Consider the following 115062-nt stretch of genomic DNA (forward strand, 5'->3'; position numbering starts at 1 on the left):
TGGGAATTGCTCTCATCTTATTTGGCCTAAAAATCGACTTTGAAGTGTCCGACTCGGTTTCCGCCTTCAACTAATTGCCAAGAAGTCTGCCGTTTGCACCCCCCCCCCCCAATTTATTTGTTCCAGGTACAAGCGCTCATCATAACGCAGCTCTCTGTCGTCATCTCCAAAGGCGATGCCCCTCTCTTTTTCAATTTACTCTGCCCCCCCTTTTTTTTTTTTTTGGAAATGTATTTTTCTTTTGCAAACTTGAACATGCCCCCCTCCATCACAGACACGCTCAGCATGTCATTTCAGCACATCAGACTCTCTTTCTCTCCCTCACGCTCCGATTCCCTAAACCGTGGCAGGCGCAGGCATCTGGGACGGTGCTATAATTACCAGGCGCAGGAACACATGGCGACAAAGCGGTCTCGGGGGGGTACGCCACTGAGGTAATGATCTCCGGAACAAAGGAGACAGACCTGAGAGAGAAGGTTCAAGAGTCAGCCGGAGGGCCTCGCGACGCCGCGGGAGGACTCGTCGCCGGCGCGGGACTCTCGCTTTGACCGGCGAGCCGGAGCCCATCGCGGCGGACTTTGGGTGAAAGACAGAAAAGCCGCGGGACTTGCGTTGCCCAGTTCCGTCTTATTTGGGGGCCGAGACGACAGCCGAAGAAGACGACGACGACTGCTTCGCGTTTCGCACGGGTCCGTCTGCTCCGATTGAGTTCCGGCTTGAAAATCGAGGAAAGGTTTCCGATCGCGCCCCGAGCCGGATACGCTCGCTCGCTTTCTGATGTTTCCGTTCCGAGAGAGCTCTCAGAAAGCACCGCGGCGCAGAAATAACTCGGGAAGGGCACGTGGGAATAGACGCGGTGTCTGGTCGGTTTAAGAATGATGTCATCATCCTTTGCTTGTTCTCTTCAAGCGCTTGCGATACCAGCAAAAAAGAGAGGAAAAAAAAAAAGGGCTCGGGTGTCAAGCGACGGCGCATCATCAATTCAAAAAGCGACGAGGAGATGTTGACCGAGTCTTCTTTTCTCCGGCAACATCAAAAGGCCATTTGGCGGCGTCGGCGCGGCCCATAAGCTCCCCTTTGTACGTCCGGACCGGCCGCCGTTCCGCAAACAAACCGTTTGATGAATGCGATTCAGAGATGAAACGTCATGACGTAGCGCGGCGGGGCATTGCCGCCTCGTGACTCTGCGTACGGCGACTTTGCGCTTGGCTCCATCCGGTGGCAAACTCTCACATTGGGGATGACGGTTGGAGAGAGACTTCAAACGGATCCTCGCACCGGATGTTCGATGCTTCCCCGTTGTTTGACCCGCGGCTTCCACGCATTCAAAGACTTTCCGGGCCGCGACACGGAGGAAGAAGACGCGCCGAAGAAGTCCATCCGACACATCCACTTGTTGCGCCCATCAATAAATGGAGGCGCTTTTTCGTCGGGAGGGTGGCGGGTGTGACGGAGCCTCTTCGGGCAGTGGGGGGGGACACCTCCGATGCAGGGCACGCACGGACCAACGAGCGATCGCCATCACAATTTCCGGCGTTCCATGAACATGCCGCACATGTTTTTGGGGTGTGGGAGGAAGCCGGAATACCCGGGGAAAACCCACACGGGCACGGGGAGAACACGCAACTCAACACGGGAAGGGCGAGGCCGGAATCAAACCCCCGCACCTCGACGCTGTGACTCGGACGTGCTAACCGCTTGACCGGCGGTCCTGCTTCGTCAAGTCATTCAGAAAATCCCCCTGCGGTCTTTTATTGCACAACTTTTCCTGCTCCGCCTCACCCCCCCCCCCCCCCCCCTCTAATACTCTATTCTGTGGTGACAATCCAGTCATTATACCATCTTCAACCGCCCCCACCCCACACACACACACTTCTTTGGCAATGCCCTACGTCCTCCCCAGAAGCCCCCGCCCCTGCCCCCCCACCCCCACCCCTCGCGACTATGAGCTATATTACTTTGACCCCAGCCCATCAATCTGCTTCAATTGGATAATGATCTGTAATCACGTTCTTTGAGGGGAGTCTATAAAACGAGCCGGGGCCTCAGCACCCCCCCCTGCGACGGCTCCTTCTGTTTCCGACCCCCCCCCCCCCCCCCCCCCACCACCACCACCTCCCCAAACATTTGATCCGGGCAGTTTTCGTTTCAGCTTTCGGGCCCCCACTAAATACCCTCGCACATGGCCCGCCACCGCAGCCGGCGGCGGGCCTCGTAAAGGGGGCTGCGGGCGACGGCCGCGATGTTGATTTTTCACGGCCCCCGCTTTCCAATGGAAAAGGGGGCTAAGAGGGACAAGGCGGAGCCCAGCAGGAGGGAGCAGAGAAAAGGAGAAGGGCTGGCTGTTTAAAGCCGAGCCCTTGTTCCTCCACCTCGGATGACGCCCCTTTCTCGCCCTCGCCGTCGCATTCAAGCTGACCCTCGGCGAGGTCGTTTTGTACCGCGGGCTCGTCATCGATAGAGGAGAGGAGCAGGAAGGGCTGAAGTGGCCGTCAACGCGGGGGGATAAATAGACATGAGGACAAGCTTGATGGACGGGAAGAAGGAAGCGAGGGAGATGGAATCAAGCGTGAGGCTTTTTCGCCATTTCCAAGAGAGAAAGCTAAATAAAAGCCGGTTCAAAAGCCAACTCGGAGATAAGGAAACCTTCTCGCGAGGACGAGCCGCTCGCCAATTTCCTTTTTGATTTTTGGCCCCCGACCGTTTGTTTGGAGAGGGAAATGACTTAATGCGTGTTACTGTCTGAGCTCTTAAGTGGTGTTATGGCACGCGGAGATAAGATCGCAAGGCGCGGCAACAGCGTCTTGCGCATTTCCAAGTCAAAAGTCAGCGTTTTGACTTGGGGAGGCGAGTGGAGCGGCTTGAGCGCAATTTGGCTTCGGCGGGGGCTTTTGTCTCAGCCCTTCTGCGCTCTTGAATATCCATCAAAAGACCGCCTCCTTTTTCAAGGCCGCGCAATAAACGGATGAATAGAGCGCCCCCCCCCCCCTCTGCTCTCTCTCTTTTGCAAGTGAGGGGCCCGTCTTGTACGTGATTATTCCTCGCGAGCATTCTTTGGGCAGTTGAGAGTGCTCTGACATGTGGAGCATATGCCTTTTGAAAGGATGGCACCATGCGAGGCAGGCGCAGATGGACTCGCCCTCCCAGTCGATGGTTCGCACAATGGCGAATGGAAATGCAAGCTAAAGGGCTGCATCCAGCTCCATTTAGTGGACACAAAAGGCTGCTTGTAGGAGGCAGGGCGCTGCAGGAGAGGGGAGGGCAGGGCAGGGCAGGGGAGGGAGCACCGGGCTGCGGGAACACGTCGCCGAGACCTCCACACTCCGTCCTCAGCCGGCCTCTCCATCACCGACCGGGACATGCTGACAAGTGACAAGGCACGCGACGCCCCGCTCCTGTTCCTGACATCTGTCTCGGGACACACCTCTGAAACACCAATGAATCAATTAAGGGGGGGCACGGGATGGACCCCCCCCCCCCCACCCCCGAATTCTTCAAGGAATTCTTCAAGTTTTCAAATGCGTGGCAACAGTTCGCAGAAGACGTACGGTTCATCAAGAAGAACTTAGGAGCCCCGACCTCAACCCCCACGGAACACCACCACGTCGGGTGCTTCGAAGCTTTTGGAGCCAACTCATCCTGTTCGTCGACAGTGGGGGTGTTAGCGTCCGGGGACGTGATGGCCAACGAGATGGGAGGCCGTCGTGAACTTTGGTCTGACCTGGGAACTCGTACCCCGACCACACTGCCAGCCAAGCTTCTGCCGGAGCGGGAGCGCGCTCGCGCTGCCAAAACCTCACGCGTAACGTGTCGGAGCTGTGCGAGGCAGACCTCAGCGATAATCGTCTCAATTGATCCAAGTTGCAGCGCGTCCAGCCTGCCTCCCCCGCCACGGCTTATCCGATCAATGCGCTCCTCTCCGAAATGACACGTCCCCTAACAAATTACTGCTAATGAAAGAATCATGCGCACGGGGGGCCTCTACGGCGTTATTACCCAGCATGGCTGTATTTTGATGGAGGAGGGGCTGGGGCGGCGGGTTACGAGAGTGTTGATAAACTGTTGTGGCGAAAGCGGTCAGCTCACAAAGTGGCACCTCATTTGCGCCAAAATTCAAACTCCAATTAAAAGCAAAAAAGAGAAAGGAAATGTCATGAGCCCAAAGCCTTGATGTTGCACTCATGCGACGTTCACGTCAATTAGACCCTATTCCCGAACGCAAACTTCCTCCGTCTCCCGTCGCAGGGCCATCAACGGCGGCGGGCGCTCGCGCTCTCTGCACGAGTCCAAGCATTTTTGCAGCCAAATTTGGTGCTTCCCCCTCCCGCTCCCAATCTCTTCTTCCACCGGCTCGCTACCATTCCGGGCTTGACGGCAGATGGTGTTTTAATAAAGTCCAGTAGGAATAGTACTGTGAGTAAACAATGCGGCACATGCCAACTCCGTAATTGCCGGGCGCTATTACAAGTCCTGTGTCTGGCGAGGCAGGGCCGGATGGATTTGGGAGAAAAAAAAAAAGAGAGAGAGATGAAGAGGCCGGCACAGAGTGAGAGGACAAATCAGAAACGAGAAAACAAGTGAAAGGGGGCAAACAAGGGAAAAGCAGAATTTGGAAAAAAGAGAAGACAGAGAGGAGGTACGGAGGGGGGGCGTACATGGCCCAAACATACATCTATACACCTAGCAGCTGGAGCCAGAAAAGCGCAGCTGGCGAAGGTGCAGGGAGGCCACAGGGAGGAGGGGGGGGGGGGGGGCCGAGCTGCGCTGAGCTGAGCTGGGCCGGGCGGGGCTGGGATGGGCCAGCGGGTGCAGTGCCGGGCTTCCAGCCTCCAGGCGATGGGCTCTCAGCCCAGACCCTCAGTCCCCCAGACCCCCAGTCCCTCAGTCCCAGGCCCTTCTCAATGGGCTCCGGCGCTGACACCACGCCAACGCCGTCCTCCGCCAATGCCCCAGTCAACGGTCAGACGCAGTTTGGGAGAGGCAAGCTTTCTTTCCGATAGGAAGCAAAGAGCATTGCGTGTTGTACTCCTCGACCCCCCCCCCCCCCCCCACCTTTAGTTGTGAGGGGGAATTTAATTTGGGGCCATCTCATATCAATCAATCTATTGAAGGATCCCTGCCAGACTTTGACACGAATTTCTGGTGGCTAAAAGAAATTTTATTTTTGGGAATCGATGAATTTGACACCCCGACGTCTTGAACTGAGAGGCAACCTCAGGCGGGCGAGTCAGATGAAGCTAATCCATGGGAAAGCCAACACAAGCGCGGCGCCCGGGGCCATCGGCCGAACGCAACATTAAACGCTCTCCCGACAGGTCTCCTGATAAGCACAAACCAGGTTTCATGTCCAAACACAACATCTCCCCGATGACGCCTCCGAACTCCGTCCGACCGACTCGTCTCACATACTTTTCAGGCCTGGAGATTTTGCCTCGACTCGAGATTTTCACGTGCTTATCGTAGCTCTCAATGGAATCTGAATCCCATTCCAAATTGGTCTCTCTCTGACAGAGGTCATTCAAAAACAAAAAGCTACATTTGCGATATCGGTCTATGGACGGAACCGTTGAGCCCAACGCAGGCGATTGGACTTTTCCTTTTTGGGAGTTCGAACTCCGAACGTGAAAGTGCTTCAGTTGCACGGGGTGTGTTCTGAAACGCCGCTACGCATTTAGTGAAGGTTAACCACATGGTGAAAGGCCCAAAGCACTCCATCCTTGTCCAACGAGGCTGGGAAAATACGGAAGCCTACGTAACCGTATTAAACACTCGCCTTTTCCCACCTCATCGATCACGAGTGCAATTTCACGGGGCGCGTTTTTAAAAATTAATTTCCTTCTTTGACCCGCTACGAGCGGAAGCGCGAGCGTGGCTAGCTTGGCTATGAGTGAAATTGCACTTGTGACTTCATGGATCACTATTTCAATTACCTCGGAATACTGCATTTCACATGCGTGCGTGCGTGCGGGTATGTGAGTCGGAGGAAAAAAAAAAAGGGCATCCGCTTTATTTACTGGGACAAGTGGCATGGAAAAAAGAAATGGAATAAGCTAAGTTGCGGGGGGAGAAACTGCCGTGCGGAACTCAAACAGTGAGACGATCCGCGAGGCGTCTTCTATGTCGCTCATTCGGGCTTTTCAAAACAATGACAAAGAAAAATAAAACACGCATCACAAAGTTAGCTATCTGGCTAGCTAGCTAGCCTCCCAGCCGTCCAACCCGCCCGTCCGCCCTCCCTCTCTGTAAACACGTAAGAATACATCAATTGAAGCAGCAAAATTCTACTTTAGTGGATGACAGGATCAGTCGCATCCGGAGTTTTCCTAAGCAAATGTTCATCATCTTTAGTGAGTCCGCATGAATGACAAATTTATTTCAAGGCTTTGCAAATATTAAAAGAAAATATCTTAATTGATTGTGGATTAGTGTCAACCGCAGACATCTTGTTCTCATTCTATGTACTCTATACAGACGTGTTCTCAAGGATTAAGGGCTCTCAAAAGGCTTGGCCCCACTCGATTGTCATGGAGTGGAGACACACACACACGCACACACACACCCACACCCACACACACACACACACACATACACACAAATCTATGAGCATTACTCCACATAGCAAATGTCTAAGCCTCAAGGCACTTATTTGGAAAAGATATCCAGGGTAATATTTGGTTTGATTCAATAGTAAGCAACAAATAGTGAAACTGTGAAGACGTATGCACACTTTCTAAACGTTGAGGTAATTTTGCAAATGGTACAACATTTCTCTATAGATGTAGACCGAGAGATAGGGGTGCAAAATAGCGTTGCGTTTCTGAAAGGATCCTCGTTTCGGGACTGCACCTCAAGTCAGCCGGGTTGGACGACTACCGGTACTCGTCCACGACCCTGATGAGGACAAGTGCGATGGAAAGTGGCCGTTTTAAGGATTCATTTGTTTTAATGGTTAAAAAAAAAAAAAAGCGTTCCCGGCGCTGTCGTGCTTTATGTACCCGACTTCCGTGCAAGTTCCTTCCAACTCGGTGAGGGTGAACGTGAATGGTTGTCTGTCTCCATGTGAACGCCGGTCAACCAGCCCAGGACGTAGTTTGCCTTTGGCCCTGAATCAGTCGATCGATCAATGTACGGGTTTGCACGACTTTGCCGCCGCGTCGATACATTTCAAACGGAAGCTATTACGAAGGCTCACCGGAATCAGCCCACGTCGACATCGAGGCCTTTCACGCGCGGCGCAGCCGACGACAAGCTGCTCCTCAATGGGGCTCTTTCCTCCATCAGGACATCGACGGCCTTCAGGTTGGACTTTCAATCTTCAAAAGGGAACACGGCGTCCTGGAAACATGCCGTCAGTTGTTTCCAACCTTGTTTTGTTCGAGCATGGTGAGGCTGTTGCCATGTGGATGTCATTTTTGCCAGGACGATTTCCATTTCCACCACAAATCAAACAACAACAACAAAACGCGCGCACGCAGCTCTGCGGGCAGAACTGATCCGCATGACGCTGAAAGAAAAGAAAAACGTAATGGCTACGGAGCGGTACGCATTTGCTTTGATTACAAGGTATCGGTGTCATCCGTCGGCAGGAAATGCCGGCCCGCTCACCACATTGGAATAAACAAATGCGGATGCCTGATAATTCAGTCATCATCACGTTTGAAGGGATCGTCGGCGAGCTGCCGTTTACGGCTTTCTACCCGCGCGCGAGCGAATGAGCCCGACGGGAGACTTACGGCGGAGACGAGCGGCGGGAAGCGCCCGGCGGGATGGATGGACGGCGGCGTTGCCAACTCGCCTCTGCCGGGTGTGTGGGAAAAAAGTTGTCCGTTCGTTCACACGAGCGCCTCGACGCGTGGCCCGCCGAGAGGCTCCGAGATGCCGTTATTCGGTCCAATACGCCCATTCGGCCATCCGTTTTCCAAAGTTTTTCGTTTGAAGGCCGCATCCAGAAAACGGGAAGGGTGAAATGCGTCGACTTTTCGAAACGCGCTCGAGTCGGTCAAGAAGGCAATTCGACACCGTCGGCGTTGCCCGGCTCTTCGGATCAGCTTTCTGCGAAGGCAAATAGTCCAAGGCGTGAGATCCAGAACCCGAGCAAGCCAGTGACATGCCGCCGACACGGCTTGCCCGAATGAAGCCTCGTCTACCCACCGCGACCCGCGAGGCAATCGCGCGGCTTCTTCGAGTGAGAAAAAGCGATGCTATTAATTGTGATGACCAACAAACTTGTGACTTTGCACAAGAGGAACAAAAAGATACTTTTTCACACAACGGCCGGCCTATAAATTTGCATTTGAATGAGAAAGAAAAAGACGGAGCTATTTACGCGGGGGGACATTTCCATCAAACTCAAACGTAGAAACTTGAGGTGAGTAAACTTTTCCGCATGCGCACAATCTGAAGGTGAGAGAAATCGCTTTGACATTAAAACCAAATGAGATAAGGTGCGGCGACGCGATCGGTAATTTTGACGTGTCTGCCGCAAAAGCGCCACGGGACACTTCAGTCATTCTGACACTTTTTTAACGGAATCTTTGTTTCGGTAATCCGCGTACGGGCTGATATCTGTCACCGTGCAATGCCGTAACCATCCAAGCCCCTCAATCTTGCAGCCAAATCTCCCCGTCTACACCGCACTGGCCCCATGATAAGAAGGTGACACCGTCACTCCAGCCCACACGAAGAAATGCAGAGCGCGCGCGCGCGCGCACACACACACACACACACACACACACACACACACACACACACACACACACACACACACACACACACACACACACACACACACACACACACACACACCACCTTTTATCCGCACAAACAGCCTGGAAGGCTTGCACGGCGCTCGGCATCATGCTAATTTTCATTGTTGTGATCAAAAATAAACAGGTCTGGGGAGCCGAATCCCAAGGCCCGAGGGTCACGGCGCGCTCGACTGACAAGGGCGGGGGTTTGCAGGGGGTGCGGGGCGGGGGCGGGGGGGGGGGGGGCGAAGTGGAAGCTCAGAGCGAATTACCTTGATGCGGCGCGACAGCCTCGCATCACTGTCACCGGCCTGTTTGGAAGGGCTAGATGGGGCTGCGGTGCGAACTTGGAGTAGGCCGCCTGCGATGGATGTGTGTTGACAGGACGTCGTGTTCAAGGGCACATTGAAATGAGCGCCGAGTAAGCGGCCGGGGCGGGGCGGGGGAGCTTGCTCGGCCATGTGCGCCCTAATTGTTATCTGGTGACTGGCGGTGACGGCCTGGTGAACGTAGAATACGCCGTGCCGTTGGACGTGGCTCGCGGTGCCCCAATTGTCCGGAGGTGTTGGACTCCGGCAAGTCGTGTCGCGTCACCAATGCTAATGTTGCGTGACCTTAACATAATTCGAACCATGTGCCACCTAAGAGAGGTAAAAAAAAAGAAAAGAAAAGGACACCGCTTGATCAAAGCGCCGATTTTAATGCTCTGCAAATCACAAATAGGTTTCTCCAAATTCACAGGTGAGGTGCCACAACAGAGCACTAGGTGGTGCTTGAAGCCAACGCGCACCAACGCCGCAGGTGCGTGCGACACCGTCCGATTAAAAGCGATCCGCTTCCGCCGATCCTATCAATGGCACGCGGGCAAAAAGGGGCCACCTCACAGACCTCCTCGTTGTCCGTCGGCTTCCCTCTCAGCCCTTTCCTTCGCATCACCTCCTCATCCGAGCTCGGCTCCACCCGGCTCGGGCTTCTCTCCAGGCCTCAAAGAGGGAGGACGGCAGCGGCGCGGCCGGGGCAGTTTCAAGGCAAGCCACATCCCCCGTGGAGCTCATCCTCCTCGCCTCGCCTCACCTACAGGAGTCGTTAGAGATTGGCAAAAGTCAGTGCGAATTGAAAATTCATTTGTCTTCTAAGTTTGACGCAGCACAGAGAAAAGCGTTGTTAGCAATCGCGCTAAAATGCTAAAAATGATGTCAAAAATCCGCATGGATACCAAAGGCCTGAAAATAGTGACAAATCAAGTCGTCGTCTCCGCTCCAAAATGCCCGCGGCATGTGGCCGCTGATTGCGTTAAGCCACATTCGTTGGTCTCGTCTCTTTTTGACGCTGACACATCCCGACATGTTTGAGCCATGAAAATATCGCCGCATCGAGCCTCGGGCGGTCGGAACATGTACCGCCGGGCCGTCGTACCGTGATGCAAAGCTCTCGCCACCTGTTGGCTCATGAGCGAACGGGCTCGCCCGCCACGCCACCTCCTCGCTTGGGACATTTAAATAACGCTGATTTGGGGCGAACACGAATCCCGATTGAATGACATTTCCAATCTGCAAATTGGAGATTGTACAAAAAGTCGCATCTCAAAGCACGTCTTCTCCTCAGTCAGGGGCTACGCAGGGACAGCGAGAGGGTATTTGGTCTGCACCGCGAGTAGCCGCGTGAGCGTCCCAGTTGAGCTTCAGCGGCTAAATAGTACCAGCTTGCCGGGCTCTGAGCCTTCCCCTTCCAGAGAGGAGAGCTAATGAAGTCCTGAAAGGCTTCCTGACTCCCTCATCTGGCTTTGTTTAGGCCTCATTCGCCATTAGCCCATCGAGAGGACAGTCACACGGACAGCAGAAGACCAAAGAGAACACAACAACAACAGCAAAAAGCTCTCGACTTATTTGAGGATCTTCGAAAATGTGCCGTCAACTTCTTCCGCTGGATTTTAAAACGCTGTCTGTCGCGTGACATTTCATGCCATGGAGGAGTGACAAGCGAAATCAAGAAAAAAAAAACAACAACATTGAAATGTTACCGCAGCGTTTCGGCTGAAATATGTTTTCCCCCATTTCTTGCTAAATAAGGAACTTCTCACGACACGAAGCTATGTTTGCGACATTTCCATGTTTAAAAAAAAACAAAACTTTTTTTTTCTTCTTGCCAAGTCAAGATGTCACTCATAAGATTGAAACTTGATTCTCACATTCTCATTCCGTTTTGGGTTTTCAGCAATTGCCCGAGCACAAGCGGGAGACAGAAAGGAAGCGGATCATTGTCGACGGGGGAAATTCCCAGTCGCCCAGCAGCTCTCGCTCTCTCTTTTCTTTTTTTTTTTCACGCCAGTAATAGCACTTGATTTTAATTTGATAGTTTGTGTCTACTCAATGGAGGCAAACGGCTCCTACTTGGTCGTGCCAGTCTATCGAGAGCAGGGCGGGCGAAATAAGGGGGAGCACACATGGCGAATGGAAAAAAAAAAAAAGCCGCAGCACGCTCAAATTGAATTTGTATTCAGCAGGAAGCGGGTTAACCCAGTTAAAAGTCAGAGAATCCAATCGCGCCGGCTGATACGCGGCACGGAGACGTTCTCCTTTGGGGAGTCGAGGCGCATCCGCCGCCTACCTGGGCTCCTAGCATGTTTTCGGGTCATGATAAGAATACATCGCCGTGCTTAGCGGCGACATGAGGTAAGAGCTTGGCGAGAACGGGCATCCTTCATCTTGTTCTTTGACATCACCCAGCGCTTATGCTTGGTCACCCCTTCTCACTTTGACCAGGAGGACGAATTCTATTTGCTTTGTGATCGTTCCATGCCTCTTCTGGTCTTGTTTGATGGAATGGAGGGACCTCCCCTGATTTTTTTAAATGTTATTATTTTTTTCCTCAAGAGTAAGCATGCCCGCATGTTGGAGAAGACAGGCATGTTTTCATTAAAAAAAAAAAAAAAAAAGAGTCTGAAAATGATCCATCTCTTTGTCATCGGAATGAATGCATCACTCGCTTGTGGTTCATTGACTTTTTATTACAGGAGCCAGCCCGACTGTCAGAAAAATGTTGCTGTCATTTGCGTCGGAATATTGGAAGCTGATCATTTCTGTATTCCGCGGACGCGCTCGTGTGCAAGCTTGCGTCAGCAACAGCAAGCGTCTCTTTGCCGTGCGTGCGCATTTACATGCGGGAGGTGCATCTGTGAGCGCCGCAATGAAAAAGAGGACAGAGGCTTCTCGATAGATAGCAAGGGAACCGGCAGCCGGCCAGACAGGGTGGGGTCGGCTGGGGCAAATTGGGTCGCGAGGGGAACGCGCCCCCCCCCACAAATCTGCCCTGGCGGCACCAGCGAGGGCTCAACTCCAAATCTGGAGACGAGTGCTCTCGCTTTCATGGCGTAGCGGTTACACAAAAGGGACGGAAGAGCATCCAACGTCAACCGTGGTACACTTGGGTGGCTTTCTGTCACAAACATGAGATGAGCACTTCCGGGCACGGGCGAGACCCCTTTTCGTTCCGACATCAAAGCAATGTCTGCGAATGGATGGCTCGACGGAACCCAGACCTCCACCCCGTCAAGCAACACCACGTGTGTCATATAGCCATGGCCCAGCCGGGACAGTCCACAACGGCGAGGCCCCATCCCGAGACGGGCGGCGCATTCCGATTGTGTTTTGCTGTCGGCCGAGAATGTCAAACGATTGATTTCGCCAAGTGTACCGAGGCTGCAAGTCCCAAGCGGCAAACTGCGTCATTGACCTTTAAACTCGGGTTACACACTGCCACCTCATCCCCGACAGTTCTCGATTGGTTTCTCCTTACGAGGCCGGCGATTCTGAGCCTCCTCCCCTCCCCATTTGAAAGCCCTTTTTCTTTCCCCGCCGCGGCTGGAGAGGGGCCGAGGCCGCAGCGTCTTCCCGCCCGTTAGCCAGGAGCCAGAGATCCCAGCCAGAGACGCCATCTGATACGAGTCGATCATAATGAAGGTCCAGCATGGGGCTAAATGAGTTTCCACCTCAGCCTTGCGAGGGGCTAATGACAAAACAGCCACCCAGCGCTCCTTGGCCCGCCGCTCGCTTTCATCGGGGCATATGGCATTTGCCGAATCTGCCTGGGCTCACTAAGGAAGGGGAGAGGAAACACATTCCACCGCCACAGTTTTTTTGTGTGTGTTGGGGGGGGGGGGGGGGGGGGTTCCAAAAAGTTCCAAAAAGAATATATACTGAGTATATACTGAGTATATATATATATATATATATATATATATATATGAATAAATAATTTCTACATTAAAAAACAAAATTCATATCCCTGAGTATTTTGAGGAAAAATAATTGTTTGCACCATTCGAGCATTCCGATTATTAGATGATTGCTTCGGACATGCAACATCGTTATAATCTTTACTTACTGGCATTGTTTTTTCGCTGACTTACATCTTTTTTTTTTTTTTTGTAGCACAAACTCTCACATCTGGTCAGAGTAGGGATAATTGTGGGATAAATGGTATCTAAAGAAAGATGGGGTGGGGGGGGGGGTGTTGACCTCAAATAAAACCAGTTGCTTTGGTCTATTATGTTTCGCAACCTTTGTGCCGGACGAGCGATGACTGCTGATGAAGTCAAAGCGAGAGCGAGTGGGAGCGGTGTATTCGCCAACCTATCGGCAAATACGTTTTCATAGCCCGCATGGAACCTGGTGTAAAGCGCGCTCTGTGCTGAAACTGAGCCACGTGATCCCATTACGTTGCGCTCATTGCTGGTTAACACGTGGCGGGAGGATCTTTGGCAGAAAGCAAAAGTAGGGAGGGAGCACGACGGTACCAGGATGCACTCAGCATGGAGAAAATGAACCTCCGAAACCCACGCTGACACTTTGCGGGCCCAACCGCGATACGAGCAAAAGCCGAAGCGTTCTTGGCAACCGAGGAGGCCCCGGTAGCAATTAGCTCGCGGTCGGCGGGGTGCGCAGATTGCGTTTCCGTGACGGCGGCAAGAGAGGGGGAGGAGGCGATCCCGGCAAAAAAAGGCCCCCGCAGCCTCCCGGTCGGTGGCCTTGATGCGTTCGGGACCGTGCCCGCCGTTCACCGGCTCCCTTTTGGTTCGCGGGGAGCGTTTCCATCTGGCCGCCACGTGATTTCATTTGTGGGCATCTGCTTTGCAAAACATCTTGGAAGGATTGCAAAGGATCACAAAGCTGTGGCACACACACACACACGCTCGGTACTTGCTGCTGGATCACACTGCAGTAAATCGAGTTATGGAGCTCTTCGGGGTGGGAGAGAAGCGATATGGTTCCCACGAGCGGAAAAGTTTGACCCAAGTTGTGTCAATGGGCACAGATGCCCTTGTTGTCCGATGAGATGTTTGGAAATGACAGATCGACAAAGGCCTTGTGCGTGACAGCATCGCCCATTTCTGGGATTCCAACTTTCCACGGAAAAGAGCGAAAGCAGGCTCGGGAAGAACAAGCACGAGCCTTCGGTCAAATCTTCCAACGACTTGAATTGCAGACGTCTTGAGATCAGCTGGCCTCTGCGCTTTGAGAAGAATCCCCTCGTGCGGCAGAGGTCGGGCTTTATTCATGGACTAAAAGGCCATCATTGGATGTGCGTGTGTGTTTTTTCTTTTTTTTTTTTTAAAGGCAACTTTTGGAAACGTAACATACCGTCATGGAATCCATGAACATTTGTTTGGATGTTTCACCGCCTTGATCATCTCCCCTTTGAACAAGCAAACAAAGACAACATATTTTTCCGCAGACTAACAATAGAATGCAATTATATGAATTTCAAAGCGGCCGACGCCGTTTCCCATGCACACGTCAACAAAGTTTGCTTCTTAAACCTCGGCTCGCCAAGGGTGACATCACCGCGATGAGCAGACACACGCAGATCAATCTCTACCCTCGGGGCGTGCGCAGGAGGGAAGGGAGGAAGGTGGAATGGAGGGCGGGCAGATACAAGGTGGAGAGGTCGTCTGGTGGAGAGGAAGAAGGACTGGGGGGCGGGCGGGCGGGGGGGGGGGGCTTTACAGGTCTCCTCCTCTGCCAGGTGTGCTTTTCAAACACACACACACAGACAAACTCTCGCCTTCAACAGCCTCATCGGTTGAAGGTGAAAAATGACAGGCAGAGACACTGGAGACGGCATGACAGGGATGTGCGCAGATTCCCACACATCTCAACCTGCTTTTGGGGTCAAGATTCCCGACCGCTTCCATGTTCGTCATCCAATTGCATTCCGTTCAAACTCATGTTTGAAACGTTCATCGTGCGAATCACCCTCAAACCAATGACGGACAGCCTACTTCATGGCACACACACACACAGTTAATGTTGTGTTTATCTCAGGTGGCCCGGAAGGGATCCTATTCAAAAGCAACAGACACTTGTTGTTTTGCCGGTGCGAGCATTTTGAGGAAGTGACTTGTAATATGTCCAGCAAGCTTTAAGGCCGGATATGAACACTGGAAAAGTTTGTTTCATGTTGCTTGTGTTTTGAGTTCGGTCAAGATTAAAGTCAATTAAGATCCCGAATGAGGAGGAAATGAAACAAGCCAAAGCGAGCGCAGAGCCACATTAAGCCCCGGTGGCAGTTGCTTTATATCTTGTTGAACTCTAGCAGCCCATAATTAGATGCAAAAGACTTTATCGGCTCTTTTTTTTTGTGCCCCTTAACCGTTGGCGTTGCGACGGACAAATATCCTTGGTTGACCATGTCAGCTTCTCTGCCATTAATTGCATGTCAGATGGTGTGTAGAAACTACTAAAGATTCTCTCAGGATACGGCAGATTATCTCCGGATACGAGCTCTTTGGGGAAACATAAATATTGTTTCCTTTTTTTCCTTCTTCTTCTTCTTCTTCTTCTTCTTACCCCATACAGACCTTTGCGTTTTCTGTGAGGCCACATGGTGTCCATTATCATTAAGTAAGAAAATGATGACTGTCTAAGACCACCAGGGCAGCCTTTTTTTTTTTTTTTTTTTTTTTACTGCCGGGAGAGCTTAAGATGCCTTCTTGTCATTGCGTTGGGAGGAATAAGGCAAGTCCACGCTTCAAATAGGAATACGGTGATTATTTCAACCAGTCCGGTCAATTCAAAACGCAATCTGTCGCAAATGTGCGGGTCCAAATTTGAATTCAAGAGCACCAACTTTATTTTTTTTAATTGTAATATTTGACTGTCGTAAACTTTGTCTGACTTTGTTCTGTGTGTGAGATTAACTGGTACATACGTTTGTATCTGCGGTCAAAGATGGTGTGCCATGAGCTCATCAACCAAACATCTCCTCTTAACAATCGGTCGGCCGAGCGAGCGAGCGAGCGGCTTTTTGCTCATCAAGGAACAAAAGGCAGCTTTAGTTACACCTTCTTGGTTACAGAAACGGGACACACTGTTTTTCCTCCCGACACTTTCCACCGATTCCAGATTGTGTTCCCCGAGGGGCGCTAGTGAAATGTAGTCATTTGTCCGCCGGTGCCTTTTAGCGTTTTGTTTTTTTTCCTTTTTTACAACTTTTTGAAGGAATGCGGTGATACAAGAAGCCGGCGTGGAGTCACTCTACAGGGCAAAAACACTCTGGGGTTTGATTCATAACCAGAGCGTGCAGTTCCAGTGTCGCAGGGCAGGGTTGGGTTACGGGCAATAATGACAAGGACAAGGAATTCCCCTGATCTCGCCATTTGGCGCAAGTGACATTAGCCCGGCGTCAGCAGCCTGAGATCGGAACAACTTATTGTCAAGCCAACCGTGGATTTCATCTGGTCAAATCGACCTCCTAAAATAGGGACTGCAATATTGCAGCGTACAGTGAACCCTCGTTGAAAACGAGCCGGCGCGCGATGGGCGGAATCCGTGAAGTCGTCAGGTTTGCTTCCTACCTTAGAAAGACCCTGCGAGTCGACCGACATTCACCAGCCTTCATTGTCCATGCGTCCATCGCTGACGAACACCAATTTGCAAAATATCCAATGACACAATGCGCAACACGCCCGCATGCATCTGAAAGACATCAAACACACATTAGTCGTGGCCACAATAAGCGATCTAAAATTGCTTTGGTGACAGCGTTTAGCGCATTTGAAAAAGTTGACGAAAGTCAAAGTGGCCCCGTCACGCTTTCATTTTCAAAGGATTCGCCTTATCGCTTGTGGCATCCTTGAAAAACGCAATATCATTTCAGTCGCTCCTCTTTTCGGGAAATCAAAAGATGGCCACCCAATCGAAACCCAGTCTGACGGGGGCTGTTGACAACGTCCAAGCGACTGTATTCGAACTCTCTGAGACATGCGCTGACCTTAACCTGCTTTGCCATGTGACTGTACTTAGAGTCCTCTCGAAAAGGGCACGGGCCCCCCCTCATGGTGAGGTGGGGGTGGGGCGGGCTCTTCGTGGCTGAAGCAAAGGGTCATTGATCAAGCAGGACATTCGTACAAATGGCAGAGGAGGGATGAACACGATGGGACAATGAGGGGAGTGACCGAGAGTAGCCCGAGCAAGAAAGCGGGTTGAAGGCGGCTCCATGTTCGCTTGTCAATGTGTCATCAAGGCGGCGGGGTTAAAGGGAGGAGGGGGGGTGGGGGGTTCCGGGCCACGCCTGCCCTGTGACGGAGCATATGTCACCCGTCTACGGCAAATAAGGTTCCTCCCTTGGCCGGAGAACATGTCATGGACGCCATCTGCGACGTGAGACGCTCTTGTTGGTGACCAGCAGCGCACGCTTGTTATGTGTCGAAAAGAGAAATAAAGAGGTCAAAACATAAGCGCATATGTTTTCTGATTACACGTAGCTCACGGCCGTTTGACTTGACGCTCTGGGTGGTTTCAAACGAGCGAGGTGAATTGTTGCTTCTTTTCTTTTTTTTACAGTAGGTGAGCGGTTGCGAGGGGAAATCGGCACGCGAGAACATTTCTCATGTGGACGTAACAGCGAGACGGGGACAGCGGTATGGCAATGATTAGGAGCCACGGGGAGGGCTAAAGACAGGCCCCGAGCCCGCCACTTGTAGTTGTGTTGAGTCCAGATAGAGGAAATGCTGGAATAATAAGAACAGGAAGGCTAAATGGCCTATCCAACACACCCCTCTCTGACCTCCCCTGAGCCTGGCCGACCAGGATGAAAGATCCAGCCACTTTCTTCTTCTTAATGGTTTCCTTGGTAATCAGCGCAGCGGAAGTCCTCCAGTCCGGGGTGATTAGCCCGGGCTAGGATTCCTTAATCGCCTCAGCTCCGTTCTCATGCTTTCGGGGAAAGAAAAGAGAGGAGAGGAAGGAGTGAGAAGAAGGGCGTGGAGGGGGGGGGGAGCGAGGGTGATAACAGGGCTGGCCTGTTTGAAGAGAAAGCAAAAGGGGGGGGGGCAGGAGGGGGAGAGAAATGTTTGGATATGAGATGATTCGACAGGGCCACAAATGTTCCAAGTGGGGTTCGGTCCATCTTCAGCTGGACCCTGATCCGTATGCCACCGACTGCAAAAAGGAACCGAACAACGGGTTGTGTCTGGTCATCCCATACAGCGCGGTTTCTTTTTCTACGGCATGCACAAACAAACTCATATTCATTGCATGGATGTCTCATTCCAACACGATGCATTAAATTGTGTCAAGTTGCATCTCGCTCTGTGTGCACATGTATGCGCGTCGCTCTGCCCGTGTATGCGTTTGAAGTCGGGATCCTCCACCTGTACTGCTTGAGAGATAATCCGGTTAGGTGCCCGTCTCGTTTTAGCGGCCCGGCGATGCGGTTGAAGCTCAACAGTACCCCCTCGGGGGTCCGGGGCGCCTCTCTCGCCAATCGCTCCGGCTTAAGCACGGCGCGGTAAGGAGATGAGGCCTGACTCGGCCCTCGTTACAGAAATTAAATGGATCAGGGAGTAAACATAACCAGCTTTTTTTTTTTTATATGATCTCCGGCTCCAAGCAGACAGAGTGTGGGGAAGATGGAGACGGAGGGTGGGAGGGATCGGAGGAAGAGAAGGCGAGATTCCTCCTCTAATTACTTCATGGGTCACTGCTCCTGCAGGCAGATGTCAAAATCCAACACTCTCTGATGTGAGGAGAGAGCTGGAGTATGGGGGGAGGTAGAGCGGAGAGTGTGAGGACAAGAAGAAGAATGAGAAAAAGAGGAGGAGGCGGATGCACTTTCACGTGTCTTTTCAAAATAAGACAAAGCGGACATGCGGGGTGGGGGGGGGGCGATCAAGACAGAAGGTGGGATCGGGTCGGGGCGGGCCATTTAATACGTCGGCAGGGAAGCGGGCAATGTGGCGGTGCTGACACAAATTGCTTCTGGAGAGGCAATGACCTGAGATTGGCCCTTGTGGGGCAAAGAGCTAGCAGACAAGCTCCAAAGAAGTCCCTTCCTTCCCTTTCGCCCCGTGCCTAAAATCCACGTGGACAAGCAAGTGAATGCAAAGAGGCCCAACGCGCAAAAACCCCCAAAACAAAACAAAACAAAAAAAAAAAAGATTTATCCTTTGACGACTGCGAGTCACCTGCCCCAAACCGGATACCTCGTTGATTAGGACTGACCCGTACGGTACCTCGGGACATCCAGCGATACCAATGAGGAGGAGTCGGAGGCATTTCAAAAGCGAGCTTTCCTGATATCTTATCCGGACACGACGTTGATCTTGCAAACTCTATCGTCTGTGTATTCTCGTCATTTGTAAGACACGTTAACGCCACCAGACGCGCATCTATTTGTGTCCGAAAATAGCACGAGCTTCAGGCCGGGTATGTGGCCAACTTAGCATTTCACGTCATAATCAAACGCCGGCGGATTTTGGGATTCAAAACGGACCGACTTCTTTTGCAGGAAACGTGAAGAGTTCCAACAAGAATATGACAATTATCGCGGTAAAGCAAGGATGATTTTGAAGCAGTCTACGTGCGCATGGTGGTCCGTGCCCACCTGCGCTGCAAGAGGGCGCTCTTTCAACATGTCCAACCTGCAGTTGGTGGATGGCCGTCCTACCAAAAGGGAGGTCGCCGTTGCCCGCTGCCGTGTTGCGAGGCGTTGCAATCGCGGCGCGTGCCTTCCTCTGCGTTTCTCGAGCCAGGTGAATTCATTTCGCCGCTGCGTGGCTCGTGTCTTTTTGGGACGACCTGGAAAGAGGAAAAAAAAAAAAAAAAGAACGCTTCAACCACGTACACGTTGGCTTTGCGCTATGCCGCTGATTGGAGGCGAGGTCGATTTTTACACAAGTGGCTGATCCATACACTGACAAAGAAATCAAAGGTACAAACAGATGGAGATCCCTTTGGGCGAGGCCGATACCCCGGTGTGCCGGGTGAGGGGCCTGGGGTTTAAATATTCATGGCCTTCTCCCGACTGGAAACCCCGGCCGCTCGGCCGGCCCAGGCTGCAAAACTGCGAAACGAGAGCGCCAGTGAGTAGCGCAGTGAGTGCGTGGATGAAACGCTGCCACCGACTCACCCTGGCCCTCTCATCCTCACACGAGCAATGGCAGCAGCGACCAACAATGCGCCTTTTTTGTTTGGATCAAAACCTCTCCTCTTAAAGGAAATACAAGCGCTGTTGTCTGTCCACTCGACTTCCCCTCACAGGGCTCTCAGCTCCTGACGGCCCGTGCAACGGTCTGAAGACATCCCCGGATTAACATATATTAAGGGGTTAAAGGAAAGGGCCATTATTGTCGTTCGAGAGTGCGAGTGAGCCGTGGGACACGGCGCCTCCGCTCTGGAAGCCCTGAATGGCAAATGCTGAACCGCACTTCATGATGGCAGCACGCTCCATTGACAACGTCCATCAGAAGTGGGAAAATCTCCCGTTGAAAGGAGTTCAACGTAGCGTATCCAAGATCACTCGCTTGATGCTCTGAAGGTTGTTGAAGAAGAAGAAGAAAAAAAAAAACAAAGCAAACAAAAATCACCATCCCCACCTGGGTCGTAAAACTCAATGATTTGAGTGGCGGGATTTCCCACCGCGGGATTCATTTGTATCAGATTGTATAGACTGTGTCTTGCATTTCCATGACCTCGCATTGCTTTTATATGATACTTGATCATAACAATGTACATTGATTGTATTGGTTTGCATTCGTGCGTGCGCCATTGTTTGGGGAAATGTAAGGGGGTGACAGTCCGGGTATCCATGACATGTGGCAGCCCCGGGACGGGAATTTCCAGACTACGCTTCTATTGACGTGGATCTGAGGCTCGGGTACAAATTTTTTTTTAAAAAGGCTCCAGCGTGATACTGTGTTGTGTCATCCCTAAATGCAGGATTTTGTTCCTGCCAACATCCTCGGGGGAGGGGCAGGGGAGTATATCAACCCTAATTTACGGGACAGTATATGAATGACCTCAAGTGGAGATGCTCACCGATCGATCCGTTGTGCGATACGGGCTGAAAGATTCTTTTTGAAGGTGTTCAATTTGGTCCCGGTAAAGAATGAAATTGGTAACACGGTACAGGTAATAATCACGATCCATCCGAAAATGGAGTAAATAATCTCAATCTGTATGATAAACCTTCCCTAAAAATAGCACAACCTTTTGAGTCATCTCTCCAAGAGACAAACATTGGTGGAGGTAATTATCTTGTCCAACCTCGTTGTGGTAGGTCGAGCTTTATCCTCCTGGAAGACTTGACAGGAAAAAAAAATTGCCCTCCTTGTGGTGTGAGGGGCCCCGATTATGTGACTGAGCAGATGAGGACGTGTTGACAGAAGATTCTTTAAAAAAAAAAAAAAAAGGACTAAAACGCACACATGGAAGGTGATATCTTGTGAAATTCCTTCCGAAGAGGAAGGACGGATTATGAAAATCGAATGAGGAGATGAAGCCGGGGGGGGGGGGGGGGGGCACGAAATAAGAAGTGCAGAGCAGAATATGTCCTATTTTTTGAAGCTCTTTTCATGCATGCAGGATCTGTCTGTCTCCTTCCTCGCAGCGATGAGGCAGCAGTGATTGTCCCTCGTCGGTCCCACGGTCCCTACAGTGGAGGCCCACCCTACAGCCATGCCCCCAGACACACCGTCTGATGAGGCGGACAAGGCTTATTCTGAGAACCCGGGGGAACACACACGCACACGCACACACACACACACGCACACACACACACACACACACACACACACACACACACACACACACACACACACACACACACACACACACACACACACACACACACACACACACACACAGTGCACTGGAGTGAGGCAAAAGGAGCTCACGCTATCAATTATCTTGTGCGGAACAACCCAAATGTCTACAAGGTAAAGGTGGCACATCTAAAATAAAAAGACGAGCGCACACGCCGCAGAGTCAGGCGGAAGAGTACAAGTCTGTGCACAAAGGTAAGAAGGAAGACGTGCAATCAGACACGCACGGCGCACATGCAAACACAAACATGGATCAACAGGGCAGGTGGATGCACTCAGCCATTGGCGCGCACATACGCACTCAAGACTGGCACCGTGTCAAAAGCAACGCGTCAGCACTACAATTTTTTTCGAAATGCACTAAGGCAGGGGGTGTCCAAAGTCGGTCCTCAAGGGCCCTACCTGGCCCTTGAGGGTCCTGCCTGTTTTGCAGCTCTCCCAGGAGCAACACACCTGATTCAAATGATCAGGATCGTTCGAATGCTGCTTCAGAGCCGGCGGATGAGCTGCTCATCTGAATCAGGTGCGTTGCAGGCGGGAGAGATGGAAAACAGGCAGGACGGCGGCCCTCCGGGCCCGGAGTTGGACATGTCTGCACTGAGGAGTGGCACCCAAATTTCGTTGTATGCTATACAATGACAATGAAGGTCATTCTGATTCTGAAAAAGAGAAACTGAGATGGACCTTCCTGGTGTGTTTGGGTTTTTTTTTTTTTGCTCCATGGGACCCTCTCAATTTCATGTGAGCCTCTATCCGTTTAGTATGAAGGACAATGTCAAATTAAAATGATCTTTGTTTGCATTCTGGCTTGCGCGTGGCTCTGTAAAAGGGCATTTAATTACTTAACCAGATGACAGATTAATTTAAGGCTAAAACAGAATTAAACGGAGTAATCTTGCATTTATTTTATGACTCGGTACCCATGAAGTCGATATATAATTTGGCTTGACTTTTTCCCCCGATATGTGATTTGGTGATAGATTTGATATGGAGCAAGTTTCCACGGTATTCCCCTGATCAACTTTCTAGAGGTACAGCTTGCGTCAAACTCTTTCCCCTTTCATTTGCATTATAATGAGTAGAAATTGTTTTGATGAAGAAAAAAAGCAAACCGCCACAACGTTATGTCCACTTGTGCATTTGAATAGGATTCAATGCAATCGCCGTTTGAAATTGTGATTCAATTATATTCGATGTTTGTGCAGCTGTTGCACCGCCGCTCGTTCGATTGCCAGGGTGTCGTGATGTTGTGGATGTATTGCAACATCTCAGTGTGGTTCTTTTTCATGCGCACGCTATTATTCCAATGCATGGTTGGAGCCCCCCCGCCTGTTGTTTACACAATTTCTCATTCGTTCCCTACCTTACCTTGAATTGTTGCCCAAGGCCTTTGAATAACCTCAAACGTGTGTACCTCTGTGGGACCAATTTTAATCCCCACCCCACCCAACAACACCAGTTCAGAAGATTCTACTATTGACATCAGGACCTCAATCCTTCCCGGCACTAACTAGCTCTTCTAACATGAAACCTCTCACCTCCGGTGCTGGCTAACTAGTCCGCCGCTGCCTGTTGGCTACACACCTGCCCCAGAAACACCTCAAGGCAGAGGTGGACCCTGGGAAAACTCTCTTGCGCACGCACACGCACACACACACACATACACACACTTTGCCAGGCAAGCGCTCAAATGAATGCGATTTTTATTCACAAAGCGGTACAGGCAATCAACTCACGATGCTTTTATTCGAGGCTTTATTTTTTTTTTAAATGACACGGCAAACGCAATTATCAGCCAGCACGGCAGTAAATTAGTAACATATAGCAATATGATCATTTGCAGTCAATTTCCATTCGCTAATGGGTTTGGTTACAATGCCGTCAGTCAAGAAACAAAAAGCAAAGCATTTGCCATTCTTATTTCCGTCATCGGCAGGCCGTCGGTTGATTAATAACGGAACGAGCACAATATGCAAGGCGTTGTTTAATCACATTTTGAATATCGTCAGGGTTTTGAGCTATCAAGGTAATTCCAAATACCATTGGATTAATATTCACATGAAAATGAGGTGCCTAATATGAAATTATATTTTTCCCGCGCGGCCGTGACAAGGGAATTGGATAATAAGCCACCGCAGAAACAATTTTAATTGGAACGATGACGTTCCCACACGATAACAAATAGTAATATTACAGTTGCGATATTGCTGTTGATTTTGTGCCTGTGCGCTCGGTTCCAGGTCTGCCACGTGCTCGAGGTGGAGCAGCTGTTGTTATGCTTTTCACCACCTCCACCTCCAAAGTCTTTCTATCCGCCTCAGCGTTGACCCCACCCTCAGTGACCACCTTTTCACACTGTTGTGTGCGCGCGTGTGTGGATGATGAGGCGGTGACCAGAAGAGGGCAGACATACTGTATCCACTCTCATGCAACGGCTCCGTCCTCCTCTGCCGTCTATTATTTTGATTGTCAAGAGCTATTCTGACCCCCCGTTCCTGACTATCCCAGTAAATGATGTCTACATATGGGCTCAGCTGGACACTGCAACTACCCCCACTTTTAATGCTGGCTCAGATATTTAGGACAGAATCGTTTGTCGGCAAATGCACGTTCAGAGGTGCTTCCTTGATCCCGTTGGAGCTGTTGTACTGTCAAACCAATGTGTACAGTGATCAAGGAAAAAGGACAGGATTTGTGCATGCATGCGCAATGAATAGAGAGCTGAGGGCAACACCTTTGCAAAGAAATGCTGCGAATCCACACATGCGTGCATCCCAGCAAACAAACACAGACACTCTCCCCCCCCTTCTCCCCACCACTCACAAGTCATGAAGTACGGTCAAAATTCAAGTGACGAAATATCCCGCTGTATACGAGGTAAATGAGGAAAAATCGAAGGAAATGTGCCAATACGTTGCAGTGGCATTTTTCCAGGACATTGACGTAGACATCAAAATACAAGCAAATTCCAAAACGGCATGTGGATCCTTTGTATGGGTTGCGCATCTGATTGCACATCCGGGCACTGGAGAGTGTCCCGTCAAAATCCTTCCCCCTTTACGCGGCTTCTTCCAATCAGAGTAGACCCAGACGCAGCGACAAATCTTTGCGTGTTGGTGTCTGCAGCGTCGCCACTGTCCTCTTTTTGCACAAAGCTCCCTCTGGTGTATTTTCGAGGCTGGGGGCCTCAGGCTTTCGCACACCTCAGCTCAGTCTAACAGCTGGCCTTCCAATGAAATGTGAATGGGCGGCCACGAGCAGAATCCTAACGACTTGAGGGGGATTCGGTGGTGAGCGGCAGTCACCGCCCCTTCTCTGACTCCGTATCGCCACCGGTCCATCCCTGACGGACGGCGCCTGGTCTCTGGGTGGGCACGTGAATGGCAGGGCCGGCGGCGGGATCCTGTCCTGCGGGTAGCCCGGCGGAGCCTTTGGAGGGGCCCGTCATGAGTGACCCTAAGAACAAGCAGAGTGACGGCAGCTTGAGGTCTCACTGGCCCTTCTAAACCGGTCCATTAATTACAGCGAACCCTCAGAGAAAATTAGCTGGCAAATTTAATAACACAAGGAGGAGGGGTTTCTTGCGTCTGCTCGTGTGCATGTTAGCGAATAGCCATCCAATTCGCTATTCACTCTTTCTTTTAGGACAGACTGGATGTCCTGTCAAAGAAGCACTTTTTATTTATCTTTTTTTTTTATATGCGATACGACACAAAAAAGATTTTCTCTGACACAAAAAAAAAAACCCCCTCACTTTCTCATCACCCATCATTCCATTCCCAAAATTCTTGCGACACTGTAATCCGATTGACCAGGCTCAGCATTTCACTAGAATGTCATTTTTGGGGACTTGCCAAGTTGCCACTCGCAGGTCCGTTTTCGGACTAAACCAGACTTCTGGTTAGGGGCGGAGACTAGCAATGGTCAGGATATGTATTGTGATGTGGGCGGTGTGCTGTGTTGTTAGAATGGAGTACATGTCATAACCAAAAGTCCTTAAATCCCGCATGATGACTTTTTTTTTTTTCCAAATTCCCATGCTATTTTTGGTGTCTCACATTTTAAGAATTGGTCTCTCTCCCACTGAATCGCATTATGGTACCAATAAGGCACAATCCTGGGATTTTGTAAAATCTTGCACGGCTGTGCTCACAAGCCAGAAATAAAACCCCGGATGAGCGATGAAATCTCTTGACAAAATGAGCAAGAGGAAATGACATTTGTCCCATTGCGTATGATCGCTCCATTCAACCGTTTGGATCAGTGTGCACTATCTATCTATCGCACACTTACTGGCTTCCACGCACAGTATTTTATTTCAAGACGAACACGCTACCGTGGGAACTCTTGATGCAGAGACGGCGACAAAGCCATCAAACCTTTGCACATATCGCACAAAAATGTAAGAGTAGTGTAGATATGAGCAAAAGGCAAAGAAGCAGCAGAGTTTGGCGTGGCCCACTTCTTCTGTCTTTTCCTTCTTTCTCTGCGGTGCTGTCAGTCTCCCTAGGGTCGGATCAGCGCCGCCGCAATAGGTAGGCCGAGGCTATCAAAGTACACGCTTTAACTTTTTAAGACTTTGCAGGTTGTCTTTGTTCTCCTTTTCTCTCTGTTGTGCAGGCTCTCTTGGGCCCTGGGTTGGGGAGTCTCTCTGGGTGCAGGCGAGTGGCTCTGGGCTATTAAAAAAAAATAAAAACATGCAGGTTTATCTACTGGGAGAAGTGGGGGAGCCTTTTGAATTGAAGCGAGAGCTTGCGACCAAAGATGAGGTTTTGGAGGAGACCGGTAAGGAATGTGTGTATGTACTGTACATACAGAGAGTTGAAGCTGTGAGGCTCCATGCATGCATGCATGCATGCATACATGCATGCATGCGCAATGAATAGAGAGCTGAGGGCAACACCTTTGCAAAGAAATGCTGCGAATCCACACATGCGTGCATCCCAGCAAACAAACACAGACACTCCCCCCCCCCTTCTCCCCACCACTCACAAACACACTGGCTGGATCTAACACCACCGCGTCCGCCACATCCACCAACCAAAACCCACAGGCTTAAAGCCTTTGGGATGATTTGATTAGCAATGATATCTGAAAACGGCCTCGTCGTGCTAACAAGATTAAGCTGAGGCCCTGTCTGTTTTCAGCGCTGGATATTCGCGAGGTGATTAAAACTGGCTCCCCGCGCCGGAACAGGAGCCTTATAGCCGGCTAGCGGGACGGTTGCCAGGTAACAAGACATGACTGCTGTTATGATGCGGCTGCATACGCACAATACGCTGCTGGGAGATAAAGTAGCAAAACCTCTGTCCTTGGCCAAGCAAATCAGAGAGTGACAGGCCTCATAACACGTTCATCGCGTCGAAAAGCGATGTTGACTCACACCGGCGGAGAAGACACAAGTAATCCCGCATCACTCCAACGTGACATGTTTGTGCAAATTATCACGATGAGGAGGACGTTGGCTTCGGCAAAGAAATAAGAAGCAACGGATTAATTCCTGTACGTCGCTCTCTTACGCAAATAATTTCGACGCGACCAAGCAAGTAGAACCAAGGGCCTATTAAGCGGTCGGGCATAAATCGTAATGCCGTTGTCTCGTACAGTCTCCAATGTTGCAAAAGGAATTCACACGGCGGGTCGCTAGCTCAGCAATCAAGAGCCGTGTCACTTCCAAAACAAAGAAAATCGCAAGGGCCATTTCAAGATTGGAAAACAAATCGGGAGGATCTTCAAAAGAACTCTAAAAGGTAGAGGGATGCCGAGGCACATTATGAGTGGGATATTCAGGCATCCCTGCCGTGCCATTTTCCATTTTCCACGAGCGCCATCCCCGCTCTGGTCGGAGGAATAGCGGCCGGGCCACGAGGCAATCTTAAATCCGATGTACAAATACACAGCGATCCTCAACATTTTGCACGGCTGCATGTGTAGCCGGCATAATTGCAGCCCTCCCAAATTGTGTTTTTATTTTGCTCCCCCAGTCTTGAAATATAATCACTTTGCCCAATTTTATTGCATTTCCTAATGATGCTCGCCCAGAGCGATTGTTCTGTGTGTTTCTTAGCAAACAGCGCGTGTCAGCTCACTGAGATTAATCTTGATTACTTTAGCCCTTGATGAAGTAGGCTACAATAATGCTTTAATTGGGGAATATTACCACATAGGGGAGGAAAAATGGTGATAGATAGAGCAGGAGATGGATGTTTGTCTCCACTCCGCACTAATTGTAATGCTGTTTGGAGTGATTAACTTGGACGGCTCAACGGCTGGTGCGGCAGGCGGAACGCAAGCACCATAACGCGTGACGCCTTCATGGCTAGCATGTGCTGAGTGCTGACTGTATGATTATGCTCCACTGACAAATACTATTGGGCGTGAAGAAGACGGATACCGTCATTGGTGTCATCTCCATTAGCTCCAACCTGCACATTATCAAGCGATGTGTCGTATCATCACACATTCTGCCTTGGTTTCGAGAACACGGTGGAGAGAGAGAGTTTTAGGGATTTTTTATTTTTATTTTGTCACGTTGCAGTCAGTTTTTTTTTTCCGAGCATGTCAGGGTTTTTTTTTCTCCACAGCTTAGCAGAGAAGCAAAATTCCACTGATGAGCTGTGGTAAACTTTGCCAGCTTATTACGATTGGACGCATTTGCAGTCACAATGGTCACAGCGCGTTGAGAGGTGTGCGTAGCTCCCAAGAAGTCAGTCCTGTTAATATCCGACGATAGAAAGCCAGCATAGAAGCAATTAAGATGACGAGAGCGATTAACGTATTGCGTCACTGTTTATTTTCCAAAATGGCCGTCAGGAAAATAACGCTGAAGATGGTCATCTATAATCGTGTACAATTTGGCGATTAGCCATGTTAGTCATGTTTTGCTGCACTTAAAAACACCTCAGTTGAAATAATAAACAGCACAATATAATTGAAAACATGAAAAAGTTTGCTGTACTTGCAGTAACACACCTTGTTTTTTTTAAAGCACAATATTTTTGTGTGCATTTTTCAACTTTTTGAGTTTTTATTTTACAATGCTGCATTTATATCCTCCTCTCATTTGCCACATTTCCCATTAAAGCGTTCTAAGAGACAGTTCTTTGAGAAAAGAACCGTCTCACACTTTGTTACCTGCACCCGCGTTGAGCCGAGGACGGCCGACCCCACCTCCTCCCAAAATGCGTCTGAGGTCTGTCACGTTGCTACTTACGGTGCCGAGTGGACACACCCTGCGGCACCACCCAAATCTGCCCATGCAGCTCTCCTTCTATTCTGCCTCTTCTTCACTTGCCTGGCATTGCACTTGACATGGGCAGGCACACACACACGCACACACACACACACGTGCGCCAGGCCTGAACTGCAAGAGAGCCAATCTGCTTGCTTGGGACAGTTGTCTTGCAAGGTGTCGTACACTAACTGGACATATGCTGACCACCTCTGAATTTTTTTGTTGTTGTTTGTTTTGTGTGTGTGTGTGTGCGTGAGTGAAACTGAATTCTTTGTATGTGTCTCTTTGTGTCAGGATGTTGTGCTGAGTGTTAAGTGAGCGTGGGGGGTGGGTGAGCAAGAGGGGTGCAAAGAAAGTGTTGCAATTTGTTGTTGTGGAGTTTGGAGGATACTATTTGTCTTTTTTTTTATGGTAACCTCAATTAGAAAACTGCATTGCCATTATGTCAACGTATACAAAGTCATTTCAGAAGACCTTAATTGACAGTGACAGTAACATCTTCACAGTTCTTAAAAATAAGGTTACCACTCTTGGTTAAAAATGAACGCGTGATTGTTTTCACCTTCTTAACTATCACATAAAATGATGTTCACTACTGTTAATCTGTAACATACAACAAGACACGGCACTCAATGTCCGTACGAGGCGCGCGCACACACACATACACACGGGCATGCGCACACGCACTCACACACACACAATTAATTTGCTTGAGTAACGCAAAATTTCCACCGAGTATGACAATAAGAAGATCATAAAACGAGGGGGCGGGGGATGCACTTTTGCTCTACTATTACCACTGAATAAAAATAATTCATTGCTGGCCACAATTGTCTTGGCAAGCTCGAAGTCACCCCCGAATATCACAGATGAAGACAAACAGCAGCGCCCCAGCACCCGTGACAATCATTTGCATGCGCGGGGTGGGTAATATGAAGCCACAGCTAATTTTGGTCACCCACCGTTCACGGTGATCTGTCAAAGCTCGTCAAGCAGAGCTTTTATTTGATTTGATTTGATCGTATTTTACGTCATTTCATCTCGGGCAAGCTTGACAAGAGGCAGCTCGGTCACGCCGCTCTGAAACGATAACGTCATAGGAATCATTTACGACATTTTGAAGGGAGGAGTGTGAGGGCATGGAGAAAGTGTGACGCGCACGCTCAAAATCGGAGTTGTTTTATGATATTAATGCATGAGGACATCGCCATCGCTTTTGGCCGGCATGTATGTCATACTATTCAAATGGGAGCAATGGTGATAAGGTTGGGCCAAGACTTCAATAAAAGAGGGGAATAGAAGACATTGGGCCTTGCTTCAGGCTTTCTCTGGTGTCATAATCTGTTGTTTTATTTCCTCTCTGGCGGATGTAATCAGAGGAACAAATGCGGTTGACGGGGAGGCGCGTTATCTCCATCTCTCCTATAGCTCGGCGCGTGTATGCAACACGGGAGATTACAAAGCAATGTGTCAGATGGGCTCTATACTCGGGACCGCATGGAATCTATCATATTCTGCGGCCAGACAAATCTCTTATTCGGAACCATTTCCACGGCTCCATTTTGTTGCGCACCTGCGTCGAGGATGTGCGACGTACTCGAATGCGCATTGGCTTGTGCGCTCGCGGCGTTTAGGCGGATGTCGACGTAATCCTTCATTTGTCCTTCGTGTGCAGCCCGGTCGGCTTTGCAGATATGCTTGACGTTTGAGAGGCACCCGGTTGCCTCATGAGAGCTCCGCCAAGAAGCGATTGTATGCCAGGGGTGGCCAAACGACGGCTCGGGGGGCGGCCCTTTTTGTTCTGTGCGCGGCCCTCAAAGGAAATGGTTTGGGCAGCCCTGTTTTTGAGACTCATCCAAACGCGAGGCGTACAAGCGGAAGGCAAGCCGGGCGTCGGCAAAACAAACCCCACTGCTCGTAATAATGATGAGCTCTGACTTCATTATGTTTTTCTGAGTTGATTTCCGTGATTTAGAGGAGTCACAGTGGCACGCGCATGAGATGGCCTCCAAGGTTGCTGTCAGGGGGAATTTCCTGTCCTCGGCTTTAGCGTCTTTCCGGGAGCGCGTCACATCGGCTCAACGCCGAGTGGCGGACACCAGCGCGCAGCCCTGGCAAAGGGAATATGAATAGAAGATCGATTCCACCAAAACACATCCAAGCATCGGAGACTATCTTCTGGGCGCCCCGCGTTCTTCTCTTTTTTTTTTTTTTGTTTCTTTCTCCAAGCATGGCTTGTTTTTTCTCATCCTCATTTAGGCCAGCGGTTGTCTAATATTTCTTGACTCTCACTGTACCGTTTTACAGTGCAGTAAATGAATGACAAAAAACAACTTCTGCAAAAACGGTGAAAGCGTCATCGTCTTTCAATGTTCCGCCGTCTCGTGCACATAAGCCGGAACCACATGATGCATCATAACGCATTTCATTATAAGGGGCATTGATTTTGGGTGTACACGTAATTATCAAAGAGAGTCAGACCAGAGTGGCCTGACGAAATAGCGTTCATTATCAGCCCGAGCACTTGGGAATGTGTTCCTCTAATTAATTTTCTATAATGAAGCCAATGTTTTTGTTCGGCTGCGAAATGCCTCAATGACACGTTTGTTTACTGTGAGACCTCATTTGGGCTCCGACGGGAATCCTGCAAAGCACCGTTGTCGTGTATTTAAGTGGTCTGCTGTAACCGCCGCTTGCGTTTCATCAGCATGGTAGCATTTGTTGTTTCAAGGTCATGTAACTGGCGAGAAACAAACAAACAAACAAACAAAACAGAACGGAGGGGGTTGGAGTCCTCTTTTACAACAGCGTAAACAGCCATACTTTGCTCAATGCTCAGCTTCTCGGTCAAGGGTCTCCATACTTAACGGATGTCCCCTTGTCTGCATGCACACAACACACGTTGGCATCAGAAACTATTTTCAATAATTGATTCCACACCCTAATTGAACAGCACGACTGAACGACATAGCTCATTACTTTGCTCATTAGTTAATTATCGGAGAAGTAGGACAAGTCAATAAAAGTGAAGGCAGTAAATTCCGATACTAATTAGCCGGGCTTCCTTGGAGACATATTTAAAGGCAGATTAGTTACCTGAATGTCCCGCATCGGGATAAAGAGGGGAGGTTGGGGGCTGCAAAGGGAGAGTGGGATCCCTGACAGGAGATCGACGAAGGTTAGCTGCTTGATATCATTAAAGAGAGGAAATCGTAGTTACAGCGAAGTGTCGGAGATCCCCACAAGGGATGTTGCTCAACTGCATTGGGATTTCATGTATGTGCAAACTGAGTCGAGCCATACGCGCATAGATGTAGAGGTGGGATAAAAGGTACCTTGACGGATTTCAGAGTTTGTGAGGACGCAGTTATGATCCTAGCTTGAAATGTCGATATTGTCGCTATCCCAATTATTTGCATTTTGTAGAGCAGGGATGCCCAACCGGTCGATCACGATGGACCGGTGGCCCGCGGACTGGCCCCGACCGACTCCATTGCGAGTCAGGAAGGAAAAAAAAAAAAGATTTATGTGTCTGTGTGCAAGTCATTAATATGATATAGTTTTGTGTTAGGGGGGGAAAAAAAAAAGGTCACCTTGAACCGACGGTGGCGCATAATCTGCACTATTCGAAGTTGTCAGCGATCAGCAGTCTGCAATTGTGGCTTGCAATGGGCCTTGTTCACGAAAGGTTTGCACGTGGAAAAAGGAACGCAAGCTTGAAGATGCGGAAGCTGATCTACCAACTGGGCGCCCTCAGGATTTCACCTGCCAAGCTTGTTAAATAGCCAGTTGTTTTTTGGGCGTTGTGGGAGGTGCATATGCAAATAGATTCAAACAGTTGAGCCGCTATGAAACAGGTCTCCGTGTGCTAAGCGCCGTCCGGTGAATATTGAAGGGGCTCGTCGGTATCGTCGTGTGCTGTCTGTGGCGTGTGACATGTTAGCCCAAAATGATTCATTGGGGGGAACGGATTAAATCAGTGTATTCCCTTTCCTTATTAGCTTCCCCGCCGTTTGTATTCCTGCCTAACGCCGCCACTAATAACCGTTTGACACCCTGGGCCCAGTGTGAACAGCCGTGACCGGGTTCATGCACTCAACTGATGGGACGGGGAGCTTTGTAACAATGTTGCGCAGATGCCCGGTCAAGCAATCACAAAGCAGCAAAGAGGGAGTCTTTTTTGGGGGGAGTGGTGGGTTTTCAAATGCAAATGAAACAACGTGATAATCAACACCTGACATGAGGCGTGACTGAATTAGCCTGCCTGTTTAATCGAAGGCCCCGCTTCCACTTCTTCTCAGCTTCTTCCACTATTCCCTAACACTTGCTTGCCATCGCCATATTTATTTTCAAGTGTTTCTTTTTCACCACTTCGGACCGCTTACTTCACAGCCACTTGCTGGTCGACTCATCTCCCCGCCTTCTCTCACTCAGCTGTTTTCACGCCCATATATTATCACTTTTTCCGTCAATCGGCTTTAAGTTTGGAGGAGGGAAAGGGGAGGCGGCCGAGGGGTCCTTGGGGACGAGAAAATGACAGAAGGCGGCCTTTATTTACCTCGGCGGCCCCTACCGTGTCGTCTGCTTAATCATGTGGCTAATCGACAACACTGTCTCCCCGCTCGCCCGCGCCCAGACAATAGGGAAGCTCATTCATATTTAATACAATGGAGTGTTGAAGTCATTGCACGCGTCTGAGGAGGAGGATATTGTGCTTGGCTGTGAAGGGCTCCGTGGGGACCTCCTCCCTGCCCACCCAGGCCACGCTATAGGGCCCTCCTCCTTCCAGCTAGCATATGCTTGGCACTTCTGCCGTGAAGCAGTCAAGCCCCGGCCTGCGCAGCTGGCCGCACGCGAGGGCCCACGCCTGGTATCAAAGCATTAGTTCCCATGATTAATTCAAGTGGTTAATTCTGCTTCATCATGGCTTAGGAAAAATTACCAAGACAAATATGTACTGCGCTGAAGAATGAATAAAATAGAGGTGTGTTTAATAATGCAACAGGGCGTATAATAGGGCCTCTTTTCTTTTGCGCTAATCTCCTCACCAGCTCAACTTGGTGTCAGATGCCGGCTGCCGTGTGCTTGCCTGTTTTTTAATGGCACTAAAAGGGGATTATCTAACACACACACAGACACACACGTGCGCACACACTATCATTGACTCGATGAGCTTGCGTTACCACTTAACATTCAGCTGAAGTGCACCATAGCTGTCCAGCATAAAATAACTACGAGTGTCCAGTGCCTCTTGCGGAAACTTCGCTCGACCCTCATGCATCTCTAACTGGCTGGTTGCCCCCTCCCAGTTTCTTTAAAAGATTAACCAGGGTCATTAAGGACACTGGGAAGGTTCATTTCGTCACTAACATCAGCTAATTAATCATGAAGGTGGGTGGCGATGGGGGGTGTCATTTAATGACAGACTTCCCTCGACCTACTACTTGTATTCTTGCTAATTGCGATGGTTAACTAAAGCACACCCGAGAAGGTGCTTTTGGAATTTTGGTTTTGCAAATCCACAAACCTCCTACAAAACAATATTCTGCGTATTTGCCCGCTCATTTGCCACTTCTTCATAATGGGAGCACAGAAATAAACACATAAATCAATAAATTGGGTCATTTAAACTCACCATCATTGGGGCTGCCTTCATTTGATAACCATTATTACTCAGAGGTGAGAGAAAAGGGGGCTCATCAGGGGGATACAGGTTAGACGGTGTTGCCCCAGCCTGCTGAATAATGGGGGGGGGGGGGAATTCTGAGGCAGGTAGGGGTCAAAGTGGACACTTCCTAGCATGCAGCGAAGAGCCATTCATCTGAATGGAAATGTCAGCAGAGTGCACGAGGTCAAACAGCCGCAGGCTAAATTGGACCTGGGTGTGACTGCTGACACTCAACAGTAGACCGGGGCCAGATAATGGCTTTAGGAGCCTGATGCTTATCTCCTCAACTTTGACTTGTTTTCATTCTTCTCCCACCCACCCCTTCCTCTGTCCGTGCATCGACCGCCCGCCACTAACCCAACCACCCTCCAACTAATGACAACCGAGGGGGGTTAAACGCTCCGATTCCTTTCTGGGAGTGTAGATATGTGACGGATTCATCGAGATAAATCCAACCTTAGAGCAATGTTAGAAGCCAACCGCATGAATGGCAGCCTTTGTCATCCGGGTTCCGGAGCTATTTATGGAGTGGGTGGCTACACGAAGCCCCTCCTCCTACTACCGTCATTGGAAGCTTTTTTTTCTGATAAGATCACGTGTCATTTCTTCTTGACTCATATTATTCCAAGCCTCTGTCAAACATACATTACCGCCTGGAGACTGCTACGCGCATATAAGGGAGGATTACACCTTCGAAGCAGATTTGGTTGTGTGCAAGGGTTAACACAGATTGCCCTGTGATGCTGAACAAATAGGACATCATTTGAAGACACGGGAACTAACTGGGCGCTCATTAAGAGACATTTTTTTTTTTTGCTAGTGTTTGTGTGTGTTCTGTCCTGTTATCCTGCGGAGAAGAGGCACGGTGCGGCCTCCTGCCACGCCGCCTGTTTCTGCGAGTGAGATGCGGCATGTGGCCTAATGACTAAAAGTTCCTCTATAAAAAGTACACAGCTCCCTGCAAATTGAGTTTCCTCTTTGTGCCGATTGAGGGTGGTTTATGTAGGCTGCAGGGAGTTCCTTTGAACTGCCCGCCACCCCAAAAAAAACCCCTCTAGATTCCTGGGTCAACGCCTTTCAACGTCGACTCCCTCTTTCCTTCTTCATCTTCTTCTCACCATTGCTATTCGTCTCCCCTAGCGGCTAGAGAAGAGGAGGCTGACGGCTCAGACACCAGAACGGAGGGTCTGCGTGAGCAGGATCCGGAAAGAATGAGGAGTGGAAATTTGAAAAAAAGACAAAACAAGAAAACTAAAGGACAAGACGCCATGATGGAGTTTCCAGGCCAAAACTATTGAACAACGGTGTAACAAATCATCCCCCTTCCCAAAATGTAAATGGAATGAACCCCAAATGCCTGCATATATCGAACTCATGGTTTACAGTATTGTGCGAATCGGGGATTGCCAGAGATTTAGAAAGAGAAATAAAACACCTGGCCCCACCGCTGCAAATGGCGCAAATTTAGAATACGGGTTCTTCAGGACCCTGTCAGTCACAGATCTTTCGAAATATCCTCACTTTTCTCGTCCTATCAGGGCTCCTAAATGTGACAACCACTGCTGTCATTTGAAGAGGAAAGGTCAGGACCACAGCACAGCACTCAATTTGTGTTTCTGTCTTTATTCACAGTTTGGGGGAGTGGATAACTACCGTCAAATAAGATATTATTTTGCTGAAACTTCCAATTTTTAAACTTGTCTTTTTTGCCATGTGTGCAAATGCTCATGAAGTGAGGGCATAAATACATGCAGTATTTAAAAAAAACTAAAAAAACAGGCATAAGATAAGATAATGCTTGCAAATTCAAATCCGCCAAGAGGTACTTGCCTTTGCCTTCTTTTTTTGGGGGGGGTTTTTTTTTCCCTTGGCTATCTCTATTGCCAAGAAAGAATGTTGGCGGCATCCCACGGCCTTGATGCCCAGGACTCAGCCAAGTGGCACCAATTGTTTTCCATGTTGGGGGCATGAAAGCTGGGCTGGTTCACCGCTAATCAAAATCCTCCAAAAAGGTCTCCGTATAAATCCTTCGACTTCTTCCTTGGCCTCCATTCCCCCACCCTGCCATCCTCACAATTATGCACAGGCATTGCCATAAATCTAATGCGCTTTCATGAGCTGTGCGAGTACATAAAACGTGTTTGCGGGATTTGCATACAAACATACTTATTCCAAATCCCCCCTCAGAAGTTGTAAATGATTGTCTTTTCCTGAAATACATCTCAGCAAATTGTATTTGGGCATGTTTATGAATCCTATTACGGCACGGGTTTTATCATATTTTGCGGACAGTGATGGCTTCTCAGCCGAGCTGTTAAGAAGAGGGAGCGAGGGGCCTTGGGCAACGCACATTGTCATTTGTTTCAGATGGGCGGCGGATTCCCCTTCATTGCTCCATGACAGGTTCGCAGTACCGAGATGGATCTCTCAAGTCCGCGCATTAGGCCTAATTCGGTAACGACTGTCTAGCGAGTCGAAGCGGCTGCGGCCACGCTTGCTCGGCACGTATGATTTGATTGGCGCAATTGGAGAGACTCGAAATCGGAGGTCTTTAAAAATGTTTGGCTAACATGCCGAAAGAGGAGACTGAAGCGGAAAACAACAGAGATCCCTATAGTTTAGCTTATTATTATTTTTAAAGTATTTATGTTTACTTTCCCTAGTTGAAATTCAGACTTTATCAGCAGCTTCCATTTCCATGTCGCTATTCCACACCGAGGTGCCGAGATGACAATGGTAACGTTGTTTGAACATGCCGCTCACGCTACCTGTCTGAGAAGCAGCCGTAAATCAAGCACATTTCAAGGCTATCACAAAGCCTCTGCTGGTTTTCCTCAGGGGCCGCACGGACTCATCAAGCATTAATTGGTGCGACAAGCTGCTGAGTGGGGAGGTCATAAACATTTCAAGAGTTATAAAACTTTCATTAAGTTCTCACGATATCGCGCAAGCGAGTCACCCCCATGCTCTCTGCCTCGCCTTTTTTGTCTGGGGACTGTTGAAGAGGGGAGCGGTTGGGAACAAGTGGCCTCTTTGTGGCGCGGGGAGCCTTTTTCAAACTGTCTCGGCCTCTTGACTCGTCCTAAGCCAGAGATCAGAGCTTGGAAAGTGGCAAAACAAAAGGGCCGATTTAATGAGATTGTAAAAGAGGCCGAATGGAAAGGAGGGGGGGTTACCAAAGAGCTAGACTGCCAGCTCAAAAGGTCCATTTCAAAAGGTCTTTTCAAGATCTCCTCTAAAGCTGTCTCAATATGAGCGGGACGCAATCAAAGGGATCCAAGTGCTCTGACAGCTTTTGACATGACGAAGACATGAATATTTGTCTCAATGCTGGCACATTCCGGACATGGAGTGCCTCTTTTGCACGAACATCTGTATTTTACTGGATGGATACAGTAGAACCTCGAAGGTGGAAAACAATCTGTTCTAGGACAAGTTTCAATTAATAGGGTCAAACCTTTGCTATATGTGTATACACACACACACACATATATATATATATATATATATATATATATATATATATATCAAAAATATATATATATATATATATAAAAGATACATCAATCAATCCGACCTTTTCCGGCCACTAGTGTGTTTTCTGGATGTCAGCCACTTTGTCAATTTTTTTGGTGCCATGCAGGGGCTTGTCTTGCCATGGCAGTCCATCTGGCTCCTTCTCCTTACTGGGCTTCTGTTGGTTGGCGCATTCACAATGCAGGTCAGCGCTGGAGACCATCATCTCGATATATTCTTGAAGGCCTGTTGTTGCCTCCTGGATAGTGTCCATGCTTTGCGTACATTCCCAGGATGTTGGACTCCATGCATTGTAAGGAGCTTTCTTATGAACATATCTTATTACAAATATACATGTTAAATATGGTGATCTTTTTTTTAATGCCTCCTTGCCTTTATCGTTTGTTCCCAACTTTTGTAACCTCTGACATAACTGCATAAAGGCAGAATTTGTTGCCCCATTTTATTGTCCCCCGACCCCCTGCCAGACATGACAGATTAATGACAGATAACAAAGCTGGGTGTTCCTGGACAGGCTGTCCAGTAATGAGACACATTCCCAATGGATAGGCGAGGTGTCACCACTAACAAATTCACAGACTGGGAGTGCAATTAGTCTGAAAAAGGCTGGAAAATTGGACGACATCAGCATGGGCCAAGACGATTGAAGGCAGCTGAAAGAAGAATGCCCCCCTTTGGTACCAGGCATCCAACATAGGAGGGGCGTAAGGGTCTCTCTTTCTCCTCCACATCTTTCTCCATGAAGAGATGTGGACAGGTTACCTTTATGGAAACATTATTCCTCGACTGCTCCATGGCAGGAGTTCATTACAACGCAGCCTTACGTTGAAATATTCTCAGGAAAATGTCAGCATATGTAAATGAGGAGTCAGCCTTCATGCGGATCTCATGTTTTGTTCAAAGCTGTTGCAACCTTTCTTTTCTCATTCATGTCTGGCTTCATCAGCAGCGATAATTCCAAAACGATGCACAGTATATCCTCTTGGAAAAATAAACAGGAAATGACAAGAAAGTCGACATTATTGCCTCGGTTTGGTTTCTAAGACGCCATTCATTGCTCTCGTGTTTTTCATTGTAACCGTCCCTACAGCATGACATCAGCTATGAGAAGTTGAGCTACGGCCATGCGACGACTGCTCCCGGGAGAAGCATTATTCCAAAAATGGTGTCGTAACAGGAGTTCCGAACATTGGGAGCCAGATTCTCCAATCGTTTCGAAATCATTCATAGTTAATTTCCCAATCGCAAAATCGATGAAGGAAATATGGCCAAAAGAAAAAGGGACAAAATATATAGGTTTTAGCAATATTGATTTTATGTTTTGTAGCTGTAGTTATATCTGTACTAGTAAGCCATATTAAATCATGTTGAACTGCATCGATCCCTCAGGGCAGTTTAAATATTAGTGAGCATTAAATCAATATCAATGCGGTCTGTTGTTACACACTAAAAAGGACGCGGGCATGATTCAACATTTATGCAAAACAACTGCTAAAGTCTGGCGTGGCGTCTTGGCTGGTGCCATGCTCGTGCACTGCGCGGGCCCCGTGGCTACTCCCGGCGATGAGAATGGATAGAGCTTCTATTCACAGCCACCCGTGTGTGCCGAGTGCCTCCATTCATCGCCTCGCCCAGTCGTTCCCTCGACGTGACGGCTACCATGGGAGGCTAAGGCTAACGCCCAAGCATCGAGCATCCGTGCTCGCTTTGATGCTGGGCTAAATAATTTCCCACTTTTGCATGTATAAATGCAACAACATCTTAGGGTTGTTTTTTTCTCTCTCTCTCTCTCTCTCTCTCTCTCAAAAATTCATTTTGTGCCTCGGTACAAATGATGCCAGCGAGTTCACCTCGAGCTGTGAGGAAATGTGTGTCTTTGAAAAGAATAATGCAGTAGCTCCCAAAATGAGCCTCTACTGTACCTCGGCGCCCGGTTTGAAGCTGCGGGAGCGCCATCAGCCTAATGAAAATTCCATTAACATCCTCGGTATTCCTACTTCTACAGTCTACATTATGCAACACATGGGCATTGGGGCCACGATGTCTAAGTTTGCTAGCATTTCTTAAGCAGGATCAAACTCTGGAGTCAATGTGAATTTGATGAGTTCAACAGTATAAATATTCACTTTGCACATAATGTAGTGCATCCTCCAAACCTGAACGCAAGCTGTTACCAGACTCACAAGTTGTTCTAATTTCATCCATCCAGGCGTTTCCTCTGCTACTTGTCCTCATTAGGGTGAAAAAAGGCAGGCGCAGCTGAGCCAAAAGGCGAAGCGCTCGATGTATCGGTGGGATCTAGGTTCCTACACTCGCTCACACGAGCCGTGGGTCGTGACCGAAAGGAGGGGATCCCGGATGCAGGCGACCAAAATGGGTTTCCTCCGCAGGGTGTGCGGGCTGGGCTCTCCCTGAGAGAGAAGGTGAGGAGCTCGCTCGTCCGGGAGGGGCTCCAGAGTCTCCGAAGTGGCCGCGGGGAGGCTAACGCTGTTGCCCCTGCTTCTCGACCCTGAATAAGCGCTGGAGAATGGATGGATGGCACAATGAAGGTTGGAACTCCCGAATTTTGTTTGACTCCAATTGTAGGAGAACTGTTGTATAAGGCCTCTTTGGGGCACATAATTAGTGACTTGAGCTAGGCCGTTGTATCGCGAGGGACTTACTCTTTGGATTCAGTTAAGACCATGGGGTGAAACGATGTTACATGGGTGAGGAAAAGTCTCCGAAAAACCACGTGAACTTTTCCAGAATATTTTCCAAGAAAACTAAAAGCCACTTCAGAAGTTCCACTGTCTATCTGCAGGCACTGGCAAATGCCGGGTAGATTTTGGGGGCCTTGTTTGGGAGGACTCTTCTTCTGTCATATCACTACATATTGGGTGGAATTGATATAAAAATGAACTTTTTGCACTCATTGACTGCAAGCCTACGATGTGCAAGAATTCTGTCATTTGTTATGAAGCAAATGTATGCGACAATATCGGAAATCCAGTTAGGAAGAAAAGTGATGAGTTTCAGGAAGGCACTGGAATCTCCATGCAAATGCATAATAATCACACGGTCTGCAATATTACAAAAAATATCTTGAATTCAATTATCACGCGGGCTGAAATAATCCTAATGTTATTGGAAACTCAATTACAGAAGCAAGCCATGTCTGGAAATTAGCTGAACTTAGCAACGGCAAGTCAGCCCCTTGTATTCATCAAGTATGGATTATCACAATATTACATGTTCACTTTGATTGTGCTGTCCAAAGACAAACAGTCACAGTCACTGCCGCAACCCCCCTCCCCCACCCCACCCAACCCCCTTTGTTTTATTCATGAACTGCTCTCTGATCTATTATACATACAAAACTGATTCTATGCCGATCGCCTCGGGCTCAAAGGCTCAGACATAGAATTAATGATATTATATACACATGCATGATAATTGTGTATGATTCGGTCAAACACCGAGGTATTCCTTTATGTGTGATTACCATTGTTGCTCCGCTGGCAATTATTTTCGTTAATGTCGCTAATATTGTTCACGTTATTGTTTTATTGCGGCCTTTCTCTTGGACTTATTCACAAAAGAGCGGCATGTACAGGAGGTAGCTGCTCTTTTGTGAATCATGGCGTTGCTTGACAAGGCTCATGACATTAGTACATCAATGTTGAAAGAATATTACTTTGAAAATAAATACCAAACTAACACAGGTCAACAGAGAGAGATGAGTGCTAGCTCATTAAAAATATTAATGAAATGCTGCAGCTCCTCTGCAGTGTTGGTAGAGGGTACTTGATTTTGTCGTATTGTCATGCTAAATATATTTCCTCTGGCGCACTTGAAGGTTAGATCTTGGCTATTAGCATTTGTATATTTATGGCGACTTGGTTTCTGATTTGCATACCTGGGCATGATTGAAAATACAATTTACATTTGGGAAATTCCAACGCATGCTGCAAGCGAGAATTTTGCATATTCCACGCGATTTTCCAAATCGCCCCCGCCCCCCTTTGGCTTTTCTTGCGACACGTGCACAGTCATGACAAAAAGATATTAAATGTAATGACCGAATGGAAAAAGAATTTAATGCAACGTAAGGCAGCTTGAGTTCAGACGTGGCTTTAAAAAAAACTGTCACACAGCCAAGTCATCGCTGTAAACGTACCCTTGTTGGAATAAAATCAGCAAATCGAGTCCTGATATCCCCTGCAGTTCAGCATCTGCAGTCCAACTGGTTGACTATGTTTCAGCCATGCCCATGTCCATGCCCATGTCTATGCAAATCAACTTGAAAGGTTCTCCTCAGGTCACGCTGCTCGACCCCCCCCCCCCCCCCCCCCCCAACTCGCACCGTCTTTCCAGCCATGGCTGAGCTGGGGAATATGCCGCCTTGCTCCGAGACGACTTCAATCCGCTATTATCAGGAGTGCGCACATTGCCGCTCACAAGGGTTTAATTTATTTGTGCCTGTTTGTGCCCAAGATTAAAGTTTAATTGGCGCTGACTGGCAGCTCCCAAGTTTTGACTAATTCTCCTTATCGGGAATGCTTACTGAGTAGCTGTGGGCAATGTGAGGCACGACTGCCTTTTTACACGCACACACACACACACACACACACACACACACACACACACACACACACACACACACACACACACACACACACACACACACACACACACACACACACACACACACACTTCAAGCGACAACCATCAAAATAATCATTTTCTTTAATTGGTTCATATTGACTACCTGTGATGACATGGGTGTTCTTTAGGTGTGTTTGAATGGAATTGTACTTGTGTCAGGTGAAATTAGCACAGATTAGGTTAATACTCGAAAGTTTTCTGCATTGTACTGTATGTAAAAAAATATCCAACCCAATTTGACCTACTTTGTGTGTGTGTGTGTGTGTGTGTTGGGGGGGTGTATTGTAGGTGCGTTTTTATTTTTAAATCGTTTAAGATTAGAAATTATATGTATCAGTGGCCTGCGATTGGCTGGCAACCGATTCAGGGTGTCCCCCGCCTGCTGCCCGAAGACAGCTGGGATAGGCTCCAGCACCCCCCGCGACCCTAATGAGGATCAAGCGGTTCGGAAAATGGATGGATGGATGTATCAGTGGCGGGCCGTGCATTTCAACCTTAGGCCTTCAGTGACGTCACATACATGAATACAATATAGGCTCGTCAGGCAGCACTTAATTTCAGGAGCATTTAAAACCATCAAGTATGCATTCACAATTAAGAGCAGGAAACTAAATTTACAGATATTGTCAAAAATAAAAAGATTTAAAAAATACGAAATAAAATGCCACCCAAATTACGCTGTGTGATCATAAACAAGTCTGACCAATAAATTGCGCAATGTCGCAGTTTCATATAAGACACCAACCACACAATAACAAAACAAACTATTCTTTGAAAATAAAATTAACAGATCATTTGCATTTTGAGAATAGGCTATACAACAGCAAATAACTGAAAATGTTGAGCAGCTGAGATTGAACGAATTTTAGTGCACAAAGCTACAATGCGCCATTATAAATTGCAGGTTTGTATCTTTGTCATTTTATTTCGTGACCATTAAGACTAACTAAATAAAATAACAAGAAGAAATGTAAAATAAAATTCATTTACTAACCAATGTAGTGCCTGTTCACTGAGCTGCAGATCTACGCGAGTGTCCCCAAACGTTTTGAAACGCACCGTAGCTTGTAAGTGCCCAGACGTGCTCTGATGTTTCCTTGCTGCCTTGGTAAAACAACTTAAATTGGTAAATCCAGTGGAAGGTCCGTCTTGAAAATTGTGTGGAAAGTAGTCCTGCAACCAGATCAATGTCTTCTCCTTCGGCCATTTTGGGTCAAAATGCAGACACAGCTCTCTCTATCAGGCGCTAATCCGATCAACGAACGCGCACGTCCAGTGTCGACGTAAGCCCTTCTAGCTGGCCCTGGTACGCAGACTCGTGATCTGTTTGGCTATTGCAAGCTGACTGTGCCCGTTCATTTACAGCGCACAGGGGCCTGTTTAATCTGAAGGCCCCGAGCAAGTTTAGTTTACCTGGCAACACAAACTATCTGAAATATGATTGGTTAAAAACTCTACCATAATAAATAAGTTATTTATCGAGTGGCTTTCAATGTTATTTAAAATAACATTGAAAGCCACTCGACTAAGTGGAAATAATATGACGTAAAGAATACAGAGAAAAATTTTGTTGACATATTTATGAAAATAAAAGAACAAATTAAATTTATGTTATTCTCAGAAAAGTAAATTTATTAAAGTTACTTTTAGGTAAATGTTTAGGCCAGCAGAGAAGGCCTTGCTGGCCCTGACGGAACGCCACTGATATATATATATGACATTCCCTTTCAATGTGACCCTAATACTGCTTTCTTTACATGTTTTGCAAGATGTCATCCAGATTCCTTAAAAGGCAGTTTTAAAAACAAAACAAAACACATTCACGGTCATATGTTAGAACTGTCTGTATGACCTGACAGAAGAATATGATTATGATGATCTTTGGAGAAAAAAAATAATAGTAATCCTTCTCTGAATCCATCATGAGTATAATTTTAAAACGAATAGGAAAAAAGAATAAGCCACGAGAGACGGTGGAGACAGAGTGGAGTTGCCGTGCCCACACGGGCACAGACACTGCTTAAACTTTTTCAGACCCTCTAGCGACTTTTTTTCCAAAAAGCAACGAGTGACAAACCAAGCGACATCTCCCAGTGTTATTGGCGACTCTGATGTGCGTCTCGTTCTTACCGTTGTCAGCGTGTAGCGGGTGCTCACAGGTGGCCTGGACCTCTTGCAGCACTAAAAGGAGGTTCTGAAAAACAATTGAAAATAAAATGATGAAACGGAATGAGGGCCGAGTATGAGTGAACATCATTTTCTCAACTGTCATTGTGATGTGTTCGATTAAGTCTGAGTCTACTTTGTTGTTGTTTTAAGTTTGGTTCGGTCACAATGAAACATTTTAACCTTATTTTTTGTTAAACAATCGACATGAACAATCTAACCCAAAAGAGACAATAGAACACATCACAATGGCAGCAAGAACAACAACAACAACAAAGTAACTCCGACTTGAGTGTTTCTGTTGGGTGACTTTTGCCGTTCCAGAGCTCGGAATGAAGAAAGAGGGTTGGGATCGTGACAAAAAAAAGAAGCAAGAATCGACAATTCCTTTGTTATTCCAAATATATTTAGGTTGGGATTTTTTTTTCGTACTCACCTTTTGTCCTGCCCGCGACGTGATGCCTCTCATACAGCGTCCATTACAACACGGTCAACGATGCGATCTGGCGTTATTTCGGGACTTGAATCGACTGTCAGGACAGCCACTAGCCAATAGCCACTTTCCCTTACTTGCAACACTGACCACACGCGAAGCCTCAACTTGTTGTCTAGACACACAGCAGCCTTAGTTTCCTTGGCTGGATTTTTTTTTACCTCACTATCGTAACAAAATTTAAAAAGAAGTGAACAGCTCTCGAGATAAAACAGGGAACAAAACAACACCGAATCAATCATGCTAGCAGAGTAACATCCGTGGCTACATTGGCCTGCGTACTCACGCAGTGCGTGCGCCGCGCATGCTCACGTGAGTCAGGGGGCGGGTCTTTGGTCTGAGACTCGAAGGAGGCGGGTGTTTCCTTGGTCATTCTCCCTGCGTTATTTCTTCCGGGTTCGTCACCGTTGTTTCGTACGTTCCTATTTATTTGTATCGTTTATTCGTCCATTCTTTTGGTACTTTGTAAATTATAATCGGAGGCCAACCAGTTGCAAACCACAACGACAGCACCGTGGGTGATGCTGCCGCATTTCCCATGAATGGTTCTAGCATCAATCATTATGTAGTGCATTACCGTCAAGCGATCCCATTTACATAAACGCACATTTATGACGGAATAATACACACGCGTAAATAACGCTGATAATCTCGGCCTGTGTTTGATCATCTAAACGTCGGAGGAGCGATCGCTTGTGACCCGCAATATTAGCGGCAGCTATTAAAATGTGCGTACAATTTGCAAAGCTTCATTTAGTCAGTCGGGGAGACGTGCGTGAAATAGAGTTCCTTTGGTCGTAACTAATGTCTCCCGATTTCTAATGAGCGTCGCAGCCACAAAGCTCCTCAAGTGATAAACATTGGATTAACAGACTCTCGGGAGAGGAAATGGAGCCATCATTCCAAACTCATCCGCTTTGAACAGGCCAGCAGATGTATACAGCAACACGGCAGTGTTTAGCAACTGAAAGTGATGCACCTCATAGTTTAAAATCACATTGCCCTGTCATTAGGTCACCTTGTTTTTTTTTTTTCTTTTTGCAAGCTGGCGTTTCTATTCAACCTAACTGGGCCGCTGCTACATTTCTGTATTGCTTGGGCAGTTTGCCATTTTAAATGCACTATTCTTCTGATTCTCAGAAATGAAGTGTTGGGGTTAGTGTCCTAATAAAATTCATATTCAATGCAGGTTGTCCATACTTTGTCATCCGAGGGCCATGTTCATACAAATGCGAGGAGGCAAGGGCCACTTTAACATTCTTGCACTTTAATTCATTCATCCTACTAAAATCAGTCAAGCAAGCAATGATATATATTGTGAACATTTTCTCGTTAGTTGGGAAAACACTTACATGACAGCTTTCTGTTCAAGGTGAAAAGGCAAATTGTTGAGTTTTTTTTCAAGATTCTCGGGTGGCTAGCAGCCCTCTATCTCAGTATCGCAGTAGACTGCTCGGAGGAGTAGCCGAATCCATCCATCCATCCATTTTCCGAACCGCTTGATCCTCACTAGGGTCGCGGGGGGTGCTGGAGCCTATCCCAGCCGTCTGCGGGCAGTAGGCGGGGGACATCCTGAATCAGTTGCCAGCCAATCACAGGGCACACAGAGACGAACAACCATCCACGCCCACACTCACACCTAGGGACAATTTAGAGCGTCCAATCAGCCTGCCATGCATGTTTTTGGAATGTGGGAGGAAACCGGAGCACCCGGAGAAAACCCACGCAGGCCCGGGGAGAACATGCAAACTCCACACAGGGAGGCCGGAGCTGGAATCGAACCCGGTACCTCTGCACTGTGAAGCCGACGTGCTAACCACTGGACTACCGGGCCGCGGAGTAGCCGAATCCCATCTGGACATTCAGAACCAAAACAAGAGCAAGCTGTACTCAGCCGGCCATTTTTCAGACAGTCACGCGAGAATGATCAATGTGACACGTTCATGATTCGGACTTTGACATAGAAGAGTGTGGAAGAAACAGTTGACGCTTATCTTTACTCATCAGTGTTTTGAAGAGAAATTTTGTTGTAAATGCAGGTGTTCATTTGTATCTTCGCAGATATAGAAATGCTGTTCAGAATGGGAATCTATTTATTCACAGCAGTGGCACCTATTTTTTTTCCCCACCCTACTTTCTCCCTCTGTCCACCTCCACCATTTTCTTTTCTTGGACTGCTCCTTAATCTCCATCTGGAAGACGCTGCTCCTCGGGCAGCGCAAAGTGCCCAAGAGAAGATGTCACTTTGAAGAAGCTCCGCGAAGCGGAGAAGTCTTTCATTGCCACACATGATTGCTAACTCTCCCTCCTCTCGGTGTGACTGAGGTGACAACCGAGTGGGAAGAGCGTTTAGCACCTGAAGCACGGTGGAGTTGAATCTCCTCCCGGCCAGGATCAGGTGCTCTCTGTGTGGAACTGGAAACCGCGATAACTATCTTGACCCTGCAATAAGCACTCTGTCCCGCATGTGAGGAAGTGCGCATGCGTCTGATTGAGACTGATGCGAGCCGATTGGTTTGGCCAGGCCATGTTCGGCGGCGGCTCGCCCGTGTCAGATGAAATTAGCAGCCGTTGATGAAGACCTCCGGGCCCGTAATGCATAAGCGGTACATAAGAATTGAACCGGTGAATGTCCAAACTACGGCCTGGGGGGCCATTGGCGGCCCGCCAACCATTTTTCAGTGGCCCGTGGCACATACTAACAATGACATTTGACACGGCCCACAAGGCTAGTAAAACAAAAAAAAAAAATGAAAAAAAGGTGCTGGTGGGCAGAGTGAGAAAGTAGGGTGTTAAGAAAAAAGAGGTACCACTACTACTCAAAAATTGATTCACAATCCGAACAGCTTTTCTAGATGTGCCAAGATACAAATGAACAACTGTATTTACAACTAAAATATATCATTGCTTGCTTGACTGATCTTAGCGTGTGGAAAAATTTGAAAGCGGTCCTTGCATCCTCGCATGTGCATGAATTGAAGGAAAAAGTTTGGACACCCCCGTGCTCACCAGTCATCCACGGTGCCGCTTATAATGACTGAAGAAAATATATAAACCGTCAGTCAGAGTTTGAATTAAAAGTCAGACACACTCTGTAAAGTATAATCTTCTACCCTCCACCTACTTCATCTTGCGGTCCCTGTAGGAATTGATATATATTTCCCCTACTTTAGTCACTGGCCATGAAAAACACGTTGGGAGTCAGTCGTTGTTTACAAGATGAAACAAAAGAAACAACACTGAAAAATGGCCGTAGCGCTTGACTTTTTGGGAAACAATGAATGGTGCTAGCGGTGGGCAAATGTGCTCACGGCAAAACACACGTCTCTCTTGCCCCCCCCCCCCCCCGTGTGTGTGTGTGTGTGTGTGCGCGCGCTCGCTCCCCACGTTGTTGGTTTCTCACTGTGTTGGGAAAGAACATATTCAAATGCGCGTGGCTATTAAATGTTAATTTGCACAACAGATGAACGCCAAGTACAGTGCTTCATCAACTAAATCTCCCTCTGTTGCACAAGTTAAACGACCTCTTGATTTTTGGCATGAATGCAACTTTCCAAATGTACCCAGACTTATTTATTTGGGTTTTCAGATTTCCAAGTAGAAGCGCATTCAATTCTTCTGTCGTTTTGGTCCATCGGAAACAAAACAAAACAAGAAACAGGAAAAAAAAAATGTCCAAGTGGAATTTTGATCAGCACGGTGGCGTAAATGCTTCCTGACAACATCAACAGAATCCCAGCAGAGAGTCTTATTGAAGGCAGCAAGCAAGCTTAGCGTGTTGATAGATGAGGATTACCGCCGCGGTCACAGAGCTTTCAACACCGACGGATCCCAACAAGGCGCAGAACTCACAAAAATGTGTACTTAATGGTTTCAATGGCAGCTTTTGAAGGTGGATCAGACAATACTGTCGTTGCTAAGTGGCGTCCGGATCTAATAAGAGTTTTTTGGTGTTGGCTTTTTTTTTTTTTCTTGGTGCGCAAAGAGAAAGAGCTTTCGTTTCGATAGACATTGTGGAAAGACTGCAAAACGGATTTCAATGCACCTTGTGTCACATCCAGTATGCAAAGGAAGACTGACAGTACTTGATGTTCATTTTTGTGCAAATCAACATGGACGCGTCAGCTCATTTACCATTTTCTATAGTCATCACATCAGAACCCAATCAATTGAAAAGAGTGATCAAGGAGGCGCCGTGGCCGGACAGGAGGCCGTTAAGGAGGCTGGATCTTGCATTTGATTGGACCAAGCGGCTAGCGTAGCAGCTACGTTGCATTTTCAAGACGTTGCGAGAAAACAAGCCATCTTGTTTTTTCTCCCAACCGAGTACGAGCGGACGGAGGCAGAATCACGAAAGACGACGACAGCTCGACCTTCCCAGCCGTGATGCACGGAGGTGAGTCAAGCGCCGCCATGGACACCCGGGCCAAAACGTTGCTGTCAGCAGTGCTCCGATGCTCTCCGTCGGCGTGTAAACGCCTGACACCTTCTCCTGAGCACATCTGCAACGGAGCCGCAACACGCAGTCACACCACAGATGCTGAAAGAAAGACCCCGGCGCCCGAGCGCCCCGGCGCTCCCTCCCCGGCGCCCCGGCTTTTGAGCTGATGTCGCCTGACGCGGTCACAACATTGTTCCTGCATGGCTACGTCGGGCATGAGGCCGAGCGCCGCGTCGGGACGTACCTGCTTCCTGTTTGAAGGCTCCGTGGAAAACCGTTGTGACGAGCACCTGGTCGGTGTCAGCGCAAGTCAGCGTGAGGGCTCCACCGGAGAGACCTGCGGACCTGGAGCAAACGAAGGCAGAGCCTTACTACCAAGTCCTGACTTGGCTTCTTCATCTTGCCCTCACCTCCACCAAGGGAGGCACGCGTGCGCGTTTTGCTACACAGACCAATTTACACGGTGACGAAAAGGAATAGAATTGATGGATTCTGTACTTTAGCATCGTAAATTGCGTTTTAATGTTAAGTGTCCTGCTCACTTGTCCTGAGGGTGACTCAAATCTCACCCCTTTTATTGACCCCGCTGTTGTCCGCTCGAGTGCAAAGTATAGACTGGGAAATTCTCCCCCTTTGTCTGTTGTGTTCAAGTCGTTGAGGATTTCTGTCATTCTCGGTTTGTTTCTGCAGCTCATCGCTTTCAAACAGGTCAGCTCTGAAAGCAGCGGTGTCCAAACTATGGCGCGGGGGGTGGGGGGCATTTGTCGCCAGCCATCCATTTTTCAGCGGCCCGCAACATGACCCCAAACCCAAGAAATGACCATAAATGAGATTTGATGTGGGCCGCAAAGTTAGCTCAAAAAGGTGAGAAGAGACTGTCAGAAAAATCGGTGCCATCACTCCCAATATATTTGCTTAACATCTATACTGTGGAACTTTTCTCAATATTCAAAGATGCAAATAAATGATTAGAACACGATTTATCTTCAAAACACTGTCGTGAACTAAAGATAAGCCCATTTAGGAGGCAAAACTAGTTTCTTCCTCTTTGTGCTCTCAGGTTGACTGATGACGACGCCACATGAATGATCCTCAAGCAACCGTTTGAAAAATGGCCACCCGACGACCATTTTTTTTCTCCATTTTTTTGGTTCTGACGGCTGCTGTTTAGTCCTCAACTATTTGCCGTAACATTTTCAACAGAAGGCTGATGAAATGAGCCAGACAATAGAAACAATTGCGAATTGCTCTCTTGACTGACTTTAGCGTGTTTCAAAAAGTGGATGAATTTGAAAATGGCCCTTCATCCTTCCATTTTTTTCTGGAGGCGGCCCTCAAAGGAAAAAGTTTGGACACCCCTGCGTTAAACAGTCAAAATCCTTCAATGGCGATAGAAGGATTAAAAAAAAAAAAAAAAGAAATCATAATGTTACCTACCACCATAAAAGTAGAACAACTGCTTTGTGAAAAGAAGTAGGCCACTGCAAACAAACGCAACGCAAGGAGGACAAGAATGCTGCTTCTGAATGTTTTCAGCCGTGCCCCCAAATCGAGGACACACTTTTAAGGTCAGCAGAGTGTCGCGGAAGTGCAGCGGGTAGCAGAATGTTGCCGGCACTCGGCCGGGTGCGTCGCTGAACCTCGTCGACGTCTGTGGCAAGGTCACGGCGGGAGGCATAAATGGGACTTGATGGCTCTGTTGTTCCACGTCATCCGCCGTGCTCTTCTCCAGACCGTTCGGGGACGGCGCCGCTGAGTGCGGCTGACATGCTGTATGCACAAAAGAGGGCAAGCCATGTTAGGGGAGGAAAAAAATAATAAGTGGCAAAAATAGAACCCATTCTCACTGTGGTGAGACGTAAGCTTCAGTTAGCCCACACAATGAATTGCTGATGCATTTGCCGCATTCATCCCGACGCTTTTTCTTCTGCCCTTCACGCACTCATCCCCGAGTTTTGTTCGTATTAGTTAAACGACATAGGCAAAGATAATGGAAGTGGACCCTAATGTTACTCCAGACTTTTTTCCCTCTGCTTTGGCAAATGCCTTTTTTTTTTTTTAACTGCAAATTATAACCATAAAAAGAGCCTCTGATCCAACCCATTCTGTTAAATTAATAGAAGCACGCAAAAAAATGTAATGATAGCAATTAAGTCTGGAAAATGCTAATTTTATAGTCAAGGACGATTACCTCATTTATAGCATGTGCTGGAATGATGCCAGACGAAGGTAATTTAGATCCGGGTTGCTCACGGTTACATCATGATGAATAGGAGATGAGCGGGGCTTCATCACGCCCACCTCCAGTCGCACGACTCTCAATCACATGAGGAGCGTCAACGCTGTCAGGGGACAACCGGCGGTCCACAGGGCAGAAATGGGACTGCGGCGGAGTGAGGGTAAAATCCATTTGGAAAAAAGATGCGAGTGAGCGCTCGGGCGTGCAAAAAGGGCGCTTGAGCTCTGACCGTGAGCTCGAAAAGCGGTTGAATGAATGAAAGTGGAAGAATAGTGGCCCTCGCCTCCTCGCGTTTGGATGAACGTCGTCCTCAGACGAAAAAGTTTGGACACCCCTGCTCAGAAGGTTTTATTGCGCATCATTTAAAATTTCCCATCAAAACTCCACACCCGAGTGACATTTAAATGCAAGCATTTTGAAAACCTAACTGCATGGGGAAGTGTAAAATACTCACCTAAGTTAATTATTTGAGAGAGGCAGCTGGAAGGGCATTCCTTTTTTTATAGGAGGTCTGCCTGGTGCAATGACGTCTAACAGCTTCCCATTTCGCTTGAGCACTCCCTCCATGCCGGTACAGTACGACATGATGATAGGCCTCGTTGCGACCAACAGCTGCCTTTTCCTGTGTCATAAAAACTGCTGTTTCTTCCTCTTTTTCTTTTTATCACCTTAGCAGGGGTGCATGTTTTTATTCTTTGGGGGGGAGAAAAAAAGTCGTATTAGAATTAGAAAGTCCAGTTAGAAACTTTGGCGGCCATTTCTTCCCCGGATTGTCACTTAGCGATTGTGCAGCGCAGTTTTTTTTCCTTCTGAATGACGAGAAGAGTGATTGTTGTCGCACAATTTCTAAAGGCTTTATCTAGTACTCACAGAGTTTGCAGAACCAAAAGCATACGTTTGTGCTGTCCGGCAAACGGTTCGGCCATTCCAGGACAAAATTGCCCATTGCCTGGTCATCCTCCCATCTGCAGCCCCTTCTCAAGGATTTTTCCCCCCCAGATTATTTTTCCCCAGATGGGGTTTTGGGAGTTTTTCCTTGCTCTCCTGGCGGTCAAGGTCACTTTTGCGAGGTGGTAGAGTCAAGGACCCCAAAAAGCAGGGAGGCAGGGAGGAGCAGGGTGGACTGAGCAAGATGAATTTTACCCAAAAAATACAACTCACTGAAGTACTTGAACAAACTCCTGAAAACCCAAGTCACAAAAACCTAGAAGCAGAAAACAAAACATGGCAGGAGCACACAGACGCTCACAATGATCCAACCAAGAGTGAGCGAAGCCTGGGAAGTCAATCCAAGCAAAGTGACGAGACACACCTGGACAAAACACAAAGGCTTGAGGGAGCTGATTGGTTCAACACAAGGGACACTGAGGACGAGAACAGGTGCGCTCAAAAAAGCCAAATGTCTCTTTGAGACGCTTTTTGCGGTTAAGGGCAATGGACATAAATGTGTGACTTGACCTGACTTGTTATGATCACAAATGGTTTGAAGGCGGATCTCATTATTTCGATTTTCATGATTTCCCAATTGGAGAAAATGTTTGGAAAACTGACCTACATCACAGTCCCACGATGACCGACCTCCAGTACGCTTGAGACAAACCCAAAAGACGGTCATGCGTCTTGTATTTGCAATTCCGATCTACATCTGAGAACAGGAAACAAAAGGGTGTGAATAAACCAGCACAAACTCCAATGTGCATTTGACTTCACGCTAGCAAAGAGGGAGAATGACATTCGACTCAAACAGAGAAAATGACCGACGGTGGGAGGATTTTATCTATCGCAAGACTCATAACAGCATATGCGTTTGTCAATAGTGATCAAATAAATGCCAACTACTCCTCGACGTACTTTGATTTCAATTTCGGGAGAGGATTTCATTGTGAAAAATGTGTTGTGATAGAACGCGAGATATTGCACACGTATTTATTACACACATAAATATACATATATATTTATTTGGTGGATACCGCCGCCATATGAGTAACAATTGCAGGCGGGTCACACATTGCACCTGGGCTGGACTCTCTGCGGCCCCCATCCATCTCCCGCACAGATTGTGCTCCGGTAGGGCGGAGGCCTGCCACGTTAATGGAAAGGGGGCGACGCTGGGAGCATAGAGCCCGGAGAAGCCGGAAATGATCCCTCAGGCCATTGCTGCCACAGGATGAAATAGCGAGACTATTACCGTGGAGTTGTAAAGCTCCACACGCGCCACGCGCTATCATAATAGAATATTGATTCTATCAGATGCCAGGCCGCGGCCTGTCCCCGCGATGAAGAAGCGAGCACTAAAGGTCATTGTGTGAGAGAAGAGATTGGGGGGGTGGGCGAGAAAGGAGAGCATCAGCCATAGAAAAGAATATTTTGTGCATCACAAACAAGAGGTGCAACTGCGTGCATTGAGTTCACCCTACACAACGGGGGGTTTGAAAAACGACAGCCCGGTGGCTGTTTGTGGCCCCGTCATCCATTTTCCAGCGGCCCGTGACTTATATTACAAGGTACAAAAAAAATGATCAAAAGAACATTTTTTCTTTATCAAAACATTGTAGAGAATTAAGATGATTCAATTTTAGAGGCAAAAATTGTTGAAGACATCACATGAATGATCCTCAAGTCAGTGTTTGAAAAATGCTCACGTGACGACATTTTTTTTTGTTTCGTTTCGGTTCTGAATGTGGAGATTCGGCCGCCGTTTAGGGCAGAGCTGTTGGCCACCCCACACAACTAGGTAGGAAAAATCATGAACTATTTTTCTTTTTCCTGTTTCAAAAAGTTGATGAATTTGAAAGTGGCCCTGAAACAAACAAACAAAAAATCCCTGCTCAACAAGCAATCCACGGTGTTCAGTGAAATTGTGTTTTCCTGCTCAGCAGCTGTCTCCCACGCAGCCCTAAGTAACGGCAAGCAATTGGAACTATTAATTGTTGATCAAGGCAGTTGGGAAAAGTGCCAAAAGGAAAAAAAAAAATGACAAAATGGGCACCCAACATGTCAACAGCAGCACAAGCAGGAGCCGTTTATGCTTGATTGGAGTAATTTAATGTTTTCTTACCCCCCCCCCAAAAATACTCACAAATCCTGGGAGGACAGTTAAGAAAATGACTTTTTAATCATCCAAGAAGCTGCGGTGCCTTGTTTCTCCTGATGGCCCCATATTGAAGACTTAGAGCAATGTAAGCGGGGGCTAGGAGTGGGGGCTTCACTGGAGGAAGCATTTCATGGCAACAGTTGGGCTGATAGAACTTTAAATTTGGAATTTAAAAAAAAAAAAAAAAAAGACAACAGATCATATTGTTTCCGAAAAGGTGCTTCTTTTACAGTCCTCATTAAATAACCACAACGATAATGAGGCCACTTTTATCCTGTCTGGAGGAAATCAAGAATAAGCCTAAAAAAATGTGATCTAAATGAAAATAAATAAAAAAATAACAATCAGTGTGGATACAATATACAATTCCCTTGATTTAATTATAATCCATTACGTATGATTTAATGAGCATTGCTTTATGAACGTATACGTCTTTATATTTCTCATTAAGAGGTAAAAGGAACAATATCATGCTCGCAAGCCAAGTTGGACTTGTTTTGTACAGTATTCGAAGAGTATTTTTTCCAAAAGAACAAATGAAACATTGGAGTCGGCACAGCACGTCGGGGAGGCATAATGGGAAACGTTGCCACCCGATCCATTAGGAAATTGACAAATCTTTGCTGTGACATTCTGGCCTTCACAAACTTCATGATGAATTTTGTTTGCGCGGGGCTCTTTGCAAAATATATTCATGAAATTTCAATGTCAGATGGAAGAAGCCATCTTTTAAGCAGAGCTTGACTGTGACACGCTATCCCTCATTTCTATTCCGGCCACGGCTTTATTTAGTCAAATAAACACCCATTTGTTTTGCGGTCTTTCTATTTTTCTTTTGTCACTCCCTTCCATTTGTTTTCTCTTCCCCCCCTCCTCCGTTCTCTCGCTCACACACAGCACTGGTGATTGAACGGCGGTGATTGTCGAGGGCCGCGGTAAATGAAACTGCCACCGTAGCATCAAATATAATCAGTTTGATGAGTCTTGTTTATGCTCTCACACTCAAAAGTAATGTGATATTGATTTGGCGCTGGGATGTAGTACTCCTCCTCCTCCCTTATGCCGCGCTGACTATTGAACTCATTTCGGCCGCTTGAATCTCCCGCTTTCGGTCTGAAGTCTCCAACGACTCGTAGCACGCGGACGTCCAGATCATAGACATGTATGACCGAGTCTGGCAATCGTGGCGTGCATGACGTCACTGAAGGTAGCAAACAAAACAACTCACAGTGCGACTGATGGAGGGTCACACGGGTGCAGCAGCGGCAAAGGTTCACTTGTCCCGTTCCGCTTGGTCCTCTCTCTTGCTCTCAGCTTCACTTTAGCGCCGGCTCTCCATTGCACGGCATCCGCACTGCATCTGCAGTCAGTAAAAACGGTCGTGGCAGCTGACACTATAGTTATTGTGTCAGCTGTTCATCGTCCCATCTTGATTGGGATGCACCTCTGCTCGTCAGCCATGTTTGTTTTACGGCTTTTTTTTTTCAACTTTGGCCTCCACTTCTCTAATCGGTGTTTTAGTGCTTGAATGCGAACAAAAGGTGAGCAGCCATACTTAAAACATTTATCTGCCATTGAAGAGTCAAATGACATAATATTTGACCCTTATTTTTCACATCAGGATTTGCCACAATCCTAAAAACGTCAAAGTATCACTTTTGCCCCGCGATTGAGTTGCAAGTAGTCGAGAGTGTGCCCCGCCTCCTGCTTGAAGTCAATCGGGATAGGCCGCCCCCAGATGAAGACGAATGTGGAAAAAATGCATCGTATTATTCCCAAGGCTGGATGAGCCAACTGAGTGCTCCGCTGTTACCTTGCCACACTATCATCAGCGGTGCCACTTTCTGAGTGATGACTCTCCTACAGGAACCAACAGCTGTATGCGCAAATCATGCATATAAATCAATTACGGGGGGCCCTATGTACTTTAAACGCGCCCATTAATTAAGCAATGTCAGAGCCAATGAAGCGTGAAGTTCATTACATTTTTAGTATTGAAACTCGGGAGTATTTGAAGAGTCTGTCCAGAGATCGGGCTGATAGCTCAATGTCAGGCAAATGACAGAGGTAATGTCAGTCACGTGCTACGTTGCAATGTTGTTCGGGGAGGCATTGAGCGCTCTCATGAATTTACCACACACTGCAGGGTGGATCAAAAAGAAAAGTCGTACATTGACTGCTTTCCATTCATTTTCCAATGCGCCGTCAGCTTGACACAGCTCCGGACACCACCGACATTTTATTATTATTTTTTGCCCGTTGGTGAAACTGGCATTATGACGCTGCAAAGTTGCTTCTTGAACCGGTTGTACATCGATATATATATATATATATATATTTTGGACTCTTCTAGATGACACTGGTGGTCAAAACAAAGCGGTTTAAGGAATGGCAAGTCAGTGTACTTTCAGCTCGATGTTGAACAGAGAGTGCCATCGAGAGGAGTCCAAAAAATAGAACAACCGATTCATGAAACGACTTTGAAGCTAACATTGGTAAACACCAATGGAAATAATTAACATGAATACATTTGAATACCATTGCTTTTGTATCGATTATTTACAAAACCCGAACTCGTCAAACGACAAATGAATTCGGTTGCGAAACATTGAACGTCGGTGTGCAATGATCGAGGCCTTCGGGTGCAGCCGCAGTTTGTGTTCAGTCTGCAAAGCGGAGGTGGCGCACCGTGCTTCAAGTTTCTGGGAGATGACAGGGGAGGGTGGGAGGTGGCGGCGGCGGCGGCGGCTCAAGGTTTCAGAGAAAAAGGAAGCTGGGCCCAGCTGCCCGGCATTCAGCAATGACCTCTGCACAATGAAAGATGGCGTCTCCGTTTCCCACTCATTACAAGGTTCCACGCCGTGACTACATTTGCATATTCAGATCTTTTTTTTTCTCCCTCCACTGCACCTCCCCTCCCTTTTTTCACCCAGCGCAAAGGATTTCTCCTGCGAGCGGGACATCTGCCCGCCCGACTCCACTCAAAGAAATAAACACGTGCGCAGGCAGGCACGTGATCTATCCAGATGCCGCTGAAACATCGACATGCTGATGCGGAGCCCCGTTTCCTTCCTCGCTTCCTTTTGACCCCTGTGCTTCCCAAAGCTTGAGCACCAGGATGTCATGTTCAGGGTTCAGCGAAGAAGAGTACAGATTGGACCAAAACACCCGACAGAGGTCGAGAACGTACATCTGATTTGCATATTTGCGCTTTTGAACACAAGAATGGCGGAAGACTCGTTTGGTCAGGTTGAACACACTTTGGCTGCTGCCAATAAAAGCTTCTGGGTGGTTTAGCTGGAGTACACGATGAGCAAATGTCTGTGTGGATGGGGTCGGCGACTGTCGACACCATCGGTGCAACGGCTGGGATAGGCTTGTTCTGGACAATTCCCCCTATATGTCGTTTCAAGGTATAAAGCGCAGCAATGAGTGCCATGTTTTTTTTGGGGGGGGGGGGGCAAAATCAATTACAAAAGTGCTGAAATGACAAAAGAGAAAAAGAAAAACAAACAAAGCCAGGCAAAACAAACCAAAGTGTGACGTTGACTCCCTTTTATTTATTTGGGTGCGTTGAATTGAATTGAATTGAATTGAATCGGGCTTTGCCCAAAGTGTCGCCAATCTCAACGAGAAGCATAATGAGCTCGACAGCACTTGTGAATGCGAGCGCCGTTAGCTGAAAAGCTCGAGCTGAGGGCTGCACAACAAGAATTTTTTTTTCCCATTCCTCCACCTCCTCCCCATGTCACTCGGGCTGCATCCCCAGGTTGGCCCGGCAGAGCACGCACACACACACACACACACACACACACAAACACAACTTCTTCAACTTCAAAAAGTCACAGTTCCCTTCATGAAGAGGGGTTTTTTTTTTTTTTGCTTTTAACATAAATCAGCAGATGTGCAGCGCTCAGACCTAGCGGCATGTCTTTCTACCCCCCAGTCGTGTTTTTTTCTCCCAGGGACCAATTTGAAATTTAGATTGTGTGAAAATAATGTTTGTCCTCAGCAATCAAATATTTGAAACAGTGCAATTCCTTCCGCCACTCTGCTGTTGCACCCTTCAGCATCACTTGGGAGAGGCTTTGTTTCTTGGATGAAAAGGGGAAGGATACACTAATAGAGAAGCCTTTTATCAATAGTGTACAAAGAAACAAATATCCAAACAGATCAGAAGAAAAGTTTCTATACTTTATTGAAAATGAACATGAACCCCCCCCCCCCCCATTAAAGTGATGCGCTCATGAAACTTGTTCAACCTTGCCCATGAAAGCCATGAGCAACGGTGCACTGCCTCTTTGACGGAAATCCGAATATGTTGCATTGGAAAGGGAATTCCACCACTTCATGCAAATTCAAATGCACATGCAGTGAAAAAACATGATTGAAGAGCAAAATGCATCGAATAAATACATCAATGTAATAATAACGAGAGCGAGACAGAGAGCTGCTTTGAAACCCTCTCCCTACTTTAAAGCCTATTTTCAAACCCTACTTTGAAACCGTAAGCCTACGTAGAAACGCAATGACTACGTTTGAAACCCCAACTCCATTTCGAAGTCCACTTTGAAATCCTACCTGCACTCGGAAACTCTACTTTGAAACCCGGACCCAACTTTGACATCCTGCTCGGAACCCCTACTTTGAAACCATAACCTTACTTGGAAAACCGACCTTGAAAGTTTTGAAACCCGACATGCACGTCTTCAATTGAATGCATGGAATGAGAGAAACAAAATCCGACATATCCAAAATGGCCCCGATGTGTAACGGCTCCTCAAAAGGGAGAACCGACGGCGCCGTCGGGTTATTTTGCCCCCATTTTCGTTTCGCTGTCGAAGAACTCTTTCAAGGGCGCCCTTCAATGACATCTGCCCCCGGATGCCCGTCATCCTGTGGCGCCGCGGCTGTGACACATGCTAATAAGCTCACAACCTCTAATTAAGCAATATGCGTAAGTAGGCGGCCGTTATTGCTTGATTTGTGAAGCGCTTCATTACGCTGAGCACCGACGAGCAGACACATATTTAATCCACGTCAAGCTGGCTGGAATATTATCCCTTCTAATGGGAGGCCAATATGAATATTTTATTACTGAATTTGAGATGAGTAACTTTTACATCGGCTCTCCCTCAGCTGAATTCGTTTTGTGCCAACGTCAAAGTCTCTACTTGCAATCGGGTTTCATTTCCGGCTTCAACGTGGCTGGAATATGTGTGTACGTGCCGATCAACCATTTCCATCCACTTGAATGCATGACAAATGTGTAAACATAGTCTCCGAACCATCTTTCGGTTTGATGGAATCAATAGGAGCCCTCGGCGGAGCTCCCTTTACTATTTACCGTGACTATATTGAAATAAGTGACATATTGCCATGTAAAACACCTCATTGGTGTCAACAAGACTGTCCTCCAACGTTACAAAAACATAAATGGCCCATTGAAGACGCTAAATAGTTGCGTGAAGAGTTTGCTTCGCTTTTTTTTTTTTGGGTGGACGCCCGTTGACAGCAATGACAGGCTTCAGTTCACTCACTTTCCAGATTGGAAAACCAATCAGAGGCTCTCCAGCAAAAGAACTCTGAAATGAGCCGGTGAAGGGGTGATGCGAGTACCAGCCAAGAGGTGAGTAGCAGCATTCTGGACCGACTGGAGACGCTGCATGGAGGATTGGCTGACTCCAACGTTCAGTGCGTGACGATCATCGGGCCGAGCTGCGACAAAGGCACGACTTCAAGGCTAATGTGTTCGTCTGTGGGAGGGCCGGCAAGATTGGCAAAAGACTGATGAAGCTCAACGTCGACCTCAAACCCCCGAGTCAAAATGACAGTTGTGAAAGTGACAAGACAACAGTTTGGTGTCCAAACCCCTCGCTTCACTCTCATTGGTTGAGGTCTTGCTCTTAAGCGGAGTCGCACCTGCTTCCTCCCACTGGCTCAACACGAGGACACCCTGAGGGAAGAGAGCCGCCATGAAAACGGTGCAAATTCAGTTGAACAAACAGCGGGAAGAAAATGTTTGCGCAGGTAGCCGGCTTGCGTGTTTGACATGAGTCAGTGTCATTATGTGCCGTCATCGAGCAAATTCTGTGACAGCACTCACGTCCAAAAAGCTTCTTTCTTTTCCGTGGCTGGCGGGCGACGCCCGAGCCCTCCCGGTCCACCGTCCAAGGCTCTGATCGCTGGCCTGCACGAGGCGCCGTTCCGCTTGCGTGGTCCAAGCCCTCCAGGTCACCGATCACCTTCGGGAAAGCCGCACGCGCGCAGTCAGTGGGCCTTTCTCGGGCAACGCGCGGACAAGCATATGAGCGCAGCCTCTCGCTTCAGTACCCACACCGTACGCTTAGCATGTTCCACGTGGAAAAATGGCACCAGGCACTTTTTTTTTTTTACAGCTGCAAATCGCAGAGATAGGGAAGCCGAGTTGAAAAATGTTTGGCGAAAAATGCCTTTATCTAAAACCTGTACTAACTTGCCATTTAATTACATGCGGTGTACTTTGGAGAAGTTCTCCTGCTAAGCAGATATGGCTGCCAGGGAAGCATTGATCTATTCCTGCAACATAGCGTATATAGCCAAGGACATTCTCCTCTGTCTTCTAGCCGTATACACACACACACGGTTTTATGAATCAGAATCCTACTTTATTTCTGAGGGCTGACGACGACCTCATGGCAAACGAAGCGTGGGTCCGCCAGCACCAAAGCAGCAATCAAACGGGGGGGGGGGGGGGGGAGTAATTACAAAAAAAAAGAACGGCGGGCGCAGAATTGATGTGCTTTGTCAATTATTGTGGCTGCAAGGGTGTTTTTCAAAAGGTTAACCTCTTGGTATTCCCCGCATGATAAATTGGGTCAATATTGGTCGGGCGAAGACCCAAGTGGATCGCCGCTCGTGCGGTGGTGACAAAGGGAGGATCGTTCGTGGCACATTTCACGGGTTGTCACTTATTCATTCGTCCTTCTTGCGCTTCTTACTCATCATCCTCTCTGCGTGATGTTTGTGTCATCGCATCATTTGGACAAGTCGACGCGAGAACAGTTCGGCTCAATCCCTTTCCGCTTCCCTGTTGAACACCCCGAACCAATTTCCTAACTCATCCTCCAGCTTATACAGAAAAATCGTTTTTTCCCCCGTTTGGGCTTCCCTACCTGACCCCACCAAATGCCGAATTGATTGGGCAAGCGTCCCGATAGTTTTGTCAATAGTCTTTCATGGGAGAAGGAGCGAACCAAATTCAGAGCGAAGCACGTCGCATAATGCAACAAAGCAATGGCAGTCGAAAACGACAGCGTGCAGAAACTGCAGCCCCTCTCCGAAAGTGTTTCGGCACATCACGCGGAAAGAAGGAGAGAAAAAGCGCTGCGGAAATTGCCATCTTTATTTATCCTTGTCAGCGGAGATACTCCTCATCAGCATTTTTTTTTTTTTTTTGCGGCGCCATAAATAATTTGCGGGGAGAGGTAATAGTCAAGCTGGCGGAGCCTTAGTTGCGCATCTTTAATTGAAGTTTCACAGAAGCCCAGCCAGTTTTTGCATATGCTGCCGCCTTCCATATGGAGCGAGGAGACAACGACGCGAGCACAGTTGTCCGTCGACACTTAAGCGCTAGCCCGCGAGGAAAAGAGCGACGCGGGGGGACATAAACACACTGTGGTTTTAGGAGGGAAGATAATGACTTTGCCGGCGTTAATTTCTTCATCAGCCATCTTGTTTCTGCAGACAGAGCGCTTACGAGGCCTTCACCGAAGGCCTCGCGTTACGCCGGGTGCGGTTGCCTGCGTCATTTCGGCCCTAACTGTTGTTGTCAGCGGCGTTTTTTGCGAGATGGCATCTGTGGAACATCTGTTTTATAGGTCGTGAGTGTTTGCAAAGCTACACCTCACTTTACCTTTTTTTTTTTTTTTTTTTTTGCGTGCGAGCACACGGATGGCGACGTTTGGTACGGTCGTGATTCCGCCGCGCAGTTCCAGCAGCGTGGCCGATATCACAGACGCGCGCCCGGGGGCCGTATGCAGAGGGATCATTAATATGAACTTTCTTTGAGCACGATGCATATCATAAAGACCTCATTATTTGGGCGTTTGACCACCTATTTGCGCCGCTTTGCCAGGAATCTATCAACGGGGAGCATGAGAAAAAGGCTTCAATCAACATACAGTAACCGGTGGAATAATGGCTGTATCAACAATCGGAAGATTTCATTTTGCACGGCCGCTTTTCGTTTTCTCGCATTTCGGCAAACAGGACACACCTGACTGTTGGGTGCCTTCCAAACAGTGTCTCACAATGTCCACAGCTCAGGGCCATTCTTCCGGGACTTTAATTGTTAAGGTGTTCGTTTAGACAAATTCAGCCTGTAAATGTGTGAGTAATATGCAAAGCCGCTGGCCCCCGGAGCTGCGGTCATGTTATTCTAAGGGAGGAGCGACTCCTCCGGGGCACCGGCGTCCAGGACACTGCCTATGAAAACAGAGCACTTTAAAGGAAATGAGCCATCCGTCAATATTGCCTCAGTAAATGGAAGCAGCCTTCTTCGGGAGCACAATTACCCTCGCTAACGAGAGTGGAGTCACAGCATTACATATTTAAATGGGGTTAAATATTTGTATCACTGTCGATCTCGGAGGGCAGGTTTGGCCAAAGATTTTGACAACGGAAAAAAAAAAAAGGGCCCCGTTTGGAAAGAAAAAAAAAAACCACCTCGCATTTTCTCTGCTGCGGAGGACGCAACAGAGGAAAAGATCACTTGCAGACATGGACTCTCTTTGCATTTGGGAAGCAGCAACTGATTATCATTGGGCCATTGTCAATTTTTAGTTGGGAACCGATTGATTAGAAAGACGTGATTTTGTAGAAAGATGGTAGATATATATATATATATATATATATATATACACAGGTATATATATATACAGATTATATACTGTATATATATATTTAAAAAAAATTTTTTTTGCAATGCATGTGGGGTTTTAGTTTGGGTCTTGGGACAGAACCAAATCTCAATTCTCCTTTTGGATGTATGCCCACAATCTCAATGTTTTCTATTTTCTCATCTGTTTTGCTTTTATTGCTCTTTATCTGGGAAGAGCCATCGCTGTACATCTGGAGGCCAATACGCACACAGCGCCCTGTCGCGTGCGTATCTGAATGCCAGAGCATAAAATGCCAATAAAAATCAGCGCACGTGTGCCCGCAATGCCCTTTGGTGATTCCAGGTTGCTCGCACATACATAAAACCAGATGAGAGGTCGGAGCCGCAAGGCGCGGTGGGGATGGAGACGGACTCCCCCGGCCGTCACCGTCCTTTTAACGCCCTCGGCGTTCTCTTGCGGCGAGGTCGCAAACAACAGACGGAAGCGCCCGAGGAGACGCGCGCATCCTTCACTTCACGTGGCCTCGACGCAGCTCTTCCCAATTGTCTTCAGCGATGCGTTTGCGGCCGAGCGCTTTGCGCGAGTTCTTTGCCGGGACGTCTGATCTGGGTCTACGGGCTCGGGCTCGGGCCCGGCGCGCCCCGGAGAGAGCGAGAGAGCCAACGTTGAATGTTTACACTCCCCATCAGTCAAATCATGACGGAGGACTATTAGGACGTAACGGAGCCTCCGAGCTAATTGTTAGCGCGGATGTATAGTTGCCACCTCCCGCCGTTCCTCTGACAGTCAAACTTCCAAATATTAATCTAGTGGAGATGATGCAGGTTGCTCTCAGGGGGGACTGACAGGAATGATTGAAGAAAGGAATAAATGCAGCACTTGTCAGGTAGCACTAATGAAGCAATGTTTCACACACTGCGGCGTCTTGTCAAAAGTCAGGATGAAAGAGGTTGGCGATGTAATTAAATTCCCCGAGCGCCCCCCCCCCCGCCCCCCCTCCGTCGAGTCAGTCGGGCCGGCGTTGTTGTCAAGCCTTCGACTCAACGCGGTGCGAGCAGGCGATTGCTATTTGCCAAGCGGTGACTACAACTGATCTTTCCAACCAAGTCGGGATTTGTTTCTGGGGGCAAATCTTTTCTCTTCTATTTGAGAAGGAAACGGCATTTTACATTTGTTTTTGCCCAAGGAAATCCTTTGGGATTCTCGTTCTGCAGGTTCGCGGCGTTGCCACTCGCTCTCTTGGCGCCGCACGGCCGCACTCGTGTCCGCTCCCGATTTTGAGGCTGCGAGTCACCGACCTCCCTCCGCATCCCCACCGTGTGTGAGGGTCAGGTCTGCATCCCACCCACCTTTCCTCATCTTGCCTTAAGCCCCCCCAAAATGACGAGCAGGCACCCGTGGCGGGGCAGAATGTTGGGTGCAAATGAAGACAATAGCGTCCATCCTGTCACCTTATGCAAAATTCCGAAATGCCGTACCTCAACGATGGCCCCGTCCGGCTGGCGGAGGAAATGCCGGTATCTTTGCTTGAGCCCGCTGACGTAGAGCGTGTGGATGGCTACGTGGGTGCCGGTCTCTCCCCGTGGCAAGGGAGAGGGCTCCTGACGCCGCTCGTCCGTGGGGGTTGCGCCGGCGGCCGACGGCTTCTCTGCTGTCCACGTATGCTCATAGACTGCCACCTAGTCTCTCGCACACACACACACACACACACACACACACACACACACACACACACACACACACACACACACACACACACACACACACACACACACACACACACACACACACACACACACACACACACACACACACAATCAGGTTTAGGATCGCATTTGGTCTACTTTCCCCCGACAGACCGGAATAGAACACAAATGTGTGATCTGTTGTGTTAAAAATGGGATGATCATTGGAAGTCAACCAAACAAATGCAAACGAGCAAGGTAACAACAAAATCGCAATCCGTGCGAGATCAACCGATCGTTAGCAGGCGTGTCCCGACTTTTTCCGCCGAGGGCCACTTGAAATGTTCTTCAATTTGAATTCGTTCAACGGGCTCATATCAGTCGAGCCAGCAATGACATCTTCTTGTTACTTTGCAACACGCTTACTGGTCAGAAAACACCCAAACGGCGGGAGGAAAAACAACTGCACGTTCAACGTCGGGGTTTCATTGAGCGGCGTATCCGTGCCAGCCGGCACCTCTAAACACTTAGCCAAATACAACTCAAGGCACTTTGCAGAGAAAACAGTGAGGCCCGTTCCCTCACTTGTAATTGGAGCCGCCGCAGAAGCTGCAAAGCGGGCCGTCTCGCCGTTAGAAAGGATGTCATTGTCAAAATGCCGCTCGCGTGCGGGGTCCACCGCCGCAGTCTAACGCCAGGATGAGCTCAGTGGACTCTGCGTGCGTGCGGGTGTGCGTGCGTGCGTGCGGGTGCACACGCCCAAACAATGTGTGCCTTGCCAGCCGGCCATCCGTCTATTTGCTTAGTAGTCATCCTAATTGCAGTTATGACCCTCACCAACAGTTGCCTGCAAGGTGCCTTTCCGTTGAACTTGTCTTTAGTTGGACGCTACTTTTGGGGCAAAACGGTTGGGAAGGTCCCGAGTACAAGGACGGTGTGCAAAACCGTCAAAATGAAACACACCAAGTGGACATTTTAGATGGGCAATTGCTGAACGAGTGACACACAATCTATTTTGAAACCCAAACGACTGAATCACAATCGTAACCAATTGAAGATTAAAAACGAAAACGGTCCCGTCGCTCGTTGTTGTTGTTGTTCAAATTTTGTCGCTCGTCAACACCGGGTTGAAAGAGAAGCTTGTCTGCTGAGGGCCGGCCGGGAGTCACTTTAGTTTAAATGCACCCGTTTGGGTGTCTCCTTGCGCTGTTCCGGAAGCCTTTTTTTTTACGGCCCTCTGCGAATGAGCACGCAAAATCCAGTGGACGAGGCCAAACAAAAGCTTGAGAAGATTTTGCACGCGGGGCTCGGGCGGCGAGCCTCAGAGGCTCTGCACGCCGACCCGACTCGTCTGGTTTTGTTCCGCCGGTGCCTGCCTGGCTTCTTGCTTTCTAACAAGAGTCGGAGTGCTCTTTGCTCTTTGCGCCGTTGGTTCCATTTGCTAGCACTAAGTGACTGATTTAGGTTCGGTGCCTGCGTTGGAGCAGGCGGGCCGGCCAGCTGCGGTTGAAGCAGATAGCGTTCAAGTGAGCTAACCCAATTGCCAGCCAATCAAGCCGGGATTTATTGTCGGGGTCTGTATTTAGAATCTGATAGAGTCCGCATCAGTCCCTTGACTGGCATCACGAGAGACAGACCTGATGCGTTTTGGCGGAGGACTATCGATGGCAACGCGTCTTTTCCAGCAGGGACATCAATTTCAGCATTTGGAGACATTACGGCAAAGGGCGAGCGGGCAAGGGGGGGGGGGGACAGACCTGCCTCGCAAGCCTTTCTCAGGGGGAAATGGGATTTCCTGCCCGCCCAGCCGAATACGGACACAAAAAAGGACATTTTCGACTTCAAGCTGGATGGTGTTGCTCGGCAAAACTGGTGGAGGGGAGCGCGTCTCATTTTTATTGACTAATAGCTTGGCTGTTGAGCTTTCGGTGCCTCCAAATTCATCGCGCTCGCCAATATTGGTGAGTTTGCGGGCATGTCGGACCAATCAAAAGAGGACTTTCTTCTCGCGCTCGGGCCCCCGGTCGTAACGAAAGCTCAAATCGTGGCGCCGCCCGAATGACATTTTGCCGCTTTTCCCCCCCACCGTGACTTCTGCTCATCGGAAGCAAGGAGGTGCTCCTCACCCTGGGCCACCACAGCCTTTGCTTTGTACCTCCGCTCCCGCGCGGCTCGAATTTAAAGTGAGAGAAATAATTCCAATCTCACTTTGGCGACGAGTGGAGGAGAAATGTAAACAATGCCTCCCTGCGGGCCGGTGCTTCATCACTTTGACGGGCGCATTTGAATTTGCCTGGGCGGTGGACAGTTTCGCTTATTTACGTGTCATTTGCGCAGGGAAGGCGAGGCTGAGGATGGAACCCGAGTATGCCGACGTGGAGCTGCGAGCTCCACGTCGGCACGGAACTGGGGAGACTTCCAGCCGGGCACCAATTTGGCACTTTTGCTTGCGCTTCGACGGCGGACGAAGGCTTTGCGAAAAAAACGGGGAGAAGGGCGAGGAAGGGGTGCGCGCCACACTAGAGGCTATCCGAGCTCCAAAGGGTCACGCCCCCCCGCCCCGGACCCGACCCGTGCATGGATGAGCCAAGCGATGTCAGCCATTAGAATGGAAACAGATCCGCTCTAATCTATGTGTTGTGTTGTGTTATTTTTGTTATTTTGACTTCAAAATGGCGCCGCGTGAGTGGCTGCCTTTCCATTAGCTCCTATATTTTGTTGTTCTACTTCTTCCTTTCATAACTTTGCTGCTGTGAATTGGGAATTTCTCCATTGCGAGACTAATAAAGATTTTTCTTATCTTATCGGAAAGCTGGCCAATATGCGCGCGGTCGGCAGATATCATTGGAGCATCTTAAAAATGGCGCGGAGGCACTCGCTGCGCCATTTGGCCCGAGCGCAAGACGACGTCTCGTTAAACGCGCCACCGGACGAGACGGGCCGCCCGCTCGCATTTGTCACGTTGCGAGGTGGTGGTGGACCCCAAAAAGCAGGCAGGAGGGAGGAGCAGGGTGTATTTGAAGAATTGTATTTAAAACAAAGAAAACTAAATCCCAAACACACAAAGTCCAAAGTATCAAACAAAAACCATGACTAAAGCTAAAACACAATGAACTAAACATGACAGAAACTAAGAGCAAACAGCAACAATGACCCGACACCGAGTGTTCGGGCAGGAGTCCTTTTATACGACTAATTACCAAATGACCAACAGGTGTGGAGCTGCCGGGGGAGCCCTACAGTGCCACCTGTTGGTCCCTAAACCGAATCATGACAGCATTTGCACGCGGCAAATACGCACGCGCCCGCGCGGGCAGTGAGCAGACGGCAAAACGCACAACGACGCTTTCCGGCGCTCATTACCGTGCTCATCCGGCAAAACGGCCGCCGATTAACATCTGAAGTGGAATCATCACAGCCAAAAAGTCGTGCGACAAAACGGCATCCAAAACCAGCACGGGACAAATTTGGACTTCAAGGGTTGGGGGTTTGCGAAAGATATCCAACAAACAAAAGTGTTCATCGTCTACAGTAAATTCGAGCATTTGAAATAACGAGACTTTAAGGCACGGTCCGATTCGCTCACCATCCCCAAAGCGGCCGAGGTCAACGTCTTTCAAGGTAACCCAAGAAACCGAGTGACATCACCTCACATCTGTCTGTCCATCTTTGATGCTGTATTTTGGTCTTTCCCCAATTTGGCGTCACCCCCGACCCCCCGCAAAATCTCGGTCGGCCCGGGCTTTGCTAGATAATGACATCCTCTTAATTGCGAGGGGCACATTAAGCCGCGGCGCCGACACTCCCTGTAATTAAACGCTTCGCGTCGACAAGTTCCTACTCGAAAAAAAATGTCTCCTTCACTTGTCTGCCTCGTGAGCCAAGTGTCAGCCTGTCTCGAAACGGGAGACACGATTGTACCGCGGTGGGGCTTTGAGGAAAAATAGAACGCTGCTAAAAGGAAGGAAGAAAAAAAAATCCGTTGTTTTGCACATGACACATGTAAGTCATCCGCAACAATCGTCATGTTGTGGATATTGACTGCAGCAGACTTTGTCATCACTTCTTGATTTGAGGTTGACTCCGATGAATATTTGCTTGGGAGTTTTCTTCAGCTCTCTCCTTGGTGACATTGGGCTCATGTTGGTGTTAACCGCTGAAAAATTCCAGCCTTTGCGTCGGCGGTCCCGTTTCGTCTGCGGTCAGAACTTGGCCGCGCTGCGCTTTGTACAAAAAAACATGACACGTGCGACTTGTCCAAGACTGTTGTTTCATCTTTATCTTGGCCCTTTAGTTTGAGTCGACCGCTGTTTTTACACGTTAGCGCTCAGCCAAGCCTGTGACCTTTTCAGGAAGGCGGCCGCGTAGCATTTGCAGTCATTTCTCATACGGTGGGCTCTTTCTCGGGCCCGGACTGCGCGGATGCTGCGCTTTCCTGCCCTCGCCTGCCTGTTGTTGCCTCGGGCCATCGGGGCCCAAAGCGCTGTCCGCTCCCAGAAAAAAAAAAAGAAGCCACTTTAATGTGACATGCACATGCAGGCGTGCAAAAAGCGTCTGACTCCCAGTGTACGACTGCCCCCTTCGACAAAGAGCGCAGGATTCGGATGAACCCTGCGTCGCATTTCTGCACACGCAGTCGAGCGCGTGAACAATCACATGGAGCGAAGAGAGCCGCCGGACCCGCGTGGGCCGAACCTTGACCCCGCGCCAGCCACCTTGGCGCTCGGCGTGTTCCGGGTGGCGTGTTTTTTTTCGTCCCAGCGACCGCGTCAACGTTGCGAAGCACCTTGGGCGCCCCCCCCCCCCCCCCCCCCAATTGCCTGCCAGTCATCTATTACCTCGACACACCAAGACAAACGACACGAAGGAGCGTGAGCGTTGATGCAATCAGGTTGGGAAAACATCTCCGGGGCCGGCCGACAGACGTCTTCTTAGCCTTTTCTGCTTTCTATTTAATCTGTCCTCTCCTCTCCTTCAATTATCCCAATGTCAGCACCAGTGGGAAACTTTGCACTTGGATGAATTAGCAGCAAACGAGCTTCGCAGGGGCTAAGCCTCTGCCGCGCTCTGTCACTGCCATCGCAATGGCTCCGACAAAGCAGTTTTCGATACCTGGGAAAGTATTTCAGAGTTGGACACCTCTCTTCTATCTACAGGGAGGCCCAGATTTGATTACTCTAAGAATATCATTTTTCGGCTACATTGTTGCATGGCTTGGTATATTTAAAAACAAAACAAAACAAAAAAAGAGTACAGTAGACACAGGGTTCCATGTTTTTCCCTTTCCCTCATCCCTCCTTTCTCCCAGCCAGCTAATGAAGGCCTCGTGGCCTACTCTTATTAAAATTTCGCCCTTGCCTCCGATATTAATTGGCTCGGTAATAAGAAATGCAGCGGATTCATTATTTAATTGCAGGGGCACATTTGGAATACAGTTTCGGAAATGTATTTTTAATGAAAAACACTACATCCTGACCTAATCATATCAACCTTATTCCATCTCATTAGGGATGCAAAAAAAAAATCATTAGAGTTGCAAAATATTAGTTTCAACTCTTGTCGGGCTGCTCCTTCGCTTGCCTTCATGAATTGTCACGTTGATATATCTATATATTTTTCCCCTTGATGTGATAAATAGTTAATGAGGGGAAATGACACAAGGAATTGCGCGTGGGCAAATTAGGCTCCAGTTAGCAAAGTGACCCTGGATGGAGACTCGCTCTCACTAATTATAAAATAATCACACATCAGCCCGTCTTATTTGGATGAAAAATAACACCGAGGCGCAAAGCGTAATGAGCGCCAATTAAGTGACGTGCGCGCGAGTAGTTGAAGCTTTGATTGATTGATTGATTTTGTTTTGAGCATTTCATGTCCAATTGTCAGTAAATCGGTATTGATAGTGTCAAGGTTCAAGGATAATACTGGGGAAAAAAAAAAAAAAACACGGAGCTATCAAGTCATTACATTTTGAATCCCCCGTGTGTCAAAAAAGGTCGGTCATACCCGGGTAGCAAATTCGCAGGCGTCATCACCGCATGTTGATTTAGCCGTCGCATTTTGGGAAAATGTCTTTGCGGGAGGTGCTTTCCGCAGACCAATCAGGCCGCTTCCTAGCTGGCTTTCTGTTTTGGTAATTATCCCGCGCTAATTAGAATGAAGCTAAATACCTCCGAGATAAGTTCACCGTTTCCTGAAATGTAACTAAAGAACATTGGAATGATATTGAAGAAGTCAATTCTCGACGTTGTTTTGGGCTCGAGTTTAATTTGGTTGCCGGCCGCATCCGCGTACCTTGCGCCTCTCGCCGTGAAAGCCCCTCCATTGCTCTGCCTTCTTGACGATGTAGCTCAGCTCCTGATTGGACAGCTCCAAGTCCCGAGGTAGGAAGTAAGTTCCCTCCTTGGCGGTGAGCCTCTGGAAGATGTCCAGCATGCGGCCATTGTTGTGAAATCTAGAGGGCGGGGAGTCGGAAAAGGAGTAAAAAAAAAAAATACCAGAGCAAAGCTGCGAATGTACTCCACATGCGCGGCCGCATTGCCTGTCACAATGGCTCCGTTTGAAAATCAATGGGAGAAAAAAAAAAATATCAAGACAAATATAGATCAGAACGGCTGAAAAAAAATTGGAAGTGCAAATGGAATCAAATATGTTGCCCTTGGACTAGGAAGCACTTTGTTCTCACACCGACTCCGGCGTTGTCAGTGTGTGTGTGTGTGTGTGTGTGTGTGCGATGATGGTCTGTGCGCACGATGCGTCTGGTCGTGTGTGGGAGTCCAATCCTGCCAGATTGCCGGTTGCAGATGAGTTTGGAGAGCCCGGCCTGAGTCACAAGGAAAGACTCGAGACCAAAGCGGACAGCGTATTGATCCAGAGATGCTTATCACAAAAAAGCGCAACGATTTCTTTGAGCCGCATATGGATGCAGCCGGCCGGCCTTGAAAAGGAATCGCCATGTCTGTAAGACTTAAAAAAATAAATAAATAGCGCATTGGCTGACCATCAAAACAAGCCGACCTTGCGCCCTTCCGCAGAGATTGTAGTCTGTCGGAGGGTAATCAGCTCTCAAATAAAACCGACATCAAGGAAGCGAGGATTTATGCATGAAAGTGGCGCAACGCTTTGAAGCCAGCATCATCCCCAGCCCCCCTTGGGATGCGCATGTTTGGACTACCCCGACCTTGCACACAACAACGCCATCCGTCTCGTTTCATTCCGCACTCGAACGCGGCTTCTCATTCATTCACGCCATCTCTCGCCAACCAATAGTCCGTATCTCTTCATCATCCCTTTTCAAACCACATTTGACTTCTTTGCTGCCGGAAAAGGCTGTGAGCGCGCGCGCGCGTGTGTCATTAGTCGGCGGCCTCGTCACAGACGGCGGATAGTCCGCGTACCGGCAAGAGGAGGTACCCCTTGCCCGCTCGCCCTTTGCCGTAATGTCTCCAAATGCCACATGGTGGAAGAAAGAGTTCTTTCTGAATGGATGCCGAAACCCGAGTCTGCTGGTGAGAACCAGGCCAGAGTGTTGCAAAGGAAAGTATTCGTCTTCATTGTCAGATTGCCATGAAGCTCCCGCGTGAGCAGGCGTCTATTCATCCGCAGCCGTGAGCCTCACCTGAGCAGATAAACGCCAAGGATGGTGAGCGACAGGAGAAAGATGACCGCGTAAAGGAAGACGGTGACGGCCACCCCGGCCGCACCCGATCGCTCGGCTCTTCGGAAGTGCCAGAATAGCTTGGCGGCGTCCCCCACCGGTCTGTCCGGCTCGTAGGATAGACGCTGCCGCGACAAACGTGAGGTTACGGCCATGGATAGATAGATAGATAGTCATATTGGATCTCATTTGATTGGGAGCTGTCAAACATCAACATGGCAAGATTTGTCGCCCGGACAAAAAAAACATTTCTTCTATGCTTTCAATTTAACATACAATTCATTTGCAATTATTATGGTTTGAACATTATCCCTGCGCATGATAAACACACACACACGTTTTATTTTCCACATCCTCAACTCTCTATCCCCCCCCCCCCCCCCCCATGTAATCTAAAGTCACTTTGCTAAGATAAAGTGAACTCCTATTTAAAGCGCACAAGTGTCCAAGTTATTTTTAAGTGACTTACCCCGAGGACGGCGTCCACTGCAAGGACTGCCAGGGGGTGCAGGACTGTCCACACTCCCTGAGCCATGATCAACTTTGACGTGAAGGAAGGCAGTGAGCCAAATATCCGTTGACAGCCACATCTGATCAGAACCAGCAGGAACGTGACTGCGTTCAAGGTCAGGGGACCCACCACCACCATGACCAGCTCCTCGCGGTTGTGAAGCAAAGAACTCTGGTACACCAGGTCCACCGTGTAAGCGTGGAATCGGAATCTGGTGAGAGGCAGAGGGTGTGGGGGAGAGGGGGGGGGGCGATTTAATGTGCACGCGTCAATATGCATGTGGCAGATTTAGCATGTTGCGCCACTGTCACTATTCACACAATCTCAGATTATTTGCAATCATTTTGAATTGTATTTGATGGTAGTCGTCATTAAGATCATCTGCTGGATTGCTTTGCAGCGCCTTCATAATATTGCGCCTGAATAAAGCGAATATGAAGAAAGAGGAGGTGGGAAAAAAGCATCACATGCTGCAAAACTTGCTTTGTTTTCTTTTCTTTTTCCACTTCCAAGAGAGTACACGCCAGATCGACTCTCCATTTACAAGCAAGCCTCATGAGCTCCTTAATCTTCCCATCAGTCAGGAGACGGCAAAGCAGCGGCAACAAGGGACAGGTCGGCTTTCTGCTCATTAAGTCCCACCTGATTCTGCCTATTCGCGATTCTGTTCATTAATCTCAATGAAGAGGTCCATTGGAGTTTCATGCGCAGCAAAACTACCGATGCAAATTCGAACTTTCTTCTGGTCTGGCTGTTCTAGTCCAGCCCTTGAAAATTGTGGTCTTTGCTTTGGGCAGCATTTTCAGATGCATCCACTGTGGGCCCGGGTTTCCAAAGTGGTGCTTCAACAGGATACACAAGAATGTGGCACAAAAGCAACTGTGCATTTTCTGTTGTCTGCATGCGTGCATGCATATCAATAGTCGCCCCTCCCATCCTGATAGCTATGTGTGTGTGTGTGTGTGTATGTGTATCAAAGGAACTGAACTCACTTGTTGACAGGAACTGCAATGGCCTGGAGGTAGAGCCACTGGCTGCAGTAATGCAGGTAGAGCCTCACAAACCACATCAAAGCCAGCAGCAGCATAATGAGGCTGAGCTGCAAAGCGCAGACCCGCCGGCAACCACATGGTTGTTGTTGGTGGCGGCGGCGGCGGTGGTGGTGGAGCTGTTGCCGCAGCAACGCAAGGCCCAGCTCGGATGGCAGCATGCGAAGGACCAAGTGGGCTGGCTTGAACAGCTGAGCAGAACGGACCGAGTTGTGGACAGGCCTGGTTTTAGACAACACACGATTACGTTTATGCATTTCACAACAGTGATATACTATGTATATTGTCATGTCCTTGTTTATGACGATATGAGTGCAGCGTGTTCTACTGGAGACAAATTCCTTGTGTTCTACATACTCGGCCATTAAAGATGATTCTGATGGTTAAGTGATAGACTAACTGTCGCCTAAGGAACAGAACTCGTTAAACGGAAGACCCCGTGTATACGGGAAACGACTGGAGATTGTCGAAGGTAATACAACGGCAGTGGCTACGGCTGTGGTCGATTTGGAGAAACGGTATCGACAATCCAAGTGATGTGTTTCGCCGAGTGGTCATGCCAAACAAATGCACTCGCGCGCTCAGGTTAGCGCCAGAGTGAGACTTTAGGCTTTGGCCTGTGGATATCCCAGCGTCTCATCACGGTGTCCCAGAGCACGGCTGGAATTCACTTTGGAGTGTCTATCGAGGGACAATGGGAGAGTGCCGAAGGACAAAAAAAACAACCCCCCCCGAATCAATTGTTGCCAACCTCAGCACCCAAGAAATGAGTCCGGAGTTGCATCTCACATGACATGAATGCAGTGATGGCCAACCAGAGTGCCATGGCGACACGACTACGACGTGAGAGATTAGCAGGGCCGCCGCGGGAAATGATCCAGTCGCACGTAATTTGTCCGAGAATGATCGTTGATTGATTACAAACACCGCACGTCTTTGTTCATGTACTGAATCTACGCCGGCGACAGTTTACCAAGTGCGAAACGACGACATGCTCTTTCATTAGCAGGCAGAAGATGGAGCACACCTGTCGTGGTCCGTGCAACGGAATCGGCTTTGTGCTCAATTAAACGGGCCCAATTTCACACTCTGTGACGACATCATCATTTTTTCAATACGCATACTTTTTATGGTGTTACTGTATGCCCTTCGATTTTTTTTTTCTTCACGTAAACGTGCCTCGGCTCAATCAAGATTTATTACTCCATGAAACGCCTTGGAATTTTCTTCCCAGGTTGAACCATTGCAAAAAAAAAAAAAAAAAAGAAAAAGTTGCTCACGTACAACAAAACACATTTTTTTGTGTGGCTGGCATTTTCTCTGAGGTGTTGAATTGTTTCAAGTTTGTCGAGCTCCTCGCTGGATGCACACGTGGGCAGAGGGATTCTTTGAGAAAACACTTAGCCAGCAATTTTGGACTAATAAATATTAATAGCTTTCCTGAAACCATAACAAGCAAACATCTGTCATAAACGTTGGCCACTGGTGAGAGGAGATGAAGTGCAGCATGCAAAAAAAAAAAAAAGTGACTGTGGCTGTAAATGGCATGAGAGTAGATTGATGCAAATATGATCTATACGCCGCATCCATCGAGCGAAGCCAATCCGTCATGCATCCATTTTTCCCGCCACCCATCTTTCAAACTTTATATACAGCGGTGGTTGTTTTCAAGTGCTCGAGAAATACACTTGAGTTGAGTTGAGAATTCAACTGCCAATAAATGTCTTTCAGCCAATGTCTTTCTTTTAATGGGAGCAAAAACAAAAAACAAAAACAAAACTGCTGGATCCGCAGTGAAATGACGTGTGTGGCATTGGCCCGTATTTGCCAATTTCCTCCAGTTTCTTGGGAATTCGCAGTGTTGTGTTGATGTATGTCTGTTCACTACCAAAGAGACAAGGCAATGAAAATATACATAATTTCCATCGCGAAAAACCAATTACATGATGTATAAATATATATGTAAATGCGATGTCTGTGCCTCACCAGAATGATTCCGGCTTTTATTCTCTTCAAAGCTTTTTGAATGAATGGGCCAAATGTGGGGTTTTCTCTTTGTATTTGAAGTGGAATTGGAAAGTGGACCCCCGCCACCCCCCCCCCCAAAAAAATAGAAAAAAAATCAGTGCGCTGTAAACACAGGCAAGATGCTCCCCTGTCAAGTGGCATGAAATGAAAGCGGCAAACTCGACCTGACGCCCATCCTCTCATATGATGAAGATATTGATGATGCATGAAAGATGCATATTTTTAGACACTTGAGTGGTGTCCTTGCGCCTCTTCCAAAGCAAACATGATGTGCAATCTGTTTTCACCGCTGTATTAAAGTCAGGGTTTTCATCTTCCCAAATTACAGCGTGCCGCTTGAAAGAGTCGAAGCGGATGGTTTCAACAGCAATGCATTGGCACACATTGCTCCATTTGAATTGCCCTTCCAAGCAGGGGCGTCCAAAGTCCGCACACGTGCGAGGAGGCCAGGGCCGCTATTCTTCCGCTTCAATTCATTCGACCCGCTAAAATCAGTCAAGCGAGCCATGGGAATATTTTCTCCTTACTTTGGAAAATGCTGACACAGCAGCTTTCTGTCCAAGGTGAGAAGGCAAATTGTTTTTCAAGATTTTGTGGTGGCCAGCGGCCCTCTATCTCACGAGATTGGCCCGCAGCAGTAGCAGAATGCAAAGGAAATAATTGATGTCTTTGTCTTTATTGTTTTAAAGAATTTTTCTTTCTCCCTCTGCCCACCTCCACCATCTTTTTTTAATTAGCCTTCTGGACCGTGTCAATTACCATTTTTAGTATATGCCGCGGGGCACTGAAAAATGGTTGGCCGGCCGCAAATGGCGCCCGGGCCTTAGTTTGGACAGGCCTGCTTTAAAAGGTTGAGTGAAATCGGGGGAGGTCAGAAGCTGTTTCCTAAATATCGTGCTTTGGAGACCTATGTGTTCCCATTTTGCAAAAACCGACTCATCCTTTTTTTTTCTTTTTTTTTCGAAAAGACTGTGCGAGGTATGCAAATTACGGGACGATCGTTTGCGCAAGAGCTATCTGTCGGTCGGCTTTGCTTTGAAAAAAAAAAAATCAATAGAAACGGAAAAGCCAGTACAAGCGAGCGGTACTTTTTCAAGACGCTTGGCTAATGAGAACGGGCGTCGCGATGTGGGTTAGGAGAGGGATTACAGCGGGGATGCTCCATTTTGAATCGCAGATTTAACGGTCGCAGGTCTGCAGGGCTGAACCACCGAAGGTAACCCTCAGAATCCTTCCGTAGAGCACCGCGGGTCGAAAGCCTCCAGTCGAGGGCCACTTAAAAGTATCGGACTTATCCTTTCATTTTGAGGATTAACTTATTTCCTGTCACTTTCCTATTTGGGCCACTGGCATTGTTTATGAATGCGCTCAAACCTCCCATCTTTTCACACGTCGCTGAGGAATGGCTTGCTGTCGGGGGAAATTGAGAAGGCAAACATTGAGAGTGTGAAAATAGACTTAGAAGATTGACAGATAATGTGATTGTTCTCTTCGTGGCCTACATGCATGACTGCCATACTGATTATGGAAGTGTGATTATCTGAGGTGTCAAAGCGAGAGAGAGAGAGAGAGGACGGGCGATACCTTATCTTTGTTTACATCTCATCCCCTTGATTATGAATTTCTCTGGGAATTTGATGGCATTTGTCTTCTTGCTGACACCGCCAGCCTTTTAGGCGATAATTAAGGACGCACCTTCACTTCATACATATATATATATATCTATCTCAGCTCCTGAAAATATAGATTCCGCTTAAGGTAAGCCATTTTAAATGAAAAAGAAAAAGCTTAACATTGAGTCGTTATGAAGCAAACATCTCGTTATCCTGGTATGCGTTCCCACTCACGTCAATTTCTGTCTGCAGCCTATAATCAGCAGCCGTTGACTTTCCCGGTACCGCTTGACACACTGGCCGTTTTTGGGGCGCATGCTGAATAACCCAATGGCACATTTGAACAATTCAAGCATGGCTCTTTGCATTTGAAATTGAGATGAAGAACAGCAAAAGGACCTCTTGCAACAATGCAAAAAACGAAATATCCATCGTTGGTTCCCGGCCGGCATATGAGCTGGGCCTTCGACAGTATGCCACAGGGGGGGGCCGTGGAGCGAACTCGTGCGTGGGGCCATCAATCCAAATTGTTGCCGTTGTCATTTACGCTCATGTGCGCTGAAACAAGTTGGATTGAAGAACAGTTATCTTGATATTGTAAAGAGACGTGTCAGACGTTGGATCTATTCCCCCCTTTTATCTGCGCCTCGAACAGTTACCGCGGTGGCGCTTTACAGCCCTTTGTTTCTTAGCACGGCCCACGGAAGGCAAGCGCAGACACAAATGAATTTCCTTGACCAGGTCGTAGCTCAGTGGCAGGGATAGAGGAGGCTGCTAAAGGAGAATTACGCAATGGCGACTCCGGCCGCTCTATATCAGTGGGTAATTAAAAATAATAGAAGGACGCATTGGCGAACAATCACAATTGTAGCTAAACAAGAAAGGTGGAGCGCATCGTCAGAAGCGACGAAAAAAAAAAAAAAGCTTTCAATTCATTGGGAATCCTTGTTTGACTGATCGTTGGCCGCTGACTTTTATAACATGAGCAGAAAGGGACAGCGGTCTCTATTTGAAGTCTTGCGAAAGCAGTTGTCAGTGGACTTGAATTATTCGGATGTTTGTCAAGGAGTGAGATCAGATGGCGTCGATAAAAGGGGAAAAGCACCCGAGAGTGTCCGTTTTGGCCCAAACACGCATCCAAAGAAAGCAAACCTCATGCGTGTATGCTTCTTGTCATGCGCCCCCCCCCCTTGGATGAAGCCCCCGCTCACCCTCCCCAGCCCTCCCCTCCCCTTCGAACCATTCCTACGCGACCCAGAGCACCAATGGGATCACACTCAGCCCTGACTGACAGCCACGTCACAGTAGATGAACCAATCGTTTGGCAAATTTGCCTGTCGAGAAGCTGACAGCCCCCATTTCCGTAAACACGGAAGAAGGACGATTGCGGGAATAGATTAGATGGATGTGGGCCGGCAACGGAGCACGTCTGGACACCGAAATCCCTGACATGTGTGCCCGGCCGGTGGTAGCCACGGGGGGGGCCTCCTCTGCTGTCCTCCTCTCATGCATGCAAACATTTCTCCCCCTCGGGCGCAGGAAAGCGACCCGGAGGTGACGAGCACTAACCATCCGCCCACCTCTGTGAGCGGGATTATATCAGAATTGATTGACCCCGGCGCCGCCTTGCGATGTAAAGTTGCAGCCTGCACAGGGCTGACAGGCTGCGGACTAGCCGTTGTTTCATTTTAGGCGTGACCCCCCCCCCCCCCCATCATGTTTCTTGGAGACGCATTTTTTACACAGAGTCGCACCAGATGGATTCCTGAAGTGACGACATGACCCTTTTTCTACTAAACTTACACGTGAGCACAAAACCAGATGGCGAGGAACCGAGATGGAGCCTTCGAACTGGCTCGGTGGGGGGGAAACGTGTGAAGAGCAACGTTGGTCCCCAACGAGGCGAACTAACTTGGGGAAATTAGGTCAACGTGTTCCTTTTGACTCCATGGGGGGGGGGGGGGGGGCATGACGCGTGTGTTGTGTGTTTGTGTGTGTTGCAATCATCACAGTGTGTTGCAATACCGCCAAAGTCAAAGTTTACATGTTTGTGTGACTAAATGGGTCTGAGTGCAACCAAGAAAACATCTCTCTCTCTCTCCATCATCAGGGTAAGACATCCATACAGTGTAATTGCTATGAGAATTAGGGGCTATATTTCAATGTAATTAGAAACTTGATAATTGGACTAATTAGATCTAAACGCTATGTGAGAATTACTTTGATTAAAACAGGTTCTCACCTGCAACCAGTCTTAGAAGAAATTCAAGAAATGTTTCATGAAGGCGCGAATGATTATTTCTAATGGTTATGAACATGAAAAAAAAAACATCTTACTGATTTAAGCCAATTTTATTTTTATGTTGTTTCCTGGAAATATATGTAGAGAATTTTTAATGTGCAACAGCTAACCGATGTTATCGGTACATTAGCTCCTTAATTGCTCCACAGGGATAACGTTTTCCGAATCGGAATTATGAAGTGTGTGTGGGGGGGGGGGGGGGGGTCAAATGAAAATGACTCAAATCTGCTTGATCAAATTATGATACGGAGGCGTCATCAACCTTTCTCAAACAATCGACATTAAACTGCAACATCTGCGCATCGGAGGATTAACGTGAAGAGCCGCAAGGTCACCGAATGAGTTTGCGCACATGTTCAGACGTGTAGCCGGAATGTCGGATGTCCGCGCGCAAAGAAAGGCAAATCATCACGGATGCTCTTTGTTCCATTCATTTCTCCGATAATGACCTGGAATTATCCAGAGACGTTGCCAATTGTGCATTATTGAGCCTCGTGGGGCGCAAGTTAGCTTTTTTTTTGTTTGTTTTCAGTGAGTTCATCTCGTTCCAAACACACGAGGAAGAGGAGGAGTTCATTTCACGTCAACGCAACTGCCGTCTCTGCCTGATTAATTCCTACAACCTGTCACTTGTCATACGCTTGACAGACAGCCGACGCAGTTGTTACGGACGTTGAAGTTGCACCTGCGGCTAAAAAATATCACAAGTATGCGTTCCGTGTTTGTTTTAGTTACAGCGCGTCCTCTGCCGTCGAGCCTTTTTTAGACAAAGCCATACGTCTCGTCGGGTTTTTGCTTTTATTCATTTTTTTTCCCCTTAAATTGCGTGACACATCCGAATATCTCGAATCAAATCCCAAATTTTGGAAATGTTTGCTGAATCACGCATGAATATTAGGACACCCTCTCCAAATCTTCATGAGCTCACTCTCGTGCGGCTCAATAGATGGCAGTCATATCCCTCAGTCGCTTGCAAGCGCAGGTGCACGCCGGATGCTCACGCAAGCAGATCAGAGAAACGATCGATAAATGACATCACATCATTATCATGCAAGAAAGATGACAAATAAAAAGCCCAGAAATAAACAGCCCCCGCCTCTCGCTTCTCTTCTAGTCCTCAGGTAATGTGCAGGAGCCTTGGCAAAGTCAAACATCACAATGGGAGGGATGCGTGCGGCAATGACTTTGAGCTTGCACGGTCTTTTGTTGTTTTTTTTTTTTTTTGGTAATATCCCTGCGAAAGCCAACAGCAGCGCTGTGTCTTTCTAATGTTCTGATGAGGTGAGGTCATAAAAGAGCCTTTCGCTCAAAGACGTTCTCCTGCCAAGATGAAATCAATAGCAACACTTGAAGGCGGGCCGTCATCGCGCTGCAATCCTCATCAAGAACGGCGTGAAAGAAATGGCTTTTGCACAACTCCGCAACTGCTCACAGGACTTGAAATATACAGGCGGACGGATAGATAAATAAATACGCGACAGCTATATGAAGAAGCGAGAAAGCCATTTGATCGTATTTGCGTGTCGTCTCTGATCTTGTGGAAATACGAGCAATGACTAACACGCGCAGGTTTACGATTTTCAATTCCCCAGAGAGCGTCATTGAGTCGCTCCCACTCGCCCTACGGTACGAGAGCGCCTCCCCTTAATTGAGTGGACGTTCAAAGAAAAACAACAACATGGCTTCTTTTGATGCCGCATGGAAGTTGGAACGCTACGGTTGTTTGTTTCGGGTCTTCTCAAATCACTTTTCTTCATCGGCACATCATTGTAATTAACATGCGTATGCTAGATGACCCGTTCCTGTTTTTACATCTCTAAAAGTTCATCCTGGCCATTCTTAGAGCAAAGCGATTGGTGATGTCAAAGTACTTTGTAAAGCGGTTCGACTGGATCAGGACACCTGCTCATTACAGCAACAGCAGGTAGAAATGGAAGCAAACGCATGCAGCGGAAAAACTTGAATTGAGCGTCTGGCGCCGAGTCATCAGAGAGAGAGTGCGAGAGACAGCCCCCCCCCCCCCCGCCCGCCCCGGCCCGATTAATTGTGTTCCAATGATTGTGTCCATCAGGTGGATTTGCTACGTCAGAATGAGACTTACAGCAGGGAGAAGGTGTGCTCCTCCAGCTCCTCCATGTCGAGGTTGTGCACCGAAGGCTGCGTCTCGCGCTTGCCCGCGCCGCCGCCGCTCACGCTGGGCAGGCGGCTATTTGTCTTCGTGATTGGCTTCTTCTGTGAGGAGCGGCAATCGGGGCGAGCACACGCAGACGTCATTTGTAAGCAAAGCAGGAAGCAGGCCTCCAAATTTATCTCCGGGTGTGTGGGGGGGGGGGGAGTGGGTGCAGGCGGCTTGACAGTGACGGCGCGCGTGACGCTTTGGGAGCGTCGGAAACGCCGCACGATTGACACGAGAAGAGAGCGATGGAGAAATGGCATATACGGCACGCCATCATTCAAGCGGAGTTTGTTGTTTTGGGGGAAGGCGCGCGCGGTGACGCCGGCGTTAAATATATGATATCCGAGAAGCGACACTTCCCCTCTGCCAACGCCCTCCCCCGCATACAAGTCCTTTACTGTCATCGTCATAAACACAGTCAAATGGAGTTAGGAAGCGGGGCTTGAAATATTTCACCGAGGTACTTGGGAGCAGATATTATTGGTTAAGCCGCCAACATGTTAACGGCTTGCTTCCCCGGCGCTGTCAGCCCCGCGTTGCCCTTGGGTGGGCTTAGCGCCTTTCTGCTTGAAGTTGTGAAATACTCATCCTGCCGCTTTTTCAACCTGCTCCTCTCCTCCGTCTCCCGAGAGGAGCCCAAAAACCCGGCGAGTGCGAAATGAGCCGGGGCCCAATAACGGCGACGTTGGTTTTCGCAGGGCAATCTTGGCCAAAGAAAGCTTCGGATTCCAGAGTGATGATCACAATAAAAAAAAAAAAAAAAAGAGAAGAAAAAAGGGTGGAAAGAAGGCGGAGAGTAAGCGAGGGGGGGGCGGAGGCAGCGGGTCTATGAACCACAATGTTCTCCCGGCGTCTCCCCGCAATAAATTTAATGCAATACCTTAAACGCGGATCTGGTATTATAGGCGGATTCCTGGCCCGCGGGCAAAGTGGTCGCCTGGAGAAAATTCATTTTAATTAGGCCTGCACTGCAGGTTGAATGGTTGAAATTTGATCCCCGGCGCTTCCAGGCTGGGCCGGTTGGAGATCACTCCACTTAATCATTACACAACTGGGTTCCACACCACAACATTTGACAGACTTAGCGAGGTTTGAAAGACCAGAAACGGGGGGGGGGGGGGGGGGGGGGGGCGCAGAGGCTGCGGGAAAGTAAAACCTCACCGCAACAAATTCATTTATTGAACAGGGGGCCGCAGATGACTTGAGCGCGGGCGCGTTCGCCGACTCGCCGGAATGGCACGCGGAGCGAGGGTTCAAACTACTTCAACGCGGAGGTCGTCCAACGGCCGCAGCAAAATTTGCGCAACTCAAAGCGCCGGGCTTTGCCGAAGTCCTCTGTGGCGCAAAGCAAGAGCCCCCCCCCCCCCCCGAGAGATTTCCAAGAGAAAAAAAAACAAAGGAGGTCTACCCATCACTGAATTTGGCTCATCGCGCTGATCAAAACTGTCTTGAAAGACTGCAAAATAGCTGTTGGCGTCATATTGCTCGTTGACAAATGTCAGATAATAGGCTGGGGAGCGGCGCGCGTTTTTCAGTCTGTGTGTGAAGCGAGAGGTGGCAAGGGCGGAGCGCAGCAAAGCGGAGAAGGGCGCTCATTTCAAAATCACGCTTACCTTCCAGTGGATGCCAGCCTCTTCCTTCTCCCTCCCAGGTTGACTCTTTGCTCCCACGTTGCCAGAAATGTCTCCTGGACAAGGAGCCTTCCCTGAATTCCATGAACAAAAAAAACAAAAAATACAGTGTCTGTTTTCAGAGAATAACGTGATACCTTCCACATCATCACAGATGATCCATAGTTTCGTATATTTCTCACATTAATTGAACATCGGTGACGATGCTACGGGAGGAAACACGGGTTCGGTAAACATCCTGGACGGTCCAAATTTCAAACTGCAGAGAATTCTCAAGGCAATAATACATCTTTTCTACTTGTCTTTTCTTTGTAAAATTACTTTTGGAAGTGGCCCCCCTTCCCCCCCCCCCCCCACCCCGCCCTTTTTTTTCTCTGTAATTTGGATGGTAAGCCGCCAGATGTGTGTCTCATGCATGAAGAGTCAGAGATCTGCATTATTTAGCATATTAACATTCAGAGAATTTTCAAATGGGGTTCTCGCATTGCCTGAAGCTTGTAATTAAGTAAACCTTAGCTTTATACATGCAAAATCTCGCCATGCAAAAGTTATCACCCACATGAAAGTGTCCACATCTATATCATACAAATGAAATACGCATTTTCTTTCTGCAGAATTAAATAGATCAGTGAGATTGTATATATATATATCAGTATATATATAAGGTAAGGTGCAATCGCAGACTGTTGAACGCTAACAAATTGCCGTGATGCAGATCACCAGATGTGAAAGGTGACCTGCTTTTTCATTTCTTTTTTTTGGGAGGGGGGGGGGGGGTGAACCTGATGCTTAGGGTGTGTTAAAATCATTTTTTATTGTTTATTTTTCATTTCCCCCCCTAGACCCCTCACGATCGTCTTGGGACCAGTCCGCGGGCTTGCACCTATTGGGCGCCCTTGATTCAAACTGTAGCAAGTAGGCAATGAGCTAAAGATGCGCCTAATGAGAGAACGCTTTGCCGCTTGCACGCGTTCAAGGACAACAGCTCAACAAAAACAAACAGCTACCGTTTGGCCCGCTGTGAATTATGATGCGTTTTGCTTCACCGCACGCGGCGATTGTGTGAGGCCTCCCCGGCTCACCGCTCAAGCGGAGGCTGCGCGGACAGCTGAGGGCTACGTCCGTGACCTCGGAGCACTCGAGCAGCCGCGACTCCGGCCTCTCCGGGCACTCGGGGCCAGCAACGATCCCCTATGCCGCCAGCATGTTGCGAAGACTTCAGACATCGACACACCCACGTATGGACGATCACGAATCGTATTCCACATCGACGTACAACGCTTTGCGGGGTGGAATTACCAACGCTGGCTCCCAAACGAGCCGACGAGACAGAAAAGCCTCAAGGTCCGTGACACCGTCGAGACCCCGTCAGGATGTCGGCGCTGAGCGCTGCAATGGTCGCTCGCTGCTCACCTGGGCGCTTCATTGCCTGATGACTGCTACAAAGTTCCTGCAAAGGGGAACGCGGGCTCGGGTACGCGCGCTTGAGCCGGGCTTGGTTTGTTCAAGGGACTGACGTATAGCATATGCGGATACACTTGCCGATTTCTTTTTTCATACATGGCTGCAAGTCACAAGAGTGAAAAACTACACTGGAATGGCAGCGACCAGTGTTGCCAAGTGGTCAAGGAAGGAATGTGGCTCAAAGTCGCTCGATGACGCCGCCACCCAAAAACCAAGAAGCTGCAAATTGCGGCGGAATCATCGGCGCGCGCTCAAAGTGATCCACTAATAGGCGATCGCGAAACAAGACGCTAATCTAATGAGTCATTTCGGGTCAAACAAAGCCGATGTAACTGGATCAGTCATTGAATGGGAAAGGTCACTTAACCCGAAGCGCCTGCAGCTCATCTTCAAGTTCTAAAAGCCAAATAGTCTCCATCGTGCTTGGATGAGTCAACCGAGACGTTGGGCCCAAAAAGGAGATGGTGACACAATAACATGTCATCATCTCCAGTTTTTGAAGGGGCTTGAAACACGTCAGCTCTTCTTTTCGATTGGGATGTCAGGTTTTGTTCCGAAAGCGACACCTCATACTTTTTTTGGGGGGGGGGTGAATTCAATTTCAGCCCCAGGAAGCCAAACTTTCAGTGGCACCGTCATACTCGGCTTTTTGACACTGCGTGACAAGAGGTCTCCATATACTTCTGTCGATTCCGAGACAAACGGGTAATGAGAAAGATCCGTGCCCCCCCCCCCCCCCCGCGCAACCTCCCTCGTCACACAGAACGTATTAGAAAGAAATGGGAAGGAAACGTCTCAAACCCTCAGACTTGACACAAAAAAAAGCAGAATAATTTGCTCCTCTTTCCCTCGTTGCGGTGGATTAGCATTTTCAAGATGGTCTGAAGCTGTCCGAGTGGGGGCTTCCTTCAACGTTGTCGTAATCCCTCCATATAAACACCTGAATTTCCTCCAGACGTCACGCAACATCAACGGATCTGCATGCAAATGAGCAGAAAACGGCACTTCGGCGGCAGGCACGAGGGACCTCGCCGGACACCTTTTGGAGCCGTCGTTTCACCCGCGGATCGGGTTCACTTCCCCGGCAAACTTCTCAGCGGCCCTACAAGGGCGCTCGCATGCGCCGACGCGCACATCTGCGGCTTGCGCGGGACCCGCTACCTCGAGCCGCGTAGCGGCCGAGCATGAATCTCGCGGCGGGCGCCTCCCTCTTTCGCCTTCTGTCGAAAGCCGTTCGGTTCGTCGGGGACGTTATACCTCGTGGGCGTTAGGATCTCTGCGGGGGGGGGGGGGGGGGGGTCACAGGTCAGTTGGCGGAGGAAGCGACAAGCTGTGAAATGTAAAAAGAGCAATTTCTTCCACATGTTTCGGCGCTGGGAGAACACTGCCGAGCTGTCAGCCGGCATCACTTTTAAAATGGGCCGGCCCGCTACCCAGCAGACCTGTCACAACTCATTTGTAATTAAAAAAGCCCGTCTGATGTTTCCAGCACAACATGCCAGAAACTTTGGAGGACTGTTAAATAAAGATGAGCGAGGCTTTCGCTAAAGTTGTACTCGTAACGACGAGGCCGGCCGCCGGATGACGGCATGGTCCGATCGATGGCGGCATGCGCAAACTACATGGAGTCCGTTTGAATATGGGACGCTGCCTTCGGTGCTGCGCTTTGCTCTTCTTTCCACGCGGACGTTAGGGAGAAAAGCGCCAGGAAACCAAACGAAAAATATCTGGATATTTACGTGCTTTTTTTTTTTCCCTGTCAGTTGCGTCGAAACGATCCACCTGACTGAGCTCTTCGTTAGCCTTGCTCACCTCGGTTTATGTATTTTAGAGGTGGGTGTAAATGCAGACGAGTTGTGTGTTAAGTCAGGGTCTATCAGCCATAATAGTCACTGTGCAAATATTTGGTGAGTTTTTTTTTTTTGGAATGCTTCTGCTGTTTTTCTGGCAACGTGTCTAAGCAAGCTTTGCCCGCTGTCTCGACCCATCCCTGCCCTGCGGCACTTGCACGCCGCGGAGTGAAAACTGCCACTCTTCCGATGGCACTTGCAGTGACATTAGGGTGACATTTTCTTCCCACTGCGGCATGGTCGGAAGTAAGCCAACATGAGACCCCTACCTGGCAGAGATGAGGAAGAGCAAGCGGAATCCGCCGACAGGTGCAGGGGAGAGCCCCGGGGGGAGCGCATCCCGGCGCGTTCTGCCGCCCCGCCGCTGGGGCCGGCGCGGAGCAGGTTCAACTGCGAGTGCGGCGGCTGTGGATCGGGTTTGGACCCAGAGGGAGCCCGGCGCCCCGGCGGTCGGCCGCGCCGGACGGCGGGCTGGAGCAACGCAGGGGCGCGTAAAGGTGGCACCCGTCGGCCGACGGGGCACTCCGGTGACCCGGATGCGCCTAATGGGAGTTTCCTTATCTGAAACAATGAACGAGTGCATATTTCCTTGAAACTACATCTCGACCAAACTACGTCCCGGGGGCCATTTTGGCCCGCGACGTGACAATAAATAAATAGAAATGACATTTGACACGGGCCGTGAGGTTGGTTCAAAAAGGCGAAGGTGAGCCGAGTGAGAAGGGAGGGTGGACTGTGGATCTTTTCGCGATAGTTCAATACACAAAGAACGGATTCAAAGAATAACCCAATTTATCTTCAAAGCGCCGTCGTGAATAAAGATAATTCCATTTTGGAGGCCAAAAGAGTTTCTTCCACTTTGTGCTCTCTGGCTGACTGATGACGACGTCACTTGAATGATCCTCAAGCAACCGTTTGAAAAATGGCCCCCTTGTGACAGTTTTTTTTTCTTTTTTCTGGGCTCTGAATGCAGAGATGGCATTCGGCTGCTGTTTAGTGCAGAGCTGAGAGAGAGAGAGAGGGCTGCTGGCCGTCCCAAAAATCCTCAACTATTTGTCTTCACAGAAAGCTGATGAAATGAACGAGAGAATACAAACAATCTCGAATTGCTTTCTTGACCGACTTGAGCTCGTGTGAAAAAGAATTTAAAAGTGGGCCTTTCGTCCTTCCATTCATCCTTTCCCTATGCGGCCCTCCGACAAAAAAAGTCTGGACCGCCCCTGCCTGCTCTCCACACCCGAGTTCGAATGCTCTCTTGGGTCTGCATCAGCGTTAATTGCAGGAGAGCGGCGTGTGTGTCTAATTGCAGCGCAGTGATCATACTGCCATCATTCGTATTTGTCACAGCGCGAAATGAGGACAGTTGTTGGATTTTTCATGGGGGGGGGGGGGGGAATTTTTCGGGCATTGAATGCAAAGATGGGGACTCCCTGCACAGCAATCTTCTGTTGAACTAAAAGTTGCGCAATGCGCAATGACCCGTTAGACTCACTGGGATATAATTGTCAAAAAGGGAAGGAGTCAAGTATCCTTTGGGGGGTCCCTTTTTTGGGGAATACAACAGGTAAACCGGTATCAGAGACACACAAACGCTCACCTGGAAGTACAGATTGCACAGCCAGTTATCCAGATCAGAGGAGATGAGCGCTTCGATTTTCTGAAACTGGTCCACTTGCGTGCTGGGCTCCCCTCTGAGCAGTGGAGTTTTGTACCTGGTTCAGTAAAAAGTGAGGGGAGTGACTTGAAAGAGTAGCGACTGATTTTGGATGAGGAAAAGGGGGTGAGAAAAGTGGAACGATTTGCATGTCTGCCTCACGGATCTCCCATTTGGGCTGCTCGAGTCTTCTTATGTGGAGCGCATGATCTCCCTGTACTTGCATGTTGCATGTTTTTTTTTCGGGGGGGGGGGGGGGGTACTTCTGCTTCCTCCCACATTCCAGGCATGTTAGGTTTATCAAAGCCTCTAAATCGCTCCAAATATTTGAACGTGAATCTTTTCGTTTGTACAAAACTTGCATGAGACCGACTGGCGATCAGTCCACCTCTCGCCAGTCAGACGGGACAGCAGGTGGAACCCGCGCAAACGTGTCCAAACGCCACACCGAATTCCACTCCCGCCAACATACCTGCCGTGAAGCAGGCCGAGGCTCGGTCCGCAGATGGGAAACGCCCCCCAAGCCGGAACAGACTTCATGTAGCCGCTTTGTCCCGGCGATGCCGTCAGTCGGAAGATGAGGACCATGTGAGGGAGAATCTCACAGGCGGGGGGGAAGATCTGCAGACAGGAGAAGCGGGGAAAGCCAACTCATTTTATGCGGGCCGACACGCATGCTTGCCGGTGCAACCGGCAACGCAGGCGCACGATGAATGAAGTCAACACGCACAGCAACATCCAACTCTCTCCAAACGTTGGCGGGACAAAGACCGTCGGCGTGCAACACAAAGTGGAGGAAAAGTGACGATTGCCCAAGTAGTCGGTGAGCTGACGGCGAGTCCATTTGCGACGTACGGAGGCGACCATCAATCAAGCCGATGATGATATTGAGGCCATCTCGCATGAGGCTAATAGTGTTAGCGGCGATCGCGCTCCATACCAAACTTGCGCCCTCTTATTCAGATGGAGAACGGGAAAAAAATGAACCGACAGTGAATTGTGTGCCACTTCATCCATCACCGGGTGAAAATAGATGTCATCTTTTTATTCGTTGAAACGGGAAGCATCGAGTCTGTGTTTGAAGCCGTAAATCACATTTCCACTCCTGCATTCTTTGCTTTTACTATACAAAAATGACAGGTATTAACGGCTGATTCACACAAATATAGGACTTTTTTTTTTTTTTTATCATTCATACATTGTAGGAAACATGAAGTGACTTAAATACCCATTTGTGTGACATGGACCCGTCCCATTCGTCTACAGTCATGCATTCAATCTGGATGCAGAACACAATACAGTGTTTAAAAAAATTATATATATATATATATATATATATATATATATACACACACACACACACACACACACACACACACACACACACAGGTATATAGTCTTCACCCCTTAGCTGGTGAACAATGCAAACAATCTAGACTTGCTCTCTTGATTGACTTGAGCGTGTTTCAAAAAGCTGACGCATTTGGAAGTGGCCCCTTCATCCTTCCTTTGTTTTGTATGCGGCCCTCAAACGGAAAGGTTTGGACCCCCCCCCCCCCCCCGGCGTAAGCGTGATCGTAAATGGCTGGGTTTTTTTCATTGAAAATATGCATCTGAACACTTGAAGCAGCATCGCGTTTGACCGAGTTTCCAGTGAAATAGCTCAATCGTCCAAAGTCCATTGCATTGACGCGCGCTTATCATGCATGTCTGTTGAATACTTTCTTAGTGACCATAAAAGAAGATTTTGTAGGAGGGCTGGGAAATGAATATTGGGGATCCCAAATCTCAAATCCTCTCAACCTTCAAACTTTTGTCTAGCTTCCCATATGCTTGAAAAAAAAAAAGAAAGAACAAAGACAGCAGGCCTGACTGTTTGGCTCCCACTCGCCAGCTCAAGTGGATCTGTTTCTGTCTAAATGCAAACCCAGACGTGCAAAGTGAAGAGTGCATGAAAAAAAGGAGATGGGGGGTGGGGGAGCAAAATAAGCTCCTGGCTTCCTCCTACTATCACTAATTCCTCATTTCCTCTTCGAAAGCTCTGCGAGGCCTTGGAAAGATCGCACGCTCTAGTGTGGGCTGACAGGAGAACGAAAACATCCAAGAAAGCCCCGATAGTCACACAAATCTGATCAGTGGTTTCACTGCCATCAATGAGCACAATAACAACAGGTTCTTCAATAGCTTTGAAGAGGGGCGGGGGGTGGTGGGGAGGGGGTGACATGAGCCGTTTACCGTGCTGTACTGAAACCAACCCCCCCCCCCCCACCCACCCGCACCCCCCCAACTTCTGAATCAGATCCCAGGTCTGTATTCACTTCATGCCAGTTTTTTTCTCTTTCTATTTGATGGGAGTAGGAGACAATGTCATGCGGATGCTCTGTGAATAACGCCCACAAGAATGTTGACAGTGTCCACATTTGCTGAATACTTTCGGAGTGAATGGCGCAATACCGAGAGAAACCCTTCAACTTCTGTTTGGAGGTCTGCACGTACGTCACAGAATGAAAGCAAACAAAGACTTTCATGAGTGACCATCCAAACGGATTCCTTCGAGCCTTGGCACCCGATACTGTTGATGTTTTTCATCACATGAAGCGTCCTTCCAAAGAAGATCTTTCTCAAGAGTAGGGTATGGATTGACTCCATTATCTTCAACCGCTTTGCCCAAAAGACACATTCAAAGCTTCGAGATGTTTGCCACGTATTCCAAAAATATCGTTGGCAGTACAGAACCAAATCCTCTCAAACCGCCGCGCCCTTAACGTTATCGTCTTTTTAACCGACTCGGAATCCCCGTATTGAGATTTGGATCCAAAATTTGGAACGTCCGGCATATACCAGTTCTGCAGAACTTTTCTCTCATTCCCATCAACCCGTATCCAAATCCGGCACGATTATGCTCCCCCAGTGCATGTTTTTTTCAACTTCATCCTCATTCCAATAAAATACGACTTCCTTATTTAAATGAATAATTGATAGCGGTTTTGATTTACATGCACGGGTTAAATGTCACGTTGAAAAGTTGTTCTTTTATTCATGGCAAAACCCCAGAGAAAAAAACCTGCGGGCTGCGCGTGGCACATTTTCACACACGCTGTCTTTTTTGCAGTGATAGAACTTCTCGTGAGCGTTTCACGTGGAGAAAACCGCTCCGTCTTGGCTGCAAATGATGAAACTGCGAGAAATGGGACGGTGAGTTGGAGATATGGTGCGCGGTGCTGTGCGGCTAGGCTACATGAGCACAAAAAGGCGGCGGCTTGTCGGGACTGCATCTTCTGATGTCGCACCATCAATGGAACGGAGCGCCTTTTCACCGTGCGGTGTCAGCATTGCGCGGGCAGCACATGTTTTGCATTTCTGCCGCTTTTTTCATCGTGCGGACATCTGAGAGAGGGCGCTTTCAAGGCAACCTTGCCAAGCAGAATGTAAATAGAGGCGCCCTTCAATGAACCGCCCCGTTCTGTCTTTCCCCGCTTGAATAGAAAGCATATTAGAGTCAACAGAGGAAATGAAGGCAACATGTCACCCGCCAGTCGCGATGATCTCTCGGTTCTCATTGGAGCCACGCAAGTCTTAGCTGTCAATCGCAAGGCTGACTGCAAACCAGTTATGCTAACGCGCCACTATTTACACATACTTAAATAAAGCATGGCGGTTATCAATCCAGTGTTGCCAAGTCCTCAGTAAGCAAACTGGCTCTTGGCTGTCCTGACAGTCGCTTCAAGTCCCGAAATGACGCTTTGCATCATTGACCGTGTTGGAATGAAAGCTGCAGGAGAGGAATCACGTTGCGGGAAAGACAAAAGGTGAGGAAAAAAAACCAACAAAAAAAAAAAAATCCCAACCGAAATATATTTGGAATGACAAATGAACTGTCGATTCTTGTTTCTTGCTTGGGATCAGCAAAAGCGGAGTTACTGATATATTTAGTTGTAAGTTGTAAGTTACGTTTTCTTAAGTTTGGTTGGTTGGTTTGTTTTCTGATCTGCTTCTCGTCAGGAGGGTCGCGGCGCGTGCCAGAGCCTATCCCAGCCGTCTTCGGGCATTAGGCGGGCGACGCCCCGAACTGGTTGCCAGCCAATCGCGGGGCACGCACAGATCAACGAGCGTCCGCGCCAGTCGACCGCCGGGCCGCCCCCAATGAAACATTTGAATCTTATTTTGTTGTTGTATCCAATCTACATGAACAATCTAACTCCAAAGAGACGATAGAACGGTTGAGAAAAGCATGGTCACGAATGCTCAGCGCTCATTCCGTTTCATCGTTTTTTTTAAGTGAGCGCTTCGGCAGGGGGCAAAGGCGGACGGAAGCACCCGCTGCACGTCGGGAACGAGACGCGCCGTCACATTCGAGTCTCCGATAACCGTCGCTAGATTTGTCACGAGTCACTTTTTGAAAAAAAGAGTCACTAGAGGCATCTGAAAAGTCGTTAAGTCGGCAACACTGTATCACTCATACAATTATATCCACCATTTGTAAGATTAACGTCAGTTTTGTCTCTTTTTTTTGGGTGGGGGGGGGGGTACGTTTATTCCTTGATTTGCTCTTACCATGAAGAGATTCTGGTTGATGTGCAGGGTTGTGTCGTAGAAGCAGCCCTGGTGTTCAATCGGGTCAGTGGATGCCATCCCCTCTTGCCGCCCTCTCTCACAATTCCAGGCGAGAGACGGACCCCCGAGACGGCTGTGAAGGGCCACGCTGACGCTGTAAAGGCCCCTGGGAAGCTTGTCTCTGGTGGCCCTGAGACAACGCACACGCACCTCCACGGGCTGAGGAGCCGCACTCGGCTGCGTCTGGAACAACAAACGCAAGTCCTTTTTGAAACCAGTCAGAGACAGCCAAAAATCCATTCAAGCGTCCGGCGCGGCTACTGATCGCCTGGTAGCCCAAAGGAAACAGCTCAAACGTTGCTAGATCAATGACTTTGGTACCATTCACTACTTTTGACAATGAAAATAAAAAGAATCGCAGAGTTATCTGCGCGGCGGGGAAAAAAACAAAACCGATATTGAAATTTTTTTTGGTTGTTTTTTTTTAATGACCTCTCATGCCAACAAGTGTACAAAAAAAAAACAGACTGACGGATCGGTAGTATCGAGCCTTTCCAGTTTCGGGCAATTGCACTTTGCTAACCAAACTGCGTCGCGCATCGTCTTTGAAAATCTTTGAAAAGCGGCGATGTCGAGAAGGCCTTTGAGGAGTGCGCCAAAGTCGATAAGCTTCCCAACCTTGTGGTTTATGTTATAAAATAGCTCATCAATATGATCAGCAACAATTCCGGCATTGTATTATAGGTGCATTCATACCCACGATAACACGTTGATATTGTAGCATATGGCAAACAAACAAAAAAAAAAATGCTCCATTCGTGGTAGGCAGCACTCATCGGTTTGTCAGCAAAAAAAATAATAAAAAATACGTTGGGGGTTGGGGCACTCCAGGATCATTCCTCCCTTTACAAAAAAAATGTCCAAAAATGAAGAAATGAGTATAATTGGTGGCAAAGTGGTTTAGCCCACACATCTCTCCCATTTGGGAGGAGGTGGCGGAGGCCTTCAAACCCCCACACCTGCAAAAGAGGATGAAAGAAGGCAGGGGAGGGACAAAAAGAAGGAAGATCCAAAGGAATGACAATAAAACGGCATCACGCGCACGTCTTTGGGAGCTATTGTTATGATCCGGCCGGCGCGTTTGCGCGTGGAGAAGACGGCGGAAGGTGAAGCGGGCCAATTTTTTCGTTATCAGACGGCGGTTTGTTTGCCGCGAGCCTGCGCGCCGCCTAAAGTGCCGTAACATTACAGCACTCCTCCAGATGAGATCAAAGGCTCCGCAGAGGGGATCCGCCACGCTTTTCGGCTGGCGCGCCGCCGTCCCGTCGCCGACGTCGCTTCTCCAGGCTTTGCACCCATTGACTGATGGCGCAAAATGCAGAGAGAGGAAATGCCACCCACAAAAACTTCTTTTCTTTCAAAGTGCGGGCTAATATTCGGAGCTTAAGCGTTCTCCTTAATTATTTTCATTTTAATTAGTAAATCTTAATTAACAATGAACATTTACCCTTAAAAAAAAAGGCTTTGGAAAGAGTGTGGGGGGGCACGGGCTGGGGGTGGGGGGGGGGGGGGGGTGAAGAAAGGAGAGAATAAATATGACAATCTTTCTGGGACCTGCGGGCAGGATTACCGATGCAGGCTGCCATAGTTATTAAACACGTTCTAAATTAAATGCCTCCATGAATTTTGCACAGAAATACATTTTCATACGTTTGCATGCCAAATGTGGCATTTCATATTTCAGATTCATCTCGCCGCAGTCATTTTGGGGAAATGTCATCTAAACAAAGATTTTGTCATTTAGCAAAGGAAAACGACTCGGCGTAGCAGCTTTGGCCGTTGCTTTCTCTGGCTGCGTGGTCCCCCCCCCCCCCCCTTCCCCCTTCCCCTCTCCCTCCTCTGCGAGAGTCTGCCTGCGCCGGTTGTTTCAAGTCAGCAAGCCATAAAAAATCTTTATCTCGGTGAAACACAGCAATTTGGGAGATAATCGAATGGTGACTGGGGGGCACGAGCGCCAGTCTGAGGAATTATACCACAATCTCCCCTGCATTTACAACCTTCCTCAAAGCCAGTTGTCACCCTGGAAGGAAAAGCCCCCGACTGAAGATTCATTACATCTGGAAGCCAGCGCGGCGGCGGCGGCCCCCGTCCCCGCATGCGGCACAACGGCGCACTCCTCCCACAGCTTCTCTTTCTCCCCGGTCTCGCCTCCGAACCCCTTTTCATCTCCGAAGGCTGCGTCTTCCTCCTCCGACGCCTCAAACTTGTCGGAGGAGGAAGCTGCCGCGAAGCGTGGCCCGCCGCCGCCCGGCTGGCAGACGGCAGGTCGCTCGCGACGCGAGGGCGACGCACGCGCCCTCGCCTCGCTCGGCGGGATGACGTCGGCCGAGTCTTTCCGATATAATAACCCCTGCGATTGCTCGCCAATTCGGGATCGATACATCCTCAGATTCCGTCTTTGTCGCTGCGTCTCGTTCGGCCAAGCGGGTCCGGTTTGACGACGCGGCGCATCATTCCATTTGCTCGGATGACTCGGACATAGAAAGAAGTCAAGCACGAGAGTTTGCTGAATCGCTGTTCAAGTGACCGTGATGAGAGGTTGATTTATGACGTGGGACAGTTGAACTGTTTCGCAAGCGCCGCGCGAGTTGACTGAAAGAACTCGAAAAGAATCGGCGTCGGCGAATGATCGATCCACAGTCACGTGGAATCCGGCCTTACCGAGGAGGATCGTGGGAGTTCCGTCGTCTCGCCGCACGGGGGCACGGCTTCCCGGCCTTCTCGCGGGCTTTCCGGGGTACTGCTCCTGCACGCCACGCGCACGAAAACAACAAGCTAACCCCGTTAGAAACCCGCACTTTGGACTCGCCGCAATCTAATAAGAGCGCGCCGCCAAACACTTCTTCTTTCCTCCTCTCGCTCCCTTTCTCCGCCTTTCATTCTTATCAGAGGTAATGTAATAAGCGGCCGCCTCGCCGCGTCTCTTAATTCCTCAAAATCAAGCAATATCACAGGGGCCCCGGCCCGCCTGTGACTGGGGATAAGACGGGAGTAAAAAGGAGGATCATTCGACAAAAGCGACGCTCCGCATCAAAGGCGGGCACGGGCTCTTTCTTTTCTATCCTTCCCCGCCGTCTCTGTTTGCCCATCACAAGTATTACATGTGCTTTCATCAGTTCACAACAAGGCACAATGCGCCTTCTCATGCAATTACTCAACCTCCATTAAATCAGAAAGAGTGGCGACAAATGAATTACACATTTGTTACAAAAAAAAAAAATCAAAACAACGCGAGTCAGCACCATGTCTCCCCTCTCTCTTTTTTTTTCCCCCCTTTCATGGGCATGGCGAGAGAAATGGCGAAATCATTTCTCATTCAATTCCAGGCAGATGTAGCCCTAGGTGATGCGTAGAAAGTCTCCCGTGTCTAATAGCCACCCACCACTGATATCGGAAGGAATTTACTGGGTTCAAAGCTGTCGAGAGGAGGTCACCGCGCTAAACCCCCCCCAACTACATTCATCTGACACGGCTGGTGTCCAACTACCCACCCACCCATAACGCAGCGAAACACAAGAGAAGACCCTGATGCGCGCGCACGCCGTATTTTCATGATTCTATTATGTCAGCCGCCACGCTAGCCCATAATTACTCCAAAAGAAAATCATGCGCTGCCGAGCGCCCGCAGGGCGCTCGCTACGAGATGCGACGTGCCATCTCGGACTTGGAGCGGACGCGCAAAGAACCGCGAGCCTGACGACACGGACACGAGTCTGCGGCCCGGAGCCGTCCTCGAACGCACGATGCGATGCACGCGCGACGGTGAAAACGTCCGCCAGAATACAAATGACTTTCACGCGGCTAATGACCTTGTGACGCAAATAAGGAGAAACGTGAGAATGAAACGGACTCACCAGCGGGCGACGGTGGTTAATCTGGATTGGGTGCGTGCGGCCTCCTCGCGGTGGCTTTTGGGACGCGGCGGCGCCTTGTAAAAATGAAGGCATCCGAATTAGCTGTGAAGCAAAATGTTTGTGGCCCACTGGAGACGCTCGATGGAGGATTGGCTGACTCCTAAGTCGAGTGCATGACAGTCATCGGGACGCGACAAAGGCATGAATGACTGTTTGACTATATCGGGGTGGGCAAACTTTTTGGCTCGGGGGCCGCATTGACTTTTAAAATTTGACAGAAGGGCCAGGTCAGCACGAGCTATGGTACATTAAAAAAAAAAAACTCCATTTGTTGAAAGTCCATATCAAACATCAACAGAACAAAAGCATGAAAGTACGGTATTAATATACTTTTTTTAAATGACAAAAGTGTTGTTGATGACCTATTTTAGCCTGTGCATCGCTGCAGATGGGTTGTGATCAGACCAGTAGAAGTAGAGCGATACAGAGGTACTAGGTGGTCGAAAAGATTGCCCCGCCCCCCCGTGTTCTGCAACTTCAAGTCAATGCGCCACCTGGCGATGAAATGCCTGTCATTACGAGTCCAATTGAAATGAATGCAATCATTCACATCGAACCTTAATTGTGGACCGACCTTCGGCGGGCCGGATTAAAAGGACCAACGGGCCGGATTCGGCCCGCGGGCCGTAGTTTGCCCACCACTGGACTATACGCAGATTGATTGAGCGTTTAAGTGCACAGCCATTGAGCAAGAACAGTCCTGCTATAAGTTACGAGCAAAAAAAAAAAAATGGACCGAGACTCCATTACATTCGACTTTTGCATGACTTCATCAGCATAATGACAGAAATCATCCGTCCAGCTCGATGAAGATGCCTAATTTGACAAGGTATGCGTTTTCCACTTAGTACGATTCGATTGAAGAGCTCTAGCAAAGAGGAACCTTTACGTTGGCATTGATGGAGAGCTATTTATTTGGCCAAACCTTTATGATTGCACTTTTCATTTGCAGGAAATGCTAGTCCAATTTTGCTTTCGCCTCTTACCAATGTGTTGAGCTTGTCAAGTCGTCTCACACGCACACACTACAAGTCTCGATAAAAAGCACGGGTCCTCGCGCAAGATGTGCGATCTCGACATAGGCCTTACTTTTCCACTCCCATCGAAGACATCCATTAGCCTTCTCTTCATCTTTGCCCACTCGCTCATCTTCACGGGCGCCTTCAGAGCAGGCGTGCGGTAAATTGACAAGCGCACAATGGAAGGGTTGAGCAGAAGAAATGAACAGTGCCGCCGCAATCCGCGGTGAATCGATACCGGGCCGGACCCCCGAAGACATGTTGCGTTACACCAGTGCGAGTTTACACGCAGTCAGCACATTCACGCGGGCCGTATAAGACGCATTGATGCCGTTAAGTGACGGCGTGGTTCTGCTTTTCCAGCCTTTCTACGGAAGATGAGGCGAAGAAGAAAAAGGCCATTCTTTTCCCTTGAATAGATGGAAAATCTCCAGTGGATAATGCACTTTGAATGCGGAAGCAGGAGTGGAGTGCATAAATATCACGGAAGAATAAGATAACACTCGCCGCTTATCCAGGGAAGGCAGGATGAGTCAACTTCTTTGACTTCTACGCGACGACGACACATTGTTCCAACGTTTTTTTAACCAATTACACTCACTTTACATTCCGATACGACAATACTCTTACTCGTCTTTCAAGTGAGATTATGACTAAATATACTTTGGGTGCAAGTTCCGCAATCTGTTTATGTAGGCACGTCAAAGTCAGGGGGCGTGGGGGGTGTCTGCATTTCCGTACGCATGTTCTTTTCTTCACTCCATTTCTGTTGCGAGCGGCGGTACGCAAGCGAATGTTTGGCTCGCTCGCCCATCCAGTGGGCACGGCCGTTTCTTCGCGCACTTTATTCGGAAGCTATTCAAACCTATTTAGGTGCCTCGGACGCATGATCCGGGTAAGTGCTTTTTACTTGAGTGCATCCGGCAGACTTTCAGACTAAAGCAGCCAATTTGAAATAGTTGCAGCTGAAGCAAAAAGTGGGGCAAAGTAGTAAGTAAGTGGGCAAAGAAAAAAAGGACGTAAAAGTTCCACACTGACGGCAACAACTGAGAAATGCGCACGCACGCGTTCTTCTTTGTCCATTAGCCTGAGCCACCCGTACGCGGCATAATGGATGCGGCCGGCGCGCTGGTGAATATGGGACGATGACACAGATATTCCTCTTTGTAGCTTTGTAGCTGACCTGCTGCGGTGAAAGGCTGCCAAGCGTCATCATGTCAGCCGGCGCGCGTTCCCTCGGCGGCCGAGCGCGGCCAGCGACCGCCTCCTCCGAAGTCTTGACTGCAAAAGGAAAACAATCAGCATCCTCTTACGACACATGTTGAGGCATTAGTGCACGTTATGTACAGACCAAAGACATTTTGAACACGCGGACGTCATCAAAACATCATTTCGAAGACGGGAAATCACGGTTCATCCTTGAAAATGTCCGATCAAATCAGGCCCAAAGTGCTCGGAGCTCATGCAAATGAAGCTTCGGTTTTCCTGAAAAGACTCGTCCTTCACACCGTGGCGCTTCATCCTTCTTTGCTACCAAGGAACGATTTCAAAAATCAATCAATTAATCGATCAAAGCTCTTTCTGTCAGCTTAACGGATTCCCCGCTCGCGCCTCCTCCTTGTTCGAAAGCAGATGAGATTGTTTGAGAATTTGTGTGCGTGTATAAACAACGCGTGTAGTCCCATATGTGCGACTGCCAAAGCTGTTGTCCCCATGTCGTCATTTTACAAGCTGCTCTCTCTGCACACAGCCTGACACCAAATGAGGATATAACCTACGCAGTCGAATGCCACTTCTGTGCTTTTTCAATTCCCAGCTCGTCACGGCGATAGAATGAGCGTGGCTTGGACATTTTTTTTTTGTAAAGGGAGGAATGATCCTCCCCCACCTGTTAAATATGTCTACAAAGACCTCACGCTCCCTTTTATTAATACCGATTTGTGATTGTTCTTCTGGGCATTGCGGCGGACTGCAAAAAACTGAGAGACAAAAGCAAGTGGAAGCCGAAAGGGAGAGGCTGAGAAAATGTCAGCTTCAACGCCGACACACGCTGATCCACGTGCGCAAGTGCGTTCAAGCCGTGCGGCCTAGACTTGTGGGAGGCATTCGTACAAGACGGGCAAGGTGATTGTCTGGAAGTCCAGCAAGGAAGCTCGCTTTGTTCGCTCGCTCTCTCTGCTTTTCCGCCTATATTGCACGCAGGAGCCGTTAATCCAAGATCCTCTTTACTTTTTTCTCTGGGATTTCATGAACATTTCAAAACAATGGGGAGGGGGCTGCTAATCTCTGTGGCACAGCTAAATCCGAGACAAAGGCAAATAATAAGAGACGACTACATCCTACCGCGTTGAAGCGGCCCTAAACCTATCACTTGCGTACGGGAATTACAAGGAAGGCACGCGTCATGTCAACACGATCTGGTGCGAGCGTCTTCAGCCGGAACAATGCTGAGCTTAAAACCGCCTCAACATGGCCCCGCCCGGCCACACATTGAAAGGAGAGGGGAGCGCGGGCACGCCTGCCTGCCTGCGCTGGGATAGCCCTCGCAAGCGCTGAGCTCTGGCCACGTGCTTTGTGTGCAGGGCAGTCGTCACGTTTGAACTGGCAACGCTAAGGTGGCACCCCGCAAAAAAGTACTCCACTACTGACACGTGATGGACACACTGGTGCCCACATCATCTGGGTCATTCGTTTCAAGAGTAGAGAAGAGATTTGAGGAGAAAAAAAAAAAGGGGCTCAATTTTAGCCGGTGGCATGTTAGATCTGATGTTGGTCGTTTCAAAGATGAGAACAGCTGGCGGATCTGCGTGAGGGGAGGCTGTGCCACGGTGGGAGTGGGCCACAACCGTCTTCAATTATGACCAACGTGGCTCCGTTCTTTCCCTCCAAATGCTTGGCACAGCTACGAAAATCAGGATCCGCCGGCATTTGGGCACATTCCACAGTCCCTCCAAACAATTACGGTCAATATTAGTGTGGGTCGTGTAGACTCCCCCCAGCACGTCAAGTATGAAAACCTGCATTTGATGCTAATTGATACGAACAAAGACATCTTCATTTGACTCCTATTTATAGTTCCATGAATGTGATACTTGGAAGCTGAGTAATATCTTTTTCGGGAGCAACCCGTGGATTTGTTTTTGTGGTATTATTTTGTTTCGTTTTTTGTTGAGGAATTTCAAATCAACTCTGCAAGTGTGATCATTACCGTAGGCGCATTCGAGTGATGTTTCGGTTGTTATTGGGCACACCTCGATGTGAAAGCCAGATAGATGATAGATGAACAGCGCAATCCTTTCGGAACACATACCGGGAATCTCAATGCAGGTGTCGTCTTCATCCAACAACAACCCGACCATCCTTCGCTCTTGCAGCCCATTTCCGGCGGCTTTTAACGTTGCTGCAAAGACATAACGATTACAAAACAAAAAAAAGAGGGGCTACCTACAGAAGCGTGCTTCAAAATCCTTTCCGACTTATCGGGCACGTCAATCCACAGCAAATATGGACTCGTGAATGATTGATATGAGCCCGCACGAGGACGGGCCAAAATGGAGCACACGCAGTCAGGTGAAGACGCGCCTGTTAGCCGGCCTGTCATCAGGTGATGAGATTTGCCTTGGTGAATCCTTTGATATTACACGGCAGTGATATCCGAAAGATACAGGTGAAATGACTTCTCCATTAATAGCCACGTTTCATTATAACCGCCATATTACTCGGCTCCCAGGAGCTCACTTTTAATAGGCCTGGTTGGGGTGGTGTGGGGGGGGGGGGGGGGGGGTTGCTGCGAACCATCGAGTCGAAAGCGACAATGGACGTGGGGGAAATAGAAGCAGAATGCGGAAAACTGACCAATGATACGTGACCTTCATCAATGACAGTGAAGTCGGGGAGCCAATCTAGCGACACCATCATGTGGTGTATTTACATAGTCTGGGCCGAGCCTCGCCAATGGTGATCTCTCTCACCTCCCTATAATGGACCAAGGCGAACTACGACCATGGCGGACGGCGTACTTAATTCGAGCTCATCTTGGCAGCGGACCCCGGCCACGCCGCCACGCCTGGGGTCCGTCTGCTCCGCCGAGATCGGGTCAAAGTCGTTTCGGGCAGATTCATTTCCTGTGAAAAGTGCAAGAAGCAAGAGAATGTAAGGTGTGCTGGTGGCGGGGCGGGGGGAGTGAGGATGTACGGACGGGTTCAGGTTAGGAGTTATTAGAAGCACATGAAGCGAAATGTTAAGTTTGAAAGGCACGCTGCGGAAGGGCAGGGCCAAGGGCTTCTTGCAGATAAGGCAGAGCCAGTAAGAAACCCGCGTTGCGAAGCAGAACTGAGAGAGAGAGAGAGAGAGAGAGTGTGTGTGTGTGTGTGTGTGTGTGTGGAGGTTTTCTGTGTGCGCCCCTGCATGGCCTGCAGTGCTCTGGGGCCTAATTAGCATGCTGCAAAAGGTCACGGCAGGCAATCTCTTAAATACGACTGCCATATGTTTGCCGTGTTCAAAAGGGACTAATGAGAAAGTCGACAAGCTCAAAAGTACCTGGAATTTCAAAGACAATACCGTCCTAATACTGGGGCGGGGGGTGCGGGGGGGTCAGCGGCCTAGAGGACCGAGAAAGGGTGGAGAAGGAGATCCAAAAGGAAAATAAGCCAGGCCTCTGTCTCATTGACTTCTTATTAGCAATCACTGACCTATCAAGTCTGCTGCACAGAGTTTATGGGAATCCGACTGCTCGGGGGCACTCCCTATTAAAAGTGCTCCCCACCGAGCCGCTTTCTGAAACCCAAATCATTCTCCTATAGCCTTTGAATATTTCACTCCCATCTAAATAGTTTGCCACGTATTTCTCAGTTTGCAGGGCGAGAAAATGTCCTAAGTACAGTATCACCTTTTTCCAAGTCCGGTGGCGCCACCGCAATCGCTTGGGGAAGGTAGCGGGGAGGTTCTCGCAGCAGAACGAAATGCGCGTCTCTCGATCCAACAAGCGCTGATGGCTGAACGCCCCCGGGTCACGTAAGTACTGCGCGTGACAGCAGGCGAAACCCGTTCAGAACCCGCGAAAAAAAAGAACAAACGAGCCCCATGAGGAGAAGCGGATTCAAAAACGGAAGCTGGAGTTTCAAATCGTCCGTGCCTCTTTTGTTTCCAATTTTGTAGCAGGTGCATCGAGTGTAGAAACCACTTCACGTCTTACAATCTGGCTGGCAAAGTGTAATCACTCAACAGCATAACATGTGACAAAAAAAATAAAAAATCCAAGTACCTGCAAAGTTACCCCACGATAATTAATTCATCGCGCAAAGGTTTTATGAATTTCCCATCATATATACATTCCTATTCTCTATATTATGTGTGTGTTCAGCAACTGGCTTTTTCATCAGAATGATTTAAAAAAATGCATTGCATGATGGACCTTCTGACATCCTATTAAATAAAAAAGCAAACAAACAAACAAACGCTATCCTCGTTCTTTTGCGCGAAGACATGACGGCGATACGTCGACAGCAATTACATTCGATGCACGGCGAAAGCAAAATCAATCACACGCAGCAAAAACTTGCCATGTGACTCATCCCTGAGAAAACTGGCACGCTGGCAACCTTCGACGCATCCTAATTTCCCCATCCCATTCCTCAAGAGTTCTTCCTGACATTGTGAATTATAAGGGGGCACATTCGTATGCCTGATTGGCCCCGAGCCGTGTTTCGGAGGCGTTGGCGGCGCAGCAGCGCCACAGACGCCGCCCGGGCTCCGTACGGTCGTAGCGTATGTAAATGCGCTCTCCTACGACTCCAGCCCACCACAAGGCACGGAGCTGAGAGTGGGAGTCAAGGCCGATTGTGTCGAGGGGTTGCTTCCAGATAGCGATAGAACACCCACTAGTGGAGCGTTCTTCACTGGAAGAAGTTCTAGGAGGGGCTTTTGCCTGTGAGGACACGCTCGCTTTGGAATGCGGGGACCGAGGGGCCCCTGAACGCAGAGAAAGAGAGTTGGAAAAGAAAGCGGGGGGGAAAGGTTAGATCAGGAACACATCTACTGCCAACAAATTTGAGGCTAATGAAAAATGAAGCTTCACCTCTTTCTTTGGCTGAGGCTTGCAGCTCCATTTTCTTTTTTTTTTAAATTTATTTAGGCGGGTGGGGGAGGGGGGGGGTGAAGGGAGCTGCAAGGGCGCTATCTGCCCTGTCACCTTGAATTTCTCTCGGCGGCCAAACGGGAAGAAGGGAAGGCTCGGCGTGGAAGGCTGGGTTTTCCGTGCCCGCCGCATCGACTCGCGCTGACAAAATAAGCGGAAATATCAATAAAAATACACAGAGAGACGCGAAGGAGGGATGCGGGCGTCGGGTCAAACGGGCCCATTGCAAAACAAAGCATCTTTGGAGGCCAAATATTGCCGTTGCGGAGTCGTCTGCCCCCAGAACGTTCTCACGCATCCTCCTCGGATGACGCTAAAACACAATTAGGTTCAAATTAAATCAGAATCTTGCAGGAAGAGGAGGGGGTGGGGAAGGCAGAAGAAGAAGAAGAAGAAATGATTAAAATAATTACAAATTGCGCCCTGACAAGCAAGAGCAAAATTTAGCCCAAAGCCATTTGTCTGTAATTAGTTAATTAATCCTTACACAAATTATGAGCAATAACTCATCAAGCAGGACTCACCCATCAGAAATTCAGCCGACTTGGATTTCTTCTGCTTAGGTTGCCGCGGAGCCTTCTGCTGTAACTTCTGGAGGGAAATTGTGAAATGAATAAATTAGCTGCGGAATGAAGATCATCATTTATGATCCGCAACTAACGCAGTATTTTAAATATGGGACGACACTGAAATGTCATTTAATTTACATCGCCGCTAAAGGGGTCAAGCGCTAATTGAACAACAGGAGTGGAAAAGAAAAATTCATCATAAATAGATAAGAAAAGTTGACATGAATGTGGAATGAAGGTCACATTAAAATACGTCCTCCTTGTTCCCGTTTTTTTTTCTACCCCTCCGCCTCTTTTTTTTTCTTCTTCTTCTTATTTTAATGAACAGGCAACAACATAACACTCTCTCCTGGAAAATAACGTACACAAGCGACACAGGAGCGCAGCGACTACAGCTGCGGTACAGACGGCACGTCGTGAGCCGTTGCCTTGGAAAATTCGAATGAGTTTGCATTGCGGAGAGTACACGCAGGAGCCACACCATTTGCTACGGCTGTACAATCGCTCCAGATCCCAAAACCACAATTAGCATGGTCAAAAAGACTTTGGGATTCATTTACTCCACATCGGCGGTGCCACGCGTCCATAAATCATCAAATCAAAGAGTTTCCTACTTCTAGTGGTGGTGAAGTGCGGTTCAGAAGCCATAGACGCCCTTCACTGCCTCCTATCGTCTGGGACAATTTCGACCAAGCCAGCGCCTCCAAACGATGCAGAATATGGTGCGGGGCGAAATGGAAACGGAAAAAAAAAACAAAAACGTATCCCTGTGCGTGTTACGGTATATTTTTGTGCGAGTGTAAACGGCACCCTCGGCATCCTCTCACTTTCACTTTCACAAAAACAAAAGTATTTTAAAAAACGAAATAACAAAGCGGGTCATCTTCCACGTACGGCGACGCCCGATCTGGAAGACGTGCGATCAGAAGTGTTGCAAAATATCTTTTTTCCAGAATTCTTCTTCTCTTGGAATGTTTGTCTGATGGGGGAAGCATTTTGAACCGCTCTACTAAACATGTTGCAAAAGTGCGTCCCGTGCGTCCACGTCCGGCCTCTACTAAGATAAGATAGGCAGTGATTTCCTTTTCACAATTTCACAAACTCTTGCAGCTACTTTGGTTCATGCGTATGCGCATCTGCGTATAACGGGTCGATCGGGGAAGACCGGCTGCTTCAAAAGTAGATCTTGGCTCCAAGAAGGTTTTGCGGGGGTCCCTCGTGTGCCGTCCCAAAGACAATATATATATATAATACATTTACATGCGGTTTAACACTCGCCAGTGGAGAAGTTCAACCTCCATAAATCCGCCGCCGTACGATGCAACGGTCCCGCGTTCACGCGAGAGGGACGCGCAGAGCTCGCAGGAACGTAGGTGGTCGACTGTACCCTTGCGTGACATGGAAACGAGAAGGAACGTTTCAAGCGGGGGGCCCCTTTGAAATCAGCAGGATGTGGAACAAACTCGGCAGTCCCACATTTCTCTCATTTCTGCAGCGCGGAGAACAATGCGACTGCTGAGGTAAATCCCATAAGTTGTCGTTTTGGTTCTGGATATGTTTACACAAGGATGCGCCGTCTATAAAAAGGGCTCCCATTGCTCAAAGCCTTTGAGGCTTTTGAAGCCATCATTTTATGCAGATTTTGTTGATGAGGTGCGCTCGTACCCATGAACAGCGTGCATTTGTATACAATATTTCGTTTCAAAGGAGAAAATCAAGGGGTAAAGTGGGGAGCGGGGGGAGGATAGGCTATTTCGACTCTAAATGACAGAGTAATTAAAATAGAAAGGAGGACTACTGCCAGACCAAGCTGGTGAGAGGAGTTTTGGTCAATGCGTTTTCACGTTCAACAAAGCCAGAGATTCATTTATACCGCCGAGATCGATGCCCGTCTAATTGTCACTTATTTATAAAGCATTTTCTTTTTGACCGGGGACCAATCCGTTTCCTGAATGACAAAGACCCGGCGACTGCATGCAGGCAAATGCGGCGTCAGCGCCACGGCGGTTGCTTTTCCATCACATTCTCGTTTTCACGACGCGTTACGCATCTGTGCGGTCAAGACTAAGGCATCGCGTTTGGGTGCGCCTCCAAAGTGGGACGCAATTCCGATGAGAACATTAATCGGGTCATTTTTGCTTTTGCATTTGGGACATTTTCGCTTGCGATTAATCATGGCATTTTGCACATAAATATTTTTGTAAACTCTTAAAATTCCGGAATTTTGGTCAAAAAATAGAGCAAAACAGTGTTTGCGTCATCCTTCTCGCATACAATCGGCAATGGCATACAACGGAAGCTATCCTAGCCTGAATCATCCAATGCTTTGCGGAAACTCCAAAGAGACAATTATTGCTGTGCTATGAGTGCTCTTGTTTTCACTTGAGTACCTTCGTTTTCAGAAGGATCTCATGACTGGTATTCGAGCCATTGGGACAAACGTATGCGATGCGTTTCGTTCTCCATCGATCATCATCACGTTGGTTTCCGCTTGCCTGGGAGAAGTCACGCGGCCGTACAAATAGGTGTCGGAGCTCCATTTCAACGCCAGTTGGTCGTTATTAACTCATTCAGTACCAGCCAATTCTAGACCAAGTCTGAAAAGACGTTTAAAAACGTCTTTGGGAGTGAATGAGTTAAGAACGGGGCAGTGGACTCACTCTTTTGTTTTGTTTTTTCAAATCCGTTTGCCTCGGTTTTCACGAGTCTTCGTTTCTAACGACTCCCTGCGAGACGGAAGCGGGCGCTCTGTTCCGCTAAAGTCGTCTGACAACGGATCATGTCTTTTCGTGGCAAGTTCAGTTCCTGCCAAAGGAAGAGAAAGAAAGCCTCCTCAACATAAATGGGAAAAGCCGCATCAGGAGCACGGCGCATAGTGCCGACCCCGAGCGCTCGGCTTTGGGTCCTTGTCACAAAAAATCTAATCCGCGCGACACCACGTGAGCCTCCGCGTCGACAGAGCGCAGCCAAACGCCTGCTTCTCATCTCGCTTCCTTTATCCCACCGACATTGACAGCGTGCTCCTTACAGTACCAGGCCTGTTGTTTAATGTGCCATAACTGGATGGAACATGCAGATGTTGCATTTCCAAAACGATAAACAACAATTTAATCCTCGGGGACCGACAAATGCACGCACACGAAAAGAATCCCCGGATAGCCGCAGCAGCGTCGACACTGCAGTGCGCATGCTCAAATATGCGACAGCTTTGCCGCTATGCAAAAGGCGGCGATACGTCGACTGTGCGGTGCTGCGCCCCAACCCCGTGCCAAGACATTTGGGGCTATTGCAACATGCCCACTGACGAGAAGAGACATCATTCACGTTTCACTTTTGTGCTTCTTTTACAGCGAACGTGTGAGGAAAAAGTCATTTGTAACTGGTGGCGTAACCAACCTCCCCCCCCCCCCCCATTACTTCCTTGGTAAATGCGATTGTTGTCAAAAGGAATTGAGCACAACAATGCCTTGTTCAGTTCTTGTTGCATTCAGAGGCATCGCTAGAAGGGGTTGGGGAAGACCGCTTGCTGCTGCTGGGGGGCCGGTGGGCACAGACCAGCTAGAAAGTGAATTTTGCATACTGTACGGATCATCGCCCAGTTCAGCGCAGTCACATTGAATCCGCCGTCAAGAAATCGTGCTTCATGAAACCGTCAACCCTCATTTACGTCTGCCTGTTTTCTTTCCCGGCGCGGCTGTAAACAAGGCCCCGGCTTTGAGCCGTCTTCCTCCGTCCCGGCGTGCGCCAGTGCCAGGAGAGCTGCGGACCACCCAAAAATAAAAATTAAAAAATACAAATAAAAAATCTTTTTGGGCCAGCTAAAGCTCCCATTTGCGAACAGGCGCCGCGTGGAGTCGAGGACACGGGCGCTTCTGAAAATGACGAGGCTTAGCGAGCGTCCAATCGCAATAGCCGACGCGTTTGTTTCCCGCATGCAAGGTTTTGCTCGAGACGCAATCCAAGCGTTTTGTGAGAGCGCATGGTTTCCGTCTCGCGTCTTTCGAAGCACGTGGCATTTTCAACTCATCCAAGGCGTCTGGCTCATTTGACCCTCAAAGCGTGATCTTTTTGACGTGCGCGCAGTCATCGTGACCCACCCAGCAGTTTCTTATTAACGCAACAACCGCGTCAGTTGGCGGAGACGCAAAACATCATTAGTATTCAGGCTTAATTAATCCACGCCGGCCCGCTTAAAGTGAATTGGGCAATTATTTCTGCACGTGCGCTCCTCTGATGCTAACGGATTATGCACGTTGCTGAAAGAGAGGGCAAGGCAAACCTTGAGAAATGACTTTGAAAACTTTCCCCTCTAAAAATGTCACAACCAACTTGACTCAGGAATGGTGACGAATGAACGATCGCCCGCAAATTCTCCCTACGGTCAAATACCAGAGTGCCAATCGAGGAAAAACTCCGCAATTGAGTCAGGGGGTTTCACACTCAAAAGATCAAATGTGCGTTTATTATGTGCCCCAATCTGCGGAATTAGAAATCCAGCACACGTTGGATCAAGGTATTTCCTGGGATCATGGGAACCGCTTGAGATTTCCAAGAGCCTTTTTGTTTTTCCTCTTGAGAAGCACGCACTGGCCTCTGCGCTCCTCATATCCCCATTTGAGGAACAAGAGGCAGCACGGAGGAATGCCAAATGTCAGTGGTCACACTGGACCAGCAGCCCCCCCCCCCTTCACACACACACACACACAAACAGAAATAGTTGGAGGTCCTGACCTGTGTCTGCTCAGCTATGAATGTTAGCGGTGAAACTGTACTCACAGTCCCAAAGGTGTCCATCACTGCTCGGCTAATGCCGGCAAAATAAAAATAACGACAACATAAACCTTCGTGACAACATGAATGAATAAAATTCTTCGGCTTATGATTAAAATTGAACAAAATCACCTTTTCTAATGAATTGTAGTGACTTGTTTTGGGATTGAAATTTCTTATTTATTCACTCTTCCTCTCCTGCTCGTGTAACGCATCCTGGAGAGTACAAGACAATAAGACGCCTTTTTTTTTTTAAATTTTTTTGAGGATTGATTGTTCAACTCGATTATTCATTTATACTGACAGGACGATCAATTGATATTTCTCCCATTTTTTTTCCATAGTAATTCAAATAGCTTGCACAAGTTTCTGCTGAAATAGCAAAACAAACCCCAGGCAAACCGTGAAAGATTATCCCATAGCATGCGAGCGCGAATGAAACGCAAGACTTCTTTTTTTTTTTTTTGCAACGAACACTGCCGCTCCGCTGGGGTGTGATTGGAAAGCATGTAAAGCTATTGAATCTGCGGTTTGTATATGTGAGGCGAAATGAGTGTTGTAACAAGTGGGCCAGTGTTTTTGTAATTGTTTCAAATTACACGTGGCATAATAAGTCTGTGAAAGCGGAGCCGGTGAGCTGTCAACGTTAACGAGACAGAGACCCTCTCCGTGCACCTTATCATGGTCCACGGAAAAATAAAATTAACCAAATCATATTTAAACAAATGGGGTGGGGGGGGGGGGGGTGAACTGACATACTTGTCTATTGATCGCATAACCAGTGACGCAATAGTAGAGTGTTAACGGAAAGCCAACTGAAGTCCAAAAATCGACTTGCGGGAGAGGCCTACTCGTTTCTGCTCAAACACACGAGACAGACAAATTACAAAATACACGTTTGCCATTGTGCTACATCGCCTTCCATTCGAACAACACTCAATAATAATAATAATCATAATCATAATCGGGAACTGACAACAACGGTGAAACTTTTTACGGGCCATTTTGCTTTACTTTCACTTGACTTGACAATTTCAGTCCGGGTTCTCCGTTGTCATATTTAGTGCTCAACAATGCAAAACCCATTTTCAATGCGAGACAGGTCTGGACTGCAGGCGGGCCGGTCTACTGGCCGCACTCCGTTACTACAAGGCCAAGTTTTTATTGCTGCGGCAAAACCCGTCTCTACCCTTCAGCATTCATAGTGCCTTCACAGATATGCGAGTGTGCATAACATACCATCACAGATGCTGGCTTTTGAACACCCTCAACATGTTCTTTTCCTCTATGGCCCACGGACACCACGTCCACAATTCCCCAAACCAATTTGAAACGCGGACTCGTCAGACCACTTTTTCAGGCCTTAATCCAAAGTGACGCCGGGCTCCGTGTTGCACAACACGAGCCGCTTCCCCATTTCCTACGGCGCAGCCAAACGCCAAATCTTTGCTGGGCCTGCTTTTAGTTTTTCCACGAAACACGGATAAGGGCGGCGTGTAATTCAATAGCCACCAAGGGACAGGGCACCGTGCACTCAGGAAGATTGTATTTGTTCTCCGTGTTTGAAAACAGCCAGCCTCCCTCGAGACACAAATGGCAGTCAGAAGGGGGCAAAGGCTTTCTCCTGCCCCCGATCAACCGAGATGCTCTGCAAGCTTCGCGTGTCGCACTCTTTGTATTTTAAAGCGCAGGTAGTATGCTGAAACACCGCCTGAGAGAGCGCACGCTGCTTGCCCTTTACTTCGAGCAACATTGGCATCGGACATTTTGAGCGCAGAGCACATTCAATGCATTGTCAAGGGAATGGAAAGGACCGTTACCTTTGGAGGCGTCCTCGCGCTCGGCTCCAAAGTGGTTGTCATGGCACTGTTGTCAACACACACGCATGGCTCTCACGTCACCTCCTCATGTTCGCTTTCTCTCGCCGCAACAAGAAGCGCAAGTGAAAGGAGGATGCCAAGGACAAACACCGTATTTTCCCCATTGCAAGTCGCTGCGGAGAATAAGTCGCAGCAGCCCGAAAATGCATCAATAGGTTGAAAAAAAAAAACATATCCGAGTCACTCTTTGGTTGTGGCTGAAGGCCGCGCGTTGTCCATCCATTCCATAGACACGTCCCATGGCGCATCCTCCCGCTTGCCGTCAAGCTACGCTAGCGATTTTTTCATGCACATCCCAGAAGATAAGCCGCAGGACTAGCCAACCGATGGGAAAAAAAAAAAGTGCGACTTCATACGGTGGACTTTTTGGGCGGAAGATCGACATCAGAAAAAGGAAACGAGCCCCTGCGAACGGTATTCAACTTTCCTTTAAGACATATCCCCGCTCATCGACAGCGTGCCCTTTTTACAAGCGTCACCTGCCAAGACAAAGTTGCGTCTTGGTGACGGTCGCACCGAAGCGCCGTTTGTTGTCTTTTCAGTGCCTTTCATTATTCATGGGGGTGAAATGCTGCTGCGCTCAAAAACCCCCGGCCCCCTTTATTGTTTCACGGGGACACCTTCCCGACAAAGATGGCCACTTTATCACCTTGCCGTCGTGACAATGAACCGCGCCCAACCCAAGCTAAAGTACTCACTCTGCTTTGTAAACATGCATAATGCAGCATATGACAATTGCGCGATACATTATTGAGAGGGAGCGCCAGAAAAATGCATTTCTCAAGCGGGAACCCTGCAAGTTAAGCAGCCGCTCTCAGGAAAGAGATTCACTCGCCACCACGGTGAGATCGGCTTATGGATGACAAATGATCCTCGGGCGTTGTGCGGCACGGCGCCATTTGCGGGACGGCACGACATTCGCAAAGCTAAACTTCCGCATCGGGCGCAACTAGACCACAACGCTCATATCGAATGAAGAACCAGGATCAGGGTTCAGCAAAGTACACGAGCCCCGAAAGGCAGATTGGTCACGATTCGATTTGGTTAGGTTTCGTTGTTTACCGTCATGCTTCCGTTGCGTTCAAAGTCTTGGCTAAACTGTCATTGATGGTTTACGCGATGAATCTAGACTTAAATCGCCACCTTGTGCAATTTAGTCTGAGTGCAGGCATGAGCGTGGCTAATGATGTTATCTTAGCTAATTAACCTGTGTAGGGATTCGACTGCAGGACATGGGATTGTTCATCCCTCATCCGCGTGTTCATTATTATCTTGACAATCATTCTCATAAAGTGGCTAACTTGATGTTGGCCATTCCGGCGCCATTAATCTCGATTGAGTCCTTCCTTCCTTCCTTGCTTGAGTTTTCCGTGCAGGCGAGGGCCCTTTGGGGTCATTTTTAATTATCACCGAAAGGATGGGAATTCGGGCACATTCAAATAAGATCAGTTGTGGTCACAGTAATCTGTGGGAACCCCCGCGAGGCCCCCGTTACATCAATGCGCTTTGACTACATTTGTGATTTTGCAGTGGAGCCCGCCTCCCCATGCCCCTCCCTCCCGCACGCACGCACGCACGCACGCACGCACGCACGCACGCACGCTCGCCTCTTTACTTTGTGTCAGCTTTCACTCGGAATGTCGGCTACAACCTATTAACACAGCAAACGAGGAGCGGATCGATAGCCCTCAATGGGCCATGTGTCATTAGTTAATCGGCTATTGATGAGCTATTGGCACACAGCTAATTAATCCCACACCCGGTGCCGGCCTTCAGACGTTCCCTTAACGGTGCTCTTCATCTTAGTCTTTACTCATAGACACGCTGCCTTTTTTGCTGTTGGGTAGACAGACAATGACTGACGGGGAATACAAGTTAGCTGTCAAGAATCTCGACTCACCTGGAGGTTTCCAACCCAGCGCGGCAAACGTTAATATTAAACCTTCAGCTACCAAACAGAACAAATGCGGTCTGGGCCACATGTCTGAAAAAGTGTGCGGTCCATGACGGGTCCGGTCGCCCGAGACCTTTGCCAAATCAGATCATCTGAAGACAGTTGTTAGTTAAGTGTCAGTCGGGAGGAATTTGGAAATTCTTGGGGAAATCCGTGGCTGGTGAAGAACGGCAAAATATGCTGCATTCCCTTGCCTCTCACATCCACATCATTGATGAACCCGGTGCACTACGTCCAGTTCGCTCCGCTCTTTGTTGGTCCGCGTATTGCTGATCAATAGCACTCGGGCGTACATGCAAGAGCACCTGAAGGTGACCCTGACTGCCGGCGTCACCG

The 115062-nt window shown here is 48.5% G+C and overlaps 1 protein-coding gene and 1 long non-coding RNA gene across 8 annotated transcripts; both read right to left on the reverse strand.

The window, feature by feature from the left end:
* Positions 1-9025: 9025 nt before the first annotated feature.
* Positions 9026-45867, reverse strand: LOC147186693 (uncharacterized). Of its 6 annotated transcripts, XR_015099007.1 has the most exons (6): positions 45538-45867; positions 45066-45129; positions 19669-19825; positions 16603-16723; positions 9636-9821; positions 9026-9388 (listed from the first exon to the last, which is right to left on the reverse strand). It is a non-coding gene; the product is annotated as an uncharacterized LOC147186693 (long non-coding RNA). The 6 variants fall into 6 exon arrangements; XR_015099008.1 differs by lacking the exon at positions 9026-9388 and having other exon boundaries at positions 9432-9821; positions 19695-19825; XR_015099006.1 differs by lacking the exon at positions 9026-9388 and having other exon boundaries at positions 9432-9821.
* Positions 45868-59616: 13749 nt separating this feature from the next.
* Positions 59617-102962, reverse strand: ofcc1 (orofacial cleft 1 candidate 1). 2 transcript variants are annotated; one of them, XM_086102642.1, is made up of 15 exons: positions 102728-102962; positions 100601-100698; positions 94425-94667; positions 90343-90491; positions 89814-89928; positions 88486-88777; positions 84885-84976; positions 83197-83327; positions 75096-75374; positions 74062-74314; positions 73554-73717; positions 72230-72389; positions 65729-65929; positions 61475-61613; positions 59617-61324 (listed from the first exon to the last, which is right to left on the reverse strand). In XM_086102642.1, exons 1-15 carry the CDS (start codon positions 102774-102776, stop codon positions 61275-61277), a joined length of 2415 nt encoding a protein of 804 aa, XP_085958768.1. In that variant the 5' UTR covers positions 102777-102962; the 3' UTR covers positions 59617-61274. The 2 variants fall into 2 exon arrangements, 1 of the variants encoding a protein (XP_085958768.1); XR_015099077.1 differs by lacking the exons at positions 59617-61324; positions 72230-72389 and having other exon boundaries at positions 61485-61613.
* Between the last annotated feature and the right edge of the window lie 12100 nt (positions 102963-115062).

Source organism: Hippocampus guttulatus, chromosome 21, assembly GCF_054856545.1.
Source record: "Hippocampus guttulatus isolate MCC_2025c chromosome 21, RoL_Hgut_1.0, whole genome shotgun sequence".
NCBI classification, from domain to species: Eukaryota; Metazoa; Chordata; class Actinopteri; order Syngnathiformes; family Syngnathidae; genus Hippocampus; species Hippocampus guttulatus.

Coding starts and splice junctions, on each gene's coding strand:
- ofcc1 (XM_086102642.1), bottom strand. CDS start 102,776: ATGGTCGGGTTGTTGTTGGATGAAGACGACACCTGCATTGAGATTCCC. Junction 89,929..90,342: donor CTCGGCCTGCTTCACGGCAG/GTATGTTGGCGG, acceptor TTACTGAACCAG/GTACAAAACTCCACTGCTCA. Junction 88,778..89,813: donor TGTGCAATCTGTACTTCCAG/GTGAGCGTTTGT, acceptor TCATTGTTTCAG/ATAAGGAAACTCCCATTAGG.